The sequence below is a fragment of the Myzus persicae genome, unplaced genomic scaffold (genome assembly GCF_001856785.1).
Source record: "Myzus persicae strain clone G006 unplaced genomic scaffold, MPER_G0061.0, whole genome shotgun sequence".
Classification (NCBI taxonomy): Eukaryota; Metazoa; Arthropoda; class Insecta; order Hemiptera; family Aphididae; genus Myzus; species Myzus persicae.
In genome coordinates, this window is record NW_019104122.1 from 123,018 (window position 1) to 267,196 (window position 144,179).

Here is a 144,179-nt window from a genome sequence, read left to right on the forward strand (position 1 = left end):
GGTAAATCAAGATTATCGCATTATCTTTTTTCATACATCTAGCCATCTAGGTTCTAGATGGTTTTTCTATTTTCGTTCTCACTCGTATACACGACGTGTTATAATGTACCACGTGTGAGTATACGGTTACAAAAAGGGTCAAAAATCGGTCTCCACACTGTCGTTCAGTACGTGCATAGGTGCTGCACGTTACTCAACCGTAAACTGGTCGACGGTTTATTTCGACGACACCCATGGAATATTGTTTAGTGAATATAAGTAGGTTATAGGATGTACCTACGCTATATAATATGCAAAAGGTCTCCGGAACCGGATTGACCACGCCTCCGGGTTCACAAAGGGCTTGGGGGGCAACCCGTGCCCGGCGACCTTATATTCCCTCGTGTTGTTTGTCTTGTTCGACAGGAATATGGAACAAATAAAATATATACGTGACACTTAACAGTTGACAAATCAATGGAATATATAATATACATATATACGACTGTCATACATTTTTTATTATTTGCTGTCGCCGTGACATGCATACTTGACGTATACCGGCTTTGAATAATAATAACATATATTATAAAAAACTTCGTTTGACACTTTTGATTGGATAATCAAAAAATTGTTTGCTTATTTTGTATATGTAGGTACCTACATTGCAGTTGTAATACAAGAAACAGCTGATGTCTACGTAGACAATTACAATTATATCAGAATGTATACCCCCGAGAAGTGGTGAATAATCAATAGAATACTGTAGCTATACAATAATGTTCTTATACAAAGTAATAATTTCGATTTTTGAACAGAAATTAGGAAGATAAGTATTAAGTACTAATCGCATTTAGATTTTAGTAATTTTTATATATTTTTTAATAAGATAATATTTATGCACATATTCACTGACTGGAAAATAAAGGAGCTGCGGCAGGTATCCATGTAATTTACTATTTTATTTGCTGTAGTAATTACGATATTAGTTAATTTAGAGTTTCTATGATATTATGTTGTTTTACTTTAGTATTATACCATGGTTTTATAAATAGTGATCACCACATTAACAAATTATTATTGTTTTAAATAGTTAGAAAAATATTTATGAAATTAAAAAATAGTTACAACAATGACGGGTACCATTTTGGTGATGACTAATTCAAGTTAACCGTACCTACCTAATAATAAAAGATATTAGAGATTAAAATACTTCCGAAAAGATTATTAAAAAATTCATGTTTTTATCAGCACACTTACAATAGGAAATTTGAATAATTATTTCGGTATACCTGAGTACCACAATGTGTTATTTAAACAGACGAAACGAGTCTATACTGTATAATGTATGCAATATAAATAATAAATATCTATGTATCACGTCATATGGCTATAAAATAATGTAATTATTGAAAATCTGATTTTTGGAATTTTTAAATGTACTTAAAGAACATACTTTTAAAATATTGAGATTTTTTAAGGAGACACCTCTCGCGGAGATTTGAGTTCTCTTTTCCACATGACAACATCCCTTTTAAATAGGATGTAAAATATTGAGCAGATAATTTTTCAGAAAATATTGACGTATCTATATTCTAACGAGTCGTTTATCAGTTATTTAACTTGGTGTACCAACTAGGTACCAAAGATAATCAGTAATTACTCAGGCGATAGGTCTATGATAATGGATTCAGAAAATATGGGATCTATGGTAATTGGAACATTTTAGCGATCAATATTATTATCTCTTAACATGAATAATTTGAAAAAATAGTCCAAGAACAATAAATACTATCTCTGATATTACATTTATTTTATATTTTTGTAAAATCATTATCATTGGATTAAACATTTTAAGAACTGAGAAACTACTCTTTTAAATTAAAAAAAAATATCCACTAAATAATGAATAGCAAAAACAACATTTTGCACCACCACATGACTCCCCTTAAGTAGTCAAAACAAAAAATTGAAAATATGGTCTTTGAGTGAATTAAACAATTCTAAAAATCAAAACTCGAACAAAGTCATTATCAAAAGAAAAATGAGGGTGAACGTGCTTGGGGAATCACACCTGTATATTATATTATCAACCGTCTGAAATCTCACAGGAGAATTTTTATTCGCTCGTTATCACTTATCAGTGTTAAATATTCACACTGAACGGAGCGGTGCAACTGCTGCTAAACCATATTGTAGCCATTCACTTACGACCTTTTCGGCCTTGCCATCAAACTCTACGACTTAATAGTTAATGATATTACTGTAATACTAAACTGCAACTTATTATATGACGTCGTACTGTATTCACTTGACGTGTCGTCGTTTGCTAGGCGACGCGAAGTTGTTTTAATATGTAATAATAATGATAATAATAATATACTGAATATTATAACTAGGTATCTCGACGATATCCATTCCGGCCGAGTTATCGTCCCCCCGCGGGTAGTATATTATTATATCCGTACCGCCGTTAAATCATTAGCCGGCGAGAAAATTATCACGCACGCACGATCCCTGCGGCAAACGAATCAACAAGTGGATTTATCTGCAACAGTTTTAAGACAGACGTTTTACTTATTATTTAAAACATAATATATTATGGTTCCAATATAATATAATATATAGTAAGACTTATACCTATGTATACCGGGTGACCCATTTAACGCACGACACTCATTATTTCAGAAAACTATAAACAATTTTGAAAACATTTTTTTTTTTGCACAATTCTAAGTGATTATAAACAACACTATTTTTGCTTTTTTTAACTTTTAACTTTTTTTTAAGACAACACACATTTTTAATTTCTTATTTTAGAGCACTTCAATATTTAAAAATATAATTTTGGACTAGTAGCTTATATAGATGGAGTGAAGACATGATGTATTACAACATGGCCACCCGGCAAAATGTTGATCCACTACAACTCCAATTAAAATTGTAATAAATTACTCACAACAAATAAATTACTTACATAAAATTTGATTTCTATGGATTAAAATACTCCAAATCGGTTTTGGAATATTAAATTAAAAATGTACTAAAAGTCCTTCAAAAGAATATACTTTACTTAAAATTGTAACGATAAAAATTAATTACATACAATTTTTTTCTAAAAAAGTTATTTAGAAATTACTTAAATTGATATAATAATACAGTTTTCAAAAACGTTAGGATTTTCTGACTCCATGAGTATCTTGCGTTAAATGGATCACCCCGTATACCATACTGTAAGTATTATACTCTAATAACGCATTATACACTGTATATTAATAATACGAAACATAATAACAACAACAATAATAATAATAATAATAATAAACATTATGTTATTTTCTCGTGCGCCGGGGTCGGCCGCTGTGCAGGCTGCGGAGGGACGCCACGAGGGTGGCGGGCAGAGGGTTGTAAAAGTTTTACAGCCTCGGCCGTGCTTCAGCCGGTCTATTAAATCATTTGACTCGTAAAATGAGCAGTGATAGTAAAGCGGATCGTTGACGGATTCGAGCTTTCCGTGGTGAAGGTAAGTAGACGTGCTGCCGATGTGGCGATTGGCAATTTTTCTATATATTCTAGCGATGTTTCTGATGTTTCTAATTGTGGAAAACGATTTGGTCTCATCTCTAGGGGCGGGGTAGGGTTTGGATTCATAATCACGCTTTTAGCAACAAAAAGAGGTGTTTACATGTCTCGTGTTTGTCTCAAAACGCATTTGGGGAATAGGAAGGGGCTTAAAACTAAGGACGAGACTGTATTTCGATTGTATATTTTTTTAGATGAAATAAAAACCATTGAATTTAACTAAAGATAAAATATAAATAACACACTCTACTTTTTTTGAAGTTCATCTTCCAGACTGAAAGATCTTGGAGGGTGTGATTTTATACAATAATTATAATATGTGCATTATTATATATTCATCGTCCTCATCTGTATAATAGTAGTACCTACCTTTATAGTAAAGACTTTAAGTACTAAAGTGTAATGTAGGTATATATTTATGTATTTACATATATTTTAAACGTTATGAAGAAATTATTTAGAACTTTTTATTTTAAGGAAATATTGTATGTACTTTCAGGTTGTTGGTGTTTTCGAGGAATCAACTTCATAGCCTGACAGTTATCGTCATCGAGTGTGTGAGTGCGTTTATAATGGATTTGTATGTATGTATTTATGTAGGCATGTGTGTGTGTGTGTGTGTGTGTGTGTGTGTGAGTTAATACACGGTGGATGATAAATTATCTTTTTTGCGATACGAGAAAATCGAAAAACGTTAAACCACACATATTTATGAATTTATAGTATATATATATTATATTCGTGTTTATAAAGACACAGCGATCCTAAATTGCATTTAGGTTCATCGCCGTAAACACGATAATATATTATTAAGAGTGCAGTGATATTCAACGTAGGGGAGGGGGTGGAAACAATAATAGCGACGCTTATTTGTTTTGAGGTAATAATTTTGAATTATTATTATTATTATTATTCTGAATTTCTCGGACAATAAATAATATTCGACTTCAGTAACATGTGTACTCTTTCAAATCGACTTAGCGATTTTTCTGCAGTTTCAAAATACTATTCGATAGTTAAAAGGTGTTTGCGTTTGTGTCTCAATCATAACACTCGAATAAATGTGGTTGAAAAAAAATATAAAATATATTATAAATTGTACTCGTTTTATAAGCATTTTTTTTTTGTTAGTTAAAATTTTTATTTTAGTACATCAATATACCGTTTTAGTCAAAACTTACACTAACATATAACAAAAAAATAATATACCAACCACCTTTAAGCACATGTACCTATACTTCTTCAGTTGTGTCGATAATTAAGCCTAAAATTATTGTAAAATGTGTGGCAATTATTCTACCAATGTCGTTTACATTTTTTGTCAATCGAATATTTCACATTTTTGTTCAATTGACCCACTACGAATTTTTACATAATCAAAATTTAAGTCAAAAATCATTTGTACTATACTTTTAGATTAAACCTGTATCGCGATTAAACGACCAAACGCAATTACGGACTTACGAGTTCATACCTAATATAGTTTTGTTAAATTTGTTTCCTTATTAATTCGATTACACGTCGTAGTAATTAATTATTAACTATATTTTTGTACGCATGGACAATAAATATTGTACCAACAAATTCTTATAACATTATAAATCGTATTATACGAGTGTAATGTAGTGAGTACATGCAACCACACATTTCGTATGGAAAAAAATCCAACTACATTAAAAACAGCATTATAAAATGCATACAATGCACTAGGTAAGGAGTATAGTATAAGTATTATATTTTTTAAGTATTATATTCTTGAAAACCACATCATATTATAATAATTGTATAATATTATTGTCTGTATCTACGGAAATTGCATATGCGTTTTTAACTGTAGCCGCACTTGTACAAGTACAACTACTGTACTTACATAATTGTTTGGGTTATCACTTGATTCTCGCCAAATGAAATTAAAGTTATTACAAAAACCATTGCACCGTTCCGCTTAATGGATTATTTAAATTAACGGTCTTTATGTTCGCTAAAAACTATATAAAAAAAAAAATAACAACAACAACAAGTCGAGGGATAATAATTCTCACCCTTGCAGCCTTACACAACGTCGTAATAATGAAAAAAACATTTACTTACTTAACATTCAAACTGCCAGACGTCCTTTTCTTTTTTTCCAAGACAAAAGTTGAATGAGGTCATTGTGCCATTATGCTTGAAGTTTCCCCTTATTATTATAATACAGACACTCAGACGACAATTATGTATTCAAATAACGTTAATTAATGCGATTTGTTGTATATATATATATATTTGTTGACACACGGACGGATAGACAGTATTTTTACTCCGATAAGAAGTTATCCAAAGTAAATGAACACTTTGGAAATAAATATTGATTTCGTTCAAACGTTTTGTGTTTGTCTTCGTGTTCTCGTTTAATGTTTGTAAGTCGGTTGGTGGCGCGCATTTATATATTTACACAGCGCGTTCGTAAATTAATAATATGTTTAACCTAAAAATCAACAGAACGATTTATTTCGTAAAGTTTCGATTTATTTACCTATCGAAATAAATATACATTATAATGTATACCGCGTTGCAGTCGCGGGAAACCAGAATCGTATTTTCGTCGTTCTTATTAGCAATTTCGTTTATGTTGTCTATCGTGTACTAAAACGATTACAGGGCGATGGATATTTATAATCAGTTAATACGTCTCGTGAAAATTTAGTACTTTCTACTTGCTGTACATATTGTATTATACATATCCCAAGTTAGATAAAATTGATTTATTACAAAACATTTTTACGAATATTTAGTACATAGGTAATTATTATTAGTTTGAATACCCAGGATTTGTACGGTTCTAGGTCGCCCGGAAATCGATTTCCTTTGGAAAGGCTGGTACACATTGATTATATCATGGTACCGTGACACCCGTAAATAACCCGTAAATCGCATCACATTTTTAATTTATTTTTTTATAAATTGCTGCCCTGGTATATTTTATACATATCTACATTATGGCCCAAATATTTAAAAATCCTTATGTAAACTTTTTCAAGAGATATTTTTGAAAAATCAATTATTTTCAAACCTATAGGACTGAGAATATTATAATTGTATTATTATTGGTGTGGTTCAAAATATTGGTTTTGTTGTGTATGTCGTTTAAAATGTATTCTTAATAATAGCAATGAGATGACTTAAAAATGTGCACAAATGTATAATAATTGAATAATTCCTCTCGTTTTTCATACGTTATGAATATGAAAATATCCGGAATGCAATGTACAGAGTGTATGTGACTTTAAGAATGTAACTTTTTTTCTGGGGTTCACCGATAATATAATAATGGATTTTCGTGAAAGTTTGTAAATAATTGTTTTTATAGGTAACGTTAGGTGCTATATCTTACATTTGTACGCCAATTCGTTGACGTGTTCCAGTTTTATATTATGTTGTCAAGTTAAATATTAGGTACATATGCGTATTACATAAAACGAATATTCCATCGTTTGGGACCGTCGCGGGTAACTGATATAATATAATATAATATTATACATTTTATTATGTCATCTAAGTATCGAACCACGTTTGCGAGCAACCAAAGCCCATCAACGAAGCTGCTGCCTATATAATATATACGATGGTACCTATATTGTACGAACCTATCATAATTTATAGATAACGTCATATACCTATCATGATATCACAAAATGCTCTGCCGTCGTCGTCTACGTATACAACGTGTCAATATCGCAATGTCTTGTCGTCGTGCTCGCGGTTTTCGATTGGCTGTACATAAATCATTTCGTCGCCGTGAAAACGCACAGACTTCGAGCATATATACATATATTATATTATACACCACGAGCGCCGCGTCCAACGCGACAATGTCGGCAATGCGCGCACGCCGTATATAACGCGCCGCACCCGGAACCGGATATTAAAATATTTTCCAGCGTCGGGTTTTCTGCACAGCATAATTCGGTCGCCAGTGTATAAAACTCTCGTATAATAAAATACTATAATACGGGGGACCCGACGAAGGTGGAAGGCACACACACACACTCAAATATACATTTATATATATTCATAATAATACATATAACAATGTATATATATATGTGCGCGCTGACCCGCAGCTGTTCGGAGGGGAAACACCGTTTTGCGCATAACAATGGGGACAAATGAGAGGCCCGTGGCGTTCACCCTCCGATCACCCCTTTCGGCGTCTGTCCGGCGATCCTTCGAGTGCCCCTTCCACCCCACGACGTCCGTGGCCAACGTATATATAAATATATATATATATATAATATTATATATTTATCCATTCGGACTCTGTTTGAATTATATATAACAAGGAAATAAACACGACGGACGGACATGTTACACACACACACACACACACACACACACGCTTATATGAGTTAGAATATTATATACATAGTGTGTGTGTGTGTGTGTGTGTGTGTGTGTGTGTGTGTGTAAGGGACCCCGGACCCCAAGGTTTCGCCCATTGGTCAGCGAGCACTCGTGACCCTCGGTCATAAATCACACCAGCGCGACTGCGCACGCTTACTACTATTTTGACCACTGGCGGTGGAATTTTCATTCACTTCCGCTGTACACAATATATTATTATAATGTATGATTTTATATGTATGAAAGCGAATATGTTCGTGGGTAGGTCTCGCGGGTAGCAATAATAATAATATGATAGCAGAAAACACACACAGACATGACGCACATAGCACATTATTATATAATAATATATATTACTGTTTTTTCGATCGCCAAACGTTGTTATCTTTTGCATTTGTTCATTTGCTCGCCCCCACCAAACGTAACCGTTCAAATATAGCGTAATACAATACAAGGCTTACTATTTGCGTATACACTCAGTGCAGGAGCGATTGTAAATTCTACCGATTTTAATGACCTATATACTCTCCGCAGGAAAGAAAGTATAACCCGAAGGATATGTGTAAACTCAGGAGATCATATATTTTGAGCCAGAAATTGATACGTTTAAGTGTGTATGTAATCTGCGTGACAGATTATAAAAAGACAACATATATCATAATATAATCTGCGCTGCATCTAAGTATTAATAATTATGGTAAACTGCAGCAGCTCTATGATAGAAAACGAAATGACATTTTATGTTAACTGCTTCACACTTTCAATTTCAACTGCTGGAATTCTCCTGATACTTTTACCGAGCTCACATCTGTATTATGGCACATTTCCTTATTTATGAACTTGATTTAAAATACATATAAATAAGTTGAAAACAAAATTAATGTACAATTTTATTTTAGTAGAGGCAAAGTACAATTTTTATAATGTGAAAAATGTCTCAAACTAAAATTTCGTAAGTACAAGGTTGTGCAGATTACTCGTACACAATGCCTTTTTATCTAGTTTCGTGTGGCACAAATGACTAAAATTAATTTTTACTTACGCCTGTAAAATCTCCCGCGTCTCGAAAATTTACATTTTAGAGTGTCATTTACATAAGATTTAAATATACAATGAGAATACAATTTTATATTGGTGACATTAATTCGTCATACTACAAACTATAATAAATAAAGGAAAAATATTTTAATACATTTCTTTACCTGTAATAACTTTGTTTGTACGTAATAATGTTCGTGCTATTTAATATTTTATAATAAACGAATACTCATAAAAAAGAAAAATAATGATTAGTTAAATTGAATAAATTTATATTCAACGTTTATAATAATATGAATATACAAACTTAAAATGTACATTTTTACATTTTTGTTGCATTGTTTAGTTAATAAGAGAGTTTTTAGTAATTTTATTTTATTTATTGTAACTTTGAAATTGTATACACACATTAATACAAATAAATACTAAAAATATATGAATTAAAATTTGAACGTAACTATATAGAAGAGGTTATCATTGGTTGTTTTTGAAGTTGAAGAAGATGCTGAAGCCTACATTCCTGGAACATATTATGATGTATAAATGAGTAAATAATCATCACTGTTGTAGACTTTGAATTATTTAACTTTTTGTTTCTACTTAATTGACATCTTTATTAAAATCTTATCTTTTTTATACTTGCACTCATTTTAGCTTTTACTTAAATTACCCAATAATTACCACAAAATATCAAATATGATTTTACAATTATTGTAAAATAAGTATATGCTCTAAATAAGGTAAACTGTTGAAATATCCATAAATTATGCATAATATTATACGCTATAAAAAAATTCATATTTTTAATCTCACTTTTATGAAAAAATTGTTGTTACTTATCATACAATACGATGAATCAGAAAAAATATGCAAATGTATACAAATCTAAGTTCTGCTTATTAGGTAGAATTGACGTTGGTCGTAGTGTTTTCGAATCGTTTAAATTTTTGGTAGTTTATTGTTATCCACAACGGTTATAGGATATCTCGGCGAAAGTAATTTCGGCGAAAGAGATTACGGCGAAACTTTTTCGGCGAACGGGTATATCGGCGAATGGATGTATTGGCGAAATTACATTAAACACAAATATTTAAATATACATAACACAGAGTTTTTTTTTTTTTTTTTTTTTAATTGATCCTGAGCTCGGCAACTGTGGCCATTAGCTATTAGTAGGTACTGTAGGTTTTTGTATTGATGGTTTGTAGGTTTTTGGAACGGTAGGGGGAACACGTGTGTGTTTGTTTTGGCAGAATTTCGAATGGGGCACCCGTAGGTTTCTGCCATGCCCCGGGGGTGGGGGATGGCAGCACTTGCTCTCCGGTCACCGCGACTTGTCCGGAGAAAAATGCCGCCCGGTGGCCGAGGATCGAACCGCGACCGGCTGCGTCGCAGCGGAAGAGTCAGACCACTCGGTCACCTCGTCCCCCAACACAGAGTTTGTTTCTAATTTAATACGTCAATAAATTCCTAACCAACAACTATTCTCTATCACTTTTCCTATTTGCTTATTGTACAAATTTTGCTACCCAATTTCGTACAAATTCTATTTTAATAAAAAAAATAAATAAATAAATAAATAAATAAGTTATCGGGATTTCGTGGTCACGGGTTTAATCTTTAATTGTATTTTCGATTATAATGTTGTTATTTGGCCGATAATGTCATAACGATAACTATCGTCTATCAGTTAAACTGTAATAACCTATTGGAATGTGTTTTTAAAGTTACAATGTGTTGGTGATCAAGTTGAAATCAAACGGTCCACGTTCCATATTTAAATACTGTGTTATTTTGTTACTGTATTATTTTTTATTAACTATGAGTACATTAACGATTAGGTCGAAACCAAAATTGGTGGACGAAAGTCCTGTAGTCCATAGCTAAATTAAAAGTGGTACACATTGAGGCTGGCAAAGAAGCAAAACAGAAATTAAAATGGAAAAGAACCACAGAAAATATAAAAACGAAGGTGGAAAATTATTCAAACCAAGACATAATACCACATTTAAAAAGTTTGGCATACAAAATTGACTTTTACATTTTTAGTATTATTTATATTTATATAATATTATATTTATTTAAGTATTATTTTTGTTATTTATTAATTATTATTATATACTTACATATGGTCCTAGGACATCTATTTTATTTAAGTTATTATTGACTAAATTATGGAATTATATAATATGGTATTTAAATTTTTAAATTTCTGGTTAGGTTTTGTGGTTTCGCCAATACATCCATTCGCCGATATATTCGTTCGCCGGTATATCAATTAGCCGAACAAAATTTGCCAAAATGTCTTTCGCCGAATTGGCCGGTTACCGTCCACAACACCATTGCAATATTGTCATCACGAAATCTTCGTAAAAAGAATAATTCAACCTACAAGTTGGTGAATATTTTTATGCATATTTTTACGAATGATTTACTCCATCAAATAGGTAGTAGTTAATTATTATGCCGCGCACAGAGTTTTTGAAGTATGTTTATATTTTAAAAGTTTTTCGACAACGAATATATTTAGTACTTAAATATTTAAATCTATAGTATTAAATGTTACCAATGAATACAAATTAATTATGCTCTAACGAAATAATATTTATTGTATTAATTTAAATACCTTAAAATACATTTTTATTATAATTAATTAATATGCTGTTATAACATATTACTATATAATGAGCATTAAGATAGTACCTATCAACCATGATAGTTATGTTTTTAGCTATAAAAATATAATCATTAACATGTTAATATATTTTGAGACAAATGACAATTAATTATTTACTTATTAGTTATTAGTATTACATTTTGTACTGATATCAATATTGGTGTTGACTCGAGAATATTTCCATTTATTCGATGTGAAACCTTGAATTAAGAAATGAATAGAATCTAACGAAATTTTATTGAAATTGTTCATTAAGAAATGTAAGTAGATATTATAAATAATTTTTAAAAAAATAATTGTTATTAATAGGTAATAAAAAATATTTATATGCTTATAATAGTACCCACTAACTATTTTAATCGACTAAGAAAAATGAGTTCAATAAAGTATGTATATTAAACAACATCAGATTTAGATTGTCGGTTTCTATTTAGAAATGTTTTTTTCTTGAAATTATATGATCAGCGCTGAAAGTTATTGTATATCTCATTGAAGTTGAGTATAGTTGACTTTTCTGCAACAAATGATTAATTAAAAAAAAATGTGTCATTGAATTTGAAAATAGTTCAAACAAGCCATTTTTTACCATTGGCGTGCAACAATCAAGTCCCTCGCCGGACTTAATAGAGGTGCATTTAATAATATTATTGTCATTGATACCCTGTAGCAGCCAACGGGTATGTAAAAACATTTACGCCACAGGTTTAAGACCGAATCGAATTTCTTGGTTTAATCTTTTCTGTGCAGTATAAACGAATATAACACCATCGATGCATATTTTGGTCGAATCTTGAAGCACCTCATACGCATAAACTAAACGACGATATCATAACCGCAGCGGTGTACATCGTGTTTATTGAGAAAAAATGTCTGACATACCCCTGGTGTTTTATGTACTTTCATATACAGAGTACCTGTCGTTCCGATTAATCATACAATACATTACATTACAATGACGACCTATGTGAAAAACGCGATAGATAAAGAAAAAAACCATAGATCGTAAGTCGTTCGCTTTCGCCCCGCGATAATGGTGAATGTATTATAATAACTCTATTGTCGCCGCGGAGTGAATCTCCATTACGACGTGTACGATTCGATAGATCACCGCGTGGCTGAATAACGGCCTAAGATAATATAATAATGGAAATAATATAATATAGTATGATGATATTATCATAACATCACATGCGGTTTAATACGCCCGCGTAACTTCCCGGACTTCCTTAACGATGGCATTGCGTCTCCCCACCCCATCGGCAATCTATACATACTTAAGTATTATATATACACTCTGGGTGGCGAGTATTTTATATTAGATGCGTTCCGGGTGCTACCTATGGCTCGAGTTAAAATATACGATATCGTATTAATGTATTTCACGTGTGACGCAAATGTAAGGGGTTTCCTCGGTGCGTTCCTAAATGACACTTATTTAATGTACCGAGACGCACTCGAAAAACCAAGAAGTAAAGATCATATTTGGCCCAAACGCGTCTAAGTTCATTTGAGTTACTCCGAGTCCACCGCGAGGAAGTGAACTAGCAATCGACGCAAAAACGTTTCGATATTACTATTATTTATTTCATTATTTTGGCTTATGGGTACCTACATCCACTTAACGTTTTTACACATTTCAAGTTTAAGCGAATGTATTGCATTGCATAGTGCATAATATATATATTTTTTTGGTATTTAAAATTTATTCAACAATACATTTTTTGAAAACGTTGAGACTTAAAAACACTTGTCGTAATACTTGTCTATTATACGACGCTATTTCGCACATCAGCTCGCCACTAGCATTTATTAGTTATTGACGGCGGCGTCGACGAGTCGTAATCGCGCTCAGTTATATTATTTTTATTATCAAAAAGCGAGGTTAGAATTCGGTTTTCCCGCCATTCTCCGCACAGTCGATGGAGTATAAAAATGATGTCTATTGTAATATTATTGCACATATTTTGTAATTTTGTACTGTTGTAATGGTCGGTGGTCGTCGTCGGTTCCGTCTTGCTTAAGTCTCTTAGCTGCGGGTCGAAGGGTTCGGCGGGCTATGGGAAATCAAAAGCGAAACGGACATCCCCCGAAACGAGTGTATATGATGTGTGCAGTTGTAGAGAACCCGGAAGAACCTGATGGGTCCCTGGGCGAAACACCTGCGCGCGCGGCTCGCATATACGCGTATTGACCGTGTAAACCGGCCCGCGGCTTTAACCCTTTCCCGCTGCAATTGACCCGAATAACCCTCGGCACCCTTCCACTGTTTTCGCGGACCTATACCTACCGTGGTCGTCAATCGTTTTTACAGCAGTTTTTACGGTTCCTTGTACCGGTCTTCGGCCGAGATCGTACCCTCGGTACATGGTGTACCGTGTTCGACAAACGGCGTATAGGTTATAGCGTTACAGTTGTACCATTGTAACAATCCGTATACAGGTATATATACGAGAGCATAAAAAAAAACCCTATACTATTATACGACCGCTCGGCGCGTGTTCGGCAATTCGGAAATACCAGAAATGACCGATCGGTTTGCAGCTACCGGGGTAACAACGACCCCCAGCTAAGATACACCTAAACTATACGCATATATTGTATGTATTATGCATTTCAATGTTAATAATATTGGTATTTACGCTGTCCGAATTCGCGGAAGTAAATCAATAATAATATTATGAATACCGGTCGCTTTTAATGGCGTTTCCCCACACGCACGCCGCACACACACACTCTCTCGCGGGCGCACATTCTCCAACCGCTCTGCCGGGACTCTAAGTCCCCCGTCACCTCTCCACCCACACGCGCATTATATTATAAATACGAGTTTTGGCGATTAAATCGGCCGCCGCTGCCACTCGACGGAGCGGCGGAAACATTGTAAAGTTCGGTCTTTATCAGTGTCACGGGCGGAATAATTGAACGCGCCCGGAGTTAATCCGCTCACTGCAGCAGCCCCCCATAATGGTCGCAATATATTTCTTTCGGCTTGAGGCCTACACCATGCTATACATATATACATCACTATGTATCATAATGCCACTGTTTCGCGGAGAACAGCCGTTCATAATCGTATATTATCATCGGTGTAACGTTTGGGGGGGGAGGGGGGTTAGTTTGGGAGATTGTCCCCCTAATATGTTCCCCCCTCCCCTATGACATCATTTTTACTTTTTAGCACCTCCCGGTTAAAGTCCATAAATATTGAAATATTTGTTCACTGGATTCTCTGCCTAAATCTATTATTGTATCCTCAGCACTTTTATAAAACATAATAAGAAAGTATATTATCTACTCTCTTAGAATATAGTTCAATTGGTAACATAATCAGTTCTTATACTCGCTCCAAATAAATAAATAAACACCTATTTAAAAGAAAAAAAACCACTCTTTCTTAGAAATTATAATAATAATTCAAAACATTATTTCATTTGTTTTCAATAATTGTATTAAATATACAGGCGACGTCTGATCGTCAAGACAAGTATTGGTTTCCAAACGACATCATTCGCATATAGTTATTCCTTTTTATCTCCAAACCCACTCACGCATCTAGTGTATGGCAAGTTTTCCTGTAATGCTATGCGTAGGATAAACGGTAAGACTGAAGTGAATGTGGGTGTATATTGTACAGCGTCCTCTGCATAAGCATATCGATTGAAATATACCCAAAACCATGGTTAAGCTACTCACTCAGCTCCGACACTTAGCTCCGAGCTTAAACTTAAGTGTATAGATATTGAAATTTCTAAGTGTCTGGTCTAAGTTTCCATTTATAATAATATTATATACCCGCAACAGATGTTACCTAACCAACTATATATTTACTACCACTAGCGCCTCTTGTACCACAATCCTTTAACCCGGGTTATCCGCAGTTTATTATTTTCAATACTCCCGCATAATATCTGCGTCGTAAGGTATGTCATCCTTCTTCGTGTACACCGAAAATCCTTCAAGTTCCGTCTAATGCCCCCGAAATAACACCGATTCAGCTACTGTACAGGACTGTATTGCGTTATAAAAAAAACGACACGACATTTGTTTAATTTATATTTTAATCTACCCATCGAGGTGCCCCGCTCCCCGCGCGATTGTATATTTTTTTAAAAACATTCTTCGGATCTTTTTTGATCTTTATAGACGTATACAGCCTCGTGTATTTAGAGTGGAAAAGAGCGAATTAGAGCGGCCACAACTTTTTTATCGTGTAGATTCGACTACATAACATGGTTCTAAAAAAAACTGTTTTATTTTTTTACTATTTTATGTAATATACGTGATATAACATATTTATTATTTTAAGCCCGTTTCGTATCTACTGTCGTTTCTCCGGTACCTGCACTTCACAGGTGTCTCGGGCTCTCACTAAAGGCCCCGTAACCAAAAATAATAGTATCACGTATGGGCTGCAGTTTGAGCTTATTGCTTACTCAAAGATATCGATGAAAATAAAATGATCTATTTTTTAAATCAGCCTTTATACACTGCAAACCCGCCCAGCTGTATATAGGAAGGTACGCGCGACGTTCAAACGCGATGATATAATCATTATTGGCATTGCAGCCTTATTCATATTTCCCAGTAGGTACGTGTTATGAATATAAAATACGAGATTTTACGTTAAACGCGTTTCTCGTCATCAGACTGTCCCTGTATAATATAATGCGCGTTTTATTGAAAACGCTCGGTTTTAAAACTCGAGCAAACAAAAACTATATAATATTGTATATTATACGATGCCATAAAACTAAATATACATCTTGAGTGACTGTACAAACCTAAATGTTTGTATACTCATTATAACAGTTAAGATATAGTTGAACATATATTATAACGACCGTCGGTACATTATAGGCCACGTAAATGATTACGCAACTATTTTCTATTATTATTGTCTTTATTCGATAATATCGAGACAATATTATCATTATTGTGAGAGTTTTTTGAGAGAGAACAGGGTGAAGTTGAAGTGTTTGGAACTAAAGTGATACCTATGATTGAATCATAACTTTTCCAGGCAACAATCCGTCCTGGAACTTTAACCCTGAGTGAGTGTCTGCGTTTAGCAATCGAATTTCAATATTAATCGAATTAGAAATCGGACTGTAGTCTGTGGTGGTGGATGGAGAATAATGTTATGAATAATGCGTATGGCAATATCAAACTCAGCACTCATACGTCCACCGCCATTGGTCAACGAATCACTAACCGAAAGCGTTACATTCGTGGTGGGGAGGTGGCGTTCGGTCAAAGGGTGCGTTGCTCCCACCGGAACCCGAGTGTGCCTCACTTGAACTGCAATTATACACATCTGGTGTGGGCCAAGTGGCTTGCCGAAGATCGGAAACCTTGAGGCTCAAACAGTTAAACTACTCGACGTATATAATATTATAATGACACGACGTAGTTATATATACAGTAGTTTGTAGTATTATGGCAGGCGCACGCCCCCCATAATGGCCGTATTGGCAAATTCATTAAGCAGCCCATAATCATCGTGGCATAATGGCATAATATATACCATACAATCTATTATGCAGAAGGCGTCGAATAATTATCGTACACGATTTAATGTTAGTGTACCCGCTAAATCACTATACGGATAGAAATAACTGTCCGTTTAATAATTAATAATTGTGAAATGTTTATTCGTTAAACGTTCAAAAAAAGGAACTGAAAAGTTTTTCAAACAGCATTCGACAAATAATTGTGTTATCTGAAGAGTATAGTATTATACCATGAGCATTGTAATAATATAATAATCTTATATTATGAGATGACTCTAAAACACCCGTAGTTGGATATGGCGTATAGAACAACGCCGATTTAGGTGAATGAAACATTTTTTTATTTTTTAAATTTGATTTGTAATTTACTCCGATGAATTTTTGTATATTCGATAATATAAAATCGGTCAAAAACGAAATGTCAACTGTCAACATACCTATTTTCTATCACCTGTTAATAGTGCTTAAAATGTTTACGTATGGTTTATATATATTAGGTATGTACAAACAATTGTTTACATTTTAAACTATGATATAATATTTAAACTTATTATGGAACTTATACGATATTAAATAATTATGTACTGAAGTATAGATTACTCAGAGATTTAAGTTTTAGACTTATGTAACTAGGTACTAATTTATTCCGTAAGCTATTATAATTAATTATAAGTGATATTTTATTGTTTACCTAACAGTGAAATTGAATAATTTTTTGATATTCCAAACTGTACCGAATTTTTTATTTTTTTATGGTACAGCATCAACTTCTAAAGTTATTAGCTTGCAACACAAATTGGTAATTAGTACATAATAGAGTATAGTTATACAATAGATTCTTAAATTGAATTATACATATCAATTTGTTTTAAAAATATGATTATTTTGTTGGTGTTGTCATGGATAGGGCTGAGGGCTTCAAAGAGGTTGTCAGGCAATTTTAGACTTTTTCTGGTATCTATATGGATACGGCAGTGGATAAGGAGGTGCTTGACTGTGAGAGGTTCTCCGCAGGTTAGGCACATTTCTGGTTCTTCTCTGCGCATAATATGTCCATGGGACATTTTTGAGTGACCTATACGTAATCTATTGATAACTACTTCATCTTTGCGATTTGATGTATGGGGTTTAGGCCAGTATTCGTGTACCGAATTTTACAAGACTTAATTATTGAAGAAGAAAAAATATCAATGTGATAAAAATTAAAAGTTAGTAATTTAATTTTACGTAATAATCATAATTTCTAATATTTACTAACTATTATTTTTTATTGTATTTTTTGTGCCTGAACGCTGTAACTGTTATTGTATTGATTTTGTTTCAACATTTTAATGTCATCGGGTTTTTTGTACGTCAAGATTGTTTTGACTTTTGTAGCTATTTGGAGTAAGTATTGTTTTATAGAAGGCACAGTTAACTGAATTTCCTCTCGAAAAAAAGGAAAAGGAAAGTCTATATTCATAAATCAATATGTATACTCAAAAATATAAATATTTATATTACAAAATTATTATTTATAATTGTTTTATCTGTGGATTTCATACTGTGTTGATATTCTGTAATTATTGCAGCAATAATTGTCTGTTGTAGGCAGTGATAATATCTGAAAATCAAACCAAAACGATAGTTTAGTAATCTATATGTGTAGCACATTGCTGTTTTCAAATGTTCTTTTAAAACTTTAAAATGTGTAATTTTCGTTAAGTGTACCTGCATTATGAATAGTCTAAAACGTAAACACGTTTTGAAGGAGCATAAAAACAAGGGAGCATTATTAAACGGAATTAAGGATAACGTAAAGCCAAATTAATGAATTTGACAAACGGACGGTTGTATAAATGTAAGCCAAGGGATGTCGAAAGTAATGAGAACCGTCAAGGGTACATTACCGTGTTGGTTTAAACAAATTTTGTTTGTATAATAGATGTCGGAGAATATTTTATTTGTTACGACATAATAAAGATAACTTTATAATAATTTAGTATTGAAGCCTGTAAAAAGTTTCTTCTTTGAAAACATTACCAAAGTATAAGTGAGAATATATATGCGCGTGTGTAGATTAAAAAACATTTTACATAATTGCGACGTAAGACTCAAGACGTCGTCTTTACCTATTACCTATATTATATATATACATATAATATATATATATATATATATATATTATGCACTACTAAGTCCTAACATAATATACGTAGGTACACTTGTTGTGCTTGTACATAACTATCGTTGGAGCTTATGAATTATTCCGTTTCACGATATAATATGACGTGTACTCGCGTACTTGTTAAAACAATACAGTATAGTGTACCAAACAAATAATATGATGATAATAATTTATATATGGCCTGCATACATATGTGATGCATGAGATGTGTGCGGAGGAATTATCTTTGTCGTATCAATGTATCATATTATCATCATATGTTATTCTGATGATATATATATAATATATACATAATATATTCTGGTACAATTAATTAGTATTAATTACCTACATTAAGATATTAAGCGATAAATACCTTCTTAAAAAAAAATTTTTTTTTTTAAGAAATTTACAATCTATACCTTAGGCACAATGAGTAAATGTGATACCTAGTATAGTAGTATGGAAATATAGGTATTGTTATTTTAGGTTTGGCATAATATGTTTGAATAATACTGGATCAAGTAATTAGAAAAAATGTTCTAACCACATAGTTATAGTTATATAGTAGGTATACATAGGTGCATACATAATATACACAATACACCCTAAAATAAACACAATAATATTATTATACTTTAAAAAGAAATTTAATTTTAAAATCCATCTTGTGTTTTATTAAGTTGTTTTTCGTTACAGTTATAAATCACTTAATATAACATACAAGTATGATATGATAACGTAATTTTGATACTATCCAAAAACTCATAAAAACTATCCGCTTCTCATGATTGAATAACATGTTGGTTCGTATAGGTATACTATTTGGTATAATAATTTGTAATATCTATTATAATAATAATACTAACAGGCATTCATAGCGACAAAGTATTTTGCTCGGCAGGATCTCCAAGTACTCAGTAAAATGTGATTCGATGTACCGCGTGTACCTAGGCGTAATATCATTTTGGTAACCGAACACAATCAGTGGACAATAATTATTCACTAAATGCTTAAGAGCATCAACTGTCTTAGCCGTTCGCATATAACACGCAATATAAGTAAAAACAACACACAATAAACGCGTGTATAGACGTATATTATGGTGCATCATATAGTATACCTAGCTAGTTATTCATTTCTCTCGAGTCTCCGCGCTGCCGAGAAAATAAATAATAATTCGTACACACATTATATATTCACACACACATATATATGGACCTTTGTCACGAGTGTGACGGTTAATTTACCTCGACGTGCAGGCAATAATATAAAAGTGAGACTTGCACTGCGCGTCAGAGGTCTCCCCAGAGCGTTCATTATTGTTGTTATAATAATAAAAGCGCGTACGTGTCCCCGCTTGTACCTACGTGTACCTATATATAGTGTGCGCAGACCCACACACCCACACGCACACACTCACACACCCACACAGTCGTTCACGTCTAACCGGATGCCGTCGTGTCGTTTTGTCTTTTCGGAGACAAATTGACGCGGAGATGAAGACGACGGCGACGATTACGGGCGGGAGGTGGGGGGGAGGTGGCTGGGGAGGTAGCCGGAGGCGAGAAAGTCGCGAGGTTAAGTATATAAGCATGCGTATATATATTATTCGCCTTTTGAATATACTCTTGCCGTATAACAACACAATTTACTTTCGTGAGAGAGAAAAAAAAATCCGTAAGTATATATTTGCGTTTTCGTCCTGAGAGACGCGTGGCAGATGGAGGATCGTAGGAGCGGCGGGTGCGGGAGAGGGGCGAAAAAACAACTCCCGCTCGTTATCAAAATGTCAGTTTCGATCCGCAAATTTGACGGTGCACGTGTATGTGTTTACTATATACATATACATGTCTATATTATATTACGTGAGTATATCATGCCTGTGTGTGCACGGAGAGAGATAAAAAAAAAGTACATTTACTGTACCTGGGCACACGGGTGCGAAGCGAACACACATTATAATATATTTTGTAAACGACTAGAATAATACGAGTAGGTATATTATATAATAATAATAATAATAGTAATATTACGCAGTGAGAGGTGTTTGGGGAATGTTCTGTGCCGAACTGCCGACCGAAAAGCCGACAGAATATTATATAATATTTTTTTCGTCGTGTATTTACATAGTCGCGGGCTATTATTTGACGGATATCAAAGACAAAATACGATATGGTTGTTTTCTGCGTTTCACTAATAACGATTTGAATATGCGTAAAATAATATTACTATTATTATTATTTTACTCGAAGACATTTGAAACCCAAAATATAATATTGTTATCATTGTTATAATATAACGAGGAAGAGGAGGAAAACAACGCATCCGAGACTGACGAAACACGACTGTGTTTTTTACGTTAGTATTATAATCAATCGACGTATAAAGGTTTTTAAATTTGATTTTTTCAAAAATATTTTTTTATTCTGCCGTGGTTATTTTTCTACCTACTCACAAAGTTAAACTCTCAATTATTGCCCTTCAAATTTTACTTGTAATGGCAATTTCGTCTTTATTACATACCTTTATGATACTCAACATTTTTCGGAATCATATTTTATTTGTGTATATCTAGGGAATTTTCCAAGCCAGAAATTCTTATAAGAATCTGAGTATCGTATATATTTAATGAAAGTGAGCACCCGGGTTCATGAAACTGATGAGTGCATTAATATGATACTCAAGGAGTTCGTGAAGAGATGTGTGAAATTTGCAGTCGACTTGTTAAAAGGTTTATCATATGACTTAACGTCTTTTGGCCTCTTGGTTTACCTATTAAATTCATTTTTTATTTTGATAGTAAATATATTATAATAAGTAATATAGCGGCATCGTATGCTTCCCGGCGGGTACAAAAATCTATGCACAAAACCGTGCTTATAATATCGTACCTATACTTACTATACCTATCATAAATACTTGTATATTTTTGTTTAATTATAATACATGAATGTATAAATGTTTTTTACTATTAGGACTAAGATATAATATTATATATTTAATATTTATGTATTTTTATTTTTATTCGAGCCGATCGGGTACATATTTTTACTTGCCTGCTGAATTTTATTATTATTATTATTATTATTATTATTATTCACCCGAGCTGGAGGGACACGCTATATTATTATATTGTCCGATTGCTTGGCGACAATCGCGTGTCGAATGTCCATTAAAAAGTGTTCAATATCAATTTGCACCCATGTTTATGACTGTTGTTTTTAACCCTTTGGCCCCCGGAAGCGGAACTGGACGCCATAAATCTCCGGACACTACCCCATTCTCCCCCGTCCCCTCGTGCTCCATTGTGCGACGTGCCCGGGGCAAGATTTCCAGCCGGTGCTTTGCGCCGGCCGAGAAACCAGTTGGCCGCGCTGACCACTGACCCTGATCGATAAATTTGCCATTTTTTCTCCCTTGCGCACAACGCTACACACGTACGCACACACACACACACACACACACACACACAGATAATGCATACCCGTCCGGGTTGACCACCCAATTACCGGAGACGCCTCTGACAAACGGCTCGTGCGCCCTCCCACCCCTCACTGCCACGTGACCACCCCAATCGACGGCGTGCCCATCATCGATCGCCGAACAACCGATTTCTAATTTTCGTTTTGACGAAAACCCGCCAAACCGGTCATCCTCGATCGAGTGCGTATTGTACTCGTACGCATCGAGTAACTCTTGTACACGCGGGACGGCTATAACTGCAGTTATAATATACTATATATATATATATATATATATAATAATACAATATATAATATTATGTACACCACGTGTAGATGAGGTGAGCGTAAGAGCGAGGTGGTTACTCGCGTGTAGTACAATCGTGTTTATATTGTCGTAACGACAATGCCCCGTCGTATGTATAATATTGTACACCGATAATAGTGTATGTTTCCGGGTTCAATATACCTACCGACGACGGTAAATCGGTTTTTAATCGTTTGAGGGTCTGACGTTTTTAACGATTCGCTTTTATTTCATTCTCGCTGTTGCAAAAACCGTCTACGCAGAAAACACGCTGGTTAATAATTTAATGCAGTTAACATTTTTCGATACTGTTCAATGGCGCCGGCTTCCCTCGCAGGGTGCTATGAAATTTCCAAAAGTACCTGTACTGTTATGTCGTAGATTATTTTGAATTTGAACAGCTGGTATTTTTATTCTGTTAACAGTGTCTCACTTTAAATGTGGTTTTTACTATATCACTTCGACGCAACGTTGTTTATATTATTTTACATACTCATTGCAGACTTACGGTACCATTTCGCCGTTTTTAAAACAAAACTATACTCATTTCCACTATCATTAAAATTTATAATTTTTCGTTATTATGTTCGGTGTTGTTCACTTGGTTATTTTGGCGGGTACTAATAAAATATACATGGATAATGTGGTATTATTTTTATAATGTCTAGTAGTGGCAGTATTTAAATTCGAATAAAAGAATAAACTCGGGTTTTATAAATAGTATTTAAAATTATCTTTAATATATTATCATACAATAATTTTGGTTTGATTAAGTGTAAGATTGATTGAATTAGATTTTTTTGATGTTCTAAGCCTCTTAGGTAAGTCTTAAAGTATTGTTAGCTAAAATATCTAAATGCAATTTCGTTGTATGTTCCCTCCCAAATCTGATTATTGCTTGTCTTATCTGTTATTATGTCTAATTTTGTAGATTTGTTTAAAAAACTATTTTAAGCATAGGTACTAATTTTAACATAAAAAACTTGAAAAGTATATAGAAAATGATTGAAAAAGTTTGAAATATTGAATATACTGTACTTATAAAGTCATATTTATAATAAAATAATTTAAAAAAAAAACTAAAATAATGAATTAAAATAAAAACTATAAATAGGTACAATAATTTTAATACAATATAAGATGGCAGTGGTAAATATTTAAAGTAAGACTTTGTTTTATAGCTAATAAATGGCTAAATATGTTTATATTACATTTTTTTTTTAATCTTAAAGTGTATATTGTATTTTATATTATTATATTTTTTTTTTTTTTTTTGTACAGTTTTATTCATATCAATAACGCGAAATCTAAAAAATAATTACAAAAACTCATTATGTAAATATAATTTATGATTAAAATAAACATTGAACTCACTAGCATAATATTATTTTAGCTGGTCGTAATTTAAATAATTACAATCAATATTAAACTGCGTTTAAAAACTGTTATATTACACGTAAAACATTATGACTCTTGTACCGTAAACACTTTTTAATCGAGCCAATTTGTGTTGGAGAATGGTGATATTTAAGGTTACACATATTTATTTATTTCAAACTTCTAAGCAAAACATTCTTTATGGAAATTTCAATGTACAAAAACGTGTATCGAACTAATAATGGTAAAGTTTTCTATATAATTTAAAAAACATTGCAAGTTTAGATGAGAAGCCTCTTCACACATTTTAAGTTAACTTCAAATGCTTATAAATAATAGAAAGTAACTACTCATTAAGTCTTTAAGTCTTCAACATTTGATTTTTATTCATTGTTTTTAAAAACCTTTCAGGAGGTCAATCTACTATTTAATAGATGTCGGGTATACCTCACTATACTATACACATTTAGTCGGCCACTGTCATGGATTTGGTTCATTTGAATTCAATAATGTATAATTTTTTACAAAAAATGATTCTAAACAAATATATCTCATCTTATATGTCTATTATTAATAACATTGACTATAAACACTACGTATACCATATACTATATTATAGTATTTATAGTCAATGGTCTACTTTAATATTATTTTATATAATAGAACTAGCTGTTATTAACTTAAAAGTCAGTAGGTAATGATGTATCTACAATATAACAGTGTGCCGCTGGTTCCACGGTATAAATTGATAGTTTATAATTAATCTGAACGACTAAACATTTTGAATAATCATCGCGTATTGAAGTGGTAATAATATGTGAAATGCGATAAGTTATAACTTAATACGAAAAATATCTTATTTCAAGACATTTGATCAAATATCTAAAAAAAAAAAAAATTGATTGTCCACATTAATAATCATCGGTATTTTTAAAGCTCTAATTAAAACAACTTATTAAGAATCTTGTATTTAATTTCTAAGCTTATTGACCGAGAATAAACATTTTCATCAACATTGATAAATAAATATTTCAAAAGTCTAGAAATTACTGAAAATGAATTTTAATGTTTTTAAATTTTGTAAGTATAGGATATAATATTTTAAGTAATAGTTGAATGTTCCAAAGTTTTATGATTAATATATTTTTATTTATATGAAAATAACAAAAATCGTCGAGGGTCAATCATATTATTTTACGTGTGAATATCTAATTTCGTATTAATTTGAACTTAAAATGTTCGCATCAAAATGTATGTGGTTTCATATAGCTTTGTTTTGTAATTCTAACAAAAACTATTATGAAGAACTTTATATTAAATGTGTAAGGTTTTTGACAGAACACTATTTTTTATCAATATCTATAGGGAAAAAATTAGAAATTTGTCGAAAATGTTTTCTACTTCCTACCTATAAAGAAGTGTCCTTAAAAAAAAAAAAACATGCATCTTTGGAAAGCCTATACGTTCATCACTCCCCTCAGAATGAAAAATTAGAACTCAATAAACATTGGCAAATGAACCATAAAAATATAGCACTACAAAAAGTACTCACTTATTTTAAATTATCACAAAACACAAAAACTGACTAACACAATGGGTGTTTTGTTATAGATTTAGCTAATATAACGCGTTCGAAAACTTTTCAATAAGTTCATTATAACCGCAGACTATATAATACAATAATAGTAGTACCTGCAGTATATTACTGAAGTGGTGATATTAATGAAAAAAGTTTTAAAGGTTTGTAAAAATAAATATCTTTATTTTTATCACTGTAAAACATAGTGGCATAATATTTATTATTTTCATTTGAAAAAAAAATAACGGTTATTGGTTTGTTTGTGTAAATGTTGACTAATTATTTATGGAAGATGATTTAATAATCATACCGTTTGTTTAACTTTGTAAACATTTTTATTACGGTTTGTCGAAACAGTCATTGACGTTTCATTGTGGTTACAAGATGCTTAATTAAAAAAATATATATATATATCCGTAAACAATCGAGTTATTTGCAAGAACTGCACACAGCACGGTAATCAGTAATCACCTTCCGCTACAATAATATTATAATATGATATGAAAATATGGGTACCCTGTATGAAGTGTATAATGTATATATTATTCGACACATTTATTATTGGATCTTTGACGTTTCGTTTCCAAGATAAATAATATTTTTTTCCTTTCTTGCAATACGCAGCAACAGCAGCAGCGCCATACCCATTTATATGTATTATATTATATTATTACAGGACTAGCGCGCGTCACGCATTTTGAGATGCTCATATGTATATACGCTTTTGAACCGCGTGGGGAGGGGGGATTTTTTTCTTATTTTTATTACACGACGTCATGCGCGCGCTCTCCGGGAGCCCTGCAAGACGTGTAATCGGCTAAAGATAAAAAAAATACCGTTTTTTTTTAAGGTCCTTTTTTTCGATCCTTGTTACTTTCGCGCTATATAGGGGCGGCAGCCAGAGAGGAGGAAACGGTAAAACCAATTTCCTAGAATTCGAACGCCCGCCCGCCAAAGAGAGCCCGCACGTATGCGTGTAAGTCCTGTATACACACGCTCGCATATACATACATTATATACATACACACACGCACACACACACACATAGACACTGTTATACAGTATATACGATGTACATGTTATGGAGCAGGAAGCCGATTGGCGGGAACGTGGGGCCCAATAGGCTGAGAGGGATGATATATGGGCGGCGGACACCACCCGCCGGCCTCAGCGTTAAAGCCGTGGCGAGAGCCGACGAGGGGGTTGAGGGCGGTTTCACCCACAGCGCACACGGTAAATAACAAATGCCCTCGGGGGTGGTATGACGTGTGGCGGGGGTGTGCCGATTTTGCGCACGTGTGTGTGTGTGAGTGTGTGTATACGTTATCGTGTGTGTGCTCTTTTAGAAAGCATCCCTCCGGTCGTTTTATTGATTTATGTGTGTGTGTATGCGTGTGCGAGTGTGTGCACATTCGTGCTTATGTACAGTACACACATATGCGTGTGTGTGTGTGTGTGTGTGTGTGTGTGTGTGTGTGTGTGTGTGGGTCTTCTTTGCTGGCCCAGGGACGTGTGTATACGTGCGCGCATGCTCACGTACGTGTATTTCTGTGTGTGTGTGTGTGTGTAAAGGTTTCTTTCGCGAGGGATGCGAAATGCTATTTCCATCCCTTTCCGCTGCTGCCGTCGCCACTCACCGCCACTCACCGCCACTCTCGTCCGCACCCGGACACCATTAGTTTGCATACACTCCTTTGAATGTTGCCTAAACCGCCACCACCCTTTCGGAAAAGATAAAAAAAATAACTTTTCTCTCCTCGGGCTGTTCCCGGGCAAAAGTTCTCTCCCTCGGCTTTTCCTGTCACTGGACTAATCGCATTTTGGGCTTCTCACTCTGAACGTTCACGTTGCATAATCATATCATTGACAGAATGACAAGAATGATAAAAGACATTTTTCCCATCTGCCACTCTCCGAATGACTACTGAAGTAGTTTACTTACCTATATGTGATGTGTAATATTATTACTTGGGCTTAGAAGTTATGGAAGTTAAAATCAATCAAATTCATAGGTATCAAAAAAAAATGTATAACTTTTAATTTTTATATTAATATATGTTATATTAGTACTTATATTAAAAAGTAATTTTTAGTTAAAAAATATGATGCATTGATACTAAAAAGAAAGTAAGTGTTGTGAAAAATTGATTGGGAAAAAATAATACTATGCGGTCGTAGGCAGTAAGTATTCGTGGTGTAGATAGATACTAAGTATACCGCCGGAATAAAAACATGCCGTTACCAAAAAGTTTTGTTATAGCTTATATATTTACTAAACTTTAAACAAATCGTTTGGAAAAAATGTACGTTAAAAAGTATTGAGTTTAAAATACGTAGATATTTTTTATAAAATATAAATTCAAATAATATATAAAATTAGGAAATAAGCAACGCTTTTCAAAAATATGTATTTTAAATATTCCTTTTCTAAACTCGTAATTCTATATGAAGAAATCTCTAGCTTAGTCATGCAAGAAAAAATATTTTACAATTTATGGGTTTTCTCTAATACAATTAATGAAATTCGGTGTTTTAAATTAAATTATTAAATTATGTAAATTGTAAATAGTTACTTTTCTATAGTTTCATTAAATTATATTATAATATTGTTTACTTAGACTTATATTATTATTCATGTCAATAAATATTCAACATGTATAAACAATATTTTATGCGAAATTGTGTTGATAATTTGAATTTGTCATAATACTCATGTAATGTAGCTTTCATCATAATAATATAAAAACCGTTAGAGATAGCATAATAATATACATAATAATGTAATTGCGATCTATTCATTTTGAATTTTGGACTAAAAAAGGTATTATTTATTTTGTTGTTATTAAAAAATATTTCTTTGAACATTTAATATGAACGCCATAGTCCATGAAAATTGACGAATAATTAAAAATAAAGGAATAAACAAAAGAAAAATTGAATCAAAACCATAATTATTTATAATGCTTCAAAATATTCATGATTATAATATAAGCTAACCTTATTTTCTTAAAATTATGTTGAAGAACGGTTAATTACCCTTTATATTAAATACGTTTTAAAACTATTGTAATTGCATTAAATTACTATATATTTTTCTCTTAGGGTAAGATATATTAGCATATTATTTAAATATTATTAAATTACGAATTACTATGAAACTGTTTAATATTATTATATTATACATTTATAATAATATATAGTGGGATAGGGTTAAAGAGTATAATCTTATGGGTTAGTAATAATAATATATTAAAGTATTATCTACAAACTCAAAATAAATTATTAATTGCTATTAGTTTTTAAAAAACAGTTGTACATTTTTTCTCTGCAATTTTAAAGTAAAAAAATTTTAATAGTTATAGGTAATCTAAAAAACATCATTATACAGTGCAATAAAAATAGTTCATATCGCACGTTATGAGCACCTGACACATCATACTTAACACTTGTCTTAAAAATATATTTCTTTACACCAAATTTCTGTTATATTTTTATATTTAGCCTATAGATATTAAAGAGTAAGAGTAGGTAGTAGTTTTATTAGCTAATATTTTGAAATGTGATCATATACTATCTACGAATACTAGCAATAATTATTATTCTATACAACTGTGAAAACATATGGTCAGCATTTTCGAAACTAATGATTGGTGTTAGAATGGAGAGTGTGGAAGGTGAAATTTGAGAAAGAGTGATGGAGACGCATATATATCGGAAATAGCGACTCGAGGGAATGGAATGCTCGAAATGGAAAACAAACAGGAACGATCGCATGTTGGTACAAAAGAACACTTCAACGTCTTTAATGTTTTCTCAATGTAAACGACTTTCGGGCCGCGTGCCACTCGGGTTTCCTTGAAGTGAAATTCAAAGGTTTAAAAATACAAAATAAGTAAAGCAAAGGGGAACTACGGTGATTTCGTGCTTTTAGAAAGCTCTGCAAATTATGTAGTTGGAAGTACGCGTTGGGGTACTTAAGCTGAAAAAAAACCGTTTTTGAACCTTATTATTTATTTGAGATCCATTTGTTTTATTATTTGAATGTCTAAATTTCTAGTATTATACGTAAATGCGAATAACTTTGGTTTAAACGTTAGTTTAATTGAAATCGATGATAATTTTGATATTCAGGAAAAATACTGACTTACAAATTAATTATCATTAAAATAATATATATTTATAGTACCTATAATATATACATTATTCATGAATAGATTACATTAAGTATTATACATTTATACAATAGTATTTTGATTTGAAATTAATTATAATAATATGGAAGATCTTTGTTCGGATTCTAATGTATTATAATAATAATAAAAATGATTTTTTAAAATAGTATTATGGGAAATAGAGCTAAAAATTATTGCTTCTCGAATTATTTGTAGTCTACTATTACAATTTCATTAAATAATTTATTTACTAACCTATAACCTTAAATAAATAGATATTTCTTTAATATTTATGTTCTTTAGTAATTACTTTTTTATAAAGCCAAAATATTTTGTTCAGTTTATTATGACTTCATACAAAAAAAAAAAACATTATATTATTTTTATTAAGTTGTAACTTTTAACTTATAAGTGTGTTATACTTCATAATGTATGTAAAAACATTAAATTACATGGCAAAATAAATTGTATTGTTAAATAGTCATAAATATTCAAGCTATTTTTTCCGAGCGGAGTCAGAATTTAAAAAGTTTTAATGTTAATTTTAGGTTTAATATTTAAGTACTGAAAATGTTAGGTGTATATATATATATATTATAAACTACAATAAAAAATTAAAAACTTAATGCATGTGAATAAATCTGTTTAAAAAGTGGGGTATAAAAAAATATGTTCTGAGTGATAATTTAAAAACTGTTCAATTTTAGCGATACTCCAATTAAAAAGAATTTGTATAATATTTAATGATAATTCTGATAATTCTGTTTTCAAAATAAGTTTGAAATCATTATCCAAGAATATTGGTGATTGGTATTGATAAATTGATTTTGAGTTTGAAGGTGTAAGCATACAAATAATCTACTTTATTAATTAATATTATGCGTAGAAATTATATTATAATCCAAGAAATTCGAATTCCTATCGCATCTCACGTATAAATAGGAACCGTTTCCATAATATTCCGTTTGATTTATAATATTATTATTTAAATTCGATTAATGATATAATTTTCAAAATGATTGTTACAATAGCTTCGAGACGGATTATTATTATAATAATGTACAGAGATGACATTGAATTGTTTACCTGTCGTTGGAAAAATATATATATATATAAATTCAATAATTATTATACGCATATAATGTGAAACAACAAACGTGTTGTAAAAAGAAGGAAAAAAATTGATGATTACAATTTGATATTATTCTGATTGCTTACGATATATTGTTATTTGTGACAATAACGATTTATGTACAACGCTGCAGTTGCTATATAATATAATATCGTTCAGTTAAGGTATGCGCTATAATTATTTTACCCGTCGGAATTAAAATTACCATATCGAACAAAAAAATCAAATCCTTGTATTGTTAATGGGCTTTAAATAATAACGAAAACACTCTATAATAGGGAACCATCTGAATGGTAAGCACGTGGTTTAGCCACCAACTCAGACACGGCGACTTGACACATGCTGCTGCTAATAACAACGGCGAATATTATCTGGAAATATCAGAATGCGGATGAAAACGGACCTTTGCACGCAAGTGCAAGGTGATTGTGAGTGCGCGCGTGCGTGCGAGTGAGTGCCAATTAAATTTTCGGTTCACAGCCTCCGGAATTGTAATTACAATAACAACTGCGTGGACCTAAGATAAACATCGAGATTATACGCGATTTTGTGTAGAGTTCCTATCTGCCAACTAAATATTATACGTATTTTGGTTAGGCACTCGTCTTGCACCCTCCCGTCGTCGCAACCAGACCGAAAAAACATCCAATACAATACCTAATCCCCCGTTAATCCGAACGGTCTACATCGCACCAGATATTACGGTATATACCTATCCAGCGGTAACAAAAAAAGGTGTTCTCTCTTTTACGCGGCACGGCCAAGTACCCGGCACAATGGTACACTGCGTGATTTATTTCGCCGGGGCCCCCAAAAAAATCACGTTTTATCTGCTCATCGACCGCAAACATCCTCATCAAATTTTCATCTTTAACCCTTGCAACGCAATAATAATATAATATAACAGTAGTGTACATACACGCCGAGTCAAATGGTTACGAGTCCTTTTGTTCGGGGATAGAATATTGTATAAAAAAATAATAAACAAATATCTTTTCGGATTTCTCGACAAACAGCTATTGAATAATTTTGTACAGGATTTAACGACGTGCGCAAAACATATCGTATGTTTTTAGTGAACGTTGGTCGCATCATAATACTTCATTGGAGTGTAAATTGTAAGCCAGTATGTGTAAATAAATACAACCCATCGTAACATTGTGAAGTATGTTCACATAACTATAAGTAATAAGTATAGGTACATATTTCATGAGTTTAGTGCTGGGTAGTGTTGTAGTTCAGTAGTTGTAGATATAGATAATTGTAGGCACATAACAGTTTTACTTACAATATTGTAATATTTCATTTTAACTAGTTGTTACATAATTTTCAACTGTAATAAATATTTTATAATGGTGTAGCCGTGTAGGAACTGATTGTTAGATTAATACGAAAATAAAAACAAAAAATAACAAATAGGAAGTATCAACAATGAGCTGATTCTTCCATCAAGCAATTCACAGTATTATTTATTTTTTTTTTTTAGGAAGATAAAATAAATTTATTGCACTCAGTAAATTTTATTCAATGCATTAAACATAACTTCTGTGTATCTGCATGGGGCAACAAGTGACTACTGAATTTTTCCGATTTTATTACTATCTCTTTTATAAATTATTATCTTCATAACGGCAATTTATATATGTTAGGTTAGGTATGTCTTAAAAATAAGAAAATTATTAAAATTGGTGTTCTGTGTTTCTATCATCTAAAAAATACAAGCGACAAGCGTGGGAATACAATGAATAATCAATAGCTTGCTTGGTATTGTTACTATAGCAGGTACTTATAATAACATAATTAATTTAGTTTTGATACATTTTATTGTAATATATTTTAAGGATAACAGCATGATTATAACTTATACAATTTTATACATTTCTCTATTTTCGATAAGACCCTGGAGAGAGAAAAAAATTGTTTTTATAAGATCACACCTCAGTAATAGAGTTATAACTAAATTGCAATATTTATACTTGGGTATACTTTATGAGACGTAATATTCTACTTAGCATACGTGTACGTACTAAAATACCTACGATATAATTTTATAATATTAAGGTTTTTAGAAGGAACTTGGGGCTATCAGGTGTTCATTCTGGAAAACGACACCGCTGCCAGTAAAAGCGAAGTGTGGTGTGTGTGTGTGTGTATCAAATGAATGGAGAGTTTCTTGTCGAAAATTATACCGGTATAATGGTCGTCGCAAGAATAGATAGATAGAACGCACACAGATAGATGGATAGACAAATGAGAGAGTGGAGAATTGAAAACAGAGAGAGATAGATGGAGAAAGAGGGAGAGAGAGACACACAGAGAGAGAGAGAGAGAGAGAGTAATAAGAGACAATGATGAATTGTCGTGTTGCCGCTGCGTGAAAACAGACTACCCAGCGGCCGGGTGTCGGGACATAATCGAGCTTTCTCGTCCTCCCTACCTCTGCCACAGCACCACCTCGGCGACTTGGAGGTCCCTCCAGCGACACAGCTGGCAGCTTTCGATAAGAGAACGCACATACACACACACACACACACACACACACACACACACACACACTCGCTCTCGCGCGCACCATCTGGGGACCCAGTTCGACGGCAAGAAGAACGGAGCCGCTTGTCAAAGTCGAAAGCCGCACATGAATAATTCACCTACCAAAACTATTGTTTTCGCGCACGTTTCACAGACGTTACAGCGGGGGTAGTTGCTAGGGGTACGGTGATGGACGTACGAGAGACAAGACGCGATAGTTATATATCATATTATACATCTGCACCCCACCACCACCACATTCCGTACTTAGATCTATGATATGTGTGTATAAGTCCAAAATACAATATATATATATATATGTGTAGCAGTGTCTATGTGTATACATATATAGGTACATAATGTGTATTCACATGTAGAGACAGAGCATGGCAAACAGCGAACCGTGCGTGTTCGTCCATCACAGCTCGCTTGCAGCTAGAAGGCACTGTTTTAAACAGTAAAGTTTAAACAAGTTTGGTGGTTACAGGGTATATTATTATTATTATTAAAGTTGTTGTTGTTATTGTTTTTGTCTTATTTAATGTCTAAAACGCTTATATTTTTATAGTGTTGAACTTATATCTTACAGTGGTTCCTACATCTCACACTGTGTCAAATTCAGATATATTACTATAATAATTAAAATTATAATAACGTTTTATGACACGAATTTAAAAGAACAAAATTCAAAGAGACGACAAAAAAAAACTTAATAACATGTTAAAAATTCTAATTTTACACAAGGTACTTTTTTTCCACCGGGTACAATGCACTTTATATCGACTGCCGCACGCATTTACGAAGTTTTATCGAGTAAAGTTTTCGAAAAACACTCGTTATTCAGTATTTCACTTTTCAGGTATCTAACTTTATTATAGGTCATATTAAAACGATAGTATAATATTATATGCAATCATTACGATTTTAACGAGATTTATTTACAAACTACGAATAATTTATTCTGTATCCATTATTATTCGTAAAATTCGTTACTTATTCTAAACGTGGGGTAGTCGCCTCCGCAGTACAATAATGTACCTATACATCATTATTATCATTATTACTACTATACCACGCCGTGGTTATTTCGGAATTAATTTATTAATTAACTTGATAAATTAACTAAACATTGTAAAAATTAACGGAAATACTATATCATCATACGACGTAATCGCTGCGAAGTTTTTGTGGAAATCACAATAATTTAATAAATTATTATACACGCTCGCTGTTTCAGGTGAATATGTATGTATCATGTATCTACGTCGATCAACTCATCGACTGTGGTAATAATAAAATACTATTGTCAATATATATATAATATATAATATATATATATATATATCTATGGTATATGAATTCCATAGCTGCTGTATAGGCTAATATATATATATAACGTGACAACATTAAAAGCTCTTCGTCGTTGGACTTGAACCAAAAACGACACTGCCTTTAATTCATCAGGTCGTACATAATTGCACTCGGCTACATATTACAGCTAATGCTATTCATTACGTATATACCAGTTTTATACGGGTATTTTCTGGTGGTTACGGGAAACTTGGTTACCTCGAAGGCGTGAACAGCATTCGCGTGCGGTATGTGCGTATACGTACGTGGCCACACACACGCCGGAGGTGAAAATATAATAATATATTCACCGGAGCATATATATAAACGCGGGGGCGGGGGGACACTTTTGTGGTTGAAAATCAATAGCCAAATTTGGACAGCAAAGGGGTCGGCGGTGTCGGCGGCGGCGGCGGCGGCGGTGATGGCGAAGAGAGGCGGTGGACGGTATATAGAATGGAATGGTTGTGTGCTGCAGACAAAGTCCGCTCGCTCGGCGGGCAACCCTTGCGGGTGTGGATAGTGGGGAGGTTTCGTCGTCGTCGTCGTCGTCGTCGCCGCCGCCGCCGCCGTAGCCGTAGTCGAGTCGGAAGACGCGCGTGATGGGGTGGGTTTGTGGTGGGTGAGGGGGGAGAGAGAGAGCGGCTTATTGCTTGGATGACGGCCAAAAGTGTGCCTCGAGCGTACATAGCGGATGGCAAAGGCGGGCAGCGGTCGGTCGGGGGCTGGCGAGTAGAGGGTGGCGCTCGCGTTATCGGCAAAAGCCGAATGGTCTACGCACGCACTCGCGCCCGCACACACATACGCTGCGGCGGCGGGCGGGCTAGCGGGAGCCGCTCTCGGGGGGTGAAAGCGTTTCTCACCGGTCGAACATGCATATATATATATATATATATACGACGGGGCCTTTTCCGCTGGCGCGCGCGTTTCCATGACAACGGCGGCAGCGGCGGCCGGACCCTTTGCCGGAACCGAAGCCATCGGAAAGTTCAATCCCTCGGGCGTGTGTATACATATATAATATTATAATATACACACACACACATACACACGCACACACGCGCGCACACACGCACACACACACATGCGACGTACACGTATAACCGCAACCCGCACACGCTGTACCACACACGTCGCCCTCAACTTTCCCTGTGTGTTCTATATATATGTATATCGTATACTGCACACGTACCTATATACGTATAATATATATATACTATACCACCACTACCACCGCCGGCCACACGCGCGCTTTATGTACGCCGTCAGGTTAGGGGTAGTCAGGTTATAGGGGTAGTCGACGGGTTTTCGGTGGCGGTGGGGTGGTGAAGGAATTCAATTTCCAGACCGCGCGCTATAACGCATGAATAATTCAAGGAAATAATAATGTGCGCGGTGAAATTTTCCGTTATTGTTTCAAAGGACTGCGCTCGTGCAGCAGCGGCGTATATATATATGTGTGTGTGTGTGTGTGTGCGTGTGTGCGTGTGTGTGTGTGTGTGTGTGTGTGTGTGCGTGTGTGCGTGTGTGTGTGTGTGTGTGTGTGTGCGTGTGCGTGTGTTCGAGAGGTATATATATTTGTATATATTATATATGATGAGTGTGCGCCACACGTTACCACCGCGGCGTTCCTTTTTATCGTATTGACGCGCGAAAATAGCTGACGGATGCTAAACGGTTTTACTGTTTTTACTCCAAGCTCGATTTCGATTCCGACGAATGCTCATAAACATAATAGTCGTATGAACACCACGGTATAGTAGCTATCGCGGTGTATTTATAATTCACGTGTATACAATAAGTACGCGTTTAGTATATTATATACGGAAGTTCGGTGGTGGCAACGACCACGTGGGGACCTGCGATTCGACGAAATGCTCGTTTTTTAACCTATAGCAATACATTACAATAATATATTCACTTCGTCGAGTATAATATTTGGTCGGTCAGTTGCGTTAATCTGTTAGGTTTTTCGCAACAAGCTCGAAACGGTGGAAATAAAAACAGGAAAACTTGATTAAAACACCACTGCAATATTCAAGGCAGCTTATATGTTATATTAACTAACATTATTCTAGCGTATAGATAATAATAAACAATCGAATTCGATAACTTATAGCTATTATTACTGATCACCTTTATCATTTTTTCTAATAAGATCATAATATTGCATCGTATGGTTTGACTAAAATCGAGTCTGAAAACGCAAGCGCTAGTCGATTGAACGATTCTTATTCAAAATAAGTTTGGGATTTTTTAATATACTATAATATTATTGTGTTTTATCAATTTATTATATACAATAATTTTGAGACATTTATTTCGCACTTCTTAAATATTTGCCTATTTATTATAACTACTTTAATAATATTTTTATACCTTATCATATGTAATCGAAGTTGAGAATTGCTTTGAAATGACCTGTAATAAATCTGTCATTTTTGCCGTTTTTAACTTCGTAAATGATATATGTACTTCGCAATATTGTCATTCATAACTCACACTATGCTACTTTCACTGTATAAGTCGTGACGAAGATACGCATGTTAAAATAATCCTTAAAAATAATAAAATATTTAATTTGCACTTTTGATCAATTGATTAACGGTTTTATAAATTACTCAACTGACACTAACTTGTCCTAGTGCAATCGAACATAAAATAAAGCCTTTTTAAAAACTCAAATGTTGCAATTCCAATTTTGAACATGACCCTTTTTCATAACTCAAAATAAAATATTTGCCTATAATCAGTGCTGTTTGAACTTAACCTACACCACCTACTGTCAAGTTATGAAGCATATAGATGGTGGTGCGAGTCGTACTGTTTATACAATAATAAATAATAAAGGTAAGTACACGAGTGTGTACTCGTCGGAGTTGTTCGTTTTTTCGAAACGCCATCGGTCCCGACCAAATATATCGGCAGTGCACAGAGGAATTCGAAGAGTTAATGCAGTTGAAAAATGTATAATACCCACCCATCCGAATAATTCAGAAACGCTTAGTGCTAGTTGGCACTAGTGCCTAGTGATTAAATTTTTAAACACGTCAGGAAATCACTATTTTAGCAATTTTATAGAAGTTATGGTTTATAATATCATATGAGCTTGGCTGTGATACCAATAATTTATATTTTATACCTACCCGTTTCGAGAGCACAACATATTAATACTACGCAGATGCAGTACTCACTTGGTAATCATCGGTCTGGGCACCACTTTAAGATGCCTATACACGTCATGTACACAGTCCTAAAATATAATATTATACTGTACTACCAGAGCACACATTGTGCGTATTATAATAATATCTTATACAATATAATATTAAATTATGTCGACAACACAACCGGTGGCGTTCGATTTTATCAGACGACAATAAGTAAAAAATCGTAATACTGTATACGACGCGAGGTGCGGTCCAAAATGCACGCACGCACTGACATCCCGGATATCCTACATATGCATGAATAATGCACAGGAAACCCAAAATACAAATGTTCTAGTACACGCCGTTATATTTCGGGTATTCCATAAAACGTGAACAGGCATTGTGTGCGCTCGCCGCCGATCCCTGGGACCCACAGACAGTCACGAAAGGGTTTCAATATTTATTTCCCTTTATTATTTATTAACATTCTCGCCAAGGAATCGATTTTTTTTTCACGGACCGTTACTACACACACACCTTTTATTATTCAAAAAAAAAAAAGGACTGTGTGTGCGGATATTATTTTATACATAATATACGCATATACATATATATGTATATGAAAGGGTTGAGGGTACAAAAACCTGTCTTCCTTGAGAAGAAAAAAAAACATGCCACTGTCACACATCCCGTGAAAGGGTTACATAAAATATATACATATTATTATATATACGCGCCGCGAGACTACCGGGGGGGAGAAAAAAAACGCACGCATGACACACACGACCCCCAGGAGTATGTTAATATAAACTACCTAAAAGGGATGCTGCGCGATTTGAATAGAATGTGTTTTGAAAATTAAGGGTTGTATACGATAACTAGGTTATTATTGTACTTTTTTTTTTCACAGTGAATGGAAATCGGATACAACGGTGCCAGGGAAGGACCCATTTTTTATGTGTCGACCCTGATTTTTTTTTGTATGCAAAAATCCTAAGTGTGAAAAAGATCAACGGGATCCAAACACACACGGCATCGTTAGACCGGAAATATTTTGAAACTACGGGTGAATTTTGTTTTTTTGTTGTAGTTGTCTCTTTGCCCTCTTTTTTTTCCTGGGCCATGTATCTCATTATATTTTTATTATTATTTTTCATCCCTACGGGATGTTGTATTATATTTTCATAGAGTCGCTCGTTAGGTGACAAACCCTTTAGCCAATAAGTATTCATATTTTGTGCATAATAAAAATACCACGTAACGAGCCGTCACAATACGGTTTACGGTTACATAAATGAAGTCAACTGATGATAGCGAACGCGGAACGGTTTTCGTAAATATATAATATTATTTACGATTTTTATTTTAAACTTTCGAGTCGATGCACAAAACAAACCGTGGGCGATATCATGGTAAATATCAAATCATTTATAGTATAATATTATTTATTATGTGAGCCTATTATTTACAGCGATTAACAAATATTTGCGTACTTATAAGTGCAGCATTGTATCCGTTTAACACTAGAATGTCGAAACAACAGTTAGGTACTAGTTGCTGTTTTATGTCGTACTTGCGAAAGTGCACTGATCCGTATGCTATATGATGAATGTAGTTCATAAACCATAACCATTCAAAATATATAATACGGACTTTAACTGTTTTACGAGTACAATTTTCCGTGGAAATGTAAGACCGCGAAATTGAACTTACGAGAAACGTAACAATACAACCTTATGTGTTTACTATGGGTATATAACGTTTTAGAAAGTAAACTTACGAATAATATTTTAGCGAACACATAATAATGTGCTTGAACGTTTCAATAATATGTAACTGGTTCGTTTTTAAAAGGTTTTCAAACCCTTAATGAATGCTTTATTAACTATATAGATCGCTCTAGAGACTGGCTTAGAGACTCTTTAGAGAAAAAGTAAAAAATAATTTGTGATTTGAAATTGCATAGATTAGAATTAGTGATGGGATATCAATATGGGATAAGACAAACCACGATTTTCGAGTGACACGAATTAAATTTATTAACAGAACGGACGAGGGCTACCATCGCCGTCGGGACGATAATATAGATATTTTGGTACGTTTCAGAACTTACGGTGAAACGTCGTTAGCCGATGAGCTTAGTCGAATAAGTACGTGCGTACTTAATATTTACGGCGAGCGAGATGAGATCGAGCCGGAGATCGAGAATATAAACGGTAGCCGGGAGCGGTGTGAGCGGTGGAGATGAAACGGGAAACCTGTTGACGACTTTATAAACGTTTTAAATTAGTATTTATGTATATACACCAAATTGGGCGTCTGCAGGGTGTAGAAATATATTATAAAAAAAATGTATACATATATATACGATAGTCCTGCGGGGGTGGCGTGCCGTGGATGAGATGAGAAAACGAGACGGAAAAAAATCGCTCGTCGTCGATTTCGTTTATTTTTTAACTGAGCTCGTTGAAATAATAATAAATTACCTCGTGATTCGTCGCCGTCGACGAATATAAAATATATAAATATTATATGCAACATAATGATAATATATAGTAGCGGTAGGTCAGGATGAGGAGGACGACTATACTACTCGAACTTGAAACGAACGCGTGGCGGAATGAGAAACGGCGAGTTGGGAAATAATGGGTGTGTGGGTTGGGGGGTGAGAGGGAAAATAATAATAAAAACGCGGGAAAACTTTTTCTCTCATTCATAAGGCTAAATTGCTAGTTAAAATTTCGTATCGTACGCACGTCGCACGCCACCGCCTCCGCCACCGCCGCCACCACCACTCGTCTGCACACTCAGTCTATATAAATAATGTGTATATATATATATTTAATATGTATAAATAATATATATTATTATAAAGTGAGGGGACGAAGACGTCTTGCGGTTTGAGCTCGTAGGGAGGTGCATTGGGTAACATTTAAAATATATAATAAGCTAGCGCAGAGGACTTGTAGCTCTAAAAAATCATCAAATATGCACTAAAATGTACAAAATATGCATTAAAAAAAATAAGATTATTTGTATGAATATAGTTTATTTAAATGTTGATGTGTGCCACCGACATCCCCGTGGCCCGTATTGATAATATCTTATACAGTGAACAATGTCTGTACATAAATACCATTAATAACCAGAAAATAAATCTAATAGGTAATCCTTGAGTTATTACTTATTTCTCTAGGATGAAAAACATGCTTGTGGGATTATTTGTACAGTGAATTACCATGTTAATATGATTAAAATTTAAAAAAAAATTTAATTCAACATTATTTTGGTTGTATATTAAATATTTAAACTAAACAAAAATACCGACGGTAAAAATATTGGTAAAATTATAAATTATTGAAAATATGCATCTAAAACAAAAACAACTAAAACAAAAAAAAAAACTCGAAAAATGCATTTATATGCAAAATAAAATTTCAAAACTAGCTTTGTTTCAGCATAAAATGTATTTTTTTCTTACTAAACAAATTGTTCAAATAGTGTGTAAAGATTTGAACTATCCATTATTTTTATACCTAACTAATAGCCACATACATCGTTTACAGTGTACAGTCACAACCCTATCACAGTTGACTGTTATTGCTATAGTTTAAATTGAGTTAGAACATCAATAATTTATAAATAAGGAAAATCAGAAAATTCAATCATCATCAATCTCGTACCAAATAGTTCTAAGAACTATAGATACCTGCTTACATAATATTCTAAATTGACATCGACAATACGAAATGTTGTTTCATTTATAATATTGTTATCAATATATTTATTACATTAATTGGTTTGTGTTCATTAAATCTTAGAAAGTAATATGATATTTTAATATAATATAATGTTTATGTTATTCGCGTTTAATATTTTTACTAATAAATGAGTTTTGTATGCAGGACTCCTGCAAATAATAACTAGAATTAATGGCGCCTTCTCCTCACCCTGAGATGTTATCTAGGTAATGTTATTAGATTTTATTTTAGACGTTCGGCACCATATATATTATAATATAAAATGTATGCTATTTATTTTATTTGTATTTTTATATGCTTCAAGCAGCTGATTCATATCTTTAAAGTAAGTCAATTCAACATAATATTTTGTTTACTTAAGTACCTACACTTTCCTGCGAGTTTCCCCTGTTACAATTATGTTTACTGAGGTATGAAAACTCACATATTTCGCAGTTCGTCAAGTAACTCAAGAGAATGGTGAAATAATATTACCATATAATATTATGCTTTTGGGGCGGGTATGTGACTTAACTAAACACACCCGTCCACTGAACTATAATTAGCTGTTATGACTCGCCGTGGATATCGCTATTAAAGACGCTCGATCCCCTATCTAATATCGTATAAGGTATAACTGGATCAAAATTTTAAATTTATATTCAACCACAAAAAACGAATTTTATAGCACTGATAAATATATTTCTAACGTATGGGTACAAGCGTCATATTATTATGATAACAAATAAGTTTTATTGTATACAAAATGTGTTTTCCAATTATTATCATTCAAGCGGAGAGAACGGTTTGGTGGAATCTATATTATAATATATAATTAATATGTTTACATCTCGTACTTATTTTTCTGAGAAATGCTATTCAATTATCGTTTAAAAATTGTATAATATAAGCGTGATTTAGACGAATGACAATGATTGCTATATAAAATATTACACCAGAGATTATGTTTTCCCAAACAAACATTCGTAGGTAGTTTTTATTGTTTTTAATAACCATCAATTGCTAATCTTAGTTCCGAATTTTAAATCATTACAACTTAATACTTAAGTTATAATCTTTAGTCGAAGTTAGTTCAGGATCGTCTTTGGGATTTATCTGCAATGCTGATTCTTACTTTTGCAAATATCATAATATTATCATCACTTTTAACCTCTCTTATTTTGTGCAGCTTTTAATTTAATATTCACAAAAATTGAAAAAGTTATCCTACATCAGAAACTAGTGACAGGAATATTCACAATTTCACAATTTTCACGATTTGATTTTTGATTTTTAAAATTGATGCGCTTTAATTTTTCAAATTAACTGTGTGTTTTTTATACACTGAGTAATATTGATCAACGATACCAGTTATACCATACAATGATAAACATGTTTTTTTTAAAAATTTACGTAAAAAGATTCTGTATTATGTTGATGACTGATGGGTAATACACTAATACTTAAGTCATCCTATAGAGTGAAATTAGTATTACTCTACGAAAAATACTATAAGAATTTTAGGTAATGTTATTAAAATAAAATTCTAATTTTATTCAACAAATTAACAATCGCATATTTTTAATATTGGCTATCGCTACATTATATAATTTATATCTATTATAGTGGTTTCGATTTGGGCACTATGGGAAAATCAAATGATGGTTTGATAAAAACTTCTATCAATGTTCTAATTCTAATACCAAGGTACATTTAATTACGGTTCAAAGTCATGCAATCGATATAGCTATCGTTTATAACGGCTATTCGTTCGAGTTGTAAACATATATATACATATAATATATAATATTGGGTACATTGTCGGGTTGTCGCAGTCACGGAAATGCTGACTCTTGGACGTTGACATTTCCGACGTGCGCGCAACCGAATATAATAATATAATATTGTTTTAGAAACGAGTCCGATGCCGTTGCAGCACCTTGCAGAGTACCTACCGATGGAAGAGGGGTGGAGGTTTGATTGTTTTTGTGACTTGTGAGCCACGCCAGGAAGAAAACAAGTCGGAGTATAATATTATTGTATGACGCTATTTTAAACACGCGTGAAGACCGTCAGCACGCAAGAACGTTGCGTAGGAATTTATTTCAAATGAACGAAATAGTATAATATCTGTCAACGTGACGTTTAAAAAATTAAAGTCTCGTACGAGGCGTGACAAAGGGGATCAAATGGGAATGAAAAAAAAAAATGGAACGCAAATGGAATCAGATGACGCGTATCGGTAATACTTGTTCAATATTATAATATTATTGTTTTCTTTCGGCTATAGGCCCGCGGGACGTCGCAAAGCCCAGACACGTCGGCGGCTGCGTACGTTGTCGAAAAATCCTCCGGCACCGTTTTTCAATAATGAAAATAATATTATAATGATTATTATTATTGTTTGTACAGACGGGGCTCGCGACGGGCGCGCGTTAATCAAAAAAGTCCCGCAGTGCTCGGGTTTTGCCATAGATTTATTCGTCATCGCGCTTTATAATACACTATATTATATTAGTATAATAATAATAATAATAATAATAAAAGTGAGCTCCTCAAAGGCTGGCGATCGAAATAAATTCCGAAATATTCGTTTGGAACATCGAACGGGCGTTGAACCCAATGTCGGTTTTCTTTGAAGTTACACCTATACAACAATAATATATTATATGCCCTCCGACTCAGGCGACGGTGTATATTAACTATTAAGACAAATACCATTTATTATAAACGGTCGTTGTGTACCTTTTGTATTCATAAATATTTTTTATTTCTTCAATTTTATGTTTTTTATTTCGTAATACTGGTCATTAATGATGGTACTATAATTAAATACAAATACTAACTGTGCTACATCATCAAATGAAATACTTCTTTTAAATTAATAATCTGTAGTATTTATTCGAAGTTTTATAATGATTTGTATCCGGATATCGAGCTTAACGGATATCGTTTAACAAATTGTATATTTCTCGCGATCACGGTTCCCCAAAATGTGTATTTGCATAATAATTATAATTTAGCAGCATCACGGTGGTAAGACCAAATTACAATATTAAAATAAACTTCTGCGTAAAATCTGTAAGAATATTAATGAAATTAAGATGTGAACATATTATAATATAGTGTATTATTTGAATAATATAATAACTCGTCATCGTATGGTGAAATGTTTGCTGCCGATCTGCTTGAAGACGGTATAATAAGATATGTGACGCATTCGTTTCAAGGACTAATTTAAGAATTTTTGCATTACAGGCGGTTTTTTCTCTATCCTTTTTTTCGGCACCTTCTTGAAATTTCACTGATGTACACTTGAGAAGTATATGATGGAACAGCAGTAAAAGAATAAAGATAAAAATAAAAAACCTTTCAGATCACGTCGTCTGCTGTTAGTCATTGAGTTTCAGCAGAGACGGCGGTCGTTTCCAGAGGACGCGTGTGTAATATATCATACACACCATATATGCGTATACTTACCCCACACTCGTCTGTCGTCTCACCCCCGTCGTGGAGGCGGACGAGTGTATATCGCGATTCGTGACTCATATACGCACTTCCATTAAAAAAACGTGTGTCGTATATACGATTTCTTTTTATGCGTTTCGATCGAAATGTGTCCGAGACATTGGCGGCAGCGGTGGTAGTGGCGGGCAGACCTGCTTATCCACCCCACACGAACGGAATAATAATAATATAAAAAACGAACGAACGACCATAAAAACTCCGCGCTCCATAAACCGCCCCCGTCTCGTAGAAACCACCCCGGGTGTATGTGTATTTGTGTGTGTGTGTGTGTGTGTGTGTGTGTGTAAGCGAGTATTCGGGAGCTTTAAGGCCGGGGAGACGGGTCATTGGTCGGGAAAAGAAAAAGTCCAAGGAAAAAGGGTCCTTTTGAAAGAGGGACCATATATAGGGACTCGCTGCTCCCTCTCTAATACTCTCCCTATTGCTCTCTCTCTCTCTCACTCTCACTCTCTAGTAATGTATATATATATATATATATATACGCATGCATAGTAATAGTGCAGCCATTATAAACGGCATCGGCCCTTATCGCAACGACAGCGGCGAAGAGCGTTTTCCTTTCCGCCCATCGCGCGCGCAATATAATATATATACATGTATAAAACGCACACATAAAACTCCGGGAAAAACACTATCGACGTTTTCCTTGAAATCCCTTTACGGGTATTAAAACGACCCGGCAGAATTCTCTCGGCACATTGTGTCGCCCCGCAACCTGCGCGCCTCACCCGCCACTATACGCGTACTGCTCAGCCGCCGCCACCGAGCGTTTCCCGCTAACGCCGCACCTCATCCACCTCCCCCGGACGGGTCCTCGGGGGAGAGTTTTCCTTATTTATAATGTGTTTCTATCTCGCGTGGATACGGTCCATATACGACGGCGGCGATACGGTGTAGTATGTATACGTGTATGGGGCATATATACTCCGCGGGAGAGAAATGTACACGCGCGAGTGTAATTTATACGCATATACGTTGTGATGTGTAATATATGCGCGTGTATATTTAGGTATATGTATTATATATAACTCGAGAGCGTTTTATTTTTCGAAATGTTATTCACCGCTCCGAGTGTCAATAAAAATTGATGCATCGGGCGCGCATTAGACGATAATATCATATAAAAGCGTACGAGTGCCGAAGGAGCGGAGAAAATGACAAATACGTTTTTCGTTTCTCCGTCGTATATACCCGCGCAATGTATCAATATTATTACGTGTAATAAGAGCGACGACGACATGTTGAAGACGGTCATTTTTCGTCGGTTTGACGGGGCGGATGCTGCTGCGAGATGTGTCGATTTCCCGTTCATCGCGCACTATAATACCATAATATAATACAATGTATAGGTAGATAACGTCATAGCTGCAGCATTATATTATCGCGATGTTGTGCGTATTCGTCATCGCTGTACACATAACGCGAAATTTATTTTACATATTATATATTATTATATACACACGTGACATACATGTTTCGACACGATGACATTTTGTGTTCAAAGATTTCATGATGATTAGAGCTGTGTCATTGTGAATTGAATGCATTAAAAAACCTTGAAGAGTGCACTTAAAATATCGAATATTGCAGTACAAAGCGCAAGAAAAGCTTTTTAAATGGATTTAAATCTCAAAAACAGAGTATAAATTGTAGTATACTGCAGAGCATACTGCACTCGAGGTTCATAGATAAAAAAATATTTTTCGAAGATATTATTAATGAATAAAACATATGTATAATACATATGTATTCATAAGACAAAAATGAAAAAATAGCATTCATAAATCATGACGCGAAAAAGTCTTAATTGACGAAAATGATTAAACATATTGAATTAAATATTAAAAAAATTTAAAAATAACAAAAAAATACCTATTAATGTAAAAAATTGCTAAATAAAAGTTTTAAAACTGATACGACTAGTAATTTTATTTATGACATTTTATAAATTCGGTTGATAATTAGTTTAATATACAAACTTTGTGTTAAAGAAGTTTATGCCTTACAGCAAGCTAAAAATAATGCGTTTCTCTACCAACTAGCTGCACTAATTACAATGTTATTAATACGAGTTATAGGTTTTACGATCAATTCTAGGGCGACACCGCAATATTATAACATACTCCACTTGTACCTCATATACCTAAAAAAAAAGGAACATAAAGGTACTATCAGTGAACGAAACACTCGTGTGATTTATTCCATCTCGAACTGTAATATAATCTTTGTTTAATTCGACATCACGTTCCTCGTACCCGTGAATTTAGGGACTTCAAAATTACATCAATATATTTTACAATGTACTCAGAGTGCGAACCCATGATGCACGTACGTGGTATAATAATTATTGTTAATCTGTGTGGTTCCAATAGGTACGTTTTATGTCCTGCGTGCGAAACCTATCAGGTGTGCCGTTCGATTGTGATGCGATTAACGAATATCATTATATATATTATTATATATTATGCGTATGTGTGGCGTCTGTTCGTCTGTGTTTACCGGTGGGTAAAAGGCGACAAAACGCGGAACACAAACGTAAGCCATTCTTAACGACGACGTCTGGCTGCCCCTATTATATTATTATAAAATATATTGTACGATATTCGATGCACCTATGCGTCAGAGTCGACATGACGTATTTTCCTTGTATTCAAATAATATAATATACCTATATGCGTACGTAATAATCAACCGGCATATAAAATAGTATAATAATACGTCCTAATATATAACTACAGTCCTAAAAGTTATGATATATTGTTTTTTTTTTTGGTTTATACAATATTACCTCAACCTTGTGTATGTACACATAATATGATTAACACACCTATTACGGTGCGTATCGTAATAATGCATTATTTTATTGGTTTTGTATCTGTTTTTTTTTTTTTTTTTTAAGTAAGAGTAAAATATCAATTATATACCTCTAAAAATCTTTCAGCTCAGCACAGCTGCTATCAGCAGCACAAGGCTTCTATATTTACACACGTTGCTTGGACAATTCCCGGAACGTTTGGTCTTAACCGCGATGGCGTCAAGGAATGGACTCTAACTTCATTTGTGTCACTCATAATATCTTCTTTCTATGTGGATAAGTGCCAATTTGACTTGAATAAACCACGCACGACCTGTAACCGGTGTGAAATTGACTGATAAGGCTGCAAAAGATAGTTATCATTAATTTTAACGATCGGACGACCACTACCTTCAGAAAAAGTGGAAGTGTACACATTATACTGGACGGATATCATTTTTTAAATTATTAAATTGGAAATTGGAGTACATGTTGATTGCGATTGAAAAGAAAATTTTGAATATCCCTTTGTTTTTGGACGATTTATATTAAAAACCATGCCTTCTGTGACACACCGCGCGCCTGCCCCATATAATCGGTACTTTGAGTCGGTAATTGTCATGCGATTCGACTGAAATATGGCGCATAAGCCATTAAGCTTGTATCATTCATTATCGACTTGGAACGTATATATTATTATTATTAATATTAAAACATATTATCTTAATTGGCAGTGATACAATCCCTTCACATCACATCATTATATTGAAACGTTCTCGTTATTATATATTCGTCTTTAAGACCCGATAATTATTGTAATCCCCGACGGTTCTGATTACGGTTATTTACATAGGGCGGTCTCGAGCGATCCTCTCCCAACGAGCCAAAAAGGATTTCCGAGTAACGCGATACCACGTCCTCGGCCCGGGAGATAGCGGCAACAACTGCGAACACATATTAAATTATTAATGTATTAATAACGCTCGGCCGTTTTTTGCAGTGCGAGCTTCGCGTTTGCAAAATTATTCGTCCGACGTGAATAAGTAGGCACATTAAAATATCGTTATTATTATGTACACTCGAGTTTTCTGTCGAGACTCGAGACTATAATATTTTATAGAGTTATTCAAAATGAATCATCCGATTGAATGCTTTGCACCCGATTTCCTAGGTCTCCTCGAATGATATATTACGCCTCATGTGACTACTTTTTATGTACCAGATTTTATGACGTTAAAGATGATACTGTGCGCGGAATAATTATCAACCGTATAAAAAAATTAGCAAAATAATAAATACAACGAACACGAATGAATTTGAGTTCCGACTTTAGATATCGTCTGTGTGAATTTCGAGAGAAACCTCATACATATAACGTCATATTTATAGGTACCAATGAAAACATTTTAAATTGTATTATTTTATTTAACTACATGCCTTACAATAATATTATTATGTATTGCTCCAAACCTACAAACTAAAAGCATTTGAGCATTTGAAATCGGATGAATATTTTTTTTTTAATAACCATGTACTATTATTATTGTAGTAGGTGGGACCTATAATCTATACACATAGCGTTTATAATTATTATATACATCGCAAACGTAACGGCGCCCGTTGTTTGCCCGCGTACCTATATATTTGCAGCGCATATATACCTACAACAACTGTTTGTTTTTGGACTCGAAAAGCAATAGACTTCGCGAGTCACAATAATAATATATTGCGTATCCGGCGGAGACGAAAACGGTTAGGACTTAGAAGCCTCTCGTGGATAATTAATCGAATCCATTAGCGCGATATAATAATACATAATATTGTACTACGGTACATCACATATATATATATATATATAAACTTCCGAAAGCGTAAACGGGTGGGCCCGTGTGTTCCAGTTGACGTTTCTGCTGCTGCGGGGTCGGGTCGTGATATATAACACACACGCACGCGCGCTCGCGATTTACATATTAGAGTATACGTTATAGTAGGTATATATATATACATGTATTGAACCCGAACCGGCGGCAGAAGAGCGGCAAAGGGCCCGAGCGATCGGGGGTCGGTGGTAAAGGCTGTCCTTTGTTTTACTCGGGCGCGCGTTATCCTTCGTGTCTACCCGCCGCCACCGCTCGCCCGTGCACAATACATTCGCAACCCTTAATTAGCTGACGGCTGGACTGGCTTTCCTTTCTCCCGTGGGTATCCCTTTTGTACGGGATCTGTATATATATATATATATATATATATATATATATACAAGTATATACGCGAGTGTGTGTGTGTGTGAGTGCAGGTATACGCTATATATACGTGTATATATTATCGCCAGCGCGTATATGATGTATATATACGTACATAGCGGTGCGCCGCCGGTGGCCGGGCTCGACCAATGGCAGTCGACCTCTATTGTTTTGCCGGGCGACCCGACACGATACGACTATAATATTATAATGCGAAACTCACACTGCAGACCTCATTTGCACCCCCCCCCCTCCTTCCACCCTTCCCGAAAAGTATGCGTATTATTATTATTATTATTATTATTACTACGACTATCTCCGTCTGCGCGCAACGTGCAGGGATTATACATATATATATAATATATATATATATATATATCCCCGTGTGTATATAATGTATACATTGTTTCTATGATAAAACGGACGAATTCATAGGTATAGTTCCGTTTTTACATTGTCTTATTTCATTAATTTATTTTTTTGTCTTCCGCACCGATTAATATTATGTATTGTATGCATGGTAATATGCGTATTATAGGTAGGCATTGTGGTTCCCTACAGCAGACGTCAGTTTGTAAATAATAAATAATAATATATGCAGACGGGCGGCTGCAAATGATATCGTCGTTACAGTAAAAAATCAGCGCGTTTTCCGATGATGAATTATTTTGTAGAGGTTACTGCTTTAACAGTTTAACGTATTATTATAGTATTATGCATGATAAACGATCTGCTGACCCAGCTCGTTGGCGAAAATCCGTACAGAGAATACTCGTGAACGCTTATAATATTGTACGGTTTTAGAGCAGTAAATTTGTATCAAATTAATTTATGTTTGCTTGTTGCAAGAAGTTAGAAGTTAGAACATAAAGTTATCTTTGTGTAAAAAGTTCAAATTATTATGTTCTCATAATTTTTTTTTTTTGTTATTGGAGTGGTTTTTTTATTTGCTATTAGTTATTTATATTTAACTCGGCGTACGTTATAGTATAGGTATAAGTATAACATCATATAAGTAAAACAATAAAAACATTGTGGACGATTGTGAATTTTTGTAGTCATTAATTTGAAAGATTATGAATGAAAATAATTCAACTAATATACTAATGAATTTTAGGAGCTAATAAGGAAGATGACTTTTTATAAATGTGAAAATTTTAAATATGAATAGACTAGGGATAAATAGAGAGTACCTTTAGCGATTAACGCTGAATTTAGAATGGAGGAAAGAAGGTAAATTAGTGGACTGGTATAATTGAATTTAAGTTTGAAATGAATATTGTGATAACATGGTTGAGACTTGTTCTGAAGGTGAATTTTCGTTTGACAAAGCTTCTGCATAATATTATGTTTTCTTTTTGGGCTGGGTGTGAGCATCTAGAACTTTGGTTGGAACCTTCGAAGACGGCTTTTTCATGTTAGAACTGATGAAAAACTGTTTTATATAATACGTCCACCTCCTCAAGAGGGACTTATTATGTACCAGTTACACTGTACCTACCTATACTAATGACTATCCAAATGACATGAGATTGTAATATTATGTTCCTTATTATGTTTCGTGATAATAAAAAATATCACACATATAATATACGTATCGTATTTATTGACTGGTTCATGTTATACTAAATGTATATAATGTTTAAAATCAATTAAATATGTTTTTGCGATTTTCGCTCAGTGATAATAATATTATATAATACCTATATTATGCCATTATAGTTTTAATGTAATAAATCTTGTCACTATATCCAGCACCGCGCAACTCGTTTGTATTAGAATATTAAATAATAAACAGGCCCTTAAAAATTATATTATAATATAAGACGACCACAGCGTTTTCCCATTTTCCTGAGTTTTTATTAAGTGATAAAATGTTGGAAAATACGGTGGACCCCTCTGTTATACACACTATTTTAATATTATATTATTATGTACTTGATAAATATTCGCCGACCGCCGTGTGTATATCGTCGTCGATTTGACACTATCGATCGCCGTATTTCGATACCTAACTTATAGACACACACTATACCACACCAGTGCTACTCAGTTTGGTATTTGGATATGGAATCATGCGATAATAATAATATAATATATTCGTCGTTATATATGGTATACGATGCTGTGTAATTATATCGCGTCACCCGCTCAAGTCCTTCGTCGCGTTTCAAGTGCTGCGATACGCAATTATAATATTATAATAATATATTAATATGGCCGACTGTAGTATAGGGTGCTTCCCGAAATACCTTTTATACGTAAATCTAGTCTTGAAATTGATATTCAAAGTAAACAAAAATTCAAAAAAACACACATTGAGAATTGGAATTCAACATCAAGTCTAGAAATTCGGATAACAGATAGAATGCGCGAGAAAAGGTTTAAACTGAAATTGCTAAATTGACTGCCATCACAATCGTAATCTATTATTACTTATCATTTGTTGACTTTAATTTTAATATATAATGTGTGGATTTATCTATTGACATATTATCGTGCACAATGTATTTTGTACAAAGTTCACATAGGTACTAAATATATATTTCAGCGGACACTCGTATCATAAATTAAGCATCCTCGAAAGTCGAAATATATACCAATAAAAAAAATATATCTAAAATACATAAATCTGTATTTTATTTAGGGAAACTTGCATATTTTAGGAGAGTATGTTTTATCAGCCTCATATACCTACCCTGCGACCAAAGTCTGCAGCGTACGCCTATCATACGCGGTTCTGGGTGACTATTTATGCTGGAATATTATAATGTAACACAGAACTTATACTTTATGAAAACTCGCTGCAACAAAGTTATTTTTTAACCATAATATATTATTATAAATCTTATAAATGTAACATTTTTTTTTTTACCCTTTCGTGCATGCTCAGATACGCCGCCTCCACAACATCATAATAATATTATACTTGGAGAAAAAGCGAGAGGGTGTGAGAGGGTGAGAGAGAAATAGAGAGAACGAGAGAGAGAGAGAGAGAGAGAGAGAGAGAGAGAGAGAGAGAGAGATGGCGATGGAGCGAATGAGTGGTTGTGTGCGACAGAGAGCTACAACCCCGTTGCTCGTAATTAATAGCAGATTCCTCACATATTGTAGTGTACGGTAATTGTTTTTAGCCGCTATACACGTGTTATCGTCGTTATATATATATATAGTTTAACGGCCTCGTCTGCGCATGGTTACCCGGTGGCGGTCGTTTTTACCATATTATATATATAAGATATAATGCGATTTTAAACGCACTAAAATTCCATCACGTACGATATTTTAATTAATTCACGTCACACGGCGTAAGTTAGTATGGCTTTTATGGTATACTGTCCCCTAATTGATGGCCGCATATCTTTGCAGTTTTGAAATTTTGATAAAATCTTATTATACGGCAGTTTACGACGTTTTTCCGTATATTATACTACGCGTGTAATATAAAACAATAATAATATAAATATCGTATATTTAAACGAATATGGCGCCTCGTCCTGCGCTCTCAGTAGTAGTTGCAGCATGATGGATATTTTCGTATCGAGTTCAAAAACCTCGCACCGGACGACCCAAGATAAATATTTGTATTTGTGGCAAAACGAAATCACACGCTTAAAGCAATGAATAAAATACTTTATACGAGTGGACTAATGGAGTAAATAAAACGCGATTAATAACAAACAACATTATAATTATAATATAGTCTCGTGGTTTTTGTGGCCTACATTATAACGTCTATAGTGATTTAATATTATGCTTCTGCATACGTATATATAGATATATGAATGTATTTAGGTACTTATTGCAGTTCCTGCAAGCGAAAGGAAAAGTTATCTCATGAAAAATATTATGTACATGCATATATATTCCAGAACGGTGGGTGAAGAACTTTTGTGAATAGATTTCGGACGCTAAATTATACGCGTTGGCCTGGAGTGCAACAGTTAGGCTGCAAAGAAAAAGAAGAATAATAATAATAAGACGAAGAAGAGAGGAAAAGTAAAAATAAAAAATAATAATAATAACAACGCGCGACGAGCGAAATTATGCCATCATCAAACGGCGACGGCGGCGGCGATGGCTGTGGAGGCAGTAACGAGAGCGGCAAGTGGGAACAACAACTACGTGTTGAACGCGGAAAAAGTATAATAATAATAATCATAATAATAATAATAATGATGTAGCGCCGACGAGGCTGTCACAATAATAATAATTATCACGAGCTGCGTAGGACTGTAGGAGGAGACAATCATTGCGGACGAACGACTCGTTTTTGAGAAACGTTGAAACGTTGAGTGTATACGATTATGTGATATTGTAATATATCAATACTTTACTGTTATGTATATACTCGAGCGTGCATATAGAATACAATGATGCTACGTACTATGACTAAAGTATCATAAATCAGAATTCAGACTGTAATGTTTAGACACACTTTAAATCTTGTAATCCACAATTAATTTGACGTGCAGGAGTGGCCAGCTACAGTCGTGTACTCGTATAAGCCAGAAGACAAGCTATTCTAGACTCCGGTATGGTTTAATAGTGCATCACTGCAGCCACGACTCATAAGTCAATACCTACCTATACGTTTATAATTTTATCCGGATTGTTATAGGTATAACAATTATTGTCGATTGTCTTTAGTGATACAAATATTTTAAATAATAAACTTAATTTTTACATCCGTTTCACAGTCACCAAGGAAATCACACTTGGAATAAAAAGAAAATTGCCTAGTGATTTTGATTTTGGTGACTAGAGTAGGTAGGTATTGAATAACTATATCTACACGGATATTGGACGATTATTAATGATAATCTTATTTGCTGCGCTGTGCATATTAATACTAAAATACTTTTGAAATCTGGAAACTTATATACCCTATGTACCTGAACAATTTCATATCTTTAATATTACAGTTTTCGAGTGGCGGCGACAAAAAAGGGATGCACACCGATTTTTTTAAATGTGTTTCGTTCCACTTGTCCGTTATCAGATGTGATTATTTTAATGACTTAGGAGACAGCTGTTGAATGAATAGATGTGAATAGATCGGTTACGAATATTATAATAATAATACGTTTTTCTCCATAAATATAATTTTTAAAAAAACCACCATCGCTCGTGTGGCAATTTGAACATTTGTCCGTTGGACGTTGGCAGTCGAGCTGTAAATGCCTCTCTGCCGAGTGTTGGCTGCTGAATGCCTCTATGACTTAGTGCAGCGATGCACTTTCAATATTGGTACACGTTGTAAATTGCAATCAACCATCAATAATGACGTATAGACCACATTTGGCTCAGATATTTACAACGTTTAGATTCTAAACTTTAGAACGCGAAACGACCTCGGGCTAGTGCAGTGCGTATGAGATCATGTGTTCCTATATGGGTTCCAAATATACAGTATTATATATATATATATATATATATATATATTCATATAGGATGTGTTGTCGGTGGTGGCTATGGTGGAGATGGTGAAAGTGGTGGAAAATAAAATGGCGGGCCGCCATCCCCCGCGGTCAAAATACTAGCACAGTGTACGGCCGTCGCCATGGTCACCACCCTCGCGCGCGCCCCGGCACCGGCAACAACAGCAGCCGACGAATGTCCGGGACCCGCCCGCGCGTTTGGCGGTGGTGGCGGATTGTCTTTCGGGGGTGAGAATGCTGTATACATATATATCCGAAAAACGCCATATACGCGCGAGTTATGCATCACGAGTACTAAATATTATTACAGAGCGATTCATTTATCGCGAAATCCAGAAAGTGTCTTAAAAAACATACCTTTCAAATTGCTGCAATTTTAAACCATAACTTCGATTGTATGTATACAACGATGTATACGGGCGCAGTTGCAATAAGAGAATAATTTCAACGTGTTTTGTATTTCCTACAAGATATTTTCTGGCTTACAATATAAAAGAACCTTGTACTTATAGGATCCTAGAGAATACGAGTAGATATACATATAGTATGATGATAAGTGATTTTTTTTAAATTGTTTTATTAAAATCTAGTCTTTTACTGCAGTAGGTAGGTAGGCTATGATAAGTATGCGTTCCAAAATAACATATTTGAAATTAAAATGTTTGTATTTTATTATTTTCATGGAACAAAACTATCTTCCGAAATTAAGGCCTATATAATATATATACAGACCCAAATATTAACATTAAGCATATATTGCATGTAACTGTACTCCATTATTACATATAATAATAAAGCACAGAATAGTGTTTCAATTTCAAAGTGACCTGCAGGTGCAAAATAGGATTTTTATGTGAAATGTTCGAAATCATCTGTCGCTCGAGTCCGATTTGGGTATATCATCAATAAATCTTATTGCCGTACGGGGTTTTTTTTATGCTTCTTCTTACTATTTGAATATTGCGATGTATATAGATAATTACAGCATTCAATACTTTATTGAAATCGAATGATATTATAATATACTATTATCATTACCGTCATTACCGTCTATTCGTCTAGTTCATTATATAATATTATGGCATAGACTAGCTGATCCTGCACGGTATAGTTCGAGGATTTACACCTTCAGCTTAAACTCCATTAAACGTTAACTGCGTGAACTTCTAACACGCACTGCCGTTATTTGTGTAATTTTCATCGAGTGTAAATGCTAGAAGTCCAAAATTATATCCAAATATTCAATTTAAACAAATAACATATCTTATTTCACAAACCTAGAAACCCTCGTACACACACACACACACACACACACACACACACACACACACACATTGCCTTTTATTAATAATATAGATATTGGCGCATTTTCGTCACGCACACCATCGGTTCAGCAGTTCAGCTTATAATATGTAATAACATTAGATATGCGTGCATGATGTGTTCCAAATTTGTTTCCCGAGAGGGTTTCGCATATTTATGTATTATTATATGATCTCTGTGACAATATACTCGCAAATATTATACCGTTGCCGGTGTGGAGGGTCCTGCTCATGCAGCAGGGCTCGCACGCGTGTGTTCCAACTACTAAGTCATTAATTCAATTTATATATAATATATTATTATGTGTATGCGCTCGCGCTAATAGCGATATTATAAAATTGCGTGCCACTACGTGTCGCACGCGGTCCGGGAGCAATAAATTTCACGTCACCCCGGCAGTTTACAGATAGGTACATAAAATATTATATATATAATACGTGTACATAAAATATTATATTGTATACATATACCTATTAATGGTCAATGGTCCGGTGCCTATAATGCACACACAAGGCGTGACCCCTTGACCCTTGGCCCTTGGCCGGGTGCGGTCAACCCTTTTTTTTTTCAGAAACCTTTTTGCGCGTGTGCACAACACAACGCCCCATCGTATAATATTATATAATATATTATAAACACTCGGCCGGGGTCATCGCGGCGGCGGCCGTGTCGTTGGACAGTCATTAATAACAATCATTTCCTTACCGTCGACCCGACGACAACAACGAATTATTTACGAGACATTAAGTCGGTCGACGAAAATATTTATTGTCATTTTATGGCGCACGAGCGCCGGACATCCGGCACCTACATTATAATACTTGTTCATTGTCCACCGCGATGCACCGGTTAATTGGCGGATTGAAAACAACAACAATAATGATAATTCGTCTATTTGAATAAATACCTACAAATTATATGGTATAATGGGTGGTATGAGTGAATACTGCAGCAGTGCCTATATTATAATATAAGTTGTAAATGCGATGTAATAAAATACTAAATGACAATAGTATACTTATTATTTTGTTAGGTTAAATATTATAGCAGTTATGATATAACATATTATGATATACTTCGCTGGTGTATTCCGTACACTGTGTACCGTCCAAGAAAAATCAGTATATTAGTATAGGGGTACAGTAGAAATAGCACTTGTAGTGTATTGACTATAGGTTGAATGGTATGAAATGTAATCGCATTGGTATTTATTTTATTGCTGCAGTAACCGTGTTAATGAGAGTCATTTGTACGTGTCAAAAATATAGCATAGATCAGTAAAGAAATTAGGACTTGAGCAGCGGGGTTTACACCTACGTCGTCTATTGTGTTCAAAAGTTGAGCTCTGTCCAACTCTGGACATTTTCCGGTAGATCATGGTCAGTGAATGATACCATGCGATTACAACGGCCAATCAGAATAAGTCGAAAGTCACAGGACACGATAACAGACGATGTAGCTGTGCTAGGTCAAGTGTGAAATTTAACTACAGCGGTGTTTGATTTGTTGTCATGGTATCCGTGTGCAAGCATATTTCGTAAATGATTAAAATATGATATCGATCAGTAAAAAATGTTGAAACTATATCCCTAGTGTTATTACTACCTATAGGTCTATATAGTTCTATACTTCTATAGTTCTATATACATACTATTTTCACGATAAATGATGATGTCGTGAATTTATTTCGACCTCTAATATCCGTCACGGCGCTATAAACATTTGCGCTTATACAAGTAATAATACTATTTATTGATTAAGTTTAATCTACTATAACTTACTAAGGTTTATCTGCTATTCAGCGGTTTCAAGTTTCAAATTAAATATCATATGAATTCTACATAGCCTACAGCAGGAGACAAGAACCAATTATAACGACCGTCAAACTTTAATAATTATTATTGTAACTTGTCGGTGAATATAAAGAGATTTCGTTTCATGTAATTTACAGTGTGCAGTACTGCAGTCCATGGAAAATAATATAATTTTATGTAATAAGGAATATTATAATGATAGGTAGGTATAAATAATTTAATTTATATATACTTTTATTTGAAATTTAAGGTAAAAGTTTATTATATATTTTTTTTTACAGATTATAAATTTATCTATTATAGCAATTTTTTTAAATATTTAATCTCAGTGTAACTGAAAAAATATTTTATATATTGGTAATAGGTAGGCAGTAAGATATTTTGTTCAATAATATTATAGAACAGTACCTTGTACCAGTTGTACCTATAGTTTGCTGATACTATACCGACAAACTACAAGATTTATTAAGCACATTGTTTTTAGTAGCTAAATAAACAGTTTTATACTGAAATGAAAAATATTATTGTCAAAGTGATCTTATACGAAAACAAGTTATTGTACAATTCAGCATTTATCATTAATAATATTATCATTTAAAAACGTGTTGTTCTAAATTACGATAATTTTTATATGCGGAATTGTTTATTTTAAAAAACTCTCGGCCACATGGGTGATTGGGTAGAATTGTTTATTATCCGAATTACATTTGAGTCATATCAAATACAAACACAACTAGACACTAGTATTATGTTTTGTTAGGAATTAATATGATTGCCAGTTGTATTTGAAAACATTATTCGTCTGTGAATATTACCTCTCCTTATTAAAAAAAAGTAAACATTTACTTTCCGTTGCAAACATGAATTGTGTTACACAATGATATTGCGACATTAAAAAAAAAAATATAATATTATTTTTTAATAGAGGTAATATACATTATACAAATTACATAATATAGGCTTATATGGTATGTTATAAATACATTATAAATATTATTGCGTTAAAAGAAAAAAATATATGTTAATTAAAAATTTTAAATTGCATTCCGTGGCAGAATTACAAAATTGAACATACCTACATTATGTATTTTATTAGAATATTTCAAAGAAGAATAGGTTTCAACCCATATGTTACTGACTTAGGTGATTGAAAATATGAACCACAAAAGTAATATGATAATTATACGTTCACATATTTTTTGTGTCATATTAGGGCCATGTTGGGCTATATATCACAAATTACTTGAAAAAATGAGTTTAATCATTACTTATTTAAAGGATAAAATCAAATCAAAATATACGTTTTTATTTATTTATAAGAAACATGCTATTATTAATATGTTGATTATTAAACTATTTCATTATTATATTACATGTATCTCTAACTATACAGACAAGGTATATATATTATAGTTGCATTTAATTTATTTATGTGTATAGACTTAATGTACACAATTTTGGAATTGCATTATTTTATGAAAAGTGTTTTAAGAACAACCAAAACGTATTATTATAATATAATGTTCTATTTTATGAATAGTCTAAGAAGGTTATACCAAAATAAACTGTTACAACTGAGGGAGAAGATGAGCTATACAACCTACTATTTGAGTAAAAGGCCCCAAAGGCTATGAATCACTAGAGGGGAAACTAGTATAAAATTTTAAGTAAGAAAATTCACTTTTCAGTAAGAAATAAAATTGCCATAGCCTGTGAGTAAAACTCGAGAATAGAGCACATATTATCATGTATGTATATTGTAAAATTACACATACGACAAACTACACATTATAATGTTGTATTTAATAATATCGTTATATATAAACAGGTATACTAATACACCAGCTAGTTAAGAATACGAGGAAGTGAAAGTATATAACATATATATATATTAACTAATATCCGAATTGAACGAAAAATGATTTCATATAAAGCAGGTCAACAGTTGAATGCATACCGTAAAAAATTAAGTTGCAATGACAATTGTACAGAAGTATTATGATACATTATAATAAATATTTGGTTAGGAAATACTGTAGTACTTACAAGGTACCTGGTTGTCATATATTATATTATCATTGATTATAATATTTATAAATTATAATACACCTACAGATTGTTCATAGGATTATCATTTTTTTAAAAATATTTACAGAGTTTCCCACCCTATGTCCTCATGCAATATTCACACACACATCAGTTTATATTATAATCGTAGGAAGCTCAAACTTTAAAACGTATAGGTACACATATAAATTATTAACCTAGTTTTTAAAATATATACTTAATAAATTGACTCTTTAAATCGACTTATAAGTTATATGATAATATCATATTGTAACCATACACAGGTAAATTATGTTACAAGTAGATTTGATAATACAAAAAATAGAAACATAGATTCTGTTTCGTAAATATGTTGTTTTTTTTATCACATTGGTTTAACTTATGAGTTTAACTATATTTTATTTCAAATGCATGGGTAATCAAAAAAACACAAATTATAGAAATTTGTAAAACTCCTTGGAATGTGGATCTAACGGAGTACCTACCTATATAATAGTTTTCTAAAATAATTTTTCAAAATATTAATTAAACGGGATATTAACGTTACTGCAGATTGGGACGAGCACATGAAATTCCTCTTAGATATATTATATTCTATCTTGTATCTCAATGTGTACCGTTATTATTTGCTAACAGAATACTGAATAACGGTGGCAACGCGAAAAAAATGACGACAACTACGTTGTTCCCTGACCGAGTTCCAAAAAAATAATATAGGCATTTCACAGCAAAATAATAATGTATTATAGGTACACACCTACATATCTGACTTGCACTCATCCGTAATAACGAACGTGGCTCACGTCTTCAGGTATCGCCGCCCTTGGCCGTTGCCGCGATATATATATACATATTATACAGTAAAATGTTATGTACATTGTACATGCATACGATTCGCGTGAAATTAATTGCGACGGGGTACCTCCTTAGATTTAAGCAACGGCTTTCATGCGTACATATACATTATATACACGGACGGGAAAAGGGTTAAAGGGTGCCTTTGATGTGCGTCTCCGGGCCGCCACTAAGGGCGGCCTCGTGCACAGTATATAACACACACACACACACGCACACACACTTATACGAGATACACATATATAAATAAATATACACCCCCTGGAAACCCTTAGGGGTATTTCGTAAATTAGTTCCGAGCGCAAACATGGAATTTCTATATTGTTTTTGTCCCGTCACGCTGTATATAATATATATATATGCGCAATAAACATATATGTATATAAGTACTATACCCATAGTATATGTATATAATATACGTATTATATATTCTCGCGTAGTCGTGTATTTGAAATGTATGTGGCTCATGTATATATTTATATAATATATTATAGTAGTCGGCAGTCACATGCAAACTGCTGCAGCGTGGTGGGTGGTTTTTGCGAGTCGGCGTTCCTTCAATTTGCATAATATATACAAGTGGACGTGGTATATCTAGGTACCTGGTATAAACCCGTATACTGGTTTAATATATATGCCGTGCAGTTGAGGATCAGAAAAAAAAAAAAAAACTAAAAAAACTAAAAAAGCTAATCCTACATACCATATATTATGTACAGTTGTATATTAAGATAATATTATTAATCTGCATTACGCGAGAGGATATAATGAAACTTCACTCGGCTTGGACTAAAAATTTGGTTTTCGGGCCTGTCCGGGATTTGAACCCGGGACCTCTCGCACCCAAAGCGAGAATCATACCCCTAGACCAACAGGCCGCGGTGTGTGAATGTTGTCAATGGTCGCGATTTAAAGTAGTCGGACTTCTGCAGAATCGCTCCCACCAATACGCGTTACTGAGCAAAAGAGAATGTGTGGATAAAAAAAAATTCGAAAAAAAAAACATCAAATTTGCAAAAAAAAATTTGGTTTCGGGCCTGTCCGGGATTTGAACCCGGGACCTCTCGCACCCAAAGCGAGAATCATACCCCTAGACCAACAGGCCGCGGTGAAAGAGAGTTGCAAACGATCGTCGTTTAGTCACAGCCTCGCGTGTTCGAGATGTAAACATAAAAAACATGTTTTGAAATAAAAAGAGAAAGATAAAAATTGCAAAAAAAACATCAATATGCAAAAAAAAAATTTGGTTTCGGGCCTGTCCGGGATTTGAACCCGGGACCTCTCGCACCCAAAGCGAGAATCATACCCCTAGACCAACAGGCCGCGGTGAAAGAGAGTCGCGAACGATCGTGATTTAGTCACGAACGCGAGTGACCAAAGCAAAAACAAAACCAAACAAGTCTTAAATAAAGTAAAAGGTATCGAAAAAAAAAAAAAATTATATGGGCCTGTCCGGGATTTGAACCCGGGACCTCTCGCACCCAAAGCGAGAATCATACCCCTAGACCAACAGGCCGCCATATATGTGATCGACATTCGTACTCTTTTTAAGGTCCATCCAAATACATTTTCAACGTTTCACTTTATGTGAACGACCGATCATTATTATTATTGAAGATTCACTGCTCCTGTATCTTCCACAACTATAATTGACGCCACTGCTACCATAACACGATTCTACCGAATACGTGACATTGATTTTCAGCTCGTCCGTTCAATCGAATATTTATCGTTTCTGAATAATATATAACTAGAGAGTCTTAATAATAATTTAAGTAACAATAATAAAAATAATAATTAGGGCTCTACATATAACTATAATAATTGTCATGGATTGTGATCTATGGTCTATGGCCAATGGCCATACAACCTAAAATAGATAGGTACTTATTGCAACTTGTAATATATTTTAATCTAATACCTAATATTATTACACTTTTATAAATTAAAAATGTGTTGATAGATAATTTATTAGTTAGTTATTATTGCTAATTACTGTAATATTTTCAAATCATCCTTACCGATAGCCGATATACGTAATCCCTAAGGCCCCATATCAACTAAACCTATTATTATTTATTTTTAGTAGGTACCCACGCAAAATTAAATAACTCAAGAACTACTCCTTCAAATGTCGATTTAGATGTATCAATATTTTAAAAATATCATCTAGGTACTACAGAATTAATAAGAAAAAAGTATGATTTTAATTATTTAAAAAAAATAAGTTAGAATTGCCAGGGGACACTCTTTAAATTATTTACAAAATTTAACAATTTGTAAATAAAGCCATTATTAAGATATGTAAGCTTAAAAACTCCAACAATCAGAATTTAATAAATATTAATTAGGTATTAAATAAAATAAAAAATGAATGTGAACATACTTTGTGAATTACTTTGTATAACATATTTTTATTTTATAATATATGTATAATCTTTTTTTTCTTAGACCACAAAACTTTATAATATTTAAACATATTTTTATTATTCCAATTTTTTTTTATGGCCAAAAAATGAAAATAATAGTCAGGTAGTACTAGGGTTTTAATTTTTTAATATTTTTGTTTTTCCAGCTTTAGTTGCACATTCGAATAAAATGCTAATATACCTTCTCCAGAAATATATTGATTTGTTTTTGTTCATTAACAATCATTTTTAACTCACTATAGAACCAGCGGGACCATAATGATTAATTTTTTTATTTATCCAGGCACCTAGTTTTCAATATGTTTGTACATCAGAATTAAAATTCAAGATTTAATTTCGAGTCTTTAAAATTCAAAATTACTAGTTTTGGATTAATATTGCTCCATAGGTAGGTATACCTAAAATTGATTAAAACATTTATATTAATGTATTAATAGTATTAACCATAAGTTCCGAAAATATGTTAGATACCTAGGTAAATACTAACTTTTTAAATTAGCAACAGAAAAAAATGGTAAGAAAAAAATAAAACGTATGTACATGCTTAAAATACTTGTTTATACAAAAATGGCACAATATGTTCTATGTATTATAATTGTATAAGATGTGTATTGTGTATAACTTATACCGGGTACAAGTTAAGGTTATTAACTAAATTTCTAACTAAATAATAATTATTTAATTGTCTTAAGACATATTTCATAGAATGAATGATCTTCCACAGGAATTATGATGATAATAGATATAGTATAATACTAACTTATTATAATCTTATTTGTAGTTATTTATATTGTAGTTATTTTACTTATTATTCTTTATTTCTATTAATTCCTATATAAGTTATTTATTTTAATCCGATAACAACGATAATTTTGTCTTTTTAACAGTTATTTGATACTTTGTTATTAAAAGAGTCCTACATCCTACGTCCTAAATATTAAATATTAAAATACTGTATAACTACAAGAACTAATCATTATTAAATTGTATTATATACTATTTTTAGTGTTGAAAATATTAAAAAGGAAACAAATATATTTCTTTTTATTTCTACTAGAAACTTAGTAGGTAGGAAAATACTAAGTATTTTGTTATTTGAGATTTTTCCCAAAGCAATAATACCTAGCTATTTATAAAATCTTCAAATTTAATAATTTTAACGATATTAATCAATAGATGTAAACCAATATAATATTATATTTGAGTACTATAATTATGTTTATTCACTATATTATTTAACATATTATACTTTATAAATCAAAACATACATACTTTATCAATTATCTCTTTAAATATTGAAATCACCGAAGCTCAAGAACTCAAAATATTCGTATACTTATGTAAAACAAAGTTTTGATTAAAAATGTACGGAGTTATGAAATACATATTTAGAACATAACTAATATATTTAATATTTATGTGGATATAGGTAGTTTAAACAAATAGCCAAATAGGTATGTTGCAAACAATGAATTCCAAAGTAAGGTATGTTTAAAATGTATTCAATATTACTCAAAATAGCAAACTTCATAGTTTTAACTATGAATTTGTATGGTTTCTCGTAAAATATAAAATCGGTTTCTGTTTTACTCAAGTAAAAACTCATAAATCTAATCTTAAAAAACAATACATTTGATATTTAAGTAAGGAGTAATGTTTTCTATGAAGTATACTATCCTCTATTATAGAGCTTTAAATGATTTTTTTTTTATCATACAGTGTTTAGTAATGCATGTATCTGATGTTCATACAAATTAAACGTATGAACTTAAACAATTGTCATATCGCGTGAGCTTTAAAAAATGTTGGGAATAATTTATTTAAAATATTGATTTTCAATGCCAATTGCTTTAATATAATGTATTATTATAGTACAAATGAATAAAATATGTAACATAATATTATATACTCATGCACGTCTAATATAATAATATTAGGTACACTACATTATAATTTATTAATTGCGACAATTCACAAACACCGTCGAAAACAATAAAATAACATTTAGGTACCTTGATTACGTTATTCTTATCTATGCATATGTATTATTATTAAACTTTACTAATAATTGCATTGGAGCAATTATTAATATTGAAATATAAGCCACAATGATAAAAAAAAAATTATACCCACTCCATCAAAATATTAGCCCAACGTTTTCAGTTCATTATATTAGGTTATTATATTATTTATTACCTACCTGTTATAGTTTTAAATTATATGATTTATACACCATCGTATTCCTTTATGGCGTGGCGATTTATAATACAATATTTTTATTGATGATATATTTGGACAAGCCGCCACCGATTGTGGGCGGAGGAATAGCAGAGAGGTCAAGGGTTCTCGAGGGTGAAACTTCCCCCAAAACGGGATGAACTACTGAGTGTGCGCAGCACATACACGAGTGTTATGACGTGCGGTTCCAAACTGGTTTGGGGCGTTTTACGGTAAAAATAACAAAATATAATAAAATAACAACAATCACGGCCGCAGACGTATATAAATACGTCTGCGGCCGTATATGCCACAATAATAATAAAGTATAATATTCTTTGGTACTCACTCGCAGTTTCAGATTTTCAGTACAGTTTTGAGCGCGCGTCCCGTGTGTCCTCCACCGTCGACTAGTAATATTTAAATATGCTCTCTTCTGTGGTGCGTTTAACCCTTTCGGCGGTGTTTTTTGAACCACGTCGATCTAAATTTGCCTTTTTTTCCTCTCTCTCTCTCTCACTCACACTCTATTTCACACCATGTCCCCTCGACCCCCGTCGCACCACACCCGTTCGCGGCGCCCTTCTATACCCTATACATAATATTGTATATATTATAATATTATATACACGCGCCTCGCTACCGGTTCCCCGCGAGAAGGCACGTCGAATGCCGAACACAGCCTCCCAGGATCGAGGAGCGCATAAATTTGCATACCCTTTTTATTATTATTATTACTAAACATAGGTAGGCACACATATTATATATTACTATTATACTATGCGTGCAATATTATGTAGGCACTGTCGTCGTTATACGGGTGCACCTGGATCGACGAACCCAAACTCGCATATTATACAATATACAATGTGTACCTATTTAAATAACCTATTACTGATTCATCAAAATCGGCGCTAGCTACATCATACATCTATATTGCGATGTGTATTATACTGTTAAACTACAATATAACATGCGAAAAACACGACTACATATTATAATATTATCACTAACTATCGACGTTTGCACCTATAATCTATATGGATCATAGGACAAGTTAGTTGTATTACCATTTAGACATTACGTATAATATAATGTGTACAGAGTACAACGGATTTTATTTTATTTGTCTTATACGTTCGTGTTATGTGGACAATAACAAACATCGCAGTGTCGTTGAGTATCTTATAAAATGTGACATTGTATAATTTGGTCAATAGTTATTGGTCGCTGTAAATTGTGTCAAACTACTATTTTTTGAAATGTAAATCGCGGTCCGGGTATATTGCAGAATGCAGATACATACCTACGTGACTACGTAAATTGTGGCCTGACTAGCCTGGGTACATTTTGTGTTTAATATAATTTATTATTGCGTTACATACAATGTAAATTGTGGCTAATATATTTTTTATTCATACGTAAATTATGTTGGGGGATAATTTTGAAAATACATATTTTCTTTCTATTTTTCAGACTTCAGACTGGCAAGAGGCAATATGATTGTATAGTACAATTTATATGGTTAAAAAGTAACTTGTAAAAAATCGTATTGTATAAACACACTATAACCTATAGAACGCTTGTAGACAAATAACACATTTGTTTGTTTGAATTTTGTTCATTTATTCATCATTTATAATTTATGTATCTTTTCCCATAATTTTTCTAATTTTTATTCAATGGCTTTTTAAACTAATATAATATGTATCACTTTGCATGTTTTTTTTAATTATACCAGAAATTCTCGCGCTTTTTAAAATTACTCAAAAATACTCAATTCTACTCCGAATATGTCTTACCGACATAGAACCAACCATAGACATATTAATAAAATATGAACTCCTTTTTTTGAAGTCAACAGGTCTTTATAATTTAATTTAATGATTCACATTTGTTTTATTTCTTTCTTATATAAATACTTAGAAACCATACTGTTATAACTTATCTTTAATATTGTAATCCCCTAAAAAAAAAAAAAATGATGTAAAAATCTTAAACCATGTAAACATACCATAACTGTAACTAATGGCCATGCAGTTGCCGAGTTTTTGTATTTGATCAATAAAAAAAAAAAAAAAAAATATGAACTACACTTCACCCATATCGTGCTATAATGTGCTATTAGTTGCAAAGATCCAACATTGTTAGAAAGAGAGTCAATACCTGTGCATATAATAGAGTTTATAGTGCCTATTTTGTGTTTTAAAATTATGATTAGAATATCTGTCATTATTTCATACATAAACGTAATATTATCTGTGTATAGTGTGTTTGCGGGTAATTTTATTTATATGAGTATAAAATTTATATGTATATTCTTTTTCACTTATTAGTAGAAATAAATCTGGTTGAAATACATATTATTAGTTATCACTATTCAACATAATATGCTTATTACCAACTTGCTACTGCTTAAATTAAGCATTGACGAAATATGATTGTGAATTAAAATATTCAACAGGTTGGTTAGGTATCATTGATCAATACTTGTTTACTTGGAAAGTTGAAGAGCAGCAAACCCGTATAAATATTTAGAATAGGTGACAAGTTCTGTTGCAACATTAGAATAAGTCTTAATAAGTTGGTCTAAGTCGTAAAGGTCGTATAAGTTCAAAATGGTACATTTTACAGGAAAGGCAAAAAACGTTTCAAACATTTGTCGTAGATCTTATTCCCTAATTCGTAAATGCCTTATCTCTTTAGTTTAGTATATATATTATATCATGGTAATATGGAGATACGACTTTTTCTAGGTACTTAAAATCTAAAAGATAAAATTATAAAATTGAAGTTATTATGACATTATCATAATATGATGTGTTATTTTGCTTCATTTTAATTACAGATGATCCCAAAATCGAAAAAAGTAAAGTTACAGTCTTTACGTTTTATGCCGACTAATATCATATATTTTATGACATAATATATTTTCACCATTTTCATTTCTGATTGCATTCAATAATATTCATTTAATAGTTCATCAAAGTTTAATAATAGCCCAATCATACCCACTTTTTCATGTTTAAGGAACGATTAGCGATAAGCTTACTATTGATTCATTAAATTGTTAGTGTTTGATAAATTGCTAAATGTTTATGCAACCCGGCATAGGTATATTTTATAAGTATACCTACTTTTAATTTACACAGGTACTAGGTACCTTTGTATTTGCGACTTTTTTTTCTTTCTTTTATACAAAAATAATAATATTATAGAACTATAACAAAACAATAAAAAATACATTTTAGAGATCTATTATGCATAACTTAATAGATAGTTTGATAAATAAAACAATACTATAATTATAATAGTACTATTATAATATAACAACATATTATGTAGGCACAATAATTCTGCAAAATTGAGATTAACTTAAGCTTATGATAATAAAGATTGTTTTTATATAGGTAGACAATTCAAAACGTTTTGACCTATTGACAGTTAAACGTGAAAATATGCGTTAAAGAAAACCAGAAAGTTATTTCCTGATTACGTACAGTAGCCGTAAAAAAATGCAACGTCTGGAATGTTTTTAATCTGTTGTTTTTGTTTTTGTTTTCTTCTCTCGTTTTCGTTTTCTTTTTTTTTAATCGACGATAAATATTTATGGCACTTGTTGCATGCAAATTAAATCCAGACACCGCTGGCTGAGGGGGATGGATAAATTACTTCTTTTAACAGCAATAACAAAGAAGGCGGCAGCGGCGTCGGTGACGCGGTGGGGCGAGGCGCGAGGTGCAATAGAATAATAATAAAAAAAGTAAGAAACTTTTCCTCGCTGTGAGGGTAGTTAAAACATTTGGCCTTGAGGGAAATATGAGTCAAGGTCATAATTAAAATAAAAAGAACGCAGAAAAGTTCAACACTCCCCTTACCGACGTCGCGCTCGGTCTTTAGTGCAGTGGCACGCGATAAAAAAAAAAATACTACGAGTAATAATAATAAACACAAAAGCACTCCTCCTTTCGTTTTCATCCACCGTTCGTTAAATGATTATGTTTCGCGCATTTTTTTAAGATTTATTTTATTTCCACCCTTGACCTGAATTAAAAGACTCGTGAATTTTATACACTGCTCTTTGCCGGTATTTCGTGAAACACTGAGGCCCACTAGTCTCTGTCGATCAATTATTACTCGTAGGTAGGTATAAAACCAAGCCTGCAGCAGATGGTATAACTGCGTTGTCGAAATTACAGAAAAAAAGTGAAGGAAGGATATTTCTGGTACTCGCCGATTTTATTACTGGACTGCAATGCAACAGCAGCTACAAAGTGGCTCAATGAATGTGATGTGTATAATAATTTAATTTAATTTTCAAACTGTTTAAAATCGTATAAAAAATCAATCAGACATATTATTATTAATATAACCCTTTACTTTATTGTAGGTACTCTATGGAGAAACAATTTTACCGTCAGTATTATATTTCCTGCGGGTATAGGTACTTGTGTTTGGCATATAGTTAACTGATTAGATTAACTTTATTTGAATTAATAATATTTTATATTATTATAACGATTCCGTTTCAAAGGTAAGTAACAAATATTTTGTGCCTATATAATATAATGCAATGTGCTTATTACTAGGTAAGTCATTTTTTTATTTCATGACAAGTAGATGTATTATTATATGGGTCCAAGACAATCATTGTAATAAACATGAACTGCAATTACATAATAACCATATTTCTATATTATATGATATCAAGAAATATTAATTTAAGAAACTGATGCCTTTTTCATCGGGCTACAATAAATATGTTGTATTTATTATATATCTCAACGTATCCTCAGTTTTAATTATATGCGTTTACGCGCAGAAAATGCAAAACCATATTTTTAATTTTTTGAACAAATTAAAATATTTTTATAATACTTTGTAAACGTATACATAGTTATACAACTATTATAGGTAAACTCTAACATTACAGGATTCTCGTTAAGTCTTCCGTTACAATACAATACAATTATAATAATAATACATATTAGTATATTACTGTAATCAATTAGGATAAAATATAATGACAAAGATTTTCTGGGTGTCTGCGGCTGTCACAATAGTAATACTATTAATAAACAAATTATAGACCATGCGCCGTGCAGATGATAATAATATATAGGTGTATAATGCATAATAATATTAATAGTAATATAATAATAATGCGAATAGTATAGAATATTCGCGCTTGGGAATTTACCATAATTCGTAACTTTAAAAAGGGTTGTGTAATATAATTTGCCGAGATACAAATTCGTACAATCGTATTAAAGGTAATATTATTATGCTATTTCGTTCTTGGCATCATATATTAATATTAATAATAATAATAATAATTTCGGCGGGCATACCCTTGTATTCTTTGACAAGGAACACGTTTTTTAATATGCGCAACCGTGACCTTATATTATATTATTATGTATATAATATAGGATGCCTTAAAACCTATTGTGGCTGTACGAGGCATACATATTATTGGAGTTCCGTTTCTAGCACCACGACGACGACACAGCTGCACCGGCCGACCGACAATATAATATTATACAATAATATTCCGCGGGCTTTCTCAGATTAAAATTCTCTATCTCGCGATCCGAATCGACAGTACTTCTATATATATCTACGACATATACGGTATTCGACTTATCCCTTCCGGGTCCCCGCGGACCGCGTGACAGGTAGGTATATCGCGGCGGTTGCATAGGTATAATATGTAATATACCATTATGAATATACCTACGCAAATGGGTACCTACGAGCATAATATTTGAATATAAACTATTATACGAGCGGGGCTGCGGCAGGGTCTTGTTAATTCCAGGTGGCACGGACAGCAGCATCAAAGGGTTACAATATTATATTCGAGGCGAGTAAAATGTATAATATATATTCACAAAAGGAAATCGTTGCCGATCGATTGACGGCGGCGGCGGTATAATGCGATTGATTATTACTGTAGGTACCTTCTATTATTTTTATTGTATACGTGCAGTTTTAATATTGGAATATACACCGCAGGTGAGATCTACTGAGATTTGCATTTCCCACGGTGACTGTTGCAGCGGATCTCGTATAATACTATATAGGTGCATAATATGATATAAGCGGGCATATGATTTTTGTAACCACGTACCTGGTAAGCATACTACAATACTTATACACAGTTATACATATATAATATTATGTATACGTCACTGTGACAATATACATATTCATATTGTGCACTGTAGGTATACCTACCCGTGAAAATTAGTTTGTACCGGGCCCGTGTGTGACTACGATTAAATGTAGGTACCTACTACTTACCTACCTTAAGGTACACAAAATATAATATAATGTAATTATTTTTGCTGAAAGAAATTTTCATTTAATTGTGTTATACAAGTTAATAATAAATGCCCGTATGACAGTTTTAAATTTGAATAAATAAAAATATTGAAAGTCGATTATTTTAACATATTACAACCTAACATAATTATTAGGTATCTAATTATCAAGATAAGACACAGTGATAAAAAGAACAATTGTCCAACCAACATCGCGAATACTAATATTTTATAACGGTAAACAGCTAAAAAAACGTTTGTTGTTAGATCGATAAGATCACATATGAACTCGAATAATAATAACAATATTATGAATCAATATATGTTATAAGTTCAGTCAGTCTTCTATAAAAGTATTACATTTTTGTCAAATTTCAATTCATATCCAATAAATCACGTTATGCTATACTCAGACTCTCCACATAAAAAATTGGGCCATTGTACTAAAAGTTTTAGCGGGCTCAATACAAAACTTCCAATAAAATACAACCTATTACAAGCAGTACGAGTGTCCTATACTCATTTTTAAATTAATATATAACAATATACATTTATATCAAACAATATTCTTAAACAAATAAAACAAGTATTCCTGTCAACATTTCAAATATTACAAATTCATTTCAACGGGCCCCTGAAGTAGCCGGGCCCTATATTTCAGATCCAACAATCCCCCCCCCCTCGTAGTGCCACGGATATGCCTATACTACTATAGTGACATTTTTATATGCGATTTATTGTTTCGACAGCAAAATAATAAACTTATAACATATTTTCTTCGAGAACGAAGACAAAGGCTGTATCTCTCGAGTTTCCAGGAAATTCTACTACGCACCTGTATTTATAAAATATGAACGTTTTGTAAATAGTTGCCTCGAAATATAACGTCTACGCATTCCCAAAAATGTAAAAATATGAGAGTTTTCAGTGTACCTAAAATTGTCTACATTTTTAGGTGCTTACACGTACAATAATAATAATAATAATAATAATAATAATATATGCGAACAATATAACTATAATGTGCATGAAAACTGTTGCAGAAATGACTTTTTTAAAGTTTTTTAAGTGCGCGCGCGAGGGTAATAAAAAAATGTGTCAAACATTAATAATGACAGCGTATTATATTGTACAATTGATATTACTTTGAGTAGTATAATATTAAATTAGTTTTGACGCCTGGTCGTGGATGCAAACGACTTTTATAAAAGACTGCGGGCGAAATTCATTTGACATAGGTATAGCTGTTATATTTTATATTATATTATATACATAAATACGTGCAACAGGACGTTGAAATATTAAATATTTGTAAACCCAATGGCTCATGTTGCCAAAAGTCTTTTATCAATAAAAAAAAAATATATATATTATATCAATAATACGTTTAAAATGAAAAAAAGATATACATACATTTGTCGTTTGTACTTATATTTTTGTGTGAGAGCATAATACATATAAATATACGTAATAGAATAATAATTGTTGCACACAATATACAGAACTCCAAGATATTATAAATAGTTATCGATATTTAGTATGTAAATTATAATATATTATTATGAGTTTAATCAGAGCGCGTTTAATGCGTTAGCAACAGAATGTTAACTATTAAGTTTTTGTTTAATTATTCTGTAGAAGAAATTTTGGAATTTCGAATATGCATAATACATAATACTATATTATTATATAATATGTTGTATACGCTTAGGCCTAAGTATAAAATCGATACATACTCTTATAATACAGTATAAGTATCTAAAATCGAACTGACTGATATTATTAATATAGGGTATGATTCAAATTAATTAGGGTAATAGGGTTCCTATACGTTATAGTTACTTGAAAGATATACACATTAATAATAGTGAACCTTCAAATTGTAGAAGAAATCATTGCTATTAACCTTGTGTAGTCTCGATGTTTAACCAAAAATTACGTGCGGAGTGCGGGAATTATACGGTCGCGTGCAATTTACTAATCCTATGTTAAATCACACAATATTATTATCACAACTTTGATATTAATAGTGTGGATCATGGTTTAAAACAATAATGAGTACTTTGAGCTGGAAAGAACATTTTTTCTATTCAAATATTTTACACATTATCCTAACGTACTGGTATATTTCAAGAAGTCCATAAAATCGGTTACCGAATTGCGATTTCGGCGGAAATGGTCAATAATATTTTGGGCGAAACGGCCCATGATGAACGTACGTCTCGTGCTTATGTAAACTAATTCGTAGTGAACACGTACAATATGTTGTGTTCTCAGACAATATCAAAACGATTACAAATATATTTTAAAAGTACACGCGAGACCGGTCGGCGTCCAAGTCTCGGCACACGCTCTTGGAATATAATACACAGGTACTGCACCCAACTGCACCCAACCTGCAGCCGTGTAGCGTCCCGACCCCGGCGGCTGGGGGGGGGGGGCTCGCGGATATAATGTGTGTGTGTGTGTGTGTGTGTGAGTAGGGGAGGTCACGTTGCACGTACACGTTCCGTGCTTACACGCACGCACACGCACTGCAAGCACACGTAATATATGTTTGGGCGAGATAAAGTGAGAGCCAAGACCGAGCGAAACAATATGATCGATTTTCGCCCGTTGTCCTCTCATGCCGCTCGAGGCGTGCGTGCGTACGTGCGTGTGTGCGTGGTGTGATGTGGTGCGTGGTGGCCTCTCCCTCTCGCACGCCGCCGCCGCCCGACCTCCGAACACCCACCCCGGCGGCGCCGCGGCCGCGTTCAATTCGCCCGGGCGGCCATCTTGTTTCGGGGGTGGACGACGGTGTGCGCGCGCCCGGCACACACGCATGCACCACATTCGCGTCACGTGTGCCACCGACGACGGAGCCGCTGGCGCGCGGGTGAGGAGGCCGCGACCGGCCCGTCCGCGCCCGCCGCCCGCCGTCCGCGGTTGTCCGCGGCTGCACGGCGGTGGACTGTGCGCTGCGAATGGCGCGGCCCCGCGGACGTATCGGCGCGCCCGGAACGAACGATTTCCGAACGTTGCTTGAAAATTATTTTTTAATTTTTTCCTCGCTGAATGATCGAAATCAAAAACCTGTATCTGGATATGTCTGACCCGCGGTACTGGAACCGGATTTCACGGGTTCTCTGATGTAAAACTGCTAAAATGGTCACGACAGATCGTCTTGACGAGCGACTATATACAGCGATGTGTTTTGACATTTGCGAATCGCTGGAGAAGAGAGTTCGATGATGCGCTTTGGCATTATTTGAGTTGATTAATTCTCAAGTCGACTGTCCTGCAAAGTGATCGAGTCAATTGATAATACCCTCGAACACCCCTTCGCCTTTGTCTGATACTCGTTGCCGTGTATCATTGAAAAACGTTGTACACATCTACTTACCGCCAAAACGACTGTAATTTTGCTCCAAATTTTAGGCATTCCATATTTTTATTTTTTATATGATGACTCAACCAGGTGAAAATCCTTGGTATAAATGAATAAATGATGAATATAGACAGTTAATAGTTAATTGTTATTAATTAATTAATTAATTATATAGGGCGTGTAGGTACATTCTATCATAATATCAGGTAATAACTATTATATTGCAAGTACTAAATACAGTACCTATAGGTATTATCAAAAAAAAATAAATATAATTTCATCTTCCGCAAATTGTTGACACCTTTTTTCCGTCAAACTTTTGTTCACGACACTGTGTTATAATATGCATAATTTATATTTTATTATATTTTTCATTACACAAAACAGTGCTGGCTTTTTCGGTTTTACCCGGAAGCGTAAGCAATGGAACACTCTTTGTTATATTATATTAATATTTGACCACTTCTTGATTTTAGGTGATGCTTAAGTGCTATGGATATGGGTAAGATTCTGGGAAATGTCGACAGTCCACCACCGTAAACGGCGAACAATGCGCATAATCCAACGTACATTTATAGATATAAAGTCCCGGACGAAAACCAATACTAAGGGCCTCGTTCCGCTACGAAATGACTTTTGAGAGTCTTGCGTTCCTGCAGAGATTGATAAAATTATATGCATATTGTGTATAATATAATATTATATCATTCTTTCCTTGTCAACGTGTCCCACCGCCCGTTCACTATAGGCGCCCCCACCCTCACTTTGACGTCAAACTCCCGTCGTTTTCACTCGCTCTCAACCCCTCCGTCTCACTGTTCATAAAGTAGATCTGTGTATACCTACCCCGCATTGCTCGACGGCGGTGGTAATGTATTTTCTTTATGTCAACGTCGCTATTCGAAGGGAGCGCGTAGGATAGGAGGGAGCGCATAGGATCGTAGCTATACAGCAGATTCGGGGAGAATCGTCGAATAAGAGTATACCTATATATATAGACCTACTACGCGTATGATTTATGTATATATATATATATATAGAACTCCACTCACCCCATCGGCCTAGCCCAATCATTCCACCCCCGTAAATTGCGTTTTTCCGTGCACTTGTTTTCGAATTTTTTCTTTTCATAATATACAAACTGCACTTATTGCTGGTTATACGGTGATATTTTTTGCGCGTTTCGCATAGCATAATTTAATATTATATATTAAATAAATGTCGATGTATTTGCATACAAGTATACAAGTAACAAGAATAACTGATAGTATGTACAGTATATTATGCAATATGATGGCAGTTTTCGTTGTGAATCCACGTGATATATTATACTAATATGATAATATATTCATGTTAAATTTATGAAAATTCAAAATGTATTAACGATTTATTGTAAAATAAAATGTTGTCGTCTTATTCAATACAAGCAACCCCTTATTACCATAAGACCAGGAAAACAATTTTTCACCGTTTGACATAACATTTTTAAGAAAAACAAAAAATGACAAAAGTCATCTATTCATCCTTTTGTTGAGTTTTTTCACTTACAAAGTATATATGACTATGCGTTTGTGGGGAATAATATGTTTCAATAAAGTTTACATTCGGGACGGGACATAACGTATGCTTATGTTAATCTATATAGCCTGGTAGGTGTATTATGCATTTATATATATATTATATGACCTATGAGTACGAACGATTGCAATCTCCAGAAAAGCGTTCGCGACAGATTCAAAGGCTTGACGACGACGATGACGACGCCAGGAAATGATACCGTTATTGGATTCCAGAAGATAAATGGCGTCGCGAGACTGAATGGCACTCGTGTGGTCGTATTATACATAGCGAGTTTCCTAGAAAACACTTTATACATATTATTAGTATGGGTAATATCCTATTCCCGTGCACTTCCACAGCGTCGTGTAAGTGCGCGACGGTTTTTGTCAGAGGAAATGCTTTTTGTTCAAAATAGAGAGATTTTATGAGATTTTATGAGATGATATTGTGCGTATATTATGCGGACCATCTTGCACATCATATTGTACAGATATAAGTGTATTTTACCTTATTATTTTTATACTTTTTCACCTATTAAAATATACTATACCTAGAAACCGTCGAACGCGATCTGAAAATATGACGACGTTTACACGAACGATAACTCGAATGACGGCTGAGAGTCATTTATACCACCGTGCGTTTATAGGCCGATATCGTTGACAAATTGAAATAAAATGTAATATTGTAATATTATAAACCTACAAACATATATTTTATCCGACGCCAAACGACGAGCAGCTGTACGCGATACACAATCGTATATAATTATTATTTTTATAAGCGTGTGCACTTCCAGAGTTTCAGTGTTTCTCTCACTTTAAATTTTCAATTGCAAATATCGTAAATCACCGAGAACGTCCAATTATAATTGTATACTAACAACAAACGTGGACGCGTACGAGTAAGATTTACTTTGGATGTTTATTAGTTTAAATGTCCACAACTACATTATTATTGTACTACTTTAGATATTTAGATATTAGATACAAGATATTACTATATTATTATCCGCCTGTTCAAACTATAAACTTTCACCATAAGGCATAACTTTTGTGTTTTTTTCACTAAATGCTTTAAATTTAAAATCATAAATCATGACAAATGTTCAATAATTATAACATAAAAACAACTGACTCGAACGAGTACGATCTACTATATGGATGTTTAATAGTTTGAATTTTCATTGTCCACAAATATTTTATTCTATTATTTTGCAAGTATATTACAATCCTGTTCACAAACTTAACATAGGTACGCGCATGACATGACAGTAAATAATACAGCGAAATTTATTGTGACCAACTTTATTACAATGCATTACACACATGTCGGATCGTAGTGTATATATTTCTATCGGTAGCACTCCTATCTCAATCGTAAGTTTAATTTTAAAACTAGTTTTTTGTTTCTTAAATCGAAAAACAGGTACTTAGGTATAGGTTATTTTTTTTTGCACGAGCATCATTATATTATACTATTTAGTGATTGTTAAAAGATATACATACAATAAATATAATGAACACTTTATACTTAAAACAGATTCATATATTAGTGATAAGTTACAAAAGCATCATCAATTTGTAAATATTTAAACACAAAATCTATACATCATACAATTTGATTATTTTACAGCATTAAACAGATTAAAGTGATTAAATAAACACTAAATTGCGCAGTGGACATAACACATTCAACGCTAAAAAACGTTATTGAATACTTTACCAAATTTATATTATTGTGTACGTAAAATAATATACTATATAGTATATAATATTATTATGTGGATACTTAAACTATTTTCTTTTGCGATAACTATTTTTTTTTTTTTCTACAACATTCAAAAGTTTTAAGAGTTTTTATGATAATCGTTTTGACTCATTACTATTAGAGCTATACAGTAAATTATTTAAAATGATTAAAAAATTAAAATGTAAAAATATTACTACAGCTGAGGATCATTATAATTTATAATGGACGACTTGAATTTAATATAAATACAGTTAACACAAAATATAACAATTACTGGGTTTCTCTTTCAAAACTTAAGTATCTTATTGTTCCGCGGTAATTTCGTTTTAGTATAATATTAAATTTCCTATTAAACTATAGGTACCTTATAATCACATAATTTCACATGTAGCTGCGTGTAAACGCATATTTTAAAAGCTGAGGGTGTTGTGAACCTTACAGCTTAGGTTTTCAAGGACGCATCTTCGTGCTGCAGTAGATACGTATGCATAATATATATATACTTGCTGCAGTCGTATAATATGTGAGGAAAACTTTTGTTTTTCGTGCCACCCGTTCTGGAAAACGGCTCAAACTGAAAAAAAAAAATTTTAAAAAGCCATACAATAAACATTTACCACCCCAAATGAAAAGCACGCAAATTTAGTTGTATCTTTATTCCCTTTCCCTTTTCGTGTATATATTTACAGACCATGCAGCTTTGATTCAGACATGGATTTAAACAAAAAACTTTTTAATGCAAGTACCTTAATAATATAATATTATAATACTTTAATGGCGTTGTCGATTTTGATTTAATTTATGTATTAATATTTAATATTATGATGCGGTCTGTGGCCATCTCTCTTCGGTTATATTTTATTATAATAATTAATGTAACGAATAGGATCTGAATACGATTTTGTATAAATTAACATAAAACACCAGTATTTCCCGCCATACATTTTTTTCATTGTTTGTATAGAATTGGTAAGACACGTATCTAGTCAGTTTAACTAGTTATTATCGATCATTTTATACTGACAAATACTTTAAGTTCATTATGTATAGTATATTACTCGGAATTTGATTTCGAATTCGAATTATAAATTTATATTTGATAACACTTGATTTTTGGTTAATTTAATTACTGTTAAGTAGGTACATTAGAGAACTTCGATATACTTAAATACTGCATAAATGCTATTAATTCGAAAGCATTTGTCTCGTGGCATTTCTATTAATTTATTTCAATATTCTGCAGTTCACATTGTATTGCAAAATAAAAGTTACAAAAAATAATATTTAAACTGCAAATAAAGTATCTGATGTACAGTGTTGTTCCTTTTTCGTTAGTTTTCATTTTAATTTGTTTGATTTTTTTACCTTTACAAAAACGAAATCCATCCAACAAATTCATTATGATTTGGAATTTGTTTTATATTTTGATATAAGTTTTGTTCTACGTTAGTATATCACTATATCAGAGGTTCCCAAACTGTGAGTCATGATCATAATTTTGGTGGGGCACATTAAGTTTTAGAATATTTATTTATTTTTGTAATACAAAACATTTAATATTAGATTAATTTAGAGTAGGTATATAAATATTAAAAATTAAAGATGTATAAACATGTTAAAATGTATTGTATAAATTTAAATAAATATGTTACAGTATTATTAGTTATTTTATCATTGATTACTATCCACAATGATTACAACTGTACCAGTCACCAGATTAAGATTTTGGACTAAGAGTTATCACAAAAATACTAAATAGTGATTATCGATGAAACAAAAATGTCATTAATAGTTTGTGGGTTGTCAACATTTGAACATTTTCCAAAATGGGTCGTACAGTGGAAAGTTTAGGGACCATATTACATTATATTATATTTTTTTAGCATAATATCTTTTCTTTTTCCTTATTTCCTTCGAAACAAATGGTATTCAGATTTATAGTCAAGGCTAAAATAGTTAAATTCGTATAATAATAAATTTCATTTCGTTTACCGTACCTTAGTGTTATGCACGCTGTTTTCTTTGAGTGGTAAATAACCAAGTGACAGTGCCTGGTAAATGATTCAATGTTATATACAACACAAACATGTCTGACTGTACGGTTGCCTGATACACATGCGATCGGGCGAAAAATTATTATTTAAAATTTGTGGTCTTATACAATTACAGCTTATAATATTATTATTTACTTATGATGTTAAACTATTCAATAATTGGTTTGAAAAAAATAAATTTGTAAAATACAATAATCTAATAAGTATTTTACAATTATTAACAACAATATTAATAATAATAATAATTTAATGTTCACTGTTTATAACAAGAAAAAGTAAAATGTTTGGGCTTAAATATTTGTGATGTTTTTTTTTTTGTTGCAAATAGAATTTTTTTAATTCAGTCCATTTTAAGATTTTGAAGACTTTTCATAATAAATAATAATACATTATGCATAGTAGGTAATAAAACCACTTGCGGTTTTGAAAAAAAAGCAATGTTGTAATAAAATGCACGTTTGAATTGTTTTAATATTACCGATCGTATAATTATATTCTTACTGTATAGGATTAAAATTAAAATATGTACCTATGAACAATCTCAAAACAGCTTATCTGACATTGTAATAATATCTAACTCACATAATTGATGTTCATTGTTCAATGGATCATTATCATTCGTCGATAATATTTGCGATATCGCCGTGGGTCGGTTAACAGGCACGGGTCGTCAGTCAAATCTCAACGACGCGTCGGAAACATTGCCAATATTTGGGGGTCGTTTAAAAACACCAAAAAAACAATCGTTGTAAAAAATAGTGTTTTGTCAATATTCATTATTAACCATAAAATCATTAATTATTCACTATACAGTCCACTAGTATTTTTTCATATTTTTATTTTAATTATATTATACTGAGCTGAAACAATTTATTTGTTTTATAGAAATGTCATCTGCAGCTACAGCGGACGCGATGTGCACTGTTTTGAAAATCGCGTTCAAATAAGGAGTAATTGTATAGGCAATTCTCGGGCAGACGTGTCACATCAATGGTCTATTCGGGTGTATGCGCGGTATATTATAATTAATTATTTACAATCACATAATAATATTCTTACTTCTTAGGTATAATATAGGTACCATAGATACAATTATTATTATTATTATTCAATAATGCGATTATTGTGCGACGATCGTAATAACTCTGCCGATGGATTTTTTTTCCATTTTCGCTCAGTTTGTAATTCGCAGCGAAGTGTAATACGCGTACGCCCGCGCGTGGCATGGTTGTAATTATGTTCTACTCCGATGGCCATAATAATCTCTAGTAACCGCCTTTATTGCGCGCGATATGCATAAACTTTAAAACGCTCAAAAGCACCACATCCATCTTCTTAATAGAGAAAAACTTTCCTTCGCTAAACCTGATTACACTAATAAACTTTGGTAAACTATTTGACCTAAATTATTAGTATTGAGTGCATAGAACGATTTCGTTATTCCTATAATGTAACAGAACATAACAGTATTATTATCGTTATTAAAATTTTTTCTAATTAAACAGCTAAATAATTGTTTCCAAAATAGGAACAAGATTTGATTTAATAATTTATACATCACCAGCTGTAATCGTGATGAAAACTTACAGGTGTTGTTTCGCTTTTGGCATCAGTAATGGTTTTAAACATTACAATCTCTGCAAGCTTCTTACATAAAATAAAACAGGTTCTGGCCTTTTAATATACAGCGATGCAAAATTTTTCCTAAATTCTGCAATAAAACCAATTCTAGTGGAACGTGACCATGACTTAGTATGAAGAATTATTACAATAACTATTTATTCTAAGGTACAAAATTTTGATAAATAAAAAAGAACTACGTTGCTATCAAAGACTGCACTCAACATACGCCTTGTACACACACAACAGATTACAAACCCTTTTCCCTCACATCACTGCAGAGCTGTCATATCATTTATTTTATTTTAATCTTACCATTTCATCACTAAAAAATAGTAATAATAAAATAATTAGAATCGTTTGTTTTTAATGTGATGTAATATTTTTAATATTATCACATATTATATGATATAACCTGTAGATATAAATTAAAAATGAACTTATGATTTTTTTTAAAGTAGACTATTTCAAAGACCGATATTTATTGTATATTATATATTATTTATTTAATTTTATAAATTATAAAACACAATTTATGCAAAATAAGTGAATAAAAAATCATGACGGAAATAAACTTTAAATTTGGGACGAAAAAAGCCACGTAGAGTGATGACACTTTCTATTATGAATGTTCCTACTTTATTAATCATTGTTATTAGATATTATGACACCATTTACGAAACTTTAGGCGTCTTAACCGCAAATTGATTGAATACTGCAAACTCCTGATCAAAAATTTATATTTTCATTTCTCGTCCATCATTTACCATTATATATTTTAATGTATATCTAAATAAAAAAAGTGGAGATTATTATTTTAACAATTTTTTCTGCTGTCAGTGGTAAGGGGAGGGGGGGGGGGTTATTATGATTTCCACCTTCACCAAATTATTATTTGAATGGGCATCTACCCCACGTGCCCTGTAACCCTTATATTATGGTTACTATGGTCTACTATTGCTACTGTTCTATTTAACTGTGTGGTTATTTTTTGTTTATAAAATATGATATGTAGAGATATGTTCGTATAATCGGATGTTATGTTTGATGTAAACATTAAACAGGATACATATACATCGGTTCAGTTCATTAAATGACCGCGTGCGGTACCTATACGTATGTAATAAAACTTGATTGAAGCTTTCGGGTACATAATATATTATCGTCAAGCGAGAAGGTATTATAATAATACAAACGAGCGCGTGCGAACCGAAGCGATTAAGTTCGTGATAATAGACGATTTTTTTACGCGTCTGACAGTTTTATTACCAAAGTCATTTGGAGCAGTTATTCGAGAAACATTTACTCGGGGTGGTGGGGACTACGGTTATTATGAGTCCGACGGAGCAATCGGGAGCAATGATCCTCTACGCACACATTGACACGCGACCTGAAGGAAATAAAATCAAACGCTGTAGTTGTATTACAATTATCATGGGAATGCGATATGCTGATACGAAAGGGACGGACAATTATTTCATCATAGGTATATTAATGGGATAAAATGTTTGTGCTACGACTCATCAGTGCCCGTCGTTTATCGACATAATATCAGTATAATATTACATAATAATATGGAAATTAATAAAATATATTATACTACGGACATTGTTATTAACAGAGGACGCCGCCATTGTGCTGATGGCAACCAAACATACGCCGCTGCTCACGTAATAGTAACAACAACAACCTTATTATAAGCATTAATTTTTTGGAAAGGGAGGGGATCATTATAGTGACGTGAATCTATTTGCACTTAAGTGTTATGATATTATTCAACGCCGCCGTTTAATGTTACATTAAAATAATTCAGTTTCTATACACATAACAAGAAACTCCTGCAGTAAGTAGAAATTACATGTAACTAGGTGAATGATTAGACCTATAATATTATAACAACATTGCAACAAACAGTATTTTAATCGACAATAGTGATGGCCTGTGGCTACACTAATAATATTATTGTGAAGGCATGTTTTTTGTGATTGTGAACATTAAACAACGGTTAATGCAACGAAGTACTTAATTCAAGCTGCTTAACATTATTACAAGCCTTATACAATTTTAGTTTTTTCTCTCCGTGGAAACTATAATATTATTGTGTTTAATTTATTATTTGAAAACAAACTACATAACTTTTCTAAAAATGTGGAAACAATTTTTTTATAAGTATTCAAAATTTAAATGATTTCAATATTTCAAAAGTTTTGATTCACTCCTTACTTAAATAATACGTTTACGAGTAACTACTTATGTCGTTATGTAATTGTTATGTTGAGTACGAATATTGAAAAAAAATGGAATTTATTTTCTTTATTTTCAAAAATAAATTTTCAATGGTATCCCGATGTAATGTTAATAATATAACGAATTATGACCTATATTATTATTTGTCAAAAAGAACTTTCCGCGAGTCTTCTGTTATAATGATGTATGTCTTCTTTCTTCTTTTTATCAAATTTTTTTATAGCATAATACATTTTTTAGAATGATTACATCTATAGTACACACGCGATCTTGTTTCAAATTCAAGGTTACAGAAGGATATATCGTGCCTAAAATCTAAATATTAACTACAAGTGATATATTGTTTAACTAGCCCCAAGCTTCTAACTATAACACCAAATTCGTGGGGCGTGGAGGTATTTACTGTCAAGTGTTTCAATATGTCTGTCTTCGAATATTATACTAATACCTGCTCGCCTACAACTGTATAATAATATAATTACTCACATTCGTCTATAAATGTACAAACTTACATAGTTATTTTAATGCTTGATAAATATTATAGATAATTCAATTATTTTTTAAATATCACGATATATTGACAATATAGGTGTATAGTTGACGTATGTCTTATAAAATACGTCTTAAATTTAAATGTAAATAAAAAGAAAAACATTATCGATTGTATAATCTTCGTAGTGGCTCTTTGCACGATCCTCACAGATCACAATAACTGTAGCAGAACTGTATAACTATTGTAATATTATGTTATACTTATTAATGTTCGAAATTCAAAATCGAAACAAAAATATTGTGTTTGAGGAGAAAACAGAGAAAAATCCAGTAGGTAATTTGTAACTGAGTTGTAACAATATATATAATATTATTGTAAATTATTAGTATATTATATGTAGGTCGAGGTTTCCGATGCATTTCTCTGTCCGCGACGCGACGTGCTGCACGTTTGCGTGCAACGTATAAAAACCGATTATTTCTCTATTTATTTTTTAGAGTCACTCTCTTATTAGGTACGCGATTCCAGGTACTTTTAGGTACTGGTTTAAAAGTATATTTTTTTCAAACAGTTTGTGTAAAACAGTCAAAAATTGAAATTTAAAGTTACAGCAGACAGCTAGCATATTTTGCTGTGCAGCATAAATTATGCATTTTACTAATATGCCCTCGTATGCAAAGTGTTCGCTCTTGATCTCGACTATTGCAATAATATTGTTTGGTTGATAAAAAACCGATTTGTGGAGGTGCCGAACTACTACTAAACGAGCCCAACACGACTTATTTCGGGACCTACAGATCTTAAAAATAAATTATGTCATTAGATAATAAATAATAACATAAAAGCTGACATATATTAATATAAATTGCGTACACCATAATAATATAATAATATTATAACGATAGAGCGTTATCATTATATTATAATATAAGCCATCAGGTTTGATTTTCGAATCGATGTTTTTAATCGTGTTTTTTAACAATGTTTTTTATACCTGAAAACTTTTTAACGTCGTCTGATGGTGGATTCAGAATGTTAAGATTACGGCGAGACGTGTTTTTATTTTCACCCTTAAAAGAGCGTATTTCTCAGTAACAAACTTCTGGAAAGTTTTTCAGTCACATAAAGTAATTTTACACTGTTGCGTGTAGGGCACTTCTATGGATCATTATATACGAAGCAGTCCTTAAGACGTCATGACCGTGCAATTAAATTATCAAACAGCTATATATATAAATAAAGTTATACTCTTGTACGTCCCAAAAGTACTCGATCATAAAATTTTTCAGGTTGCGTGTTAAATTATAATTTGTGATGAGTATAATCTATTGTTATTATTATGTCGTATTCAATAAAACCATATTTCAGAAGTACTCAGTTTATATTACGGAATGAAATGTCCATGAATAAAATCAAAACAACGACCCTACACATAATATAATATAAATCATGACTTGCTCGTAATAATATGACATTAAATGATACTGACCTCGCGATGTTTTTAATTATTAATGTTTTTGTTCTTAAGAATATTATAACATTAAATAAAATAAAATATTATGATTCAACTGTACCTGGTGGAGGACTGCAAGAAGAATATTCATAATAATTATATTAATCGTATCTAACGGACGGCGACTACTTAACTAGACAGTTTAATCATATCGAACAACAAGACAAAACTTCCGACAAACGTAAGACGGAAACATATTTTACAACTATATAATAGAAATGGGTTGAAGTGGTTGAACTGAAGAATATAGCCTCGAACAGAACTTTTTAATCGTATGTCAATCGGACCCAAACGAGGATTTGATTTATTAAATGTGGAATTCAAGTCTTAAGTATTATGTCAAAATAATAAACAAATAAAATTAAATAAATACAGGTGCATATTTTTTTTGAAATTCGTTCATTTCTTTGATGTTCGGATTAATTATTGAACTTGGAACTTTTTGTTCGAGGTCGGTTTGATTTTTCGAACTTCAAACAGTTCGACCCACTTCTACTATTATATAATACATAATATATACAATAAACATATTATATTTTCGTCCTCTTATTAGCGATAATTAACAGACACCACTGACAATATAAGTGGAATTGTGAAGAAGTCTTAATGCAAACAATGAATATTTTATTGAAAATCAAAAAACCAATTTAGAATCGATTACTGTCTTTGGACAGTCCTTGCCAGTGCGTCGTAAAGTGCTGCGCTCTGCAGCGTTCGACCCCCTGAACGGACGACGGTGCGACAATATAACACACACACCTGCACATCTTTCACGATGCCGACCGGCGTTATTGACACTCTCAGAATAATATTGACAATAATAGACAATAATTATCACGTGTATTATTATTAATGTTATTTATTGCACATGGTACGACGATAATATTATAACGATATGTATGTTATTATACCGTTGTTAAGGTACACGTATTTGCATGTTTAAAATCCAATATGATTGTGATTTGGGCCCACTTATGAAAAGGCTCTGAAAAATGGATACCTAAATTCTAGACAGGCGGGTTTGTGCGGCCTACATAAAAATATGCATTTTAAAAACGCCACTGAACGCGATACGATACGGAGAACTCGTGTTTTTCGTTTTATTCCGTCCGGGCCGAGGTTTATTGCCCGACACACATTCCACCCGGTTAACGGTGGTCGGGTACGATAATATATTATATGGATATATAGGTGGTCGGTGGCGAGGACTTTCGCGTGTACCCGGCCGTATCGGTGCTGGTCGGTGCCAGTCCCAAAAATTAATGCCCGGTGGTGGAACAAAGGACGACTGGCGACTGTGAGGGGGTGGTGGTGGTGGTGGTGAGGTAAAGCTAGGGGTGGAGATTGGGGTGGAAGGCGCCGACTTTTAGAAACGGAGAGTGACGGGCAGGAACAAGAAAGGTAGGACATGATAGTAATAGTAACAATAAATAAAAAAAATACATCGGTGGCGAGCACCGCGACCGTTGTACCTGCACATAGAGTGTAAAACACTATAATAATAATATATTATACTGCCGCAGAGGGTCATTCCGGCCATTCCGGGGGCGATTGTTGGATCGATACTTAATATAAAACCACCCCCGCCGTCGACTTATAAGGGTCGACGAACCCCGTCGCCACTTCTCTCCGTTGTATCTCCTTATATTTCAACGCGCCCCCGTAGCCACTACTTTTTCTGATATTCGACGACTCGTGTTGTATGACTCGCAGGCCACAGCACGCACACTGTCATAATGGGTATATCCGGTCCGACCGAGGTTCCGTGTTTCATTTATAATATTTAATGTAATATGATACCTGAAAGATTTCACGCTTCCTCCATGTACCTATAGACAAGATATGGATACTGGAAATTATCATAATTACGGTCAAAATATAAAAATGTCAAGAGGGAGTGGGGCAGACCCAGTTATATAACCAGTGGATACCGGAACAGGGAAAATCTGGAACTACTTGAAACTCATATGAAACCGAAATTGGAATTGATTTACCTATGTATTGTTATTTATTTCGGTACTTTTTGGTAGTTTTTGATTCGAGTAAAGATTATAATGTATTTACGTATACCATATAATCTCGATATAAAGTGGATACTAAGCTACAACTACCTACGAACCTACTTCACACGGTTTCGATTTTGCATTAAAATATAACCTAATATCATATAATTGAATAATTTATTATAAATTTCGAAAATTTCCCATTTTGAATAGTTTATCAAAATTATAGTTGCTGATTTTTTTCGTTGACGTACACATATCGTTCCATGAAACGTCATATTATCTTTTCAATACTAAAATCACCAACGACCTTACAAGACAACTTTTGAAAAAGATTTATCACAGAAAACTTTTCATAGTTTTCTCAATCAAATTTCAATTCGAGAATATAATTTTACATGGACATAACGTCATATATTATAGTTTGTGCTTTTAGAAAACAAATTGCTAAACAGATCAAATGTTTCAGACGGAAAATCAGAAATACTTTCATTTTCATATAATACATGAGCCCTTTTCGAAATTCACAATTCAATTTTAATATGATAAGACGTCTTCACCTCTTACATTTCAGTTTTTACAATAAAATTATGAATTTTAATTTTAGGTGATAAAGAGGTTTCAGTCCGTGGTACGTACGGACGGGATTTTTTTTCTAAAAAAAACTTATTCCATTCCATTCGTCACTGGCACATGACGTACACCGTATGTCACACATGCATCGTGTTATGTGCACAGCTTATAGTCGCAGGTTTTTAATAATTTCCTTTTTCGGAAGATCCTGAAATGGAAAAAAGAACCCGGGCGAAGGGGAAACCGAAAAAAAAACATATTATTATATATTTTATATGCATGGAAATTCTAATTAAAACGTCTCGCGTTTAAGACGCGCGTATGTGTGTGAACGTGTCGCTGCCGTTTCCGGTATTACTCTGTTATTATGACAATATATAATGATATATAAACGTCGTCGTAGAGTGCTCGTTATTATATTGTCGTAGTCATCATTATTATATTATTATTAAATTTTGTTCACCATTGTAGGTACGACGAAGACGACGGCGACGGTCAGTAGCTGCTCCTGTTGACCGTTCACGCGTCCGCCGTGTTGTCTCGGCAGTGTATTTTTTATTTTGTATTTTTTAATCGTTCCTATGAACATAATTATAATTATTATTATTATCAACACACGGTGAGGTGGAGGAGGCGGCGATAATTGTTTGTGCGACCAACGACCCAGTCGAATTATAAAAAAAAAATTAGATACGTGTGTAATACACAATCGCCTTCGTAGATGCAGTATTATAACACTCGAAATCCTCTAGCTTTGTGGGAGTAGAGTATAATATATTTAGAATGTAGGTTTATGTTTTATTAATTTTCAAAATCTGAACCATCATCATATCTGATGAGAAAAAAATCATGTGAAATCAATATTATACTGGCTGGTCGGTTTCGGTCGAAACTCTAGATTCACGCTAATAAAATATTGAGAACCACTGCTGCAGCAAGTTTATACGAGCTCATTATTCGTGTTCTGCCGAATGTGAACGACCACGTCTCATTCGAAAACGGTATAATATTGTTAAATATTAATGTACGACAACGATTTTTGCGACGGGGTCGTCGACGCAACACCATCGACTTCAATGTACCGTGGACCAAAGTGTATTTTGTACGGCGTGCGCCTTTCGCAATACGTCGTCTGAAATTGAATCATAACATTTTTAATGTCCGGTTTGATCGAACTCTATCGATTCTCGTCAAAATTGTTTTTTCTACCTTCGATTTTGGAGATTTCTATTTTACTGGAATTTTGAGCTTCGTCCAAACCAATTCGATCCAAAAGTCAAAACCCATCGACGTACACAGTATCATGCAGTCTGCGTTTTCTGCTATTTTAAGCGTTATAACTGCTTTACGGTTACGATATAAATTAGTTAATATTGTAACGATTTTTTCGTCTCATCGTCATAATTATTTTCTTTAAAAAAGATAGGCAATCGTAGAATACATCATCATTATTATTATATAATGAATAATTGCGCGTTATTATATGTGACTTTGTATGTCCGGTCATTTTTTTTTTATACTGCAGTGCACGCGACGACCGTGGCAAACTGAAACAAATATTTAAATTGACCTTGAATTAGAGACAACACAAAAAATAAACATTAAAGATCTTGTATATATTTAAAATTATATTAATGAACTTCAAAGAAACGCGCAGAAGTAGAGCGCTCTGACCACATCATATACCCAAACTTACCATAATATAATAGACAATTATTACACTGCAAGGAGCTAAAATACCAACCTAATAGAAAATTTGTTTTCTCAATTGGCTCATCCTATAGATAAAATTGAACTGAAAATATACCGAAAGCACACAATCGATTCACGATAATAATACACAAATTCAACGCATATTACCCTACTCGCGGGAACGCACGCACGCAATCAATCAAGTTTGTAATAATATGGTTAACAGTTAATAGGTTAATTTCCTTTTCATGTAGTGGCGATTAAAAACCTGACTACTCCGTCGAAAATAAAATTTGTTGTCTACAGTGTAGTAACCATCAAAATCGAGGAGTAGTAGGTACTAATAAAGACAACATAAAATAAGATACAGTAAAAAAATTTTAAAAATATTCGACCACCTCAAATTCGTGTCTTGGTCACTAAGATATACTAGTGCCATTGATTTTATAATCGATTATATCAATTATAAAATCAATGCTAGTACTAATGAGAGGAGGTACATATCGACGATAGAAATTGTAGTTAAATGACACACCCGTTGACAGTTGTGCACATTATGCTCATTACCCAATCTTAAAAGAAACGCAATCAAACATTTGTATTTACTATAATATTATATTATTATATTGCAGCACTCAAGGTTGCCGACCAACAGTCGATAAACATTAAACCGCACACAATAATAAATTATAATATTATATTATACATCATCGGCTAATGACCAAAACACGAAAACTACTGAAACCGCAACTACTTAGTACTTACACGTGTACCTACTAATAATAGTACTGTGCCTACGTAATATTGTATAATGCGTGTTTGAGAAATCGATTAAATAGTATAGGCAATAAGATGTACAAGAAATTAAAGACTTTCTAAGATTTAACTTCCTGTGTGTATATGACGTGTAGTATTTGAAAACAGTTCATTTTATGTACAGGCTGGGGATTTCACCTTCCATGCTCACGCCAATTTTTTTTTGTCTAATAAAGAATTTGTTTAGTTTCTGCTTTTTGAAATGTTCAATATTGTACTTAAAGACCACATATTTTAGAAATGTTTGAGATTTTTGATGCTTACTAAATTACTTAAGTAGTATTAAAATGGCCTGTGAAAAACTTCTGTTTTTTTAAATGAGAACTCACTCTTTATCACTGCAAATTATTTGATTTTTTTTGTATGCTTCATTCAAATTTGAAAGTGTAGTATTTCAGTCGTTAATATGGTGAGAAGACTAAGGATAATATAGTCATTAAAAATTACTTTACAAAAATATAAAATAGATGCAACATTGCATCTACTATTTATTATATTAGGACCTTCTTATAAACAATACACATTGATAAAGAAACATAAATTACTAAAAATATTCGAAATAATATAGGTAGTTAAATACCTGATAACTCGTTCGAATTTTGATTTTAATACTTCAACATTTTTAGAATTGATTTACAAATTAATTGTATCTCCACAAGATAAACTTTAAGGGGTAGTACAAAAAAACCTAACCTAAGAATTCGGAAGTACCTACCTATGGTTATTAAGTGTAATATTTAAAAATTCCAAAAATCAGATTTTTAACAACTGCAACGTTATTGAATAATAATCAACTTGATAAATCGCCCTGTACCCAGTGAAAAAAATCATTCTTGTTTAAATAGCCAATAGGTACACATTGATTGCAAAATATCGACAACAATATCTTTCCATGCGTGGGCTCATAATATATTATATTGTATTACACGTATAGCTGTTGTCATATATTATGCACTCCAAATATATTTGTTTTTAAATAAACATGAGTTTTTTGACGAATTGTGAGCATACTATCGTTAAAATAATATATTATTATATATTTTAGTGGTATCGGCACATCGCATTGCAGTAATAGATACACCCACCAGAGTGTATATCTATACTCACGATTCGCAGTATCTTATATACCATGTGGTAACCCACCTACAACACTGCTGCACCGCCACCAACTTGGATACTTGGATATATAGGTATATAATAATATTCGATAGGCCTGCAGACGAATATAGAAAACTACTCTCTGGCTGATAACGAATAAGTAGTTACCCAGGTATAGTATAATAATATGCGTGGCACCCCACTATCATGGCGTGTAATAATAATAATATATATTATATTAATGTTGTGAGTTATAACAATACTGTAACTATTCAAAACAGTCTCTGTTCCGAAAAATGTAAAGAATACACGTCGTGAACGCCGCATATTTTAAACGCACACAATGTCAACATTGGAATAATATTATAATAATATAATATATAGCGTGGCGTCAGAGCGTGAAATACAAATAATGAGAGTAGGCATGTCTTGTGGGTATTATATTATACGGTCGTTCGAAACAATGTTTAAAACATTATTTTTTAAATATTGAAACGTTATGGGTTACGCGCAGACCACCAGTAATAAATACTACGCATGTATAATGCAACGTATATTATTAACGTGTTAAATAATTATGTCGCTGCTGTGAACGATATTATGATAATAGTAATAATAATAATAATAATACACACCACGCGTCGAAAACAACCATTCACTAAACACGTGATTCCGAAAAAATTCTGTAATTTGTCAAAAATAATAATGTAGTTACCTATAATACGTCTTGTTATTATATTATTTTAACGACGTGCGTTATAATATCGATGAAGCTGTACATAAATGTTTTGATTTTTTCCTTAATAACCCGTAGATGTTACGGGAGTTAACCATTAGAGATTATATTGTCATGGATTTCATAATGGTTTAGTCGACTTTAAGTACGTTATTTTGCTGTTTTCGATCAATATTTTATACCACCACGGAAATATTGAAAGTATAATCCGTGCGTAATATTATGTTGTGCGAGTGTGCAACCTTCGTATATGTAGAAGTGTCTTCGGGGCGAAATATTTCACGGGGTGCAACTGAAACGTGCCAAAATCACGATCTAAACCTATTCCACCTATATATCCGGTTCAAAATCGAAAGTGTCTTTTTAAAATTCACGGGGGACGTATATGTTTGGGAGCTGGTATATTAATTTATCTTGTCCAGACATCAACGAGAAACACATTGCGGCCCTTCTGCGTGTGCAACCAGTGTACTTTTTGACAACGTTCAGCTCGAAATAGACGTGTATGCCCTTTCTGTGTTACGGGAAAGAGAATATTATAAGATAATAATGTGCGGCCGTGTGCGGAGACACAGTCGTGGGGTAGAAGTAGTGACACACATGGTCATCCCCAAAACTAAAATTAAAACCAACTGTCTTATATTACGTATAATATTGTAATAATATGCAGTCGACGATTTTAGGTGTGTTAATGATTGTCGCAGACCACAGTCGTTTCATTTAAAAACCAACGTTCGTGGGAAGTTATATTTTTGTACTCATTAAACTATACATAATATAATATATAGAGCCTATAGTAGCATAACACCATCGATAGTGCAAACGGTAGAATAAAATAATAAATTGGTAATATTAGATTTAATTAGTAATAATTCGAGCACGCCTGTTTAAATATAATTATTATGGTAATATAATATTTGTAATATGTTTATAGTTTAAAAATTAAATTAATTTACAAATTTCCAATATTTTTTCTAACTATTAAATATTATAGATAATATATTTATTAATTATTCACCACGTTTTTTCGTTGTGCAAGTCCGCGAATAATCGTAACGATGGTATTTGAGTATACTCATAATTTATATTAGGTTTGATTCAATATTGCGTTAAGACTTATTTACAATTACAAATGACGTATATTGCAGGTAAATTATTATAATGTAGCTATAGTAACACTTAATTTGCGAAGTTCTAATAATACAGTACTGACTTTAAAACTTTTTTACATTTTAGATAATGAAATCAATTTTAATTGCTCACATTTTTCTGACATGAATCCTCATCATCATTTAATACCTACTTATATTTTATCACTCAACATAACCGTGTGACTTATTCATTTTATATTATTGAAAACATGATCATGACATATCGTCATATGCACAATAAAAAGTGTCGGTTACATATGCTTTAAATATCATACATTATTTGTAGACTTGTAGCACACCCTGTAGCCTTTTAACAATGAACGGAGCTGGTTTATTAAATCAATTGCTTCTGATGTACACACATAGAGGTAGGTTACGTCTTGTAATATGATCGTATTTAGAAGGCGACCGAAAAGAACACTAAGAAAATAGCGCATCGTTATACATAAAGACAGTGTACACGTCAATCTTATCGGGAGTGGTTTAAACAATTTAATGATAGTAAAAAAATTCGGTGGTAAAGACGATGTTATGGTATTGTCATATTTCGTTTGGCAAAAAAGAGGAGATGACGTAGCGCGCGTGTCGAATTACGGTGCTTCTGTACATAATATTCCTGTACAGTGGTATAAATAATATAATATTATTGTACGCGTCCTGCGGGTCGGGCGACGAAATAAAAATCCAGTCAGCCTGCAGGATACTCGTCTTACGCGCTCGTCGCAAAGGGTTGAGGCAGTCTGCAAGACACACGAGGACGTCGCGCATCCTCTCCACCGGCGGTGCTCCGGTTGTATATGATATATTTATAATATATTGTCGTTTATAAGTGCCTAAATGTGCGCACAGCTGCCGACGAGTAACTGCAGCAGTATAGAGACTTCAGGGAGTAGCTGTGGCAGTAGAGACACTATATAGGAGAAGGAAAAGACGAAGACGAAGTCTTTTCGCTCGGGGGCGTTTGCCGCGTCCTTATTATTATTATTATTATTATCATCACTATTATATTTTCTGGTAATAATACGAATGCGTATATATATATACATATATATAGGTAGACGTGCTTTTATTTTTTAGTATTTTTTTATTCACCGAAAACGACAATGGGCGTTCGTATGCATGTGTGTGTGCGTGTGGAAGACGAAACGTAATAATAATAATAATAGGTCAAGCCGTTATATTCTTTACACGCGCGCGCTGTCGGTAGAACGATTTTATTTTTTCCCTTTATGTGCGTTTTTTACCCGACTATTGTTAACGAGAGCTAGCAGTGTATTATATACATAGATATGGACGATATATATCACCGAAAGGGGGAAATGGCATTTATACGCGCATTACCGTCGAGATTTTCCGCAGAGTTGGATTTCATCGCCATCGCGTATATATAATATAATAATATTATATCGTACAATCATCTCAGCCGCAGAGCAGATGTATTGTACCTACGTGGGCCGCCACCGCTGGCTCCGAAGGAATTTTTATTCTATTTTTTCGTCCGGGGGTGAAAAATATAGTAATATCAATACGAAACATGCCATTGTAACTGCGTCACAGCTAAATAATAGGTAAACCTAGTCAGCCGGTGGTCGTCGTTTATATTTTTGTCGCGGCGGATTTCTCGCCCGGGAAAACCGTCGATAATAATATAGCACACCTCTAATATAAAAATATATACCAACTACCAAGTTCGGTAAATATCATGTATATCGATGCGCCCCACAGCTATCGTATGTATTATATTATATGGATAGTAAGTATATATAGGTGCACATAATATTATATATACGTCACCTCGGGCGGTCGGTCGATTTGGAAAATTGAAAATCACATCACGTCATCGGGGTGGACGTCACTGCATCGACGCCTTGTCAATTAGCTAATTGACGGATCCAGACGAATCAAGTGTAAAAAACAGTTGACCGGCTTACGACTATAACGGCGGCTACGTCGATGGGGAAGCAACAACACTCGGGGCCGATTTAGATATTATTTACTGATATTATATTATTGTTGATCCGTTCGGATTGAGTAGGTCCAGTTTTCTACTCTCACGTGTACGTTTTAATCAATGAATGACGATTTAATAACAATATAATGATGATAAAATATCATTATATTAATATTATCTAATGGATTTCGATTGGATACAGACATAAAATAGTGGCGAGGTGTTCTTATTTCATTGTGTGGAACTGCAGGACAAAGTCAGCGAGATTTTAACTCGTAAGTGATTTTATGAGAGGATTCGCCATGAGACATATTAAATATAGCTAAATTGTATTCAAATATAAGTTCAATCAACTTGGAGGTGGTCGTCTCATATTATATAATATAGTGTATTTGTAATTTGTGTGTAATTGCCATTATAACTTGTTGCGTAGGTATTTATACAAAATTATTTAGAAAATTCTTTAACGTGGAATTATTTAAACCGCACATCCACGACTATATACTTATTACCGTTTCTTTTGTGATTTAAGAGTTAAAATACTTATACTAAATTCTATAAGAGATGAAAATATTTTAGAGAAAATCAATAATAGTATAACTGTATAAGTAACACTTATACCTATCAGATTAATAATTAATTCTGTAGTTTGCAGTTTTAGGAATAAAAAATCATTTGACATTTTTACCAACCTTTTATATTAGTATTTCCTCAATATCTTAACATTTAAAAAATATTTTGGTCTTTTTTGTGCTATTTAAAGACCTTTTAAATTTTATTGATAATATTTATAATTTTAGTTCAAAAAGTCGCATAATTTAATAGAATCTAATAAATAAGTTCTAACCTAACCTTAAGTGGTCCATGTTGTAGTTGAATATCAAAATCTCAATGACATAATTATTATTTTTATTTTTTAAATTTAAATGTCGATACTCGTCAAAATCGTGAAAATTTAGTAATATTTATCAGTTAAAAATGTAAGCAATTTCATTCAAAGTTCCTCATACGTTTTTCCTACAACCAATTTAAAAATAGTTTGAAATAAAGCCGTATAACATTTTTATGAAAGTTTGAAAATTGAATTTTGATATAATTGGATATTAACCAAACGTACACTAATGGATTTAATTATTCTGTTATAAATCAATAAATGTTAATGTTTGATATTCAATTTTAACACATCCATTGCAGTGAACAACCCAATGACGAGGAACTCATTCCGACATCAGTTACATCCAAGTTACATAATATCATGTTTATAAGCATTCAGTAGAATATTTCTTAGCCAATTTTTTTTAAAATTTGTATTTTGTTATTTACTCACTTACATGCATGGTCCTGATGATGTTATCATAACGAATACAGAAGTCTAATGTTTACTAAAAAATACTCATATAAGGTAAGTAATATGTAATATTGTGTATTTGTGTATTCGTAGATATTTATGTATTAAATACAGAACAGTGAGCTTAAAAACTGAACCAAATTGTTTTTATCTATAAGCAACGTTGTTATATTTTACAAATTATTAAAATGCAAAATATAAACGTTACCTTTCACAAAAATGACATGAAAAATAATGCAACCTGTTGTCGGCCGTTTACTGTAAGTCTTTTTTTTTTTACACTGAAAACAGACCACTGACTGCTGGCATTTGGCTTAAAATTTGTGACTAAATGACTAAAAGTTTTTTTTCAAACATTTTTTTTCCTTACATATATTTTGATATGTGTGTACCCATAGTTTCTCTATTACCGTGGTTTTATGAAAACACTAAACGTCGGTTAATGAAATCATAGATATATGATACGTCATACTTATCTTATTATGTGTGTACAGTGTACACACCAAAGTATACTGAATAATATATATCTACACCACACTAATATTCTGGAAATTTACACAATTATGTCATAAACTATATGTAAATAAAAAAATCCTCAAGATAACACGTCTCTATATTTAATGGGTTCAACTGCAGAGCATACTGTATTCTAAAATGTATTATCCAACTTAAATTATATAGTGCCTTAATGAGAAATCTAGGTACTTCTACTTACCTAGGTGATGTTATGGCCATATATGTTTTGGAATTCGTATGGTAAAGTATACAGCCAAAATAACGATAAATAGTATAATGATAGTATTATTGTTTGTCAGTCGAATTCTTCACTCAATGCAACTAAATATTATCTTAGTAGAATTGACAAACTGTATATTTTAATATGAAAAGTTAAAGTTCAAACAACGCGACTACTTATTTAAACTATTTCTTATTACTAACATTATTTAAATTGGAATTATACTTTCGTAATAAAAAGCATTATAATCATAGTAATATTATGTACGTGCGATCTTCTAGTTTAAGTTTAAAACTGCACTGTCGGGATTTCAGAATAAAACGCTATAATGCACAGTGATTCACCAAACATGCTCATCTCCTTTTTCTTCTTTAATAATATTGTTATTCCAAATTTGATTTTTGGAATTTTGAAATATAATATTTTAAAACCATGTTTTTAAATCCCGGTGATTCTTTCTATTACTAATTGAGAATGGTGTCTTGTGCAGATACAAACTTCTGTTTTTAAAATGAGAATCCCTCATTTCTACTGTAAATCATTAAGCTGATATTTTTTTCTGAAAATGTTGACGTATCAAAATCACAATTCAAACAAGTAGTTTTTGAGTTATTTCACTTTGTGCACCAACCATAAGGACATTCATAGCCCCATGGTAATGAATGTAAAAGGTATGGGGGCTTTGATGATTTATAATTATTAAGGTTAATCTGTTAACATTTATAATTTGTAAAAAATTATCAGAGTATATTAAATACTAGATTCAATACTACATCCGTTTTAGATTTTTGTAAAACCACTTTTAAGACTATTATCCTTATAGTATAAAAAGTCAGCAACTGACAAACTAACCGTTCAAATTCTGAATTAGGCACAGCATCAAAATGATCCTCTAAATAGTTAGAAGTAAAAATGAGAGGTTCTCATTTGAAAAACAAAAGTCTGTATCGACACATGACACTCGCCCATGGAGTACAGTAGATACGGAAAATCTCAAGAATGTCGAAAACGTGCAGTCTTTAAATATATTATTTAAACGTTCCGAAAATCAGAACTTAAATAAATTCCTCATTAAATGGAAAGGCGGACACGATAGCGTACGGCTTGCTCGGTGAATCACCCTGTATAAATAAAAATATTATCTATAGCTGCACGTGTGTATAATATTATATAGATCGAGGATATCTGCGGACACATGTGTTGCACACACGCACACACACACGCACACACACACGCACACACACACGCACACACACACACACACACACACACACACACACACACGCACACACACACGCACACACACACGCACACACACACGCACTCATATTATGCACGTGTCATTGTCTTTGTACGCGGTAATTTTTTATTTTATTTTATTTTTATTTATTTATTATTTTTTTTGTTTTGTGTTTCCACAAGACTATGGTGGCGGCGGCTCTTGTGTCGGCGTTTCGGCTTGACCCGAGACAAAAGGGTAACGTTACTCTTTGGGCGTCCTCCTCTCCGCCGCTCCCGCTCGCCGTCATCAGACGCGATAATGTTATATGTGTAGTATACGACGACGACGACGACGACGACGTTGCACATCAATCGAAATATTCCATTAGGATCTCAGTTTGGGGGCACACGCCGCGCCGGAGAGCGCATATGCGGCGGCGTGTATCGCGGTCCAACGATACTATTATGCGCATAGGCAGGTACCTATATACATGCTGTACCCGTGTACAGTAATAATAAAAAATGTCTATACGTGTGTGTACACCGCACGTCTGTGTGGCTGCTATTGTCTAACGCCAGTCGGTCCGAGTATAGTAGGTATAATAATAATAACGATAACAATAATGATAATAACAAAAAAAAAAAAAAAAAATATCGACGGCCGTCGTAATTAACGCGCACAGTGCGCGCAAAATATAATAATATATCGGCAAATCGGATCTCGTTATAATAATATATAATATGATGTATGTGTGTGTTCGCCACGCGATGGGTTCGATGCTCCCCCCGTACAGATAATATTATGTGACCACATTGTTCGTCGCGATTTACTACGACAATTAATATATTCATTTTTATGCATTGCACCTATATTATAATATATACCAGCTGATAATAATATTCGTTAACTTTGAGTACAGTCGAGTTTTGGGCGTGATCAGTGATTTTCTAGACCAAAATATTCAATATAGAAAACTGTTATGTTAATATTATTTTGCATACAACATCAGTTTAGGCGTAGTAAGAATGACGTACGGTGGCTAGAGCATTTGCAAAATCACAATACATAACGGGAACTTGCATGTTTAATTTTTAAAGAACACAAACCAAAGTTGGAATCGATTTATGAAGACCATTCTAGGCTTTAAGGCAGCGGTCACCGACTGGCAGGTGGCGATCCGGATACGTACAACTAACACTATTTTTAAGGACAATTATCTGGAGTAGCTTGTAAATTTTATAATATAAATATGAAAAACGATAAGTGTTATAGAAAATATTACGACAAAAAAAAAATACTTAAGTAATTGATACAATAAACAAAAATACAAATTTAAAAAAAAAATCTAATATTAACGTGTGTAAAAGTTATGATTTTAGGAAAAGACTCTTAGAGTTATGTGGTATATGTATATCTTATAGGTATAACGAATTTTTCGTCATTATTTCAAAAACATTTGGTTGACAATGTTATATCGATATCAATCAAAAATTGAATTTTGAACTCAGAAAAACTGAAACTTAAAACCATATATAATGTTTTTTAAAATTTTATTTTTGAAGAACCTACAAAAAATAATTAACCTGTTCTTTGATTTAGGTAGGTGCCTATTCTGTGCCCATATGGATATAATACGGGTGAAAAAAAGATGACACTTTACTCGTAAAGTCGTAAGAGTATTATTGTAGATATTAATAATATATCTAGCAAATATGCGATCAAAATATATCGTTATATAATATTCACACATATATTGTATAGTATGGTCATTACATTTTTGCTATGGTTGGATGTCAAATTACAAGCGTCCTACACTTACAGCACCACGTGTTAAAAAAGTCCACCATAATATAGGCGAAATCGGATTCGATATAATTATATTATATCGATGACTGCAGTATATTGGTATTCGGTTAATCATATTGTAAAACCTAGTTGGTACTCGCGTATAATATCATAGCATAATAATAAGCGAAGTGAACGTCCGAAGTAATAATGAGAGTTGTAAGAGACCATGTTGATACCTATAATACGTATTAATATAATATAATGCAATAGAAGCTGTGGTACATAATGGTGAATGAGAGTACAGAGAGAGAGAGAGAGAGAGAGAGAGAGAGAGAGAGAGAATTGATTTAGGTGGTCTATGAACGTACTTAAAGCAACGGGAGTGTAAGGATATTGTATAGAGGTATAATGTGAGTGTGTGTGTATAGAGCCGTGGATAGAATATTCGGAATAAATATGAAAGGTACCGGCTAATAATACAAGAGTAGAAAAAAAAAGAAATACGGAGAACGATATTCGATGAAAAGTAGGTTGCCTAATGATAAGTGATTCGAATAATATAACTGCGCGTATTAGGTATAGGTATTATTGGTATAATATGTGTATAATCCCTGTCTGCTATTTACCGCTGATTGTGTGTGAGAGAAAAAAATATGCAAAAAAATATGAAAATAAATTATATATTTTTATAACAGCAACAGGTGCAGTAATCCAATAGATGTTCGTGAAATTAAGTTACGTACCTATATAAAGTTATCAACAATTATTCCGAAACTTTCTTCTCTACTACTTCATTTTTATTCATCAATTTATCATTAAACATTGTTATTGCTGTTTCAGTGGTTGCGATGGCTGAGCGACATCACATCAATTTCATATGTGATAAAATAATCAATGTTATCAAATAACTTTTATTCAAATAATAATATCCTTATATCGTTTAAAATTATTTTTGATGTCGAAAACATTTTTGTTTAATATTTCGTTGTTATTTGCTAACACATCTATGCCGCCTGTACGTATCGTAAAGCTTGTCACACAATAAACATACAATTTATAAATTTATTTAAATTGGTTGAATAAAATTTTGTAAAAATACATAAAAATTAATAAGCTATATTCCTGGCATATCAACGTGATATATTTCCAATAGGTGGATACTGGGTTTCTTGGATTTAGACGCTACCGAGCAGAGACTTAAAGTTCAAGCGACACTCAAAGTTGTACTTTAAAGTTTTACAAGAAAAATTAACCAAATATAATACACTTTGTACAAAATATGTATTAAAAAAACTTTTTTTAGTGATTTAATATGGAACAACAACGCATTCTTAATACAGGCACCACCTGTAATAGCGTTAGAATAACAAAAATTTAAAAATATTATGTTTACTCCGTTTTTTGCACAACAATAATTGTTGTTGTTTTGTGAATAGGTGCTTATTATTTATAGGTACATTGGTATATCACATAATAGTTACTGATAATAGTTGTACCTAATCATAAAATTATTTTTATAAAAATCTACTAGTTGGTTTCGACTTCATCGGCACATGCGATGGTTGTACATTAAGCCAGTAACCAAACTCACCAAAGTATAACATAATACCTACGTAGAATATCGTTTTTATTATATTTGTATAACAACATTTATTAGGTTTAAATTTTCATCTGAAAAGAATTGCAATTGTAGCACTGTTGTCTACGGTGTCCATTTAATTTTACACACTCTCAACACTATATCATATCATAACTGTTTCTAAATCAATTTTTAATGTCTAAAAGTAGGTAGGTACAGATATTACATTACTATTACTTTATTCATTTATTATGTAATTATAATCGTTTTCTCATACGTTTGAATTCTTTATTGATTTATTTTAAATATACAAATTTCATTTACGGATATCAATAAGTGTAATAAATTATACCCTATCTTGTCACAAAAAAAAAAAACATTTATGTGAAGTGTCATTTTTTTATATACCAATCAATAACTTACTCTAATTTATTACATTTTTGACTAATTAATGTTAATCAACAAGGTAGATATACAATATTACAATAGTTATGAAATAGATCAAATATGTATATCAACTTATATGTATAATAACAGTTTTAAAATTATAAAAGTATACATTTTAAAATGTTTAAAAACAAATTTTAATAATATGTCAATAAGTTTATTTATTTGAACTAGGTTGTTCATAAAATATATGTAAGTACCTAAATTTCTTAAATAACAAGAAATAATTGCTAAATATCATAAAACAATGATAATGAACATTGTTGAATATTTTTTAAACTAGTACTAAATTAAAGTTATAATTTATTGTTCTTATTTGTTATACTACGTATGATTAGATACAAATTTTTAAAAAATAGAAAAAACCCAAAATTCATAAGATTTTGATGCAATAATATTTTGTACATTTTAATGCATCCAAAGAAATTTATTCATTCTACAACCTACAGAATAAATAATAGGAAATAGAAAAAATTATAGAAACATTTTAAATCTTTGAATACAATAACATAACATGTATGAATTATTATTTGTACAAATTATAGTAAAGGAAGTAATTAAATAAAATTAAACTAATAATTTTTATACAATTCCGCGTTGGTAGTTGTTTTGACTCATGAATATTAGTAATGGTTTTTTACAATATTAATAACCTTTTGCTTTTTTCTATTATAAATCGAAACGAAATGTCAGGACGAAAATATAACGCCGGCCGCAGCACTATTTAACTTATTATTTTGCTGTAGAACATTAAAATTCAACTTCAACCCTACACAGACCCATCCGAATTGCTCTTTTTTGAAATATAACTGATTTGATTATATGTTTTGAAATCGATTATAGTAATTAAATAAGAACACAAAATAATAATTGCATTATAATATTTACATAGGTATACTATTGATATTTTCTTACAAATAATTGTTCAAAATTGTCATGCAGTTAAAATTAGTTTTTACTGTCATAATAATTGAAATCGTCGCTGTATGTTTGTATGCGCCCATACTACTCATCAAAGTAGACACATGCGAAGTGTATTACTTTGCTGGTGGATAACAGAGGAGGACATTTTTATTAGGTAGTTTAAATTATCAGTTTAAAAAAATAGAAACATGAGCTTTTCCAAATGTACGCATTCATGTATAGGTGCACAATTAACACTCTGCCCGCTAATTGCTTTAGGATCCAAAATATTTTGTTTATTTTTTGAAAGTGATGATTGATGACTGTGTAAATTAGATATTTTATTTCCATTCCAATTTTTAAATCAAGTAAATAGATACTTTGATGAGAAAAATGCCGACTGCCAACTGCCATTATAAGAATGACGAGGTGATATGACCCACGACCTCACTTCTCTTCCGATTTTTTTTTAAGATTTCTGCTCTTCATTGTGAAGTTAAAAGTATAGATTGTTTTTAAAAGTAGTATTATAAATAAAAATGTTATTAACTCAAAAAACTATGTAATAATCGAAATCCTTTATTGAGTAATATATCTAACATAATATTATACTATCAACATTTAACTTACAGTAGAAATCGTTTATAATGACACCGGTTTTATTGACATATCGGGTTATATGATCTTAAAGTAAAGAACCCGAAAAAAATACATAGGTTGGTCTTATATGTTAAATTGTATTGGTAGTTATGATTATCGGTTATTATGTATTATTTTCCTTCGTCCCTTCAATGTCATTATAAAGAATTTTTACTGTATTTTATGTAATAAACACGGTAGGTAACATATTATGATTAACAAACTTATATTTTGCTTCTGATTTTCTGATACTGAAATTTTAAAAATATAATATAAAGTTTTATGTAAAAATGTAGAGTTTTTCTGGTTTTTTTTTTTTGAAAATTTTTGTAGTCAGCTGAAATGAACTACTTTATATAATACATATAATATTGTATTAATATATATTTTCGAAAAGCGTTTTAAATGTGCACACCTAAGCTCGTATATCATATCATATTGTAATATAATAAAATATAAAGTACTGCCGACTGCTGCAGCAGTCGTCTATAGAGAACATCACACGTGTACTTTTTTTTTCGTCCACTGTAATAATCATACTAATATATTGTGTATAAATGAACAATACGAATAATATGATATTTATAAATTGTACATAATAGGTATAGATATCATCATTATCGTACATGAATACGATTACGTGAACTACATATTATAATATTATATTTATATAGTTATAAGCCTTCGGAACAATCACCGCGCTTTATCGGCCGCAGTATTATAATATTCTATATATTTTAGGATTTCTACGGTAGGTATTCCCGTATGGTGCACGTGTAGCGGTGTAATAATCACACTGCATAGACGCGTCTCATTATTATACGATGCCATGTGATTGCACGAGAGAGAGAGAGAGAGAGAGAGAGAGAGAAGCAAAGAAGACGATAAGCTCCGGCCAATATTTACCGTAGCTGATAATATTATATTTTATAATATAGCCTCGGTGAGCTCAACTGTTGGCGTATGTGTGTGTGTGTGTGCTGCGGGCTTTTGGAGGCAGAGGGCACCGGCGGCCCGACGTGGAGGCGGCGATACTGCGCTGCTGCAGGGGACAGGTGAAAAACACCGGCGGAAGTAAACAAACACGCGCCCGAGTCCACGCACACACGCACACACACACACACACACACACACACACACACACGCACGCACATTGTCAAGATATACGACAGAGCGTACTACGTCCCGAGAGTGAGATTATTACACACACGTAATTTTTTTTTTTTTTTTATACATATCATACGCTTACTATATTTGATATTATGTATTATGACGTTTTTTCGAATTTTTTATTATATTTATTTATACTTAGGTGCTTGCGCGCGCATTATCGCAGTCACGTCGCCGGCGGGTGGCCTCCCGCATCTCATAATCGGCCGTTCGGATTCCAAGACACTGCAGCAGCAGCGTGGCAGCTTGCACAGGGCCGTCGTCGTCGTAAACATTTGCCAAAAGGATATACTATATATTATCATATTATACGACGCGCCGTCACATTATTAGGACAGATATTTAGTGCGCACATTATAATATATTATTACGTTCACGGTTTACCTTTACCGGCTATACGTGCCTATTGTGTTGTACTATTATTATATGATGATAATAATAATAATAATAATAATAATAATATGATGATGACGATGACGACGACGATGTGTGCATAAGACTGCGGACCGTATTTACGCGTATGATTTTTTTTTTAAACCTCCTTTCCTTCCTCCGACGAACGGCACGACGACGGCGACGAAGACAGAAACTACACCAGATCTCGCCAAGAAGCACGTGCCCCACGCTAATCCGGTAACCTTCGACCCTATCCCCTAGACGCACGCCAACAACGGGGCAGCTGATGCTCGACGTGTTTAACTCTCCAGTCGGTATTTTTTACGACCCCTCGCCCGTCGTCCCTATCTGGTGGTCTCTTTGTTTTTTTCGGACATTTTTGAACAATACAATTTCTCAATACCATATTACACATATTATCTATAATACAATGTACGAGCGCACACCGGGAACTACATAAGTGTACAGGTTTCGTCAAAGTCGCACACACCCTTTCGGAAGACAAACACGAGCGATAGTTTTTCTTATCTGCTCGAGTCGGCCACTTAACTCTTTGTCGCGTTTCCAGGTAAATGACCTAATCGGTGGAAACCGTTGCGACACTAAACTTCTTATCACCCGAAACCATGTCAACAACAATAAGCGTAGTGTATATTCTATATTTTTTTAATTTCTCATTTAAATCTCAGAGATATACCCACAGCTATTAAGCTTGAGTATTGTACGTGAATGGTCGTGAAAAAAAAAACCGAAAACGAAACCACATCGGTGCAACTATATAACCGACTTGGATAGTTTAAAGAACTTCCAATTTGTGGTTTTGGTGCATCAGTCAGGATCACATTAAACAGACAATTTCTCAGACAATCTGACATAATAGATATTTATATATATATTGTGACATCTACGTGCGATTATTCTCTAGCCTTTGAACTTTGAAGTATATTCTATTCTTTCTTTGTTGCAAGTATTGGTTTCATATAGCGTCGATGATATTTTAAATCCAATACTATTACATTTTTTTAATGTTCAAATCGATGATGTGACTTTTGTGCAATAGCCTGCAATAAGTACATTATTAATAGGTATTATAAGTTATAACTATATAGTATTTAACAATTAATAAACAAATATATTGTAATTATCATAACAGTTTACTCACATATATTTCTATAGTGTTTCCATAGAGTAATTACTCTATGAGTGTTTCTCTAGTGTACCTACTTTTAGTGCACCCCGCGTATTCAAATATTTATAATTATACAATTATACGAATAACACACTATGGTATGTTACTTCATTACTTGAGATGGGATTTTTCAATTTTTGTATACCCAATACAATATATTTATCTTCACGGATCTTGAAAGCATTGTTTATAGCTGTAGCGCCCTATACAGGGCGATGGATTTAATGTAAGACGCTGATTCTTTCACAAAACACTAACATTTTTGAAAAAATGCATTCTACATTATCTACTTGTTACAAAACACAGCGTTTATAGAGAATTAGAAATGCATGTCGTTATTGAAGAAGAAATAATTAAGTAGATTATAAAGATTGAAAATTAGTAAAAATATATATTTTTAGAACAACGTTAATTGAACGGTCTTTGAACAAACAACTAGTGTCATTCGTTAAATAGGTCACTCTTATAGAATATAAAAATACTCACAGATGCGCGATGTACTATACAGCAGGAACAATATAATATTATTATATAAACGATCGATATACGAACCCGTTAGGATTAATGACATTAATCGCTGCGCATGCATGTACATGTAAGTATATTGTATACACGTTATAACAATCATCTCGCTCACCTCTGTAGAGGAAGAGGAGGAGAGAAAAAATAAGAAGACAAAAAACGATGGATACCTGGGTGCTATTATGTGTAATATAGTCAAAGGACATCGGTACGAATGATATATAAAAAAATATTGTGATGTAATTCGATACGATGGCCATGTGTTATATTATATAGCGTGTATTGAATCGACACTATTTTGTATGGAAAAAAACGCGGTACACTGCGTTTAGGTAAAATAATAATAATAATATATATACATTATACATAATACAAGCAGTGTATTTTAATAATGGTTCGTTGTAGGTGTGTACAATAATAATAATGATAAAAAACCGTATTATCGAGGTGTGCAGTGTGTGTGTGTGTGTGTGTATATGTGTAGGTTATTATAATCGGACGCGTTTTAAACGGATGAAAAAAAAATTGCGTACACCTATACACAATCGAAGACGATCACACCTTTCCAAATAATCTCAATGGACGCGTCGCGTAATCCGAGACGAGTTTGACGGGTGCCCCCGAGACGGACGAGGGAGGGTCTCGGCAGCATCGGAGCATAATATTTGACGGGTCCTTGCCCGGGCCGCGGAGGGGTCAAGATCCCACGACGATATATTTTTGTTATTTAACGTCGCCCGCGGGGCACAATGGACCGTGTCGTGATCCTTGTCAAAAAAAGAGAAAAAAATCGCAAATAATGGTGTCATTACGTAGTAGGTATACACTAAATTTGTGCATGAAAATCGCCCACCCGAACCCAAACCCCCCCTCCCCGAGGCTGAATGCTCTCCATCCCGGCAGTCCGTCCGTCCGTCTGTCTGTCTGTCTGTCTGTCCGGACTTTTCAATACGACTCATCACACACACACACACACACACACACACACACACACACACACACACATGCACACACATAATATATATTATACATAAATATGCATATACGGGTGTGCATCGGTGCGTTGTTCGTGCTGTATGAATATCGAAGGTGATGGACACGCCGTTGTCATGAATAATATAATGTAAAATCTACACACACTCACACGAAATAATCTTCCCGCGGAAAACATATAATATAAAACGTTTTCGAGCTCCTCTTTTAGGGACTTAACATGATACAATATTATATTGAATATAATAATATTATATTATTCGCGTACACCGATAATAATTCGTATGGTTCTTAAATATCATGTGATAATATACCGGAGTACCTAATCGACCATTGAAGAGTGCAAGTTACATATTTCCTCCAGCAAAAACGAAACAAGTTTCGGCCAAAAAAGTTCAGGAAAAAAACCATGCTATGAAGGGTTGAAAGGGGAGGGACAATGTGCCTGCAGTTTACTTTTTTGGATTAATAATATCTATATAATTTATTATGTCGACGGAAGAGGTCCCTGTTTAGTTATGTCTACGTAATTTCGTAGAGTTGTAACTGATTTGAGGCTCGACAAGAGTTGGCGTGTTTTCATTTTGAACAATTGGTAAACCGTAAACTTAACTCCTCTGGAAATTAGTCGAAATCTATACAAGAACTCGACCATTTATGGGTAGAAGATTAGTATAATATTTCTGCTTAGAAATTGACATTTAATGAAACGATTTAGTATAATATGGTATAAAATATACTGTTAACTCGAAGTACGTTATACTAGACTTATGTAGTATAACTTGCTGACAACGTGCATTTCATTGCCCATAAAAAATGCTAACTCTTACATGATTCAAACATTGTCCAATTCATTATTTAATATTTGGTGCAATGGTACTAACAAATTTCAAAAATTAAAAAAAAAAATAAACGAAAAGAAAATATTTAGTTATAAATCAGCGGATGCCTAGTAATCAGTAACTTTTTTTTTCTTAAGGGTAGCCAATTGTTAGCAGAAATAAACAAATATGTGGTTATGATTTTAATCTAAGTGAGTAAAAAATTTAATGACTAAATATCAAATAAGGGTTAAAATTATAACCAATCATAATCATAAGAACATTATTTTGTGTCACCAGTGGCAATCAGTTATATACAAAATTATACTAATTTCTGTTACTACTATTAAAATCTGTAGCCAATGGTCATCATTTATAAATAAGAAACAAAAATCTGGAAGGAAAAAATGTAGTACTTTACTCGACATTTTTCACTTTACTGAAAATTTATAAATCATAAATAATATTTCAAAATTAATTTCGATTTCCACCATGAATCTCACAAGTCATAACCATTGAGTGAGTGTGTAAGCACCTCATTAAAATGCAAATTTTGGAAAATCTTTTCTTAGTGCACCATCACATGGTAGTATGAAGGTACTGTCTAAATATCAAGTCCCTGGTTATCATAGTTTAGGCTCTACGTTGATTAGTCAGTCACAAATTCGTTCGACACGTTCAATTATACATACGCATATTATAAATTGTTCAGATTCCGAGTGGAGCGATGAATACGGAATGGGTTTTGTTTTGTGTGTTACGACAGATTTCCTATTAGAACAAATACTCTGTTGATAAACTTTTAGAAATGTCCAAATGTTTCTGGTACCAAATTTGATTTAATTTGAACTTTAGGGGACCAAAGTAGAAATTTCTAATTAGGTACTTTTAAAAATAATCGTTGTAAATATTCCGAAATTTAATAAAAATAAAATGCTACCAAATAGTTATTTTATCCAATAACAAAATATGTATTTAAAAACTATTATGCAAAAATGTTTTAATAACCGGTAATATTGTATGAAATAATATAATTTTTAGTATACATTTTGTTTTAAATATCTTACAATATATTATACATATTATATAATTTCATATAAGATATCATTACAGGCTGACAAACCATTTTCGCTGAAAATAGTTTTTCATCGCATATTATAATGATTTATCATTGAATTCGAACACATTCACTATAGTGACATACATAAACATTTCCTGTACACCAGAGCGGTTACTTACTTTTCTAATTTCTTTTAATCATTTTCAACCACAAGTCCATTAAGATAGTTTAAAATAGGATTTATCTGTCAGTAAAATATTAATTATTACACATATTTTTTTCGAACTGTTTTTATAAGCATGTTTACCATAATATACTGAATAGCCTTCTCCCATGCATTTAACCCTTAATCTTACTTAAATCGGGGTTATGTGTATAGCTGTGTTTTGCATAGCACTCGGAACAAAAACTCATTACATTTAATATTAATAATAATAATAATAATAATAGTTTTCATTTTTGTTTGACTGAAAATTACATACGTTTGTACTTTAATCAAAATTTCCAAAATGTGGTGTTTTGTGGAGTTTCGTGGTTAGGTCTCCTGTACAGTATAATAATGTAATTTCTACATACTAAATATACGAGTAGCGTATATACTGAGTTTTATTTTATTATGTACAAATTGAACGCTGAAAGAGCGAACGTAATATTAATAATAATAATAACAATTATTATTTTTATTATTATTATTCACGTATTTTGCAGTGGTGCAAGTACTTTGTAGTCAAAGAACAGAAACGGCTTCACTCAGAACCGTGTTTCGACAGTGTAGCTGTGTAGGTATATTAAATAAGGTTATAATATTAACGATATATACACATCATAGAATTGCCGACTATTTATATTTTAGTATTTTACTGTAGTCATAATAATATACAATACTACGCGATTAGCTGGTACAAATTTAGCGAATTATAAATTGAGGTATGCTACAGTTTTAAGGTGATATTACTTAAATTACCTAATAATAGTTTTACTTATGTAGAGTAAACTACACAACTTACTATTTAAAAAAAAATTAATCATAGCTATTATTAACATATAATGGCTATTATTTAGAAATTAAAAACAAACTGAGATGTTAACAATCAGGCTGACTTTTGCGGTGGTAACATATACTTAATTTTTTTGAACATGTACATGTCATAAGATAGTTATGATCACAACTAGAGGGGTGGGGTTCTTTGAATCCTTAGAAACATTAAGTAAAAATAAGCACCCCTAAAAAAATGGTTTTAATATTTGAGGTGATTATAGCTACATCCAAGGTACACACAAAATCACATATAATATAAACTGTGCCTGAGTTTTTATAGAATGTAAAAAAGTGACATGTAAATACTGCGGTGCCCGAGTGAAATTTTACGAATTAATAGCCCTATAATTTGCAAAATCAATCACAGATTACAATATAACAAATGAATCTCTTGAATTAATTACTTTTTTTTAAAAATAGCTTGCTTATTTCATTTTTTTAACTATATGTGTAAAAACATGTACAAATAATTTCCTGTGGAAAAAAATATTGAAGGTCAACAAACAATTATGACAGGCAGACCAACAGTCCGTTACAGTCACTTAATCAGCGAAAATTTGGGTTTCTATTATCCTGGTTATTGATTGGTTTTTTTTACAATTTTTATATAACGTAATTTGTCATATGTCTGAAGAATTAAAATTATGAATTAGGTACTCATATGAGTTTTTGTATCATAAATTTGAAAAAACGAGTTACTTTTTAAATATATTTCTTTTTGTTTCTTATTTTTGAACGCATAATTAGGTCCATGTCGATAAGACTAATTATAAAAATAAAGGAGTGTAATGCCTTTTTTTCAACATCTTCTCGACCAAATAACTTAAGTCGCTACAGTTAATATTACTTATGGTATTTCAAATAACACATCAGGTATATTATGTGATAAATTATTAAGAACTTTGAATGTAATGAGTTCAATGTATTTCATAATTGTTTCAATATATTACTAACTATATTAGAAATGCCATAAATCTAATATTTAATATGGTAGAACTTAGATGAATATGCCTAAAAATCATTAAATATAATTAAATAAATGTTGTTATAATTTGATTTGATTCTCAAAATTATTTCGTTTAACAGAAAATGGTATTAGGTAAATGAAAGTTTCACTTATAAAAAATACAAATGAAATTTGGCAAGCAAGTAAATTATAGATGTTTTCGTGAGTAGTTCAAAGATACTATTTTAAACTTGAATCTATGTAAAAGTATTAAATAATAAGAAATACAATCAAAACTGTTTATATTTATGCTGGCTTAATATGAAAAAAAAAAATACCTTAACGCGTAGCCAGGCAGGCAACCAACTTGGTTTCTACGTAGGTACAAATTAATATTCAAATAGGTACTATTTAGTCAAATTCCAATAACATAATTGTTTGTATCCGTATAATATCTAAGTCGATTTTGTCGCATTTATATAAGTAAAATACAACGATTGATTTTGGAATTCCAAGTACGCTGGTATCCTCCGATATGGATAAAAAACGAAAAAGATCTTTATCTGATGATGGTGACAATCCAAAAAAAAAGATTTTGAAAATCGATAACGTTTGCATAGGTAAGTAAAGTTAGGTACTTTTTTTCATTGTACCATAACTAAATGTTTTATTGCTCAAATAATACAAAATTCTCTATTATATTTTAATACGAAATTTGCAGTTTCGTAATTCATACCCATCCAATATCTATATAGTAGCTGGTAACTCTGTAAGTCGACCCGAGATTTAATAGCATAATACCAAAATATTTACCGATACACACGGTCGATATTAATGTTATTTTCTTTAAATACCACAGTTCAACATGGATTAATTAGGGGGGGGGGCGCTGCACAGACGAGCTCAGCGCGTAAAATCTTTGAAATTGCTATTGTATACATAAATATATGCATACCCATAAAGTATAAATATAATATTAGTCATGTTCTATGTTGCAGAAAATTCCAACTATGTTGATTCCGAACACTCATCCATGGTCAGCGAATCACGAGGTCTCGGAGAAGTAAATACCCGTCTATACATACTAATGTCAAATAATTGGACAATCTCTGACGTGCTAGGTATTAATCTTTTATTATTATAGTTCTTAAGAAACCGGTATCATGATACAACGGATACCATAGGTGACAACTTATCTAGAGACACAGAAGGCAATATTATATTTCCTGGTCCAGATGGACCAATATCAGTCCCATATTTGTTTTACACTATGTTGTGGAGCATTCTCCGCGAAGTAAGAATCCGCATCTACATATTAAAGTCGTCTAATAATTGGTCAACCTCTGATGCGCTAGATATTAATTTATTATTATAGCTCTCAAATAATCCACGTCATAATGGTACAGTGACTGATGATGAAAGTGACGATTCATCCGTGGACACCGATCCGTCACAAGCCTTAGATTACGATGCTATACTGCAGAGTCCATACGGACCAATAACTGTGCCAAGGTTTTTTCATTCAACGCTGTGGAGCATGTTCAGCGAAGTAAGTACAATCTACATACATTAGAGTCTAATAATTGAACAGTCTCATCTGACGTGCTAGGTATTAATTTAATATTATAGCTCATAAAAAGTCCGCATCGTCCTAGTACACCGATCGGAACTGGAAGTAAAAGTTTATCCTGGGACACGCATTGCGAATCACAACCCGATGAGCACAGTGTAGTACAGGGTGACGGTCCAGGTACAGAACCACTGTTCTGCACGACGCTGTGGAACATGATCAGGGGAGTAAGTGCCTGCCTATCTACATATTAGAGCCAAATAATTGGACAATCTCTGACGTGCTAGGTATATTAATATATTGTAATAGCTTTTAAGAAGTCCACATAATGATGATAGACCGATTGAGACCAACAGTGGATCTATATCTTGGGACACGGACTGTGAATCACAATCCGATGAGTCCAGTATCACACCAGGCGAGGGTTCAGTTGAAGTGCCGATGTTTCTGCAGAGGAGTTTCGGTGAAGTAAGTACCAGTCTACAAAATTAGAGTCTAATAGTTGGACAATCGCTGAGTACTCTGACCTGCTAAGTATTAATTATTTATTATTATAGCTTACAGATAACCCGCATCTCGGTGATACGGATGTGATCGTGTTGACGGATGATGAAAAGCTAGTCCCTGAGAGAGTACCCCTCACCCAATAGTAATGCCGTTCGTATTTTCCGCAAGGAAGTGCACTCCTAGTGAAGTAAAAAAATAGTTATTCATCACTATAATATAGAACTATTTAGAAGTTATAAATTATAATACGAATTCAAAACTTCTGAAATTGAAAATATGCTTTTCGAGAAACATTTCAGTATAGACATCTTTGTTCAGTCATGAAAATCGGTGTCTGTAACACAACTTGCATAATATCCAATGTAGTTTTTCGTTTTAATATGTATACGCTTTGCGGGATAATACGTTGTAGTATATGGACATTTCGGAAATTTAAATATTATAATTTATACAATACACTCAAATTATATGGTACCTATGTATAATGACGTAAAAAGAAATATCTTTGAAAGTCCAAGACTTGGTAAATTAAAACCCGCCTACAATATTTTGTTTTCTATTATAACTACTCATACAAATCAATTTGGACTTATTTAAGGACGATGCATTTTCTGATCAGCTACCCACAAAAAGTTGGGAAGTCCTAACTGTAGTACCTCGTCTACGGTGAGTGATTTATCCACTGAAGAAGTCGTCTTGCCAAAATTTCGTCTGGCGCTCGGTAACCATGAGCATGCGGAACATGAAGTATTTACCTATTTATATATTAGCCACTCTCCGTCATTCTATTAATTTATCATTACCTATAGTTTATAGTTTTAAGATGTTTTTTTAACAATGTTGTGCAGTCCTAATCAATTAGAAAACTAGTTACCTACAATAGGTTTCAGGACTTAATGCGCACTAAAAATCCTTATAATACAATATATGCAGTTCAAATTACCAAAATGTGCAGCTAAAATTGATTTTATTTGAAAATTAACCCACTGTAGTTATTTATTTGTATATAAACATGTTAAAATGTCAAAAATAGTTGAAAATGAATGATAATTATTACCGTCAGGAAAAGTGTAGGTCGGGTGAAAATTGGTTTCTGCCCGGGGGCTGGGAGGAAACTATCGCAGAGTATAGATTTTTTGATTTATACTATACTTTTAATTGAAATAATCCAAAAGAGAATACGTTTTTCCGAAAACAATGACGATTGATATAAATAATAAAAATATATTTAATAATACAAACATAAATAAATAGGTATAATATAATATTGTAATTTATACATTTTAAACCCATAAAAATAATGTAGGATAACATTTAAAATTATTTAAATGAAAAAAAAAATAGGTAGGTATTAACAACATTTTGTGACCAGTAACAGGCGGTAAGCTAAATTTTCTTATTGACTGTATTTCACTCTTTTAAAATTACTAAATTGGGTACTTCGGGGTATACGATAATAGTAAATCGTAATATTTGCGAATAACTTACAACTCGAGCATTCATCATCAGCTTGCACAATTTATGTCATAACATTCATACAACTTTAACATAACAATTTGTTTTTTATTGGCAGAGTCAATACCTAAATATATTTTATTGGGTGATTTGATTTCAAACAAGATATTTCAAATCGTGTTATTATACCTAACTGATCGAGAAATATCTTACATATGATTTACCTGCATAGGCTGCAGTCGTCGATGAAAATAGTATGGCAAACGTTATGGCATGGAATTGTAACCCAACGCCATATTACTTATAATTTGAATAACTGGAATCAGCACAACTCTGGAGGCAATCGTCGATAATGAAGACGCAGTATGTAATTATTGTGTATACCAATATTAATAGCAAAATTGGTGTGTAGGTATCTTATTAGTTATTTATTTTTTTTCATTAATTTTATTAATTTTCTTGACTCGAGTGTTAAGCTATTATTTTGCCAACGACAATAAATGATTTCGAAAAACTAACACTATAAAACTACAAAATAGTAAATAAATTATGTTTAGTCACATTTTCTCGTTTGGTCATATTATTTATTTATATTTTTATAAATTTGATTTGTTAATAAAAAATATAATGAATTTTGTTAAGAAAAAAAAATGTGTACGTTTTTCTGTAATTTGCCATGCCAACAAATATAATTTGAAGAATACAACTGTAAGAACATTGTATGGCAAATATTTAATAAAAAGTAGATATCTATCTTTCTCACCGCTCTGTTGTAAAATAGGTGTATAGTGTACCTACTTTTTTATTAGTACCTATGTCACTATAATAAACGAGTTAAATTTGAAATATTTTTAAAAATTAAAACTGTTTGACCTCTTAACCGACTACATCAAATGTTTACCAGAAACAACTGATAAAATTGAAAATTGAAACTATTTTCTCCTATTTTCGTGTTCAACTACACACACATACATTTCATCGTTCCACTCAGACTCTAAAATAAATTAGAAAAAAGTAATTTCATTTAAGCCATCTAAAAGTCGATCAATTTTCTTAAAAATATAAATTTTATTTACGTTTATTTTCTGTCATTTGATAATATAAAAGTGAGTTTCGTGTGTCGTTCGCCAAATATTATGAACGTAAACGACACACGAAACTCACTTTTAATAGTTTTACTTAATGCCATAATATAATAATTTAACAGTGATTAATACATTTCTGAGTAATACATTTATTTAATCGTCTCTTCAGAGTGCTCTTGTACACTTTACGACATATTACATACTGGCGCATGCATTTAAGGTGAGATAACCATTATTTAAAAATCTTTAACATCATTGAAAATATTTTATTTGCACGATTTGTAGTTAGTTGAAATCAGCATTTTTTTTATAATTTAATTTTTACTGTTTCTAGTAAAAAAATAATAAAAAAATGATAACTATAAAAAAATATATGTATTTTTTTTCTAAAAATATCGAAAAGAAAAATAAGTTCAAAAACGTTGGTGTTTTCAGAAAGATCGAGTGTCTTGCGCCGCATAATGGGTCACTTCGTGGTAAACATGTTTGTTATGATAACCTTTTTTACTATAGCTGCCGTTACTACACTACAAAAATTCGTACGTATAGACGTATGGTATGGTACCTACACGCGCAATGGGCAGCATCAATTTTATTCTTTTTATTTATTATAATGGCGGAACCTGGTCACCGGTCGACGTATACACACAGTATATATATATATATATATATGTGTGTGTGTGTGTGTGTGTGTGTGTGTGTGTGTGTGTGTGTGTNTATATATATATATATATATATGTGTGTGTGTGTGTGTGTGTGTGTGTGTGTGTGTGTGTGTGTGTGTGCTGCATATACATGGTCAATGCTGCAGACGGTATTTTACGAGCTCGTCAAACACACGTCAAACGACAACAATGGAACGTACGTGTTTTTGGCGCACATTTGGTGGCATCGCATCATATACGAGTACCTATGCACAGGATGAATTATAATATAAAGGTATACAGGATGGTTTCGAGGATAAACGAGATACAAAAATATACGATATACACATAATATTATTATATTATATTTTGTTGCGGGGGCACATGCGCGCGGCGACCATACCTAGGCGGAGGATAATAATAATAATATTATATAACGGTCGCCGTGCGAACGCTCAAGCGGATATTTCCTTTTGAACGCGATAACATACATTAGGTATTATGAAATTTCTTTTTATATTTTGGAGACGACGACGGCTGCACATGCGTTCTTCGCCGATTCTCGATTATTATTATCGTCATCTTCATCGTCGTCGTCGCTGTCGCGTTATACCAACTATAGGCACACGCGATACGTGGGTATAATAATAAATAAAGTGTGCGGCTCAATTACCATGTTTAGGTCCATTATTTGGAGTGGTTCGAGTGGCCATATTATATCGTTATAAACTTATATTATATTATGTTCTCGCCATCACCTGGACGCGGAAAAACGATCGGCAAACTGCGGCGGGTATCGCCCCGTCGTGTTATGCCCGGGGTCGGGGGAAAAAACCGGACAAGACATTATAAAATACATATTACACTTAAAACCCTGATAATATACCTATGGTGGAGTTTGCGGACATTCTAAAGAAATGTTTTCGGTTCAGTTTTCCTGACGATAAGGGATGATGAACAGCTCTATGTCCATGGCGCCGCCTGCACATTGTGTTTTGATAGATAAATTCGGGGCGATCGTTTCACGTTTGTATTGTGTATAATATTATACACAGCAAATCAAAACACTACCGCCCTATGGGAATGGACTTTTCAGACGAAATTGTTGCCGACCTGTAGGTATATACGCCCAGTCAAGGTTCAGCACTTGTGCTCGAAGCTCGCTACAAGCTCATTTTCATTGCGTATATAGAATATGTCCGAGGTGGTAAATACCAGAACCGCTTTTAAATCTGAAGCATGACGTATGTGCATAGCAGCAGCTGGTAACCGGTGGAGTGGTATAATTTCTGTGTGCATAATAAATAACAGCATAACAGCGAATTTTTACCTACGTTTTTTGGCCGATTACTGCTGCTGTGAGCACGAAAAGATAAAAAAAAAACTCACCTTTAGTAGGTGTGATAAGATGATCAGCGATTTCACCATAAAATGTTTTATATTGACAACGTTCGTGTCGTTGCGGGTTGCGTAATTCGATAATACTATAGTGATACGCGGGTTTCTTATCGACACATCGATCGTGAATTCGATATGGACAACAAAGACAAATTTACGATATCTCATTTCTAATAATAATTAACAACAACAATAATAATAAAAAAAAAACAATTAGAGATAGATGACCTCGGCTATTAACACCCCGCACGTGACTCTGCAAGTTTGCTTTCTAATAATTATTAGCTCTACATATTACACTGTACATAGAATATAAATTAACATATATATACACCTATATTATACAATATACATACATTTAAAAGTTAAAACACGGATGTCGTATATTATAATATTATACAGGGTTATTCGAAATGAATCATCCAATCCTCTGTGCCTGGCTCCGTGGGTCACCTGATCTCACTCCAAGTGACTACTTCGTTTGGGGTTCGTACTATGTTAAAGGTATTGCGTGTGTGTAACCCAACAATTTCTAGCGAAGTCAATTAAAACTGATGTTGTCTGTAATGGCTTGTAATAAGTGTGACATTATCGATGTCGTTTAGAATCTGTGCGAAATGAGAAATATGTGTAGGTATTGATTTTCCGCTGGACTTTAACGGTGTAGCGTTTGGCGTATACATTAATAAAACATTATGTATACTTAGCGAGTGTGATGATGTACGTTCCAGATGAACCAAATTGATGAAAATTGAAGTTTTCACAGAAGACTGCTGTTAATATGATTAAACCGTTGATGAAAATTCCACTGAAGGAATTTTTCCATTTAAAAATTTATTTCAAACGTTTGGCCAACTCATGCATACTCGTGTATAATATAACATACTTTTCTGAAACGCGATTTCACTGGAGCAGAGCAATTTTATTTTTCTGATATAATAATATGTCGCCATCGCATATTATGAACACACCATATATTATTTGCATAGATGGGTGTGTACTGTCTATATAGGTGCATAATATTTTACTATTTTAATACACAGTAGTGGCTATCGTAAATTAAACTCGTAGAATGCCGTGCTCCGTGATATGATGTAAAATATGGGTCATGATGATACTGTATTATGGATCACCACAATATGTTGGTACCTATCTATCAAATTAATTTAACACAAGCGTTCGCGGAAATCTCGGCCCACGTCTAAGTGACGTAATCATAATTTAATATTATAATTTATAATGTATGTGCTATGCTTTCCGGAGGAAAATAAATAAAAACATTATAAACCCACGTGGACGTAACATTGCAGTAGTTATTATAATATATTGTTATAGAACTGTCGCTGGTGAGTTTTCTTTTCTTTTTTTATTTTACCGACTTACAGCTCCAAATTGTCCCCTCGCTGGCTCGGTGTTTAGTCTGATTTTCACTTATTGTTTTCGAGCGAAATTCAACAACAATAATAACTGACTCACACACACGCACATGAGTGCACACTTTACACGAGTACCGGAAATTGGAATCCCGAAAATCTTAGCCACGTATACGCCACGCGATTAAAGAAATATATTATTATTGTTATTTTATAGGTACGGCGACCGTTCATTAATTAATTTCCGACAACACTGCGGAGCGTCTATTGTTTCGGTCGCAGTACTATACGCGAGCATTATAATATAATTATTAATATATTTTTCTCTCCTGCAGTATAGGTAGTGTGCATTTATATTATTATAAATTATAATGAACGGTGCCGGCATGTATATATACGTACAGCGTGTGCTGTGTGTGCGCAGAGAAAGAAAACATTATGTATAAAAGCTGTTGTGACTGATAGATAACGAGTCCGGGATATCGTATAATAATAATTAAAAAACCGAAAAAAAAAATTAACAGAGAACCTCGTGACTTGAGTTACCGTTACCGATGCCGCAGGTATTACGCGCTATATACTATTAGTTATAGGTAGGTATGGGTTATTAAATGTTATATATATATATATATAAACCGAAAATGTAAGAAAAAGTATTTTATCTGCTTTGCAGTATACTTATTATTTATTATACTTTTTACCTACTATTTTCTCCAAAATTGATAATATAAGATAAACAGTGAATCCGACCGGACGAGTTCAAATTCATCGGAAGTAATTTGTCCGTAAATGTGCAAGTCAAAATAAGTCAAAGTGGAGTTAGTTTAAATTTGTAACGTAATGCGGAAATATTCTGATAAATAATAATAATTCTAAATAACATTGTAAAAATGTACATACGAATTAAATAAAAATATGTATAAAACTATACACAAAACATTGTCAAAAGAACGTTATATGTAGTTGAGAGTCTGCTGGTCGAACTTCATATAATATTATGCCACTGCTGTGCAACTTGCCCATTGCGTTCGAGAGAATGGGATACATCAGCTCGGTAAGATCCGGTATTTTAGATTTCCGGTGTTGTAATTTCTTATCAATTTTATTTCGTTTTATCTATCATAGTAAATAATTTTTGCCCGTGTGACTGCGCGTGCGCGCGTTTTGTTATTGTTATTGATCAAACGACCAAAAAGTAGCGGCGTACTTAGGCGCGTGTAATGACGTCGTTAATTTATTTGCGACCTCGTGCCCGCTAACGGTTTTCGTGTGTTTGTAAATTTAGAACGAGCATGGGCATAATATATTATACATTTTAATATTTGTTCACATTATGCTCACGTTTCACCTTCTTCCGCACTGCAAAACGCGTACTTAATAAGTGGCATTTTTTTTTATGGAGAACTTATACGATATAATATCTGAAGAGTATCACACGCATCGCTTCTGCCAAATCAATTAGAAACTATTTGCCATTAGTGTTGCAGTTACCGTCACACCGTTCTGTACCCATTTTTCTTCTTTTGCTTGGGCTTTAGCGATCTTTTTTATGTTTATGTCATTGTGCCGACTGTTTATCTATTCGGTTTGCTTCACTATTCACATTAGCCGGTATATTACGTGGAATGTCTTCCTAATAGTCACTCACTCATTTATACTGTAGGTATAGTGATGAACCATATTTTTCCGTTCAACATATTTTAAGTATACTTTTTGAAGATTATATTCTATCGATAAATTACAGATCTTCAATGATTATGCAAATTAATTAAACATTTCGTGTTCTTGAAATCGAAATAAAAAAACATTAACATTGTCGTTTTGTACTTATATTATTGCATGGGTAGCTTAAGCAATGAATTCAGTGGGTTAGGTATAAAATGATTCAAATTGTACACTATTGAATGGTTTTTTTTATGCAAAAATTGAATTTATTACAATTAAGTATGACCGTACATTTCTTATAAGTTATGACATACTTACCAATTTGAATTCAAAATTATAGCCTGTATATTTTTTTGTACAGTCCGAAACGCATTAAAAAAAATTAGTAAACCCTCCATAGCCTTTGTAGATTTCAATGGGTAATGGCTATTGCCTGTATTACAATAGCTATTATTTCCAACAAAGAGCATAATAAAATACCCCAATTTTTTCACAATATGAATATGAGGGAGGAATGATAATGGTAAAAACCAGCAAATGCACAAAACATATTTTTATAAATCTGCTGAGCCTATCAATTTAATCAAATGATAGAATCAAACGGAAATAATATAATAATATAATTTATGTATAGGAAAAAATTAAAACACGCATTGCCAAGAACAATTATTATTATTTCTGTTATGTCAGTGGTCCTCAAATGTTGACAAGTATTACCACTTTCTTATGGTACCTATACCGATTAATCATCAAATATATAAGTACATCTATACATTATATTTAAATGTGCTTTTAAATTTGTCCATGTATTATAGTGTATTAATGTGTAGTGTGTTGGTATCTTAACAAGCTCATTGTATATTTGAGTACGAATATATTATAATAGTCAATAGATAAGGTACTGTAATATAATTATTGTATAAATATTTTTTTTAGAGGCTTGGTTATTATTATTTAAGCTAAAACATTTACATTTTTAACTGGTTTACTAATTACTCAAGTCATGTTTCGATAAGCTATACCTAGTTCTATAGATACCTACATTTTAAAAAAAATCTTCAACCGCTTTTTAAGAAACACGTATTATAGTTAGACACTTAAAAAACCTAATCGTCGTATATTCGAGAATCGGTTTTGTCCTTCGTGGAAAGCACCATCGCCTAACGGTATGCACACTATCCTACTAATTACAGCGATGACATGACTTTTGCAATATGCAATATTGCAGTTATACAATTCAACGTGTGGTATAGTTTCAGGGGTGTTTTAGTTTATTCGGATTTGGTGAGGGATAACTGTCGTCGGGACGCCAGAAAAAAAAAATGTGGTTAATCGCCCTAACTATATTACTACAATTTCGGTACAGCCACCACCACCGCAACCACCGCCGAGCGACGATTGCCGTGAAACCCGATATCATAATGTAGGTACTATACTCTCGTTGATCGCCACAGAAAGACGATTTGAATATAGTGTATACATTATCGGCCGTTTTATTATTGTAGGTTTTTTTCCTTGCAAATTTGTCGATACGTCCGCACCTACCCAAATACGTATTTTTAATTGTGCAGCAGTAATAGTACACACCCCAGTGAGTCGGCATTATAAAAATATGTATAATAATATAATAATATTCTGCCCGCACCGGTACGTCCGTCTGCGTCAACACAGGCAAAACAACGGCCGTCCGCTTACACACACGCACACACACACACACACACACACACACACACACACACACACACACACACACACTCACTTATATGTATATGGGGTAACCAGGCGCGGTAAAACATGTTTGGTCAATGGAGCTTATGAGGCGAAATCACGTGCGCGTGTGTGTCCCCTGGCCATTCCCTAGCCAACCTGAGCGTTTCCATTTGATCGATAACGCCGCCGCGCCGTCAGTAGAGGTACACACGCCAAATGTCCCGCGTCAAAAATGAAATGTGCGCCCGTTTTGTGCGCATACATTATATTATATTATTATATTATACATGCCGATTTGAATAAAAATAATGCTCCGCTGTCGGACTATTGTTGTGTGTCGTGGGCTCGTGTCGGTGACACATGACTCCCGAACGAGCGTACAAAAGGAGATTGCGATCGGCAAAAAAAAAAAAAGAAAAAAAAACAATAAAATATACGGGGAAAAAAATCTAAACGGCGACCAGCTTTGTTTGGGAATTTTCATGTAAATTCTAACGGTTTCAAACTTTACACTACACGTGCGCATAGGCGTGTATACCGGGTGATCCGTTTGACATACTCGTGGTTATTTCAGTAACTATTAATGTTTTTGAAAATATTTTATTCACCTTAATCTTAAGTCCTTTTCCAAATTTTTACTATTTTTATGGTTATTATTTTTTAATCATGTTTTGCTTTTTTAATGACACAACTCGGGTGAGTGGAATAAAGTGGCAGTGCAGGAGAACCCCCTCGAAGCGTTCGTCCACTACTCCTGTCTTAGCTATTAACAAATAAACTATACTCGTCCGAGATTTGATTCGTATTGATTGAAATACTTTGAATAATATTCTGCTTTGGAATATCGTGTGAATTTATTGAGTTGTCATTCGAAAGATTAAGAAATAGTAAAATATTATGAAATCTTTTTCCAAAAACGTAGCCTTGTAACGACTTAAAATCATAAAGCGAAAGAAATATATATATTTTTTTTTTTTGAAATAATTAGCGTCATGCGTTAAACGGATCACACCGTATCATATATATGATACGCACGCCGAGTGTATTGGCCCCGATGACGGTTTCACCTCACTATCGCGCCACAGATAATCTTCGAGGCGTCACTGCAGTAACACATCTCCTTGGCCGCCGGCGCGAACCGTTTCCGTTTTCGTCATTTATTTTTACTTTTTTCCTCCAGATCCCCGGAAACAGGTACAATACATACCATTTTTAATACTCTGATAAATATTCTGCTTCGGAATGTGAAATAAAAAATACGAATTGCCGTTTAAAAGCTTAAAAAACGTCAGAATTATAACGGTAAGAAATAATCAAAAAAATTGTTGTTTTGTAACGGCTCAAAGTCATGTGAAAGAAATATTTTCAAAGACGTTTGAACAAATAATGAGTGTCTCACTTTAAATATATTATCACACAGTACCTACATCACACACGCCTAGTGTATTGGCCCCGGCGACGGTTTCACCTTGCTATCGAGCCACAGATAATCTTCGACGAGTCACTTGCAACGCATCTTCGTGTGTATTATAGCCGCCGACGCGAACCGTTTCCGTTTTTGTTATTTATTTCTAATTCCCCCCCCCCCCCCCCGGACCGCTTAAACGGGTCATTATAACATTATACATATATATATATATACACATATATAAATACAATATATATATACGCGTCATTTCCTGCGCGTAATATATATGTCGACTGCGACGGCTCCGTCTTCCGCCGCGTCCTCCCTTCCAGCTGCTGCAGCATCGGGGCCGACGACGAATATTCGTGTGCAGACGATACAATATATTATGTGTAGAACCTATCTCACGACCCTCGTAACCGCGGCTGCAGGTTGTTCGAGCTCATAAATCCCGGAAAAAAGTCTGGAGACACGCACGCACACACGGTTTACAAGCACTCGAGTGCGGTCATTTATGCCATTTGGTCGTGGAAACTCGGCGGCGGCGGCGGCGGCAGCTTGGAGGGTAGGGGGTGAGTTGAGTGAGAGCTTATGCGTTGTTATATAACATTATATGGGCGACAATATATATTACACATTATTATTATTATTATTATAATAATGTATGCTATACGCGGCCGTAATAGCTAGCCGTAGGACGATACGGTCGTCGTTCGTCGTTGTATGCGCGCCCGGTGACATGTGGTTTTCTGGAAGAAGACAAATATCACACACGCATACTCTTTGATTATTATTATTATTACTAAAATCATTATTGCTGTGCGACTACAATATAATAATGATAATATTGTGCGGGAAACGCGAGGAGACCATTATATTATGGAACTGGGTGATTATTTTACCACCTGTCAATTTGTAAGTAGGTATATCTCTTGAAAAATACAAAGAATTTGAAAAACAGAAAAATATGAAATAGTACATTGTACGTCAGAAATGTCGGATTTTTTCGATTGACCGTAGAAAATGCTATGATTTATAAAAGGTCGAATCCCAAATGATTATAATTTATGGATTTATAGTTAGCTTTTGTAAACGACAAATGGTAAGTCTTAGGATAAACAATATTAGGTAGGTATGGTAAATGTCTGAAGTACAAAAAAAAAAATGGGCCTAAAAATTAAATGTCCAAACTGAGTACGACGGAATGTATTTAGGAAAAAATATAAAATGATTCATACTTTTGATAATATAAAAGATTATAGATTTGTTTAAATATTGCATTATTATAGTATATTATTATACTAAGGTACATTTATAATTAAGTTTATATTTTTCGTATTTCGTCTAATATTTAATACCGCTGTAGTCTAGTCAAGCATGCACTAATATAAATTATGTTACATCATACAAACATAATGTAATAAATATATATATTTTTTTTTGTATTAGGTTCAGATTTTATGTACATAGTTATTTTCATAACTAAATTTATAATTTAAAATGGTCTTATAATAAAATATATTAGCGAGTTAGTTCTTAGTAATGACAAAAATAAATAATATGCAACTAAAAATTGTAGTTAAATGTATATAATATTATTTATTGCAATAATACAATATTTATGCAATTCTTAAATTGTATTTTATCGACAATATTTATTTATTTTTTAAATGTGTTATATTATATCTTTCTAGGTTGTTGTTTGTGAATCATTAAACATTAAACTCAAAAATTTGTTTAGTAGTTTGGACATTGTACGTTTTAACAGTAAAACGATAGAACGGCAACAAGATTGTATGATACATTGATACCATAATACGAGTAAATATAAGGTTCAAAAAATAATTTTAATAATTCAGTAAATTTTTATGAATTTAAATAATGACCAATTTAGTCCAACTATGATGATCACATTTCGGTTTTATAATTTTAGAGATAATAGTTAATAGGTTAATAGGTATACTCATCATGAGCAAATTCTAATTTTATTTTTTTTGGACCTATTTCATTGTCAAATCTAAGGTCTGCAGTTTTTCCCGTTACAGAAATAATTTCCTACAATAATACTATGGGTAGATATTGAAAACTGTTCTGATAACATAATATGTATCAGAATGGTGTGAAATCTGATTTTTTCACAATTTAAAATATTTATTTTAATATTTATACAGACTAGAGACAATTTTTTTTTGTGTCACTTTTATTTAGGAAATAATAATATCTTCTTATATCCGAAGTACTTTTTAATTCAAATATTAACGTCAAATAGAGAAAAGTATATTTTACCTTTTCGCAAAAAAAAAAAAATAATATTTTTTAAGTCATGTAAAAATAGAAGGTAAATTAATATCGGTCGCATTATATCGACACTATACCAAAACATTTAAACTCTTTGAAGTTTCTGTACAGTGGACTAGGTAGGTATACAAAATAAAAAATAAATACTCGGTGCATATCGATGTAATAAAATAACACTAGGTACCTGATAAGTATGTGATAATGTACGGAGGTCGGTTTTGAAATAATTTAAGGGTGACAGCGATATATACGTGTAAATTATGTATACCTTTACCGGTCCGTTAGTGTTTGTCTACGGGAAACGCCAAAAGGGGGTGAGATAATAATATAATAGCCTGAGAATCACATACAGCTAGTCCGTGGCCGCCGCGAAATTATTCAAATTCCGGTTTTTAGCCAAAAACGGCCGGTACGGTGTGCGCGTGTAGCACAATAATATATAACGTCATCGTCGTAGGCAATCGCATTTTATTGTGGCGAAAAACTGCCGTTTCGCGCAAAAACCATCTGGTCACAAAGGTCGCCACCTCGCGGGCCGTACAGGTTATAGGTCATCGTCTGCATTGTGCCCCGGCGGCGGCGGCAGCGTCGTTTCCCTTCTCAGCTGCACCCGACACTTTTTTCTCTCCTCTTTTTTCGTCGGGGGTTTCCTCCGGCCAGTCGTACACGCGTGTGCTGCAGTATATACGTATATACATAAATATCTATTATTTGAATAAACAGCCGCATTTGAATAATATAATATTATTATTACTATTATATTTATTGTAAAAACGTCCGGTCGAATTTAACGTATATTATTTTTTGGGGTGTAATGTTCCCCATTAGTAGATTTTTTTCCTCCTTTCCCCCAGAGGCACTATAAAAACTCATCTCTCTCTCTGTGCCAGTGTGTATCACCATCGTGCGCTTTGTATTGTCGTCATATATTATTACTATTATTGCATCCGGCCCTATTTTTTTTTCCTCTTGCAGAATCACATCGTTTCCCACAGCCGCGGAATTGTCACCCGGAACGGCCTGACCGCGGATCGCCTCGTACCAGACGATGGGGTACGTCGTTTATATTTTGAAAATAATAAGTAGGCCAAGTACACACATGCAAATATACGTATATATATATATATATGGGTTTAACCAACTATACACAGCAAGACGAAAAGATGGAACTGTCTCTTGGCTATTAAACAAAAATAATAATTATTATTAAACAAAATCGCCTCGGTGTCAACTATACGATATCATAAGTTTTAATCGACTTGAGTAAACTTACATGTTTAGTGGTCAATGAACACTAAGGCAAGGACGAGAATATAATGTGGATTATGATGTATATTATGTAGGTAGGTACGTCATACAGACTACAGAGTGTACCAGAACATTTTCCCAACTTAAACGAGCAATATTTATTTACAATTTATTGAATACGAGATATTATATATTACTTGGAGGGCCAAACATTATATTGATAAGCACATAGATAGTCAGATGGAAAGTATTTATGGAATTCATTTCACTATAATATTAGATCAACTATAATAGTAGAACAAATAACTTGTTTTTCTATATTTTTTTTTTTTTGAGATTTCCGAATAAAGTACTTAAAAATAAAAAATTGGACCTACTTTCAAGTATCTACTACATATAATATGTCAAATGCTCGAATCCACTCTACAAAGTGACGTGTACGGCGTGTGGGGGAGTTATAAAACTTATGGAGAGGTTTAAAAGACCAAATGAGTGTTTTCAGAAGAAAAAATACGTCTTATGATTAACCCAATAGTTCCCTCGTACATTCTGAGAATGGTGTGAAGGAGAAAAAAAGTTAACAGCAGTTTTTATGTAATTTATTATAGCTCCAGTCCACCAGTTCTTAATTAAATAATGAAACCTTTATACAAAAAACTATAACATCTGGTTAAAATTAATTAATGACTATGCGGTATCATATTTAAATAAATAAATAAATAGTTGTAACACGTAAAATTAATTAATATATTTTGTTAATTAATTAATACTAATTGTATTTACTACTTTGAGTAGATATCTTATAAAACTAAAATGTAATATGTATTTTTACCCACAGGTACTAAATAATTATATAAATACAACATTTTTAAAAATAAAAAAATAAAATATTTGTAAAAAGTTACATTTACCATTGCTAAATTATCAGTTATGGATATATTATTTTTTGCTAAGAGTGAATGAATTCCAAACTAACAATAAGGACATACTTAGGTATTTAACCTACATTATATCAATCAATATTCATATAAAACTGTAGAACATAATATACTTTTAAAGTATATATTTATAACATTTAAACTAAATAAGGTTAACAATTTTCGATGTATTAGAAAATCCTAAAAACCTTATTTTGTATAATGACATCCAAAATCTCTTGCTTGTATATAATTAAACTGAGTTTTTTTACTACCAAAGAAAACATAGTCAGAATAGCCGTTTGTGAGGTGGAATTTACAACACTCTGGATTTTATGACATTCGCAATGACCCAAACAAATATTTAATTTTTGCGTCAATATCTATTCATTGTAGTCATATAAAATCATCAAACATTTCTGACGTCTAATGCAATTAGGGACTATATATGTGAGTATTATTATTTATTACCATTTTTATTATTGATTAAAAATTGACTGATTTAAGATTTACCTGCATAAAAAATATGTGTCAGTCGCACTCTAGTTATTCCTCCGATATACGATTGCACGCGTATTATAGCCATCGTAGATTTGATAGTTATAGCCAGGGATAGGAATTTGATGAATTTGCATATTTTTTAGAAAGCAGTAAATTCAAAATCTGGTTTGACATAAGTACATTTGTTACACAGTTTATCCATCATCTCAAATATCATATACACTAGGTAATTTTAATTTATGTATGATTTTTCCATCTCAAGGCCAAGGTATCGAAAACAATATAAAAAACCAGAACAATAATTTAATAAGTTAACGTATACTCTGACCATTTCCGAAAGGTCATCAAAATCCATATAGGTACTTGAAAACAAATACGATTACATGATTTATGAAAAAACAAATGCATATTGAACCGTATTTTGAGACGTTCGTAAACTTAGCCGCACTCATGGAACATAATTCAATCAAACCTTTTATTTTAGTACATATAATATAAGGTACTCGTTTGCACACATTATTTTGCACTTGTTTTTCAAGCACATTTCTGTTCCTCACGAGCCTTGTGGACTTGCAGCCGTATACGTGGACTGTTACAGACGGCCCATCAGCGATTGTTCAGAATAATGTGTGCGCGTCGTGTACCGTCATGTGCCTACCTCGATCGACGGACAAAAATCAATTTCGCTTTTTCCAACGGTCTGACCTAACCTATAATAATTGTACTATTATAATTCCGGTGTGCTGTTTGCTGTGCACACATAGTCTGTCTGTATAGTGTGTGTGTGCGTGTGTGTGTGTGTGTGTGTGTGTGTGTGTGTGTGCAGTGTCCGCGCCGAGTTCAACTGCTGCAGATGCATATTATACACACGCGGACGGACAGGACTACAGGACACTCTCACGGTATAAAATACACTTTTATGTGTATATTATATAAATATTAAATACCTATGCATATATGCGTGCAGTGTGTGGGTTCGTGTAAACAACGGTGTGTTGCGTAACACTGTGTACACACTATATCGGTATATTTTATTATTATTATTACTATCGGACCGACAAAAAGAGACACAAAGTTTTGGACCGCGTGAGTCTTATGGGCATATAACTACACGACCGGTCTACCCAAATATTGTACGACGTCTTACACATCAGTGTTTATACTATTATTGTAATATATAGCTGCGACAGGTCAGGTTATATACCCGGCGGTGGCGGTGTCGTACAGTATTTTTTTTCCCATAAAGAGGGAAAAAAATCCGTCTGTCCACTCGAAACGGAAGCGTTTCGTTTGTAAACGCACACACGCACACACACACACACACACGCACACACACGTCGCTATACATTTTTTGTGTGTGTAAAATACAAACGGTAAACACACCTACCCGAATGTATATATATATAAGAAAAAAACAACCCATACGGACGATGTTACAATAATATTTTATACAAGGGATATATCGGACTGCGTATAGAGTGACGCGACATTATTGTTTACTCGACGACAACGATTTTATATTATGACCAAACATTACCCGAATGTCTATAATATAATATGGTTTACATCGTCCACTGCATAATATTACGTGTATATACATGTATTTGTTGTGTATAGGTAATATTGACCAGAACTGTTTCTTTTATTTATTTTTTATACCACGGTTTTTTTTTTTTTGTCAGTTCTCCCCGCGCGTATGTGCAGTGTATGTAAACATCGAGGGGACCTATACCGTGGTCCATTAAATGCCGTTTAAACGTCGTTTATACACCACCCTCGGAAACGTAAAAAAAAATCACACAAAAATATTTTTTTTTTTGGACTGCACTTGTAGTAAAATATTATATTGACAAAACCAAGTATAGGTATATATATATGTTTATGAACACACACAATATTACGTCTAATTTCCTCGTTTATCCATCGAAACCAGCGCAACAATGTAATGTCATCGCATAAGCGTTTGCATGTATAATTATGTTATCATTATTTCATTTAAATGAAAAATTAAATGCACCGTTCGTCAATTTATTTCATCCGTTGATCAAACAGAAAAACCTTAAACTACTATATTTTACACCAATAAAATGCGGTGAATAGGTACGATATTAATAGGCGTTAAAATAATTGGCGACATTCTTTCAGATATTGAGTTTTTTTTACTGAAAAATACTATCCTTAAAACTGAATAATTTCTGTGTAGCGCATTGATTAAATAAATATTTTGCTCTCTTGTTCGATTTAATTAATGAAATTACCATTTGGATTATAAGTTTTATTTCAATGAATTTTAAAATTAAATAACAAACGTTTTTGGATCAAGAAAACTAAGCAACATAATAGATCATTTTTAAAAATGAATAAGTTTCATTTTCTATTATTTTAATAGGGCAAGTGAATAGTAAAAACTAGCTGGTATTATAATTATTATACACATATATATATATATATATATACTGCTGTTTTTCACCAATTTTCGAATCAGGAAACTTTTTATTTTGGCTCTCAGTTATAATTTAATAAAAATACAAATTCAGTGTAGTGGTTTTAGTTATTATCGACACATATTTTTATCGGTGTAAGAAAATAACTTGGAAATCCTTCACATAATTTAGTTTGATTAAAAAAAATAACTGTTCTTTTTTTCACAAGTTTGTATTGAAATATATAGATATGTATTCTAATGTACTGTAACCTACAGACAATTTCAAGTTCACAAATCTAAAAATAAATCAATTTAAAAACAAAAAACGGTGTGGTTAATTTGAAAGTAAAAGGTTCTTGTTCCAGTTTTGGTTCTCTGAAATATTGAATTTGGTTTCCTGCGGTTTCCATTATTTGTAAAGATGTTTGGTATACATATTATAATTTAAGATTATATTCTATAATATTCTCAACAATTATACTTCAGGGACTTCAAGTTCTGCGAAATTCTATGAAATGAAGATATTTTGAACTCTGCAGCAGTATGCACGTATGGTGATTATAATATTGAAGTTGTGCAACTTGAATTCTATGGAGGTTTTTGTCTAAAATGGTTGTGCAATGTTTTTCCTCTAATACGTTTACATAATATTATTTGTACGTTGGAAAATTTATCATATTATTGTATTGTCTACTGCAGTTGTTGACGAATATCCCGACTTTCGTTTCAATTCAAAAAAAATCGGTGAAATACGATACATTCATAACGGTAATTAGGGTATATACATATTATATTGTTATTATAATTTGCGTTAAATTGACAAATGTAAAAAAAAAAAAAACTAATACCAATTTGTACAAACATAAAAAAGTTGGAGTAAAAAAAAAACGATGCCCTATTATACAACAGCCAAGCGTGTAAGCCTGTTCGGATTTAACAAAAAAACGTAAACACGTATGAAATAATAATAATAATAATAATAATAATAATAATAATAATTATCATTATTATTATGTAGGCACCTATATTATGATAATGTAATAAACGGCACTATAGGAACAATGAGCCGCCACCGCGCCGCATACAGTCGCTGGCATAATATCGTTTTTCACGTAGGAAATAATAATATCACATATTATTATACATCATATTGTATAATATATGGAACCCGTCGGATCGCCTGTCGCACGACAATTAACTGAAAAATTACATCGCATAATTTATATTGTTGCACACACACACACACACACACCTCGAATCGCAGTCAAAACGTACTAATTTTCTGGTCGGTTTTTTTTTTCGTCGTTTCGTTTAGAATTTTTTTTTCGTCAACGCGCGCGTTAAACTAACAACGAGATCGTTACGCGCCGATTTGGGTGGAAAAAAAAAAGGCCGACACCTAAAATCGACCGTGTAAATCATTTGCATGATTGCGAAACAATGGCTGGTGCTACTGCTGCAGTGGTGCACGGTGATCACGCGGACGTAACGATAAAACAAAAAAATAAAAATAAAAAATTATGACCTAGTGCACAATGCACACGATAATAACAACAATGTATACGGTGGACATTTTTTATGTTTACTTTCGGTTATTTTTTATTCGACTCTGACCGCGCTCGCGTTTTTTACGCACGCTCGATATTCTAATACGCGCGTCCCTCGGACCGGTTCGCGCAACAGCCCGCGGGTCGGGTCCGGGTTTTTTTTTCTCACACCGTCGTCGCATTATACGCATAATTTATTATTGTATACGTGTATAATGTAATAATATACGCATGGTCTAATGAACCAAGTACCGTATACCGTGCTGCAGGACCGGGTTCTCATCGTCAACCCTTTGCACAATGAATAACAGTTTTTTATTAATTTTTTATATGCGTTGCCGCTGTCACCGGCGCCCGCGACGGTACATTTATATGATGGTGGTGACTGGGCTATTTTTTAAATTTTTTTTATACTTATCCCTCCTGGTCACGCCCCGCTTGCATATACCTATACGTATGCGCTTGTGATATATTGCATATTATGCGCAGTAAGTCTTATATAATATATTAATATACATGGTATGGATGGCGCGTAGACAAACAAAAATATAAAACGATAATAATGATAATAAGCAAACAAAACATTAAAAAAAAATGTACGGTCAGGGTGAACTATTGAAAAAAAAAACCGCGTCCCATATACCCACACACACTGCATGTTATTATACGCGTACGTTTCACCCCCGGGGGCCATTAAAAATAGTATTAATATTGTTCGCGGATTTATGGTCGATTAGTCGACGTATATAATATGTATCGGTCTGATATTATAATATTAACATTGGAAATTAAAATTTAGAATGATAATATAATAATAACCATAATAATGAGTGTGTGCGAGTTTTTGGACAAATGCGTTCGTTAAATGAGCGTATGTTATATACCCACTGTTGCAGCATAATATCGCCGTTAAAAAATATTATCATAATGACACTTATACCTATACAGTGTTGCGACGCGGAAAACGGCCCTCCGCGACCGGGTAAAAAACGATTATCGAGCCGTCGTCGTTCGGATAATATATATTATTATTATTATTATTATCGTGTACGTACAGACAATATTATAATAATAATATGTTTTAACGATCTAATATTATAAAATAAAACTAACCCTAATTTTTTTATGATTATTCACACGACGATGACTCGGCGACGACCATGCGTTGTATCATGATATATATAATAATTAATAATACGTAGGGAAACCGTCCTCGGAAGTATCGCGGGTCGCACTTCGTAATATTTGTGTAGTGTGTACACGTCTTGGTAAAAAGATGATTTTTTAAAAATACAAATTTAGTAGAAAATCTCTAAAATATTACAATTACTAGCTGACTGTTTCATTCCGTATAATATATGTATAATATAATGTTTAAACGAATTAGAGCTCACGGGTGGTTTGCAGTAAAATATAATAAACCTCCCCAACAATTGCACAAAATTCGCTTGATTATAAAATCACCAATATTCCTTACCTAGTTATATTAATATATAAGAGCGCAGAAACGGTTTATTAAAGCGCATTTAAAATACCAAAAACATACCACGAAAACAAAAACACCGTTCGCATATTATTATATTCCCCTTTGTGGACGTGAATGGTATATGTACCTAAATACGACGTTGCGAAACTGAATAATAGGCATATATACATAATATATTATATTATTTTAATATTATATGAAAGCGCCTCTCTATTATTATACATAGGTATATACCTACGCAAGCGTTTTCGTGTTTCGCAAAATGATATACCGACAAAAACAATTTTATTACCAGCTGCGTAGTTACCGTGAACCAGTGTATAGTTTGGTAATATATTGTGTGCTTCTATTGCGGCGATGCCAAAGGTGTTATTGAAGGGAGGAGAGGGGCTTACGGGACATAATCATAAAGAAAAATGTCTCGTTTCAACGTTTGACGAGTGTTAAAAAACTGTATTATTTTGTAGGTTATTATTTAGGCAAAATGTATGTCTAATAACTAGAATACTCGTAATTTGTTATTATTTAAAAAATATTCATAAATTGGATTGTAGGTCTGTTTTTGGACTCAATTTTTTTTATCTTTAGCTCGAACAGTCTCATTACAGTAGTAAAAACATTTGATGTCATTCTAAGCGTTTAACACAAGTAGACGAATTAACTGCGATATAGAAATATTATGTTATTTCGCTTTTCTGTATTGTTATTGTTTATTGCACCCGGTAGTAATACGCGTCATATTATGATAAAAGAAATAAACCTTTATTTAAAACATCAACATGGGAATTTGGTTATGCAAATACGTTTGACCAATTCAATGAAAGCTTGATACAAAAACATTTAAGCTTCCCCCCCTAAAATTCAACAGACTTTTTGACTAATGGATGCGTCGTGTTTTCGCGCTGCGTTTTCGTCATAAATAATCACGATAATAATTTTCAGACTGTTGCATAATTATTAAAATATCCTGCAGTTTAATGGAATTTCATCGAAATAGAAAAAAATAATGACTATAATATTATATACCTGTACGTATAATATTTCTGGTGCAGCGATAGGTCAAGTTAGCGAAATAGGTAAACCGTGCGCGCATCACGCCTACATTTGAGTCAGATAATTCACGATCGAATATCACATAAATAAATTGCGTTTTAAATTTCGTTACGAGCAAAGTCATTTTAAGTCGGTGTAAAATGTTATGTATCATACTCATACATATAAAATGATGTGTTTTTATTTTTTTTTTACATTAAAATACCCGCCTTTGGTCATAGCATAATATATTACTGAAGCGTACGAGGACAGTATAGCTATATAAAAATAGCCATCTCAGCTACCCGTTAAGAACATTTTACCGTATAAGTATAAAGTTGGAGAATATTTCGAGTAAAATAAAAGACTAGGGATTTGTTAATTGTTTAGAATATAATATATAATATTATGTGGACTGTCAATGTCTCAATCCTGGTGATTTTGTGTTACCCTGTCCACCCTTGTGCCCCAAAATATGGTAATAATAAGATTATTGTTCGAATATTTTATTTTAACGAAGAAGAGTTTAAAAAAAAATTATTATCGTACAATATCATATTATATTATTTGTATCCTGTACATAGTATATGCTCGCATATTAACGCACTTATTTTATGTTAGTGAAAATGAATAACATTCTATAATATAATTATTACTGTAACTATTAACTATTTACAATTACATTGCGTTTCGATGTTTTTCAATGACGATGGTTTCGATGGATGGTTAATGATTATAGACAGTAAAATATTGTTGTGACTAGTAATTGATCAGCGTGGACTACATCGCGGACTGAACAATAAAAAATCTTAACGAAATAACGCGGTAACCTCACGATTCATTGAACATATTAGGTATATCCACGGTACCTACCTATATTGACCAATGACCAATAATATACGATCGCACATTTATGTCGTCGGGAATGAAATTGCTTTTGGTCGTTAAAAAAAAATCTACTTAAAATCTACCTTGTGTAATATTGATCACACGACGTTTACGTCAAAAACAATTAACATCGTGAGAACTCTATGATATTATATTTTTTTAGAAAACGAGAGACTTGCCGCAGTTATCTCGTCGGACATCATTCTGAAAATTGCAAAAGTTTTACGACTATTTGCAAACACAATTTACTTGGTTTTTTTAACACAAACACACAGGCAATATAATATGTAAAGATGTTAATGTTATCGCGTTTTTTTACAAACAATATGACCTACAACTGCGGTCGGCGATAAACAGCCATAATATTAAATATCTACATCGCTATACATGTAATATACAACGTGTATAATATGTTATAATTATTTTAGTTCATTATGCGCAATGAACGATTTCGATGATTGTAATAATATTATACCTATATATTAAATGTTCGATCATTTAAAAAGCGTGTTTGTCTCTGAAACAACTGCACAAGCAGAACTCGACGATTAAAAATATGTTATATGAATAAAATATATCTATTATTACATCTGCGCGTGTACACGGGCTCGTCGTATATTATAATATAAGTACCTACGGTTAATTAAATCGTCGTGAACGAGCTCGAAATATTATATTATATATATACATAATATATACTTACCGACCCAGGGAGTTGTTAATTGTTACGACGATCAATTAATTTGAATTATTTTTTACAACGCGTCGTCGTGGTCGTTACAGGTTTGTTAATAAATCATTGCCCGTTTTACACTTGAATCGTGGAACGAGAAAAAAAGTGAGACGTTTATATTATTATTATTATTATATAGTGAAATGGAGATTTATGAAAACAGTTTTTTTTTCTTTCCAAACGGTGTCCACTTCCACTGCCATTACTCATTACAATTACATACCTACTTATGTATATATTAAGTATAATGATCTAAACGCTTCGAATGTTGACCCTAAGCCATCAATTGTGTTCATAATTAACGCGGTAATCCTATGTACCGAATGCCACCATGTTATAACATAGGATAAACGTGTATAATAATAATGAATTTTAAACTGTTTGTTTTTCTTGTTATTGAAGTGCAACGTTGAGGTTTAATATTTTTTTGTATTTACGTATCCCATTTTATTACATATTATTATAGTCTTCGGTACGACGGTATATCTACCAGCTATTTACTTAATATACGTACTAAAAGAATTTTTTGTCCGTTCGAGTACAAATCATTTACTATCAATAATCTATTATACATTTTTATAAGGTGGCGTCCGGTGACCAAAAAAGTGTGTCCATCCCCAATGTTGTAATTTCAATAACATTATAGTACAATATAATATTAATAGCAATTTAACGTGAAATTAGCTCCTGTTTTTTTGCTAAATTATAGAAGGAATCTCCTAAACTATATAAATATTTATTGCATTACTATTATAGGTATAGTATAGTCTCCTCGTACATACTAGGTACAGTGCAGCTTAACATACAGCTTTTTTTTTTTAAATAATGCATATTATTTGCTATTCATGTATAATTTATAGCTGCCCATTATTATTTTCTCAATCGGAGGATAAAAAATGTAATATTGTTTTTTTTTTTTTTTATCATTACAGCTCTGGCAGCATAGGCCATTAGCTTGTGAGTTTTATACAATTATATACTTATAGAATAGGAGAGATAAAAAAAAGTACACTTTTTACAAAATTAGTGACTTATTCTATTTGGTTATTATATGTTTTTGTCTAATTTTTAATATTGTTTTTATTGATAGGTTGAAAAATGTATACCATCCTAGCTCAGAACCGTTTCTCATCTCGTACATTGATTTATCAATGAATTCAAATTCACGTAAATGTAATGTACATTTCGAAATCAATACCTACGTCCATTTTAGTGACTACTCAATAAAGGGCTGGTATACACTGGAATTCTATTTTGTTTTTGCAAATATTCCTTATTATTTCAAAATTTATTTTGCTTTTTTATATTTTAAACTGCGTTACTAATGTACGATCTTAAATATGTTTGCTGTAGTTAGTCTTGGATCAAACCGTTCGTTTGTATATATTTAATGCATAGTAGGTATTATGCTCATTTAGAAATGTCTTACAATAGTATAAATAACTTTGAGCCGTACAAATCGCAAAAATGTCACTTTACTGATACCGCGGTGCATGGGTAGCTGTGAGACGCCATATTGAGATTTCGCCATATTATACTTCCATATACGACTTGTGTCGGTGCAGGCATCAGTAGTCAGGAGCTGTACATAATAATATAATGTCGTATCATTCATTGCGCGGCTGGTGATATTAAATGATAGTGGTTGTATGCAGTCGTCTACGATATCAATGGCCGTTTAAAGTCGGCGCGTGACGCGTGACAATTTCGTCGCCACAATGAACGCTCTTTGGTTCACTTTGTACATACAATAATAATAACTACACGAGCGCGCATAGATAAGTTTCCGATACGCTCTCTTTTATATACATCATATACGTATACACAATAATATGTATAATATGTGTAAGCACACAACGAAATATAATGTTATGCATAATACTGTACGATGTACGTATACGATATGGAGGATATACGCAATGTATACATATGACGGGCACAATGTGGAGGATAGACGTATATTTATAATATAATATAATATACCTGCGCGAGTCGGGTCAGATCTCAATTTGTCGTCTCGGACCTCATTGTTATTGTAATGTGTTTCCACGCTGTAGCGTCTTCGCGAATACAATGGGAAATTTACTTTGCATTTTTTAGCCGCACAACAATAATAATGTAATATTATCGTTTTTCTACGTTTCTGTGCGCGGTTGACGTTACAGGAAGTGCTTTGATTACGCGAAATACGCATTAGCTGTATGATTATATATACACACTCGTGCAGGTGTTTCAGTACGGCGTAAGACTTACAGCGCCCGAGAGACACTGCTGCAGCATCATATAGCTGTGAACGTAAATCTCAATATCAGATGTACATATTTATTTACACATTATACTGTATTATACAGGTAGTAAAATAGGTGTATAAGACTGGATGTGCGTGAACCCGACAACGGTACATAATATGCGTTACAGTAATGGAACAACCAATGGGGTTATTTGTCATCGACTGAAAAAATACAGCGATATTTTTTTGTATTTATATGAATTAGCGTTTTCCGATTTTTTAGACAGCGCAAACGGATTTCAGACGGTCGATGGTCCGTAAACGTTTGTCGGATACCTATTTAAGTTTTTCTTCCGTACAATAATTATATAGGTACCTATTATACCTACATAGTATACACGAGTACACGACGCACAATGATAAATTGAGTCAATATAGTTTTCGAAAAACATTCAAATATTCCATCGCTGCAGATTTTCATTATATGTGTAGAATATATTGTTAACCGAGCTCGAGGACCGCGGTTTCGTCGCGAAATATGTTATGTTTAGAATACACATTATTTTTAGCATTCATTGTATATCTAAAAACATTATGTAGTACTTGTGAGTGTACGGAATCGCAATGACAAATGACTAATGTGTAAATTGTGATTTTATTGAGAATGTTATGTATACCGAGTGGACCACAATGTTAACGCAAATATTGTTTTGTTTGTATTACATAATATCATGATTAATATTTCCCTATCTGATAACATACTTTAGAACTTGTAAGTGTGGTGAGTCATACAGGTTTCAACAACAATTCAAGCACTTTTTTATTCACTCGTTTTTACGTTATTACCTGCATTCCTAATTATTGTAAACCCATTTTAAATGATTTTGTATTTTCAAATTATCGTTTTTCCAAGAATTATTTTAATCTGGCCACGTTCAAAAGACCTTTGGAAAGCTACGGGTGCAGTTAGTACCTAAGACGTATTGAGTGTTGACACGTCCACTTGAGACTTAAAAAAATAATTGATGAACGACAATTATATATTACAGTCACATAGGTATACTTAAACTAATTCCACGAAGTATAGGCAAACTACACTCTGCCTACATACTCACTTTCTCCCTAAACATGCTTTGATCTATAGCTGCCACAGACGTCAGGGGCAATAGGTCTGTCTCGGCGGTATTGTGGTTTATTAAATCTTTAACGGCATAATATGTTAAAGGTCACATATGTATATACATAATAATATGTACATTGAGTATATATACTGTAAAAATATTACATATTAAATGAGAACTAATGTGATAGGTACTGTATAAAATAAAATATTATCTGCTTAGAATGTACAATGCCGTACGCTATAGTTTATTTTTAAGTTATTATCAGTAATCTTTTACGGATCATTTTCGGCTGAAAGCCATTTTTGGCTTTTGCACATAATGATATAATTATGATACGGCTGTACTCGAACACCC

At 32.9% G+C, this 144,179-nt stretch overlaps 1 long non-coding RNA gene and 4 other non-coding genes across 6 annotated transcripts; all 5 read right to left on the reverse strand.

The window, feature by feature from the left end:
* Positions 1 to 18,642: 18,642 nt before the first annotated feature.
* Positions 18,643 to 67,469, reverse strand: LOC111038966. Of its 2 annotated transcripts, XR_002605045.1 has the most exons (4): positions 67,178 to 67,469; positions 48,851 to 49,383; positions 48,570 to 48,773; positions 18,643 to 18,772 (listed from the first exon to the last, which is right to left on the reverse strand). It is a non-coding gene; the product is annotated as an uncharacterized LOC111038966 (long non-coding RNA). The 2 variants fall into 2 exon arrangements; XR_002605044.1 differs by lacking the exon at positions 48,851 to 49,383 and having other exon boundaries at positions 48,570 to 48,803; positions 67,178 to 67,438.
* Positions 62,989 to 63,060, reverse strand: Trnap-ugg. Its single transcript has one exon. It is a non-coding gene; the product is annotated as a tRNA-Pro (tRNA).
* Positions 63,216 to 63,287, reverse strand: Trnap-ugg. The gene has a single exon. It is a non-coding gene; the product is annotated as a tRNA-Pro (tRNA).
* Positions 63,434 to 63,505, reverse strand: Trnap-ugg. Its single transcript has one exon. It is a non-coding gene; the product is annotated as a tRNA-Pro (tRNA).
* Trnap-ugg lies at positions 63,627 to 63,698 on the reverse strand. Its single transcript has one exon. It is a non-coding gene; the product is annotated as a tRNA-Pro (tRNA).
* Positions 67,470 to 144,179: the final 76,710 nt, after the last annotated feature.